This window comes from Lithobates pipiens, unplaced genomic scaffold, assembly GCF_037356315.1.
Source record: "Lithobates pipiens isolate NorthernLeopardFrog02 unplaced genomic scaffold, aLitPip1_a1.2 Scaffold_30, whole genome shotgun sequence".
Classification (NCBI taxonomy): Eukaryota; Metazoa; Chordata; class Amphibia; order Anura; family Ranidae; genus Lithobates; species Lithobates pipiens.
This window is the reverse complement of record NW_027507791.1, coordinates 56,462,859-56,607,037: the sequence shown is the minus strand read 5'-3', so window position 1 is coordinate 56,607,037 and position 144,179 is coordinate 56,462,859. Positions and strand designations below refer to the sequence as shown.

The window sequence follows — 144,179 nt, the reverse complement described above, 5'->3', positions numbered from 1 at the left end:
TCGTCTCGGCGTGCCCCAGGAATGGCCTCATTTCAGTACATGCTCCAGAATCCGTTTCGTGCTCGGTCGCAAGTTGTGGCATGGCGATCCGGATCTCTGTCATGGCAGGTTCTCTCATTTCACTGTCACATACCGCTTCCCGGCTTGGGTCCAGTTGATTCTTCAATGTTTGGATGCCTGCCGGGGGCCTTGCTCCTCGGCCTCATTTCATTATAGATTGCCTCAAAAGGGAAAACACAGCTTTGTTTAGGCGTGTCTCGCTGTTTTCTCCACATACAAGCGTAGACTTCTTGCAATCGTTGCAAACACACATCCAAGCGTAGACTTCTCGCAATCGTTGCAAGCACGCATCCAGACATAGACTTCTTGCAATCATTACAAGCACGCATTCGAGCATAGACCTCTTGCACTTATTACTAGCACGCATTCGAGCATAGACCTCTTGCAATCGTTGCAAGCACGCATTCGAGCATAGACCTCTTGCAATCATTGCAAGCACGCATTCGAGCATAGACCTCTTGCACTCATTACAAGCACGCATTCGGGCATAGACCTCTTGCAATCGCTGCAAGCACTCATTCGAGCATAGACCTCTCGCGATCATTACAAGCACGCATTCGAGCATAGACCTCTTACACTCATTACAAGCATGCATTCAAGCATAGACCTCTTGCAATCGTTGCATGCACGCATTCGAGCATAGACCTCTGGCGATCATTGCAAGCACGCATTCGAGCATAGACCTCTTGCACTCATTACAAGCACGCATTCGAGCATAGTCCTCTTGCAATCATGGCAAGCACGCATTCGAGCATAGACCTCTTGCAATCGTTGCAAGCAGGTGTCCAGGCACAACTTGTTGCAATCATTGCTGGCAGGCACTTCTGGCTTGCTCAATAGATTGCTTTAGGGAAAACCTGGATACCTTCCTAAATGTACGTTGTATTACGGGGTACTTATATTTATAGGTATAGTTGATCCAGGGAAAAATCCGATTGCCTCTCGAGGGGTCAGGAAGGAATTTTTTCCCCGGCTGTAGCAAATTGGCCTATGCTCTGTTGGGGGTTTTTTGCCTTCCTCTGGATCAGCTGCGGGCGTAGAATTGGGTGTGTCGGGTTGTGTGATACCTTATTTATTTTGATTTGGTTGGACCGGATGGACTTCTGTCTTTTCCGGCCTGGCTACTCATGAAGCCTACCATAATTCCTTGCAGTCGTTGCAGGCACGTGTCCTGGCACAACTCCTTGCATTAGTTGCAGGCACGCATCCTAGCATAACATCTTGCAGTCGTGGCAAGCACGCATCCTGGGTAACATCTTGCAATCATCGCAAGCACGCATCCGAACATGCATTCAAGCACAACTCCTGTAGTCTTCGCAGTGCACATGCGGTAACACGAATTGCTCACAGTCACTACGTATACATCTCCAGTGACAAACTCCCGGGCAATTGTCGCAAGCACATGTTTAAACACAACTTTTAGTCATGCCAAGGCTCGCGACTTAGCATAACTTCTTGCAATCATTCGTTGGCAAGCACGTTCTCAGTGGCACACAAACTGGCTACACGTCATTTTCAGCAGCACTTAATTGGCCACTCGTCTCCTGTGGCTTTTCTTACAAACCACTCACTGTTGTCTGTCTATCCGTCTCTTCCTTAGGACAGTTGAGTTCAGCTTCCGTCCCGCACCAGGATCATGTTGTCACACGCAACTGGCTTCTTCCTGTAGCACGCCCAGGCTATTTCTAGCCAGCGTTCAGCATTTCTTATCCTTACAGTGCACGGAGAGCCATCTGTCGTTACGGCCCATACAGCAAGATCCCCACCACGAGGCATCCAGAGGCATCAGCCCATAGCCAACGGCAAACGCTCGCCATCACAACTGCCATCTTTAGGGGCATATTATATCCTCGCATATTCTCCAGTCTAGTCGTCTAAAAGACACCTACAGTCCCTACACGGCATGTTGAGTTCGCTATGCGCATCATCCCTCAGGGTCGCGCCTTGTGTCACGCCTATTGGTCTTACTGTCCCTCTCACAGGATCCAGAGCAAGTCCTCAGCCTGGATCCCGCGGCAATAGCAGTCCTTGCTATGCGGGAGGAATTCCTATCGTCTGGGAATGGCGTCTCCCTGTTCATTCCCTCTCTGTTGATTATGTCCTTCCTACGTCAACTGGTCCAGCTCTTGTCGTTGTTTCAGTTCAACATCCATTGTTCCTTTATCCACGGTAAGTTCAATCAGGCAGCGGACGCCCTCTCCCGCTTTAACCTTGTCTCTTTTCCGATCAGGTACCCGGAGCCGGACCAACATCAGCAGCTATCCCGGACTGGTCTCAACTAACCCTGGATTAGCCCCTCACCTCCTAGCGGCTACCCAACTTATCGATCACTCCCTTTCCCGCAATACCCTCAAGGCCTATCAGTCAGCCTGGAGGGCCTTTAACCGCTTCATCACGTATCACAGCACAGTGACGTCCCGTGTCAAGCAAGTCGTAGCCTTCATTTCCTACTGCCACTCGCAGTTGGTGTTATCCGTTAATACGATCCGGCTATACCTGACCGGTGTACAACATTTCACGTCCCTCCAGGACCCTACCGTACCCTCCTTATTTTCTTACCACACCGTTCGGGCTGTTATGCGCAGTGTCCAGAAGCGCCAGCCGATGGCCGGCACCAAACCACCGCCTTTCACAGGAGACGTTCTAGAACTATGTCAGATATCCTGGCCACTTCACCTTTCGGTCTCCACATGAGTGGCATTTACAAGCAGCCATACACCTGGCCTTCTACGGCTTCTTACGGCCAAGCCAGTTTACTTGTAGTAGCCTCACAGCACGCATGCTGTACAAGCACCACCTGGTCCGATACGAAGACCATTTCATCTTACACTTAGCAGTCTCCAAGACGCAGCAGCTTGGCTCGGGTATGGACATACACTTCTATAAAACCAACAACCGCTGGTGCCCGGCCACTGTTCTCATCCGCTTGTTGCCCCTTTTGGCCAACCAACCAGGAACTGGCCCGCTTCTGCCTTTTCACACGAAACCTCTCAACGCAGCCCAGTGCATGGAGCATGTCAGGATACTCCTGGGCATCTTTCACCTCAATCCTGCTCACTACTCCGGACATTCATTCCGTATCGAAGCAGCTTCTACGGCCTCCCGCCAAGGGGTCCCGGTCCATGTTATCAAGAAATTGGGTAGATGGAAGTCCTCCTGTTTTGCCCGTTACATACCCAATCTGCAAATAGAGATGGCCCAGGCCTTTGTCAAACTCACCCAGTGACAGTCTTGATTCAATAAAGTGCAACCCCTACCTGGATGTTTTGTCCCCTTATTTTGGCATACCGTACGTTAGACCAGGGCACACTTTCAGGTCCATTTCAAGTAAGCGAGTTTATGTTAACCTTGTTTGTCATCCTTATCCGTATCGGTCTGAGGGCTCTGGACCATAAATAGAAAGGCCAGTATGGTGGCCTGAAATTATGGGAGGAGCCCGGTGGAATATATAACCAGCCGTCCGCCCGTCTTCCTCGTCGGTTCCGGTGCGCGATACCCGCCCACCCATCCCCTTTATCAGGGCATTTCTCTAAGCATACTCCTCAAGTGAGTACTCATTTCACCCATTTCATATTCATTTCATTTTAAGGTATGCCCCTTATTTTGGCATACCGTACGTTAGACCAGGGCACACTTTCAGGTCCATTTCAAGTAAGCGAGTTTATGTTAACCTTGTTTGTCATCCTTATCCGTATCGGTCTGAGGGCTCTGGACCATAAATATATATATATATATATATATATATATATATATATACGCATTTTGAACCACTTTTAACATTATTATGCATATACATATTTAACATACTCTACTTTCCCTTTAACACACAGTAGAAAACAGGAAGGTAAGTGGTATCTCTAATGATTACGCCATGGGACTTCGTCTCTGCCCTCTCCTCCCTGTAGAGAAGGGAAAATATTTCATCATATTTTGGCTGAAGTGATAGTGCTGAATCTTAGGGGATTTTTCTTAAACTGCTTAGAAAGTAGAATGTCTATTTTTACAGGAAGTCTTTTATCTTGTTAAAATTTTTAAGATTATTTTATGTGAATAGGTCACATTATTGAGTCCAACAAGGAAAAGTTTCATGAATCACGCTTCTGTTTATAGTGCTATAAATATGTGTGTGTATCTATCTATATCTATCTATATCTATATCTATATCTATCTATCTATCTATCTATCTATCTATCTATCTATCTATCTATCTATCTATCTATCTATCTATCTATATATATATATATATATCTATCTATATATATATATATATATATATATACACACATACTATATTTACAGATGTATTCGGACACCTGCCTTTACACACACGTGAACTTTAAAGTGGTTGTAAACCCTTACAAACCACTTTGACCTACAGGTAAGCCTAGATTAAGGCTTACCTGTAGGTCCAAGAAATATCTCCCAAACCTATACGGTTTAGGAGATATTTGCCCGAAGACGGGCACCGCTGTCTACGGCGCACAGGCGCACTGAGCGTGGCATCGTCGATGACTAGGATTGCCACGCAATGCCGCGTCTCGGCTCCCGTGCGCATTTGCGGGTGTGCCGTCATCGCGGCTTCGCCGAATGACAGTGGCGGAGCAGCGAGACCCACCGAGAAGATGGATGCGCCGGACTACAGGGGACAGCGGTGACTTCGCTGGCTCCTGTGTCAGGTAAGTGACACATAATGGGGTAGTATGCGATGCATAGTAGTCCATTATGCTTTACCTTTGCAGGGAATGAAAGAGGAAGTAAACTCGTCAGGGTTTACTTCCTCTTTAATGGCATCCCAGTCTTAGTCCGTAGGGTTCAGTATTGAGTTGGCCCACCCTTTGCAGCTATAACAGCTTCAACTCTTCTGGGAAGGCCGTCCACAAGGTTTAGTTGTGGATCTATGGGAATGTTTGACCATTCTTACAGAAGCGCATTGGTGAGGTCAGGCACTGCTGTTGGACACGAAGGTCTCCTCTCTAATTTATCCCAAAGGTGTTCTATCGGGTTTGAGGTCAGGACTCTATGCAGGCCAGTCAAGTTCCTCCACCCCAAACTCGCTCATCCATGTCTTTATGGATTTACCTTGCTTTGCGCACTGGTGCACAGTCATGTTGGAACAGGAAGAGGCCATCCCCAAACTGTTCCCACAAAGTTGGGAGCATGAAATTGTACAAAATGTCTTGATATGCTGATGTCTTAGTTCCCTTCACTGGAACTAAGGGGCCAAGTCCAACCTCTGAAATATAACCCCACACCATAATCGCCCCTCTACCAAATGATTTGGACCAGTGCATTATCCCCTTCTCCTCTCCTGAAGACTCCTGGGTTGTATGCAGTGGCGGCCCATCCATTAGGAGTATCGCCCCCCAAATCCATGCGCCCGGCCCCTAATCTACATGCAGGGCGCCAAACACATGGATTCCAATGTTTTTATTTAGCTTTTTTTAAGCAAGTGAATAGAGCCTGAGGTTCCAATTGGCTACAAAAAAGGGTGGGCTCGGGGCGCAGAGCCCACCAAGTATTCGCTATTGTCTTTTTGCTTCTCCTCCCGGCCAATCACAATTCGGGTCCTGAGACCTGATTGGGTGAGAGGAGAAGCGACCGCATTGGTCAGGCAGGAGGGGGGAGGATGTACGGGGAGATCCGGGAGATGGCTGCCGTCATCAGCGCGATCTTTCAGTGCTCTGCATCAGCGCAGAGCCCTAATATTTTACTTAGTACACACGTCTGAGAAAATCAATAAGCCAATCACACCAGCAAGAAAATCACATTTTGAAGGGGGGGGGGGGGGGGTGAATTCTGAAGTCTATTGCATTTTTTTTTTTTTTTACAGTTTTGAAAGATTTTAGCAGCTTCATATGTAAATAAAAAGGTAATTTAATAACAATAAACTTAAAAAATTCTACAGACCAAATATAGGGGTGCACTGAATGGAAATTTTGATGCCGAAACCGAAAATAAAGGATGCACTAGGCCGAAAACCGAAACTGAAAATGACAGTAAATTTTTTTTATATCTTTATATATAATTGTATTATATTCCACTTTTAATTACTACAATCAATTTAAATTAATATGCCTGTATTTTTGGCCATTATTGGCACCTTTAGTGCAAAAAAGGCTCAAGAAAAATACAGTCTGCTGTCTCTAACCTTCTCTTGTATCATGTCCTCTGTCTCTGGCCATCTCTTGTATCATGTCCTCTGTCTCTGGCCATCTCTTGTATCATGTCCTCTGTCTCTGACAATCTCTTGTATCGTGCTCTCTGTCTCTAACCTTCTCTTGCATCATGTCCTCAGTCTCTGATCATCTCTTGTATCATGTCCACAGCCTCTGACCATCTCTTGCATCATGTACTCTGTCTCTAACCTTCTATTGCATCATGTCCTCTGTCTCTGACCATCTCTTGTAACATGTCCTCAGTCTCTGACCATCTCTTGTATCATGTCCTTAGTCTCTGACCATATCTTGTATCATGACTGCAATCTCTTACTTAAACGTAAAGGCATTGCTAATAGTATTGGCAAAATTTCCATTTGGTGCACCTCTAGCAAACATGGTACAGGAGATGATCAGAGACTGCAGACATGATACAGAAGATGGTCAGAGACTGCAGACATAGTACAGGAGATGGTCGGAGACTAAAAACATAGTACAGGAGATGGTCAGAGACTGCAGACATGATACAAGAGATCAATGCAGTCTCACCAGTGCCCATCAAATGCAGCCTCATCAGTGCTCATGAGATGCAGTCAGCCAGTGCCCATCAGGTACAGCCTGCCAGTGCCCATCGGGTACAGCCTGCCAGTGCCCATGAGATGTAGCCCAACAGTGCCCATGAGATGCAGCTTGCCAGTGCCCATGAGGTACATCCTATCAGTGCCCATGAAGTACAGCATGCCAGTGCTCATGAGATACAGCCTGCCAGTGACCATCAGGTACAGCCTGCCAGTGACCATCAGGTACAGCCTGCCAGTGCCCATCAGGTACAGGCTGCCAGTGCCCATCAGGTACAGGCTGCCAGTGCCCATCAGATGCAGCCTGTCAATGTCCATGAGATGCAGCCCACCAGTGTCCATGAGATGCAGCCTGCCAGTGCCCATGAGATGCAGCCTGCCCGTGCCCAAGAGATACAGCCCACCGACACCCATGAGATGCAGCCCCCGCCAGCGCTCATCAAGTACAGCCTGCCAGTGCCCATGAGGTACAGCCTGCCAGTGCCCATGAGATGCAGCCTACCAGTGCCCATCAGGTGCAGCCTACTAGTTCCCATCAGGTACAGCCTACCAGTGCCCATGAGATACAGCCTGCCAGTGCCTGGTAGCAGCCTGTGTCACAGAGCTGTGTCTGAATCGCTGTGCAGTCACTGTAACAATGTCCCGCCTCCTATGACACACGGCACAATGATTCCCAGCATTGGATCAGTGTGCCGTCTATCACAAGGTCTAGGAGGCGGGATATTGTTACAGCGGCTGCACAGCGATTCAGACACAGCTCTGGGACACAGCCTGAGATCACGCTACCAGTCACTGGCAGGCTGTATCTTATGACACTCTGACATGGGGCAAGCCAGGGTGATGCATGTGCAGCACACAGCGGGAAGAGGCACCGCCCCCTTTTTGGCTCCATTATCGGCAATATTTTACTTTTGGCAATGTGCCATAAACACAATTTTCGGCAGTTTTTTTTTGGGCCGCCGACATTTTGGTGCATCCCTACAAATATATCACCTTCTTAATATAACAACCAATAAAATATAAAGCAGGAGCAAAAGACTACAATCACACCTGAGCAGAGCGATTTTCAAGTGTTCTTATTTGGAGTGTAATATTATGTGTATAGATGAATTTTAACCGCCTCAAATGACGGCCATGCAGCGCAGCTCTAGTTCTGGGCAGGCATCATATCATGTCCTCCCAGAATGACCGCTCTCATGCATCCCTGGGATGCCCGCCCAGGACCACCAGGATGCCATCAGGACCACCAGGGATTGGCACCCTAGACCACCGGGGAAATGACAATCAGTGCCCAGGCAGCTGCCAATCAGTACCCATCCCAAATGCCTGCCAGTGCAAGTGCATTCAGTGATGCCTATCAATGCCATCTATCAGTGCCACATATCAGTGCCCAGCAGTGCCACCTATCAGTTCCCAGTAGTACCGCCTATGAGTGCCACCCATAAGTACCCTTCAGTGCAGCCTTTCAGTGCCCATCAGTGTCGCCTATCAGTGCCACCTCATCAGTGCCGCCTTATCAGTGCCCGTCAGTGCCATCTTATCAGTGCCCATCAGTTAAGGAGAAAACGCACTTATTTACAAAAGAAAAACATTTTTTTCTCCAAAATTTTAGGTCTTTTTTTATTTGTTTAGCAAAAAATAAAAACCCCAGAGTTGATCAATTACCACCAAAAGAAAGCTCTATTTTTGGGAACAAAATTATAAAAATTCTGTTTGGGTATAGTGTAGCATGACCGTGCAATTGTCATTTAAACAACAGCACTGAAAGCTGAAAATTGGCTTGGGCAGTAAGGGAGTGTAAGTGCACTGTATTAAGGTGGTTAAGCATTGTTATTTCTCTTTAGAGGATTACTGTACTATACTCATATGTCCTGATGAAGCTTAACTTTGGCGAAATGCGTTGACACATGAAGATTTTCTTACTATCATTGGATTTAATAAGCAAATCACTTCATGTACAGTTGATCCGATAAGCACCATGATATTTTCTTTTATGAAATGTTCTTGTTTTTAAAGATTGTGTAATAAAATGTATTATTTTATTTAGTACTTGTCTGGCCTATATAGTCTGACTCCTGTTCTAGTTTTGGTTTATCTACACAATACCGATGTTGGCCTAGAGTATCACATTAATATATACTTCATTTTAGAAGCTTATTTAAAGCATTTTACATGTGCATCTAAGCTTCAGGCATTTTTGTGTTAGCCAATGGGAAGCATTAGGGGGAAGAGGCATTTCTTACAGGCTAAAAATGCCTGAAATACGTCTGAAAAAAGCTCAAAAATGCTAGGTTTGAGCACTTTTAGGGGGCTCTTTAAAGTTTATGGGGTTAAGAATGTCCAACTCTGCCTCAACAGTAGCTCAGGTAGCTTTTGCTGCATCAGGCGTTGAGTTAAAGACTTCTGAACGCTCATATATGAACAGCCACCATTGAAATACATAGAATTTAGGATGTTGAGAGTTTTGGAGCTTCATGCCACAAAATGCTCAAGTGTGCATGTAGCCCTTGTCCCATAAAAGGTCTGTTTGTTTGTAGGCATGTGCAGTCTGTACTCCTCACTGTAGGTGGCGCTGAATTGTAGCAGCAATACAGTAGAAGGAAGTTGTGAGGAACTGAGTTCAGCTGTCCAATTGGACGCTGGGGACCTGCGTGACCTCTGTGGCCATCTTGGGTGAGGGCAGAGCTTATTTAAGGCCCCGATTTGGAATGCATTGTGGATAGTGTAGGGACAGATTACCCTTCTGTCAGGTATGGTGCATGGTGGCAGGGAGAGATTTTATAGGTGTAGGGAAATATAGGTACTACTTTGTCTCCTTTCAGGAAGCCTCCCATTTAGGTGTGGATTGGTTAGACCTTGTTGCAAATTACCCACACACAACAACTGAATACCAAAACTGAATTTATATGCATATGTGGAATATAATCGTAACCGTAACATGCCATACACGGAGGTCAAGCAGATAGAGCTGGGAGCAAGACAGGACAAGGAGGGGGTAACAAGAAACAGAGAGAGCAGGCAGGAGGCATCAGGCTGAAGGGCAGGGGTCCAGGAACGGATGCAAGGTTCGGGATACACGTTTCAGGGTTCAGGATTCCGGATACAGGGTTCAGGATACAGGGACACAGGATTAGCAAACACAGGTCAGGGCTACAAGGAAACAATACCAAGGCAACGAGTGCAAGTGGTCACCAGGCTTAAATATGCTTCCTGCAATCGGCATCAGGTGATGCCAGATTTCAGGATATGATGTCAGCTCCTGACTGTCAAGATCCACCCGCTGGTGGACACCAGAACTGCAGCCCATATATCTGGGAGCTACAGTGCCACCAGCAGGTGAAACCTTTCCTGACAGTACCCCCCCTCGAAGGAACGACCTCCAGAAGCTCCAACCAGTCATACCTGAGAAATTCCAATGAGCACCGGGTCCAAAATAAAATGCCTTGCTGTCGGGATCCAAACAGAAACTAGGTGTACCACTGCCTGCTCCGGTAACTGGTAGATATGTGCAGACTGAAATATTTTGTTTCAGAATTTCGTTTTCGTCCGAAAAATACATTTATTTAGTTACTCCCGAAGTTTGTTTTTATTTATTTTGTTTTTCGTTAAAAAATTGCATTTGTCCGAAAATCCAAATGAATTACAGTCAAATCTGTCATTGAAAGCTTATGTTGTCTGTCGAATGTTTAAAGAAACTCACTGTATGATGCTGCAATCATACATTCCCAGTCGAATATTTCGACTACAAGCTATAGTAGGATTCTAATGTTGTATGTCTTCTATGGGTTTTTTTTAAGGCTATTTGCATTGCACACAGGTCATTAGCATTAAGAAAAAAAAAATGAAGAAAAAAAATGCGTGGGGGTCCCCCGAAATTCCATACCAGGCCCTTCGGGTCTGGTGTGGATATTAAGAGGAACCCCGTGCCAACCAAAAAAAAAAATGGCCTTGGGGTCCCCCTCAAAATCCATACCAGGCTCTTCAGGTCTGGCATGGATTTTAAGGGGAACCCCGCGCCAAAAAAAATGGCGTGGGTGTCCCCCTCAAAATCCATACCAGACCCTTATCCGAGCACGCAACCTGGCATGCCACAGGAAAAGAGGGGGGACAAGAGTGCCCCCCTCCTGAACTGTACCAGACCACATGCCCTCAACATTAGGAGGATGCTTTTGGGGTAGCCCCTCAAAGCACTTTGTCCCCATGTTGATGAGGACAAGGGCCTCATCCCCCCAACCCTGGCTGGTGGTTGTGGGGGTCTGCGGGCAGAGGCTTATCGGAATCTGGAAGCCCCCTTTAACAAGGGGACCCCCAGATCCCGGCCTCGCCCCCTGTGTGAAATGGTAAGGGGGGACAAAAGCACCCCTACCATTTCACCCAAAAAGTGACAAAAGTTTTAAAAATGACAGGAGACGGTCTTTGACGAGTCCTTTATTAAAGTCTTCTTTCATCTTCTTTCTTCTGGTCTTTTTCCTTCTTCCTTTCTTCATCATTCGGTTTCTTCCTCCATCTTCTTCTTCCTCCATCTTCTTCTTCCTCCGATCCGCTTCTTCATGCTCCGGTGTTCTCGACCGGCATCTTCCTCCACGGTGTCTCTTTTTTGTTCTCGGGCCGCTCCACGCAATGGGAGGCTCCCGCTGTGTGACACTTCTCTTCTTCTGACATTTCTTACTGTGCCACCCAGTGACTCCGCCCCCCTCTGATGCATGGAACCGGAATTCAGGTAAGGTGACCTCTCTCATGTGATCCTTCAGGTCTACTTAGGGCTTTAGCCATTAGCGTCTATACACCCCGACCAGACCTTATCGAATTTCCTGGGCACTGCCTACTCTCGCATGTGAGCCTGTAAAGGGGTAGTACAGAGTTTATTGAAAGGCACCAAGAGTCTCTCGTGAGTGGCTCAACCACCTTCCATCTTAGGAGTATTTCACTTCTAGTATAGAACAGGGAGAATGTCATGCAAAGCTTAGTATACCTATCTCCCTGCACCTCACCCAGTTGACTCAGAAGGAGAGTGTCCCACTCACCTTGCTCAAGGTATTGGTGACTGCTTTCCAATAGGGTCGGAGTTTGGGGCAGGACCAAACCATATGCCAGAATGAGCCTACCTCCTGTCTACATCTGGGGCACAAATGGATCTCGCTGAGGGTATATACTGGCTAGTCCCTGTGAGGTGTAGTAGCCCCTGTGGAGGAATTTGAGTTGAATAAATCTGTCTTTCGCCACTATCATTGAGGGGATAAAAGTGGAGACACATTCCTCCCATTCCTTGTCACCAAGAGTCTGTATGTCTATCTTCCACTTGTCCAGAGGTTGGGTCGGTTTAATGTCGTGGGCTACCGTCAAGTAGAGGTATAGAGAGGAAAGGGATTTCCCCATCGTACTGGGGATTAATAGACGCTCTATAGCAGGGATATGCAATCAGTGGACCTCCAGCTGTTGCAAAACTATAAGTCCCCTCATGCCTCGGCCTCTGGGTGTCATGCTTGTGGTTGTCAAAATCTTGGTATCATATGCCTCATGGGACTTGTAGTTCTGCAACTGCTGGAGGTCCGCTAATTGCATATCCCTGCTCTATAGAATCCGATTCCAAAATTATTGTTTCCTTGAATTGGGTCCTAAAAGCATGTCTTAATTGCCAGTATCTAAATTCCCATAAGTTGGGTATCGAGTACAGGGCTTTCAATTCCTGAAATGTCGAGAGTTTACCATCCTTGGTGATATGTTTTAAATTTGTGATCCCCTTCCTTGCCCATAGAGAAAGGTCCGGTAAGGTATTTAGATGGGTTAACACTGGGTTCCCCCATAAGGGCGTGCGAGGGGATATATAAAATGTTTTTTTATACACTGCTCTAGCTTCCTGCCAGGCACTAATTTTAGTCTTCATAGGAGTGGTTACAGAAATGCTGCATATGACCCCAGGATGGCCGCTTCTAATGTAACCGCTGGGTTTTTTCTGGGATGGGAAAACCACCAGCGAACAGTGACAAGGATTGCTACCCAATAATAAGTTTGTAAATTTGGAAGCGCCAGACCTCCGAAAGGGGGAGGTACAGTATTCGTTTTGCCACCCCGGGGGGCATTCAAAGGACAGACCCAGACAAAGGACACCAGCAACCCCTCTAACCTTTTGAAGAAGCTTTTGGGGAGATGCGACGGGGTATTCCTAAAGAAGTATAAAAATTTAGGTAGATGCACAATTTTCAGTAGGTTGACCCTGCCTACAGGTGTCATGGGGAGTGTGCACCATGCTGCACATTTGGTGGTGACCTGTGACATAAGGGGCTGTATTTTATTGTTCATGTAGTCTCCTATGTCACTGGGGATCTTAATTCCTAAATACATGAACTCTTCCACTCATTTAAGCTGTGTCTGGGTATCGAGTCTAGTGGGTGAGGGGGTGATAATTTAGATTTAATCCAGTCAAGATCATCTTCCCTTTCATTATGAGCAACTCCTAACTCATTAAATGTGGTGGCAAAATCTCCCATCTTGTTTTCAATATCTAGGACTCTGTCACTGGCCTCTCCTATTTCATACTTAAATTGTTGCATTAAAGACATGATATCTGTATGGATCATGCTTCTCAATGATACCGGCATGTCTTTTAGCCCTTGTACACATGGTCGGACATTCCGACAACAAAATCCGTAGAATTTTGTCCGAAACTTGTGTTGCATACACACGGTCGGACAAAGTTATCGGAAAATCCGATCGTACATAACGTGACAACGTTATTTCCTTACGACGGGACTACGTTCAGGCTAGTAGCCAATAGCTTTGGTCTAGGAATTTGATCTTAGCATGCGTGGCACTTTGTCCGATCGGAATTCTCTGACACACAATCGGACTAAGTCCAATCGGATCATGTTGTCGGAAAGTTTTATAGCCCAGCTCTGAAACTTTGTCCGTCGGATATTTTCCGACGGAAACAGTCCGATTGGAGCACATTCACAGTCAGATTATCCGACAACACAGTCCAATCGGACATTTTCCATTGGAAAGTCCGACAGTGTGTACAAGGGCTAAGAGAGGTGTTAAGGATTGGCTGGTCGTTTTTTGGGAAGGCCAGAATGGAGTCATGTAATTCTCTCGTGTCATTCATATATAGGGTAGAAACATGTAAATCTGGTGGGGTATCAGGCATGTGTGACATCCTGTAAAAGAGAAAAAAAAGAGAGTACAAAACCGCGCTGTCTAAGAAATAAAAACAAAATTAGCTGCCTGCACAACAGAAAATCTATGTGGTAAAAGCAATTTAAAGTAATAATCAAGTGCGGCGCTGTTTGTGAAATATATGTAAAGTACTACAATCATTAAAGACTGTATACAATAGCAGAGTGTCTGTATAAATATATGAAGTGATATAAATATAATCAAACATTAATCAATAATAGTATATATTGTGCAAAGAAATATTGAGTCCCATCTGTACACAGAAAATAAAAGTAAGTGTTATAGAAACGCAAAAGGTGGGTCGTTGAACTGAAGCTATCCACCGTAATAACAGCAATAGTGCAAAAAGATAAAGTCCTATGAGTCCGTAAAGAGTCCAAAGAGTGCCGTAAATACTGGAAAAAAATAAGTGATTTGTCTGAAGATATCCACCACCTTATGGAGTGAGGCTTACCGGTGCGATGGACCCAACTAGGCTTATGCCCACTGAGTCATTAAGGCTTGATGGTGTAATCACACCTGGGGATGTTGTACCTCCGAATTTCCATATACATCAAGCGTTTAAATTGGATTCTTCCATATGTGCATTATAAAGGGATCCAAAATATAGTAGCCAGGTATACACTGTGAATCTCTCCAAGGTTACAAATACCAAAAAAGGAGGAAATGGAGCCACATAGTGTATTACCATTATATAAAAAACTTTTATTAAATAAAAAATGGGTACTCACATGTAAGAAGACATAAAAGTCATGTACATTAAAAATCTGGCAACGCAGTTGCGTCAGCAAACCTCCCCCGACGCGTTTTGCCTTAATGAGGCATCATCCATGTGTGACATCTTGGCCTTAGATTTGACAGGGCTTGTGGAGGTGGAAGAAACCCTGGAGCTACTCTCGGTCTAAGCGGCCATACTCGTTGTGCACTGGCCACGCCCCTCCATTCCATTTTTTATTTTATTCTATTCCATTATTTTCTATTCAATTTTATTCTGTTCTTTTATTTTCTAGTCTATCTTGCTCTGTTTTACTGTATTTTTTTTCTATTCTATCCCTTTATTTTCTATTCTACTCTTTGATTTTGTATTTTGTTATGTTTTATTCTATTCTATTATATTCAATTATTTTCTATTTTATTCTGTTCTATTCCTTTATTTTCTATTTGATTATTTTCTATTTTATTCCTTTATTTTCTATTTTTTTATTCTCTTCGGAAATTCGAATTAAAAAATTATTCAAATTTGAAAACTATTCAAATTTGAAAACTCGTTGAAAACCAGTTGAATTCAATTTTTTTTCATATTTTTAAAATTTTTTCAAATTAAAATAGTTTTTGAATTCGAAAACGATTTGAATTCAAAAACTATTCAAATTCAATTTGAAAACTATTTGAATTTGAATTTCATCTGAAATTTTGTTTTGTTATTTCCAATTTATATTTGTTACTATTGTAATTCAGAAATTTGGATACATCCGACTTTCCGAGTAATGAAAAATTTGTCCTAATTTCAATTTGGAACGAAACGAACCACTCATGTCTAGAAATGAGACATGGACTAATGTGACAGGGTAATGGTAACCAGGTGAGTCACTGTGGAAACAACGAGTGGCTGGTAATTAACCGACAGCTGAGCAGCCTCTGTGCACTGAAAGAAAAGAGCTTCCCATTAGTAGCAGAAGCCAGCCTTGACATTATCTTTGTGCAAAAACAGGGTGTGGGCTATCTAGGAGGAGGTCCTGCCAATCACAGCCTGTTTCATGCTCTTCTGGCATATGTCTTTTGTTTGTATGTGCTTAGAATTAGAGGGAGGTGAATCCTCCATCAATCAGCATGTAATATCCCACCTTTATAGTGCAGACCTGTTTAGTGGGTATGGAGGGGGAGGGAGGGAGCGGGCTGTCATATACCACTGGGTATACAGCCACATGTGTTACTCTATAGCAGTGATGGCGAACCTTGGCACCCCAGATGTTTTGGAACTACATTTCCTGTGATGCTCATGCACTTTGCAGTGTAGTTGAGCATCATGGGAAATCTAGTTCCAAAACATCTGGGGTGCCAAGGTTCGCCACCACTGCTCTATAGATACGTGGGCTGAACAGACAGAAAGTGGAGTAAATGAACAGCTTAGAAAGGAACTGAAACTGGAGCATGCTTAGTAGATGTGGCAACAACTGGGCTATACAATCTCAGGCTGAAGTTGGGGGCACAGACAAGGAGGGAGGGACAGAGAACAGCAGAATCAAACAGGTTTTTTGCAGAATACAGAAAACAAATCTAATAGTGACTGAGTGAGTATAAACAGCATGCAATACACCATTTATTGAAAGTTTTTAATGGGTTTAAACTCTTAGCGGCGGCAGTGCCTCCTGGCCTTTTCAGAGGTTCATGATGCCGGGAGGCAGGGCGAGGCTTAAGATTACATTGGCTGTCACTGCGGTCACTTGGTCCGAAAACTCCCGTTCGCAGGGAACGATCAGGAGCTTTTGGTTAGGCAACGGTAACTGTGTGCACTCTCGCACTATCGCACGCTGCACAGGTGTATTGGTAGCAATTTACGCAAATATGCGGCCCCTGGGCGCTAAAGACCAGGCGCGGAGAGGCCGCATATTTGCGTTCAACCAGCGCCAAGGGGTTAATGACACTTTGGGAGTATTATACGCTGTTAGCCAACAAAAAACGAAAGTTAAGACATCAAACCGTCTATTATCCAACTCAGATCGAAAACGAAAGCTTTCAAAGTGCGATAGTTTCTTGGCCCCATCCCGCTACCGTGTTCCAAAATCGGGAGTTGAATTGGTCAATAAATTCTTGACTGCAAAGATTTTGCTGACAGAGTGACACAACTTGTGAGTCATTTATGTTTGTGCAGAGGACCGAGCCAGGAACTGAAACAATGGTATTTACAAAAGTTGCTTCCTCACGCTTTGTTTGGGAGATTATTTTTAAACGACTTAAAAAAAAAAGCAAAGACATAACGAGCAGTAATTGTTTCTACCTATCTGGCACAATCAAGATAAAAGAGGGGACTTGGAAATTCCAGTAAAAAGTGATTTAACAAGTATTGGTGGTTTTCAGGAAAATAAAGCTTTCCGACATTTCTTTATCAAAGGACCATCTCCGGGAGGAATTTTTTCACGATTTCATAATTCCCATAGAATTAAAGGAAACCTGTACTGAGAATGTGTCGGCTGCCATCTTGTCATCTAAAAAATGCTGGTTACTTGGCTATCCTATTAATTATGGCTACTAAACTGAAAACACTAAAGTAATGTATCCATCATCCTATCAGCTTGAAAAATAGGAGTCAGAAAATTTGAGGCAACTATGGACTCTCATGGTACGGCAAAGACTCACATACACAATCATAAAAAAAAAGTATAAATTTATTTAAGACAAGAACATCATTAAAAAGGTCCTATGAAGAGAGAATATATAGTACACAATATTAGGTCTCTGAAGAGGAACTAGACAATTAGATGTGTATCCATCCAGAAAGGAGGACCATAGGTCCTGTCCTATGTCAGTTCAACCTGAGTGAAACCAGGAAAGTGTGGTCTAGAGCCTGGAGTTGCTGTTCAGGGAGGGGTATGTTAATTACAGGACTAGTTCAATAGAATTACAACCCTTTTAACTACTTGCCGACCGGGCCATAGCCGAAAGACACCTACAGCGCGGTCGGCTTATTTTGGGAGGGCGTCCATGGACATCCTCCCAGAATGTTGCTCTTGCACGCCCCCTGGGCGCACTCCCAGAAATATCCATGACTGCCGGGTCCGGAAGACCCGGCGCATCCCGGATCACAGTAAATGGCCACTGGTAGCGGCCGTTTACCACATGATCGCTCCGTCAAATGACGGAGCAATCACTTGTAAACAAACCGGCGTCATGTCATGTCAACCGGCCAGTTCCTTCCTCCCCTCTCTGTACCGATCTGTACAGTGCGAGGGGAGATGGGGAGAGATCGTTTGTAGCAGAGTTGTGGGCTGGATCTGTAGTGCCCACAGTGCTGCTCAGTGCCAATACTCTGCATTATTCTGCCAATACTCTGCAGCACTCTGCCCATATTCTGCAATACTCTGCAATACTCACCAATACTCGCCAATACTCGTCATGTCAACCGGCCGGTTCCTTCCTCCCCTCTCTGTACCGATCTGTACAGTGCGAGGGGAGAGGGGGAGAGATCGCTTGTAGCAGCGCTGTGGGCTGGATCTGTAGTGCCCACAGTGCTGCTCAGTGACAATACTCTGCAGTATTCTGCCAATACTCTGCAGCACTCCACCCATACTCTGCAATACTCTGCAATACTCACCAATACTCACCAATACTCTGAAAAACTCACCAATACTTTGCCAATACTCGGCAATACTCAGCCAATACTCTGCAATACTCGCCAATACTCTGCAATAAATAGCACAAAAAAAAACTGCAGTGATTAAATACCACCAAAAGAAAGCTCTATTTGTGTGGAAAAAAGGACAAAAATTTCACATAGGTACAATGTTGCATGACGGTTAGGAAGGGGGTTTAAGTGCCCAGTGGTCAAGTGGTTAAAACAGTTCTTGACGTGTATTTCATGTTTGTCGATTTTCCTATAGTCCTGCTTTAAAAAGGCAGACATTTCCCTTCTTTCACCCTTCACCAAAACATTTTAAAGGTGGTGATGGAACCATATAACCAAACAGCTATGAGCTCCTTCATGCTTCTTGGCCTCTCAAGCATCCCGTACCTTCAGGTCATATACTTCCTAATAGTCTTAATCATTTACATCATCACTTTGTCAGGAAATGTTCTCCTCATTGTAGTTGCAAGGCTTGACAGCCAGCTGCACACTCCGATGTACTTCTTCCTCACCAATCTCTCATTCATTAACATCTGTTTTTCCTCCACAGTTGTACCTAAGGTCCTAGTAAATAACTTATCTCAGGACAAAAGTATTTCCTTCCTAGGATGTGCTTCACAGATTTAAGTTTCCCTGGCTGTTGGAGAGACAGAGTGCTTCATTTTAACTGTCATGGCCTACGACGTGGCGATCTGCCACACTTTACGATACCAAATTTCCATCCATGCACAGATATGCATTTCTCTGGCCACTTTCTCATGGACCATGATCTTCCTGAACGCTGTGATCCATGCAGTCTTGACCTTTCTGCTCCTGTACTGCAAGTCCAAGCTGGTCAGTCACTACTATCCCAAACACGACACTACCTGCCTGGAGTTTGCATGTTCTCCCTGTGCCCGTGTGGGTTTCCTACGGGTACTTCAGTTTCCTCCCACACTCCAAAGACATGCTAGTAGGTTAATTGGCGTCAAAATTGGCCCTAATATATGAATGGGGACCTTGGATTGTGGGCTTCTTGAGGATAGGGATCGATGTGAGTGTAGAATGTACAAGGATGGGGACAATTGTAGATACTCAGGTTGAACTGGATGGACTGGTGTCTTTATTCAACCTTACTAACTATGTAACTTCTTCAGTGAGATTCCTCCACTCTTCCAGCTCTCCTGCAGAGACACCATATTCATTGAAGATGCTGTATACATCTCCAGGGGGGTGGTTGTTCTTTGCTCATTTCTGTTGACTCTTATCTCATATTTCCACATCATCTCCACCATCAACATAGGGTGATAGAAGGTCTTCTCCAGATGTTTTCCCTCTACTATCGCCCCATTGTCTTTATGTACTTACGACCTCAGGCTAGCTACACCCCAGATTGTGATTGAGCAATTTCAATGCTCTATAACGCAACCTTTTCAACACAGAGGAACCCTTGAAATAACTTTTCGGTCTCTAAATATGACTATATCTACAACTCATGATACATTAGTGTGATGGTCAGTGGGAAGAATGCGCCTTACACTTTTGGTCATTGGGAAGAATTACCCCCTTACAGATAACTAAAAAGATCAATGGTGTCAGTGGGAACTTTTCTGAGAGGCAGAAATTGCTCAATGCTGAAGGAACCCTTAGAAATCTTTGAAGGAACCCTAGGGTTCCACAGAACCCTGGTTGAGAATCACTGCTCTATAGCATCAGGAAGAAGGATGTAAAAGGAATTTTCAAAAGGAGACAGGCCATGAAGAGTTATAAATAAATTGAACAAAGTAGTGCCACATGACACAATTGGGTTGATTCTTTAAAACTGGAGATTGCTGAGCCTATCTTCTACTAGGACCCACAGATCCTTTTCCATCCTAGATCCCCCCAGAGATTCCCCCCCCCCCCCCCCCGTGTATAGATTGCATTCATACTTTTGCCACCCAAATGCATTATATTACATTTTTCTACATTGAACCTCATTTGCCATGTAGTTGCCCACCCAATTAATTTGTTCAGAACTTTGTGCAAGGTTTCCACATCCTGCGGAGAAGTTATTGCCCTGCTTAGCTTAGTATTGTCCGCAAATACCGAGATTGAACTGCTTACCCCATCCTCCAGGTCGTTTATGAACAAATTAAATAGGATTGGTCCCAGCACAAAACCCTGGGGGACCCCACTACCCACCCCTGACCATTCCGAGTACCCCCCCCCCATTTATCACCACCCTCTGAACTCGCCCTTGTAGGCAGTTTTCAATCCATTTACTCACCCTATGGTCCATGCCAACTGACCTTACTTTGTACAGTAAACTTTTATAGGGAACTGTGTCAAATGCTTTTGCAAAATCTAGATATACCATGTCTACAGGCCTTCCTTTACCTAGATGGCAACTCACCTTCTCATAGAAGGTTAATTGATTGGTTTGGCAAGAACGATTCTTCATGAATCCATGCTGATTACTGGCAATGATACCGTTCTCATTACTAAAATCTTGTATATAGTCCCTTATCATCCCCTCCAAGAGTTTACATACTATTGATGTTAGGCTAACTGGTCTGTAATTCCCAGGGATGTATTTTGGGCCCTTTGGTTTGTTTTACTGTCCCCTGCTGAAATCCCCCCTCTCAGCACAAATCATAGCCCCCCTCCCCAAACCCTCCCAGCACAAAAGCCCCCCCCCCCAAAACAAATCACCCCTCCTATCACAAATCTTCTACCCCTTAAATTTCCCATCTGAGTATACACCCTCCTCCCCACTCCAAATCCCCCAAATTTTCCCTCCTAGCACAAATGTCCCCCAGTCCTCTTTACTAGCACAACCCTGACCCCCCCAAAAAATCTCCTCTACCATATCACTTCTTCTAACACAAACCCCCACAACCCCCCCTCCTAGCACAAATCCCTTCCCCTGTCACAAATCACCACTCCTAGCATATCACCATATTTCTTTTCCTAGAACATTTCTTACCCCCTGTCCACCCCAAATGTCCCTTCCCAACACAAATCCCCTCCCTCAATCTCCTTGTAGAGCACCTCCCCCACCTCACATAATACCACAGTGTCCAGGGCAGCTGCCCTCTTGCATAACTCTTGTCATAGCCCTGCCTATATCACATTTACTGGGAATGTTCCAAAATATGTTCCTTTTGGCAGATGATCAAATTCTTTCTCGAAACATCACTCAACCAACTCATACCTCTTAAACTGGTCCACTTACTTTTGGGCACGCCCATTCTCAACATGCCTAAATACTCCATTTTATTGTTGCTACTATTACTAGTTCACACACAAGCGCAGTATTGTTTGTTGTTTTTCTTTTTATAAGCAAACCTTTATAAACGTATTCATGGCATCCATAATATGGACTATCTCACAGCAGAGCTAAACAATTGGTTAGGCGCTTGTTCCAAAATCGGGACTCAATGGAAACTCATGATGCCTTTTTATTAGGCATTAGACCCCATCACACCCACCCTCCAATGCCACCAGAAGGCCCTATGAGAGAAAGCAGGGACACCCTTCCCCCGCTCGCACCCTTTTCCTTCTCTGATTCAGTTACTATTGACTTGATGTATAAGGACAAAACCTATAACACACCCATATGTAATAGACATGAAAAACATTCATATGCTGTTATATAATGTCGTAAGTACAAGTCACATATAAACTATATTATGAAAAGTATTGGGACGCCTGCCTTTACACTCATATAAACTTTAATGGCATCCCAGTCTTAGTTGGTAGGGTTCAATACTGAGTTGGCCCACCCTTTGCAGCTATAACAGCTTCAACTCTTCTGGGAAGGCCGTCCACAAGGTTTAGGAGTGTGTCTATGGGGATGTTTGACCATTCTTCCACAAGCGCATTTGTGAGGTCAGATACTCATGTTGGATGAGAAGGCCTGGCTTGCAGTCTCTGCTCTAAAGCCGCGTACACACGTAGCTGTCTGTCCGACGTACTTAGTCTGGCGGACGTCCGCCAAACTGTCCGTCGGAATTTTCGAACGGACTACTTGCCCACACACGGCACTTTTTCAGCGGACTAATACGGCGTACTAAGTCTGCCGTACTAAGTCCGCCGTACTTTCGAAATGAACGGACTCGCCCACACACTCGGAGGAAAGTCTGCTCATTTCGAGCGCGTCTCCAGGTAGGCGGGGCCCGCAAAGGAGACGTCGCTGGCCCTGCCGCCTGGTATGGACTTAAAGGGGAACCCCAACGCCGAAAAAAATCGGCGTGGGGGTCCCCCCCAAGTCCACAACAGACCCTTGTCCGAGCACGCTACCCGGCCGGCCAGGAAAGGGGGGCGAGCGAGCGCCCCCCCCCCCTCCTGAGCCGTACCAGGCCGCGTGCCCTCAACATGGGGGGTGCCTTGGGGAAGGGGGGGCCGCGCGGCCCCCCCACCCCAAAGCACCTTGTCCCCATGTTGATGAGGACAAGGGCCTCTTCCCGACAACCCTGGCCGTTAGTTGTCGGGGTCTGCGGGCGGGGGGCTTATCGGAATCCGGGAGCCCCCTTTAATAAGGGGGCCCCCGGATACCGGCCCCCCACCCTATGTGAATGAGTATGGGGTACAATGTACCCCTACCCATTCACCTGTAAAATAAAAGTACAAAAAAAAACACAACACACGAGATAAAATACTTTATTGCACAGCTCCGGGGGTCTTCCGTCTTCGGGGGTCTTCTCGCCGGTAATGTAATGTAATGCGAGTACGGCGTGCAAATGTCGGGTCAAAAAAGTATGCCGGAGGCTACACACGGGGGGATTGTTTGGCGGACTTGAGTTTGCCGGACTTTTCCACCGGATTGTTTGATCGTGTGTACGCGGCATGAGTCATCCCAAAGGTGTTCTATTGGGTTGAGGTCAGGACCAGGCAGGCCAGTCAAGTTCCTCCACCCCAAATTCACTCATCCATGTCTTTATGGACCTTGCTTTGTCCAAATCATATGGTGAAGGGGGAATTATGGTGTGGGGTTGTTTTCCAGGGGTTGGGCTTGGCCCCTTAGTTCTAGTGAAGGGAACTCTTAAGACGTCAGCATACCAAAACATTTTGGACAATTTCATGCTCCCAACTTTGTGGGAAGAATTTGGGGATCCCCCCCTTCCTGTTCCAACATGACTGCACACCAGTGCACAAAGCAAGGTCCATAAAGACATGGATGAGCGAATTTGGGGTGGAGGAACTTGATTGTCCTACACAGAGTCCTGACCTCAACCCGATAGAACACCTTTGGAATGAATTAGAGTGGACTTCACAAATGCGCTTCTGGAAGAATGGTCAAAAATTCCCATAGGCACACTCCTAGACCTTGTGGACAGCCTTTCCAGAAGAGTTGGAGCTGTCATAGCTGCAAAGGGTGGGCCAACTCAATATTGAACCCATTGGACTAAGACTAGGATGCCATTAAAGTTCATGTGCGTGTAAAGGCAGGTGTCCCAATACTTTTGGGTACATAGTGTATATGTATGGCGAGAAGTCTGTATAAGAGTTGTATTAGCGAAAGAATAATTAACGACAAAAGACAAATATACAAATGTGTTATGGTATTGGAGGTAATGGTATATCCCAGTAAATCCATTTTTTTATTGAAAATATGCACAGTGTCATAAGTGTATGATAGATGCGTTCACATAGTTTGATCATTTCCATTCTTGCTAATACTTGTGGCCATTGAAAGGAAGAAGAACGCCAGTTTGTTTTCATAACTTTTTTTTCTGTGTAACCTATATGAATGTTAAAAGTTGTATGTAAGTTTTATGTATATACTTTAAACATTTAATTATGATTGACTATATTGACATCCTTTACCATCATATGTATTGTAAAATAAATCAAAAATAGAAAGTTGAAAATCAAAAATAATCGAAAATTAAATAATATTAAAGTGGAAGTAAACCCTTCTATAAAACAATTTCATTTCTGGCACACTCCCATTGGCTGTGCTCTCAACCAAACTGTCAAACCATCCAATGGCTGGTGTTATAACTGATCACATGTGCAGCATCATGGCAGTGGTAGACAGTGGCGACTGGTGCTCAAAATTTTTGGGGGGGCGCAAACAAACTAAAAAATTCTGTAAAACACTAAAAAAAAACATCAATTGCAGCCTCACTATGCCATCATTTGCAGCCATTGTGCCCATAAAATGCAGCCACTGTGCCCACCATATGAAGCCACTATGCCCATCATATGCAGCCACTGTGCCCATCATATGCAACCTTTATGCCCATCATATACAGCCTCTGTGCTCACTATATGCGGCTTCTGTGCCCATCACATGCAGCCACTGTGCCCATCATATGCAGCCATTGTGCCCATCATATGCAACCTGTATGCCCATCATATGCAGCCTCTGTGCTCACCATATGCGGCTTCTGTGCTTGTAGGTTAAACAGTTGTAGTGGTTGTGGTTGTAGATTAAACAGAGGCAAAGATGTCAGCTTCCTTGGCTGAAAATGATAAGGGGGGTTTACTTACACCTTAACATGATAAATCCTAGATGTTATTGGGTGTACATATATTTGACTTTTTGATTACTTTAAACTGCACTCAAAATTTAATTATTTTCCCTATATTTACTGTTTTGTTTTTTTAATCATATACAGAAAAATGTTCTTTGGTTGTACCTAAGTGTTTGCTCATGATAGATCATTTACAATAAGTGTTTGGAATACTGCAGGGACTCCAATTAGAGATATCATTGGAGCGACAGGGATCTCTAATTGTACTGGGAGAAAAGATGACCTCCGAAATCTCTACCTAGTCAACATACTTCAATTGAAATCCTATAAAAAGTGCAAAGTTACCTTCATATTTGTTCAGCACTGAACCCATCTATATGGGAGGACTGTGATGATTATGCCCATGTGGAGGCGACAGCCATCAAAAGAATATGGAGGCTATGAAGTGAGAGCTTATATGTAAGTTAGGACATACTGAATGTCATATTTTGGTTTTAAATTGATATTGTAATGTATCTTGGGAAAAGAAGCCTTGCATTTAAATAGGGCTGCAACTAACGATTATTTTCATGATCAATTAGTTGGCCAATTATTTTTTCGATTAATCGTTTAACCACTTGACCACTGGGCACTTAAAGACCCTTAATAACCAGACCAATTTTCAGCTTTCGGTGCTCTCACATTTTGAATGACAATTACTCAGTCATGCAACACTGGACCTATATGAAATTTTTTTCTTTTTTTTCACACAAATAGAGCTTTCTTTTGGTGGCATTTAATCACCGCTGAGTTTTTTATTTTTTTGTGCTATAAAAGAAAAAAGACCGAAAATTCAGTAAAAAAAAGAATTTTTCTTTGTTTCTGTATAAAATTTAGCAGATTAGTAATTTTTCTTCATAAATTTTGCCCAAAATTTATACTACTACATATCTTTGGTAAAAATAAGTAAAAATTGGTGGATATTATTTGGTCTTTGTGAAAGTCATAGAGTCCACAAGCTATGGTGCCAATATCTGAAAATTGATCACACCTGAAGTACTGACGGCCTATCTCATTTCTTGAGACCCTAAAATGCCAGAAAAAATTACAAATACCCCCCAAATGACCCCTTTTTGGAAAGAAGACATTCCAAGTTATTTAGTAAGAGGCATGATGAGTTTTTTGAAGTTGTCATTTTTTCCCACAATTCTTTGCAAAATCAAGATTTTTTTTCCTTTTTTTTTTTTTTCACAAAATTGTCATATTATCAGGTTATTTCTCACACACAGCATATGCGTGCCCCAAATTACACCCCGAAACACATTCTGCTATTACTCCCGAATATAGCGATACCACATGTGTGGGACTTTAACACAGTGTGGCCACATACAGAGGCCCAACATGCAGGGAGCAACTGCAGGCGTTCTGGAGCACCCAGGCCAATTCTGACATTTCTCTCCTACATGTAAAAATCATCATTTATTTGCTAGAAAATTACATCGAATCCCAAAACATTATATATGTTTTTTTAGCAAAGACCCTAGAGAATACAATGGTGGTTGTTGCAAATTTTTATCTTGCACGGTATTTGCGCAGCAATTTTTTCGAACGCGTTTTTTTTGGAAAAAAAACAATTTTGTGCTTTAAAAAAAACAAAACAGTAAAGTTAGCCCAATGTTTTTGCAAAATGTGAAAGATGAAGTTATGCCGAGTAAATAGATACCTAACATGTCACTCTTCAAAATTGCACATGCCCGTGGAATGGCGCCAAACGTCGCTACTTAAAAATCCCCATAGGTGATGCTTTACATTTTTTTACTGGTTACATGTTTTGAGTTACAGAGGAGGTCTAGGGCTAGAATTATTGCTCTCGCTCTAACATTTGCAGCAATACCGTTTTCATATGTGGGCGGGACTTACGTATGCATGCGCGCACATGGGGACAGGAGTGCTTTAAATTTTATTTTATTTTTTTATTGTTCATTTTACTTTATTTATTTTAGTTTGACACTTTTTTCACCAAAAATATTTTTTTTATCACTTTTATTCCTATTACAAGGAATGTAAATATGCCTTGTCATAGGAATATGGCATGACAGGTCCTCTTTACAGTGAGATATGGGGTCAATAAGACCCCACATCTCACCTCTAGGCTGGGAAGCCTGAAATAAAACAAATAAAAAAAACAATTCTGGCTTTGATCGTATTGGCCAGTCGGTAGAAGCACCGGAGGGCGGCGGGAGGGGGGGGGTCCCCTCTCGCCTCCTGTAAGAACGATCAAGCAGTGGAACAGCCGCAATGATCATTCTTATGGTGTAGGGAATCACCGGCCGAAAAATCTGATGTCTGAATGATGCCTGTAGCTGCATCCATCATTCAGATATCCCGCACAAATTCAAGGACGTCATATGAAGTGGTTAAAATGCTTTTTTTTTTTAACACAAAGTTGTCCATTTATACAATATTTCTAACACATAACACGTACATACCAAAAGTGACACCCCAAAATAGATTCTCCTACTCCTCCTGAGTACGGCGATACCACATGTGTGAGACTTCCACAGCCTGGCCACATACAGAGGCCGAGTATAGCCGAGCATGGCTGAGCATGGCCGAGCATGGCTGAGCATGGCCGAGTATGGCTGGGTATTGCAGAGTATCACCGAGTATTGCTGGGTATGGCAATTTATGGCAGAGTATTGGCAGGGTATTGCAGGCTATTGCAGAGTATTGCTGGGTATTGCAGTGTAATGGTAGGGAATCGCTGGGTATTACAGAGTATTGGCAGGGCATCGCAGAGTATTGTCAGGGTATGGCGGATTATTTTCAGGGTATTTCAGAGTATTGCAGGGCATTGCACAGTATTGCAGGGCATTGCAGAGTATTGTCAGGGTATTGCAGAGTATTGCAGGGCATTGCAGAGTATTGTCAGGGTATTGCAGAGTATTGCAGGGTATAGCAGAGTATTGTCAGGGTATTGTCATGGTATTGCAGAGTATTGCAGGGCATTGCAGAGTATTGGCAGGGTATTGGCAGGGTATTGCAGAGTATTGGCAGGGAATTGAGGGGTTAATTTTCGGTGAGCAGTACTGTGGGCACTGCAGATCCAGCCCACAGCGCTGCTGACACCGATCTGTCACCCTCTGTTGTACCGATCGGTACAGAAAGGGGAGGGAGGAACTGTTGTCATAACATGACGCCGGTTTGTTTACAAGTGATCACTCCGTCATATGATGGAGCGATCACGTGGTAAATGGCTGCGACGAGCGGCCATTTACCGTGATGCAGGACCCGGCGGTCACGGATGCTCTTGAGTGTGTGCCCCAGGGGGCGCGTGAGAGCGGAATTCTGGGAGGACGTCATATGACGGCCTCCCAGAGTTAAGCAACCGCCCTGTAGCCGTCATTCGGCTATGGGCCGGTTGTTAACTGGTTTATATGTAAAGTTATAAAAAAAGGCAATTTATTCTTAAATCTCTCAGTGGTAAATATAAATAACCAACTATATGGTTAGGGAGCAAAATATCGAATCCACTCTGAGAATAACAGACAGAAGAGATATACTGTATATATTAGAGGGGATATATACTGTATATACTAGTAGAGGAGATATACTCTATATACTATTAGAGGAGAGATATACTGTATATATCGGTACTATTAGAGGAGAGATATAATGTATATACTATTAGAGGAGATATACTGTATATACTATTTGAGGAATGATATTGTGTATATACTATTAGAGGATATATAGTGTATATACTATTAGAGGAGATATAGTGTATATACTATTAGAGGAGATATAATGTATATACTATTAGAGGAGAGATATACTATTAAAAGCCCAATCTTGTAAATATCATCAGACTCATTAACTTTAACCCCATTATGTTACTGGCCGATTAATCAATTATGAAAATAGTAATTGATTAATTTCATAATCGATTAGTTGATGATTAATCGATTCGTTGTTTCAGCCCTACATTTAAATAACTGGAAGGATAAATTATTTGTTGCCTAGTAGAAGCAGAAAATCTAATAAAACCTCACTCTCCAACCCATTTCAAAACATAAAAATGTAATTAGCACTTACATGACTCCTATGTGAAGGTAATTCAGGTTTCATTTCCAGTGACCAGGGCCGGGACAAGGGGTGGGCAGGAGGGAGCAGCTGGCCTGGGCACTGTGGTATCATGTGAGGTGGGGGGACACCACAAGGATTGGGGGGAAGGGATTTGTGTCGAGAAGGGGAATTTGGGGGGCGGAAGGAGTTAAGAATTATTCAAGGAGGGCACATTTAGGGAGGTGTATTAGGAGTAGTGATTTTGGGGGGTTTGTGTTGGGGGGTGGAAGAAGGGGATATGTGCTAGGAGGGGGGATTTGGAAGGATTTGTGTTGGGGGGGTGGGAGAAGAGGATATGTGCTAAGAGGGGGGACTTGGGGGGATTTGTGTTGGGGGTGGGAGAAGAGGATATGTGCTAGGAGGGGGTATTATTTTGGGGGGGACAGGATGTATTCTAGGAGGGGGATTTGTTTTAGGAGGGGGGTGGGAGAAGAGGATATGTGCTAGAAGGGGGGATATGGGGGGATTTGCGTTGGGAGGGGGTTGGCTGGAGAGGATAAGTGCTAGGAGGGGAGATTTGTGTTAGGTGGGGGGTGGGAGAATAGGATATGTGCTAGGAGGGGGGATTTGGGGGGATCTGTGTTGGGAGGGGTGGATGGGGAAGAGGATTTGTGCTGTAGGAAGGGGGATTTGGTGGGTTTGTGATATGACATTAAAATGGTAGAGGGGAAGTATTTTTTTTTTGGGGTGGGGTTTGTACTAGGAGGGGGGATTTGTGCTAGGTTGGGGGATTGGGGGAGGAGAATTTGGGAGGGAGAGGGGATTTTGTTGACACATAATGCCCATACATCTCGGCAGTGGCGGGCCGTCCATTAAGGGCCCATGGGCAACGCCTAAACTTTCCATCACTGCTGCCACCCCCTATTCATGCGTCCGACTCCTTTCAGGATGCCGGGTGAATGAACTACAGCGGTGGGAAGTGTTTTTTTGAAGCACCTGATTAGAGCCAGAGGCTCTACTAGGCTTCAAAATAGGGTTGGCTCATGGCGCAGAGCATTGCACTCGGAATCCACCCAGGTGTGTTTGAAAAGCCGGACACATTGCCCGTCTGCCCACTTCCCAGATGGGTAAAGTGTGGGGCTTTGATGTCCCGACCATCCTCCCGGAGGGAGGGGGGGGGGGGTTGCCGCCGACCGGGCAACGGGGGGTGGCTGTTTTTTGCCCCCCAAAAGAAAAAAACACCAGTCGTGACTGCATCTTGGGGGGGGCACAAATTGGCATATTCACCCTGGGCATTAGATCTAATGGGGGGACCCTGCACTTTCCCTAAAATAGCTGGTCCTTGAGCCCACGCTGCCCAGAAATTGGGGACCCCATGATGGCACTGAGAGTGATGGATACACAGGGGAGGCAGGCTGGCAGCAGTGCGCCGTGCTGTGCAGAACAATACCTATTTCACAGCCAGCAGGGAGGGAGAGAGCTGGAGCATCAGAGATGCTCTGACCCTGCCCCATGCATGCTTGAATGCTTGGGACTCAGAGGCCATGGGATTGGAGCTGGAGTGGGAACTGCTGAATTGGCATCACTGAGAGTCCGTCTGCCAAATGCAGCCACTGTGCCATCAAATGCAGCCACTGTGCCCATCAAATACAGCCACTTCGCCATCAAATGCAGCCCCTGTGCCATCATGTGCAGCCACTGTGCCCACCAAATACAGCACTGTGCCCATCATATGCAGCCACTGTGCTCAGCATATGCAGCCACTGTGCCCACCAAATACAGCCACTGTGCCAATCATGTGCAGCCCCTGTGCCCTCCAAATACAGCCACACTGTGCACATCGTGTGCAGCCATTGTGCCCACCAAATACAGTCATTGTGCCCATCATATGCAGCCACTGTGCCCACCAAATATAGCCACTGTGTCCATCATGTGCAGCCACTGTGCCCACCAAATACAACCACTGTGCCCACCAAATACAGTCACTGTGCCCAGCATATGCAGCCACTGTTCCCACCAAACACAGTCACTGTGTCCATCATATGTGGCCACTGTGCCCACAGACCCCTCGACTCCCGGGGCTCGAAACCCTGGCACCACCATCAACCCCCCCGCACACAGCTCTGACAGAGGGGACTTACCACAGCAGCTCCTCTCCAATGCACCAGAGCGGCGGCGACCTCTGCTCCATCGTGTGTCTCCTCCGCTCCTCTTCCTAAGCGCCAGGCATCCAATAGGGTGGCCTGGTGCTTTGGCCAATCAGGAAACAGGTCTGACGCCCTGCCTCCACACTCCACACTCTCTGCGCCCCGAGCCCACCCTATTTTGAAGCCTATTAGGTGCTTCAAAAAGTACCACCCCTCCTGCCCCGCCTTAGGAATCCTTGCGACTGGCACCCTGAAAGGGGCTGGGTGCATGGATGGAGGGGCGGCACCCGTGCGCCCACAATGGACAGGCTGCCACTGCCACCTGCGGAAGTGGCATTGTGGATGGTGTCATGGTGAGCCCAGCTGTCCAGCACTGTTTACACTGAAGGGCTTGGAATGCCCGGAGGGATGCTCCCTCCTCCGCCCCTCCTTCTGCCTGCTTGATTGGTATAGGTGAGTCCAGTGCTGGAGGTGGGCACATAGCCAAAAGTTCACATGCACTGTATCTCCACTGGAAAAGGGGGTACTACATGGATGGAATAATGGTGCTGGGGGTAACAAGGGTGTATGGGGGGAAACAATACTGAGGGGGGAATCTGGGGTGTATATGGGGTAGCAATGCTTGGGGTATCTTGGGTTGCTGTAGTGCTAGAGGTATCAGGGATGTAGTGGGGTCACAATACAAGGAGTATGTTATGGTAACAGTGCTGGGGGGAATATCTAGGGCGCAGAGAGGGATCAGAGTGCTGGGGGGGATATCTGAGGTGTAGAGGGGCCATAGTGCTGGGGGGGGGTATTTGGGGCTGAGAATCCAGAGGGTGTGGAGGTGGTAACAGGATCACAATGGTAGGGGGGAAATCCCTACCCTTGTGTATTGGTTGGGTGGAGTTAGGAGTTCTGGATGTATATAAGATGTAGAGGGGTTACAATGTTGGGGGTATCTGATGCCCGGTCAGGCTGGATGGTGCCTTGTGATTTTCATTGGCGGCTATGTCTGTTCTTGTTACAACTGTCCTGAGCATCAATCTAGCAGATACAGTGGTGTGAAAAAGTGTTTGCCCCCTTCCTCATTTCCTGTTCCTTTGCATGTTTGTCACACTTAAGTGTTTCGGAACATCAAACCAATTTAAACAATAGTCAAGGACAACACAAGTAAACACAAAATGCAATTTGTAAATGAAGGTGTTTATTATTAAAGGTGAAAAAAAATCCAAACCATCATGGCCCTGTGTGAAAAAGTGATTGCCCCCTAAACCTAATAACTGGTTGGGCCACCCTTAGCAGCAACAACTGCAACCAAGCGTTTGCGATAACGTGCAATGAGGCTTTTACAGCGTCCTGGAGGAATTTTGGCCCACTCATCTTTGCAGAATTGTCCTAATTCAGTTACATTAGAGGGTTTTCGAGCATGAACGGCCTTTTTAAGGTCATACCACAACATCTCAATAGGATTCAGGTCAGGACTTTGGCTAGGCCACTCCAAAGTCTTCATTTTGTTTTTCTTCAGCCATTCGGTGGTGGACTTGCTGGTGTGTTTAGGATCATTGTCCTGCTGCAGAACCCAAGTTCGTTTCAGCTTGAGTACACGAACAGATGGTCGGACATTCTCCTTCAGGATCTCTTGGTAGACAGCAGAATTCATAGTTCCTTTTATCACGGCAAGTCTTCCAGGTCCTGAAGCAGCAAAACAGCCCCAGACCATCACACTACCACCACCATATTTTACTGTTGGTATAATGTTCTTTTTATGAAATGCAGTGTTCCTTCTACGCCAGATATACTTGGACACACACCTTCCAAAGAGTTCCACTTTTGTCTCATCGGTCCACAGAATGTTGTCCCAAAAGTCTTGGGGATCATCAAGATGTGTTGTGGAGAAATTGAGACAAGCTTTGATGTTCTTTTTGCTCAGCAGTGGTTTTCTCCTTGGAACTCTGCCATGCAGGCCATTTTTGCCCAGTCTTTTCCTGATGGTGGAGGCATGAACGCTGACCTTAACTGAGGCAAGTGAGGCCTGCAGTTCCTTGGACGTTGTTGTGGGGTCTTTTGTGACCTCTTGGATGAGTCGTCGCTGCGCTCTTGGGGTAATTTTGGGCGGCCGGCCACTCCTGGGAAGGTTCACCACTGTTCCATGTCTTCGCCATTTGTGGATAATGGCTCTCACTGTGGTTCGCTGGATTCCCAAAGCTTTGGAAATGGCTTTATAACCCTTTCCAGACTGATAGATCTCAATTACTTTCTTTCTCAATTGTTCCTGAATTTCTTTGGGTCTCGGCATGATGTGTAGCTTTTAAGGATCTTCTGGTGGACCTTACTGTGTCAAGCAGCTCCTATTTAAGTGATGCCTTGATTGTGAACAGGTGTGGCAATAATCAGGCCTGGGTGTGGCTAGAGAAATTGAACTCAGGTGTGGACAACCACAGTTATAGTATGTTTTAACAAGGGGGGCAATCACTTTTTCACACAGGGCCATGATGGTTTGGATTTTTTTTCACCTTTAATAATAAACACCTTCATTTACAAATTGCATTTTGTGTTTACTTGTGTTGTCCTTGACTATTGTTTAAATTGGTTTGATGTTCTGAAACACTTAAGTGTGACAAACATGCAAAGGAACAGGAAATGAGGAAGGGGGCAAACACTTTTTCACACCACTGTATATTATATGCACAGGACAGCTTTATTACTTTATGTATGTACATGTTCCCACTATTTCTTTGCTGTACAGAATGATTGTTCATGTAGTTAAAGTGGAGCTCCACCCAAAAGGAGAAGCTCCACTTGTCTGCCTCCTACCTAGTCGTTTACCTGCGCTGTCTCCATTGTGGGGGCCCCAGAGCATTACTTTGCCCAGGGGCTCGTGATGCTATTATGACGACCCTGGCAACAGGTATCCCATATTACATCTACTAATTTTTCTTCTGCCAGGAGTTTACCTTTAACCACTTCAGCCCTCGGAAGATTTTACCCCCTTCCTGACCAGAGCTTTTTTTCTGATTCGGCACTGCAGCGCTTTAGCTGACAATTGCGCGGTCGTGCCACGCTGTACCCAAACAAAATTGACGTCCTTTTTTCCCCACAAACAGAGCTTTCTTTTCGTGGTATTTGATCACTTCTGCGGTTTTCATTTTTTTGCGCTATAAACAAAAATGAGCGTCAATTTTGAAAAAAAAGCAAATATTTTTTACTCATAATAAGTATTAATATAATTATAAAATATATATAATAATATAATTAATATTAATATAATAACTTTAAATATCCCCAAAAAATATATAATTTTTTTTTCTCAGTTTAGGACGATATGTATTCTTCTACATATTTTTGGTAAAACAAATCGCAATAAGCGTATATTGATTGATTTGTGCAAAAGTTATAGCGTCTACAAAATAGCGGATAGTTTTATGGCATTTTTTTTTTAATTAGTAATGGCGGCGATCTGCGATTATTATCGTGACTGCGACATTATGGCGGACACATCGGACACTTTTGACACTATTTTGGGACCATTGTCATTTATACAGCGATCAGTGCTATAAAAATGCACTGATTTCTCAGTAAATGACAGGGAAGGGGTTAAACAATCAAGGGGTTAAGTGTGTCCTAGGGAGTGATTCTAACTGTGGGGACAGGGGGGTGGGCTACCAGTGACATGGTGGCGATCACTGCTCCCTATCACAGGGAGCAGTGGATCCCTGTCATTTCACAAGGCAGAATAGGGAAATGCCTTGTTTACAAAGGCATCTCCCCATTCTGCCTCTCCACACCGCAATCGCGGGCCGCCAGAGAACATCGAGTTCCCGGGAACACGCGGGCACGCTCCTGTCCGGCGCACAACGATGTACGTCACCAGAATGGCACGGGCAGGCATATTGGCGTACAGGTACGTCTATTTCTATTTGCCGCCCTGCCATCGCGTGCGTGCCGGTCGGGACCCCCGTGAGTGCAGTCGCGGGTCCCGCGGACTCGATCGCCGCGGGGATACCCGCAATCGTTTCACAGGGAGGCTGAATGGGGAGATGCCGTTGTAAACAGTATCTCCCCGTTCTGCCTAGCAACAAGTGACACTGATCTCTGCTCCCTGTGATTGGAGCAGAGATCAATGTTCACTAACACACAGCCCAGCCCCCCACAGTTAGTAACACGCCCCTAGGACACACTTAACCCCTACACTGCCACCCCCCGGTTAACCCCTTCACTGCCAGTGTCATTTACACAGGAATCAGTGCATTTGTATAGCACTGATTGCTGTATAAATGACAATGGTCCCAAAAATGTGTCAAAAATGTCCGATGTGTCCGCCATAATGTCGCAGTCACAATAAAAATTGCTGATCGCCGCCATTACTAGTAAAAAAAAGATTATTAATAAAAATGCCATAAAACTATTCCCTATTTTTTAAACGCTATAAATTTTGCGCAAACCAATCAATAATCGCTTATTGCAATTTTTTTACCAAAAATATGTGAATATGAAGAATACGTATCGGCCTAAACTGAAGGAAAAAACAGTTTTTTATATATATTTTTGGGGGATATTTATTATAACAAAAAGTAAAAAATAATTCGTTTTTTTCAAAATTGTCGCTCTATTTTTGTTTACAGCGCAAAAAATAAAAACCGCAGGGGGGATCAAATACCACCAAAAGAAAGCTCTATTTGTGGGGGAAAAAGGACGTCAATTTTGTTTGGGAGCCACGTCGCACGACGGCACAATTGTCAGTTAAAGCGACGCAGTGCCGAATCGCAAAAAGTGGTCTGGTCTTAAGCCAGCAAAATGGTCCGGTCTGAAAGTGGTTAAAGGGATGTACAGGTACGCCCGTTTGCCTGCCTGTGTCATTCTGCCGACGTATATCTGTGTGCGGCGGTTGGCAAGAGCTTAAAGTATAACTAAAGGAAAAACTTTTTGTTTTCAGTTTTGGATTGGAGAGGAATTGGAACCCAAGCCGGTTATTATGGCTGTCTGTGCCCCCTGTTGAGGAGATTCCCCCTCTCTGCTTGTCCTGTTTACCATTATCATTGAAAGTGAAAGTCAAAGAAAATGACACATTTTGGGTTGTCCCCAGAAAAGAAAAGGAATAGAAGGGAAATCTTCCAATGGGGACATCAGTTCTGGTGACTAGTCCCCAAGGAATTCCCTTAATTTGCAGGGATTTCCTCTCACTTCCTGTTTGGCTTATGGGACAAGAAAGGAAATCTCCGCAATGGGACACAGATGGCAAAAAAATAAACTGACGGGGGTTATAATCCTCCCTTAGGCTGGATTCACACCTATGCATTTTTAGTGCTTTTTGCATTTTGTAGATTTGCACTACAGACTAGCGTGTTCTATAGGAAACCATGATAAATGGGCTGTAGTGCAAATCTGCAAAATGCTAAAAGCACTAAAAATCCATAGGTGTGAATCCAGCCTTACTCTACTGAAAATTAGAAAAATAAAGTTTTGCCTAAGTTCTACTTTCATTTTAGAGAAATTATTATATTTTTGCTATGAGGTTGTTCATTCAGCAATAACTAATAATTCAGCAATGACAGTACGCCCCTCACATTTTTGTAAATATTTTATTCTATCTTTTCATGTGACAACACTGAAGAAATGACACTTGTCTACAATGTAAAGTAGTGAGTGTACAGCTTGTATAACAGTGTAAATTTGCTGTCCCCTCAAAATAACTCAACACACAGCCATTAATGTCTAAAACACTGGCAACAAAAGTAAATACACACCTAAATGAAAATTTCTAAATTGGGCCCAATTAGCCATTTTTCCTCCCCGGTGTCATGTGACTCGTTAGTGTTACAAGGTCTCAGGTGTGAATAGGGAGCAGGTGTGTTACATTTGGTGTTATCGCTCTCACTCTCTCATACTGGTCACTGGAAGTTCAACATGGCACTTCATGGCAAAGAACTCTCTGAGGATCTGAAAACAAGAATTGTTGCTCTACATAAAGATGGCCTAGGCTATAAGAAGATTGCCAAGACCCTAAAACTGAGTTGCAGCACGGTGGCCAAGACCATACAGCGGTTTAACAGGACAGGTTCCACTCCGAACAAGCCTCGCCACGGTCGACCAAAGAAGTTGAGTGCACCTGCTCAGCGTCATATGCAGAGGTTGTCTTTGGGAAATAGACTTATGAGTGCTGCCAGCATTGCTGCAGAGGTTGAAGGGGTGGGGGTGGTCAGCCTGTCAGTGCTCAGACCATACACCGCACACTGCATCAAATTGGTCTGCATGGCTGTCCTCCCAGAAGGAAGCCTCTTCTAAAAATGATGCACAAGTAGGGATGAGCTTCGTGTTCGACTCGAACATCCGCTGTTCGCACGTTCGGTGAATACCGAACGTTATGGGCCGTTCGCGCCAAATTCGTGTAGCGCTCACGGCCCACAATGCACTGCACCATCGCAGTGCATTGCTGGCTCATGATTGGCCAAGCATGCACTGTGACCCCGCATGCTTGGCCAATCACAGCGCCAGCAGCGAGGAGAGCCATGATTGGCCACAGGCAGGATGCCCTGGAGAATACAATGGTGGTCGAATGCATTTTTTTGGGGGAAAAAACTGTTTTGTGCTTAAAAAAAAAAAACAAAGAATAGTAAAGTTAGCCCAATTTTTGCATAATGTGAAAGATGAAGTTATGCTGAGTAAATAGATATCGAACATGTCACTCTTCAAAATTGCACAAGCCCGTGGAATGGTGCCAAACGTCGCTACTTAAAAATCCCCATAGGCGACGCATTAAATTTTTTTTACTGGTTACATGTTTTGAGTTACAGAGGAGGTCTAGGGCTAGAATTATTGCTTTCGCTCTAACGTTCACGGCGATACCTCACATGTGTGGTTTGAACACCGTTTTCATATGTGGGCGGGGCTTACGTATGCGTTCGCTTCTGCATGCGAGCACATGGGGACAGGGGCGCTTTAAAAAAAAATATATTTTTATTGTTCATTTTACTTTATTTATTTTAGTTTGAAATTTTTTTCCCCAAAAATACATTTTTCATCACTTTTATTCCTGTTACAAGAAATGTAAACATCCCTTGTAATAGGTATATGGGATGACAGGTCCTCTTTACAGTGAAATCTGGGGGTCAATATGACCCCACATCTCACCTCTAGGCTGGGAAGCCTGAAATAAAAATAAAAAAATAAAGATTCTGGCTTTGATCGTATTGGCGAGTTGGTAGAAGCACCGGAGGGCGGTGAGGGGTGGGGGGGCGTCTATGGCTGGGTATTGTAGGGTATCACCGAGTATGGCTGGGTATCTCCGAGTATGGCTGGGTATTGCAGGGTATCTCCAAGTATGGCTGGGTATGGCAAATTATGGCAGGGTATTGCAGAGTATTGGCGGGGGATTGGCAGGTATTGGCGGGTATTGGCGGGGTATTGCAGAGTATTGGCGGGTATTGCAGAGTATTGGCGGGTATTGCAGAGTATTGGCGGGTATTGCCGAGTATTGGGGGTATTGCAGAGTATTGGGGGGTATTTCAGAGTATTGGGGGTACTGCAGAGTAATGGCAGGGTACTGCAGAGTAATGGCAGGGTACTGCAGAGTATTGGGGGGTACTGCAGAGTAATGGCAGGGTACTGAAGAGTATTGGGGGTACTGCAGAGTAATGGCAGGGTACTGCAGAGTAATGGCAGGGTATTGCAGAGTAATGGGGGGTACTGCAGAGTAATGGCAGGGTATTGCAGAGTAATGGGTGTTACTGCAGAGTAATGGCAGGGTATTGCAGAGTAATGTGGGGTACTGCAGAGTAATGGCAGGGTATTGCAGAGTAATGGGGGGTACTGCAGAGTAATGGCAGGGTACTGCAGAGTAATGGCAGGTACTGCAGAGTAATGGCTGGTATTGCAGAGTATTGCAGAGTATTTGCAGGGAATTGAGGGGTTAAATTCGGTGAGCAGCGATGTGGGCACTGCAGATGCAGCCCACAGCGCTGCTAACACCGATCTTTTTCCCCTCCGCTGTACCGATCGGTACAGAGAGGGGGAGGGAGGAACCGGCGTCATAACATGACGCCGGTTTGTTTACAAGTGATCACTCCGTCATTTGACGGAGCGATCACGTGGTAAACGGCCGTGACGAGCGGCTGTTTACCGAGATCCGTGATGCGCCGGGTCCACTGGACCCGGCGGTCACGGATGATCTCGTGTGTGCGCCCCAGGGGGGGCGTGCGAGAGCAGAATTCTGGGAGGCCGTTAATTAACGGCCTCTCAGAGTTAAACAACCGCCCTGAAGCCGTTAATCGGCAATGGGTGGTTGTTAAGTGGTTCAAAATGTACCAGTTCAAAATTACAAACAGATTCTACTTAACACAACAAACCTACACAACACAGGGTATTAAGGGGAACCCTGTAAAAAAAAGTCCGCCGGAGGCTACACACGGGGGGATTGTCCGGAGTACTTGAGTTTGCCGGACTTTTCCAGCCGATTGTTTGATCGTGTGTACGCGGCATTAGTGGTGTTTAGAGGTGAAGGGTCCACATGGTCAAGTATTTTGTTTGAATAAACAAGTTTCAGCTACTTTTGCTTCATATTCACACGGGACATTATTTATGTTATTTTGCTGCATTAATTTATATATGGTTATTTGAATTCACAGTTTGTTTTTGATTTCATTGGACACTAAGGCTCGGTTCACACAGGAGGCAGCACGACGCGGCACGACTTGCCGCGCCGCGACCTGACAAGTCGCCCCCGTTCTGTACTACGGAACCGTTCTAAGAGGAGCGACTCAAGTCGCTCTGACTTAGAAAAAAGGTTCCTGTACTACTTTTGGCATGACTTCGGGCGACTTGCATTGACTTCTATACAGAAGTCATTTTGCAAGTCGCCGCTGAGGTCTCGGCAGGTCGCGGCGCTGCAAGTCGTGCCGTGTCGTGCCGCCTCCTGTGTGAACCGAGCCTTAGTTTTCAGAAGTATTTTTCATTAAGATTTTTTCATAATATTTGTGTATTTGACTTCACAGTTTTTTTGGTTTATATTTATATTTGTTAGGCCACATTCACATTTAGTGGCCAAGCGCTGGACTTTATTTCTTTTGATTTCTTTGTGCCCAGTATCCTGGTTATGGTGTTCAGCTGCTGATTTTTTATTAGTTTTTATTAGTTTTTACTAAGCGCAGATTTTTCTATTTTTTCAGACTTAATTACTTGCATCCTGCATTCTCTTCATATCATGTAGAGGAGGATGGGACAGGAAAGCGGTTTTCCCCTTCATATATTAGGCTAGCTCAATATCTAAAAAGAGAAACACAGGATTCCTGTAAGTCTTGGGAACGTGACACTAGTATCTCCACCGAGAGGAAGAGAAAGTTCCCAATACAGTCATGTGACTGGGGGATATTTGGGGAATTTTATTCGAAGGGTTTAAAAAACACATTTAAAGCAAAATTCTAGGTCCATAAAGAGAAAAACATTGTTACAGTGAAACACTGGTTTGGCTTAAAAGAATAAAAAACGCAGTGCTTTTGAGTCTAGCAATATTAATTTCAAAGATATAAACTTTGAGTACAAGGGGTAACTATGCCACTTAGTCATGGGTGAAAGTCAGTAGAGGGTTTCTGTCATCTAACAACAGCAGAGTGGACCAAACCAATGCCCTTTTCCCAGGAGTCTTTGGCCATATTTGGTGATCTCCCATGTCCTCCCTTCATGTCCACCTTGTGATGTCTATGTGCACCATGTCCTGTGTTCTTCCTCCGGTGATGGCAGGATCCCAATGACATGGTGTAATGACATGGCGGTGCCCTCTGCAGCATTCTCCTGTGTGCCCAGGGTGGAGACTTGATGCCCTAAATTTAAAGGACATAAACTTGATTTCTGGCACTGTCCCCCACAGAATCCCTCTCCTGGCTCCTTTAAGGTTTGGGGTGTGGTGGTAGATTGTGGACCATAGGATCCTGAGGACTTGGCCAGGAGTTTCCGGTAAAGCTTAGATTTTCCACTGAAAAAGAAAAGAGAGGGAGGCATAAGAGCACTTATAGTGTAGTAGATTAATGCAGTGAGTCCACAATAAAAGCAAAAAAGATCAAAATGGACTGACAACTGGCTGTAGTCACCCAACTATACGGGGACATGTGGCCTTCCCAGAGCGTGGGTGGAGAAAACCTGTCTCCGCACAGGGTCAGTGTGGTCGCTCTCTATTCCTTGGGTATTCCCATCCTTGGTGATCTTGGGTGGTTCTCAGGTGGGTGAATGAAGTAGTAGAAAGACTCAGTGCAAAAAGAGCCCATAGGTAGTTCAGTTGGCAGAGGCGCCCAATGTGGTGACCCCACAATAGGGATAAAACTTTTTTGCAGAAGGGAGTTTAACAAGACACGTGGCCACTCATTAAAATTAGGAGAAAGAGGTTTAACCTTAAACTACCTAGAGGGTTCTTTATTGTAAGAGCAGCAAGGATGTGGAATTCCCTTCCACAGACGGTGGTCTTAGCAGGGGGAATCAATAGTTTCAAAAAACTATTAGATAAGCACCTGAGCAACCACAACATACAGGGATATACAATGTAATACTGAAATATAATCACACACATAGGTTGGACTTGATGGACTTGTGTCTTTTCTCAACCTCACCTACTATGTAACTATGTAACTATGCGGTTGTTCAAAGTATAGGCAAATGCTCTTCAGAAGCTCTCTCTTCCATCTGATAGGTTAACTGCCATTCCAATACCCTTATCGACCCTCCAACAGGCCATTCCCAATCTCTCACTCATAAGCTGGCAGGAAAAAGGTATACAACTTATAACTGACTTGTATGATGGGAACTCCCTTATCCCATTTGATGTTCTCCAACTTCATTTCAATTTACCATCCTCAGATAAATACAAATATAACCACTTTTGCAGGTCTATTTAATCACCCACCATTCATGTTCCAAGGGAGGCTTGGCAGTTCTATAACACTGTCCCTGCACCTTGTAAAGGTATCTCTTTATTTTATAACCTATTGCAACAAAAAATGGAATTTGTCAAATCGCCCCCTTATCAAAAATGGGAAGCTGACCTTAAGACAACTTTTACCGTTTCACAGTGGAAGGAAGCTTTCAGGTGGCTATATAGAGCCTCAAAATGCGTTAACCATTGGGAATTGTCACAAAAGATAGCCCTTAGATGGTATCTTCCCCATATAGACTTGCCAAGTTCAGTAAGGATGGTTCCCCGCTATGCTGGAGGAACTTTGGAGAGGTGGGTAACTTACTCCATATGTTTTGGACATGTAAAAATCTTACTAGCTAGCTACTGGAATTCTGTATTCCGCTTGCTCTCCAGCATCACGGGCATCATCACACCCCCTAACCCTAACCTTTGTTATCATCATCTCACGCTGTTCATGTCGCGCCGGATGCGCGTGTCGTCATTGCGTTACATTGCCTGTGACGTCATTGCACTGACTGGACAGGATAGGCGCAATGACCCCCCTACCCTTCAACCTTTGCAGCAATGCTGGCAACACTCAGCACTAACCTCCGGATATGACACTGAACACGTGCCCTCAACTTCTTTGGGCTACCATGGCGAGGCCTGTTCTAAGTGGAACCTGTCCTGTTAAACCGTTGCATGGCCTTGGCCACCGTGCTGCAACTCAGTTTCAGGGTCTGGGCAACCTTCTTATAGTCTAGGCCATCTTTATGAAGAGCAACAATTCTTTTTTTCAGATCTTCAGAGAGTTCTTTGCCATGAAGTGCCATGTCATTGGCGCCATTCCTTCCTTCACTGAATCCATGCAGACATTTGTGCATTGGAGCAAATCTTTTTTCACGGGTGGCATTAGAACAACCTGCCCGAATCCACTTGGAATGTAATCTATCTGGGACCTGTTCTTGTGGCAAAAAATAGACCGTCATTATATTACATTTTTTTGTAGAAAGAAAAAACAGATAATAAAATAAAGCAACGTCATTCCAACCATGATTACATACACAAATGAATATGAAAAAACCCAACAAGAACATTAAATTAAATATATTAAATTAAATATACTAAACTACCCCAATATCACTCACCTCCCAAAAAAAAATAAACACATTCAAAATTAAACAAAGTGGATTTTTTTTTCAAACACATTTAACCCAAGTAACTCCATTGAAATTGGGACTTTCCACAGTTACAAGATTTTGCTAGTGGCAAAATTGTCTTGCCTAAACCACTTCATTTTTATCCTGTCCAGTCTGCCTTTATATTAGCCTCCTGTAAATTCATTCCAGCAGTGGAAAGAAGTGTAGCCAAGAGAATGGAGGTGGCTCAAAAGAATTACAAATCTTTTAACAGACTAATCAGTTTTCAGTTGCATCTTTTGCACTTCACAGGTACATTTTAAAGCTGGTGATGGAACCTTATAACCAAACTTACACAAGCTCCTTCATCCTTCTTGGCCTCTCAAGCACCCCATACCTTCAAGTCATATACTTCCTAATATTCCTAATCATTTACACCATCACATTGTCAGGAAATGTTCTCCTCATTGTAATTGTAAGGATTGACAGCCAGCTGCACACTCCGATGTACTTCTTTCTCACCAACCTTTCATTCATTGACATTTGCTTCTCCTCCACCATTGTGCCTAAAATACTTGTAAATACTTTATCTGAGGACAAAAGTATTTCCTTCCTAGGATGTGCCTCGCAGATGTATTTTTCCCTGGCTCTCGGAGCGACTGAGTGCATCATTTTAGCTGTCATGGCTTACGATCGATACGTGGCCATCTGCAACCCTTTACGATACCAAATTATCATGCACAAGCGGATATGCATTTCTCTGGCTGCTTTCTCATGGACCGTGAGCTTCCTGAACTCTGTGATCCATGCAGTCTTTACCTTCCAGCTTCCATACTGCAAATCCAAGCTGGTCAATCACTTCTTCTGCGAGATGCCTCCACTCTTCCGGCTCTCCTGCAGGGACACCTTGTTCAACGAAGTTGCTGTATACATCTCCGGTGGGATCATTGCTCTTTGTTCATTTCTGCTGACACTTATCTCATATGTCCACATCATCTCCACCATCCTAAAGATTCGCTCCAACAAGGGACGGTATAAGGCCTTCTCCACCTGTGGCTCGCATCTGGCTGTGGTTTCCCTCTACTATGGTACAATTGCTTTTATGTACTTACGGCCTCGGTCCAGCTACTCCCCAGATCGTGATCGAGCAATTTCCATGCTTTATACCGTGGTGACACCAATGTTGAATCCAATCATCTATAGCATAAGGAACAAAGATGTAAAAGGGACTTTGAAAAGGAGACTGGCCATGAAGAGTTATACATAAAATGATCAATGTGGTGCCATGTGACACAATATAAATGTGGACCTGTCAAATTATTTTTAATTTTTTTATCTCATGTCTACACAAGCTAAGTAATGCGTAATATAATACTTCCAGGTAGTAATTGCTTCCTACAGAAATCCCATCTCTTCCCCTAATGCCGCGTACACACGTATCAGACTATCCGGCGGACTTAGTCTGCCGAAAAAACCGCCGGACTGTCCGCCGGACTTTCCAAACGAGCTACCTGCCCACACACGGTACTTTTGCAGTGGACTATCTGCCGTACTTTTGAAATGAACGCACTCACCCACACACATGGAGGAAAGTATTTTGAGCATGGCTCCAGGTAGCTGGGTCCAGAGAAGGAGGCGTCGCTGGCCCCCGTCACCTGGTATGGACTTAAAGGGGAATCCCTACACAGAAAAAACGACGTGGGGGTCCCCCTCTAGGTCCATATCAGACCCTTATCCGAGCACGCTACCGGGCCAGCCAGGAAAGGGGGTGGGGAAGAGCGAACGCCCCCCCCTCCTGAGCCGTACAAGGCCGCATGCCCTCAACATGGGGGGTTGCATTGGGGAAGGGGGACCGCGCGGCCCCCCCACCCCAAAGCACCTTGTCCCCATGTTGATGAGGACAAGGGCCTCTTCCCGACAACCCTGGTCGTTGGTTGTTGGGGTCTGCGGGTGGGGGGCTTATCGGAATCCGTGAGCCTTGTCCTCATCAACATGGGGACAAGGTGCTTTGGGGTGGGGGGGGCCGCGTGGACTTGAGTCCGCCGGACTTTTCCACCAGATTGTTTGATCGTGTGTACGCGGCTTTACAATGCCTTCATCTGCTTTTCTTTCCAGAATTTGTGAACGTGAAAAGAGTGCTGGACTCATGAGGTTGTCCACTTGGTGTCTCTTTTCACTAGTATGGTAGAAATGTTGGTGTATATGATCTGATTATCATCCAGACAGCTTCCATACCCCAAAGTATCTCCAGAGATTCTTTGGTTTGTAGTATAAAACAGGTGAAGCATTGTAGCGCCACACCATTGTTTAGTAGTCCAGATGCAATTTTATTTGGGTAAGAGCCAAAGGAACATTTGTTCCTTTGGCCCGTACTGGATGTTGGAGGGCAGAATGCGTTTTAATATGAGATATTTCTGGACTATTACTGTCTGGTTATATGCAAGCCATTTGGTCACTACTGGAGGTCATCTTGGAATATCAGTAGAAAATGATTATACAAGGTGTTTGTAACAGGGGGTCACACCACACCATTGTTTAGTAGTCCAGATACAATTTTATTTGAGTAAGAGTCAAAGGAACATTTGTTCCTTTGGCCCTTACTGGATGTTGGAGGGCAGAACGTGTTTTAATATTAGACATTTCTGGACTATTACTGTCTGGTTATATGCAAGCCATTTGGTCACTACTGGAGGTCATCTTGGAATACCAATAGACAATGATTATACAAGGTGTTTGTAACAGGGGGTTGCAAATGGAGATTCATCTCTCGAAGGACATTCTCGCAAAAAACCCTCTTATCTTACTTTGATGTGTGGGGGTCAAGGAACATCCCCTTAGACCTCCTGGGGGGGTGAATATGGGAGTGCCTGATCACCTTTCTTTCAACTAGAAGATCAAAGGTCAAGCTAGTGCTGAAATGTTGACCTGGGCCATAGTAATTGCCTGCAGTCTGGCAAGCAATCAGCTTGAGGACATCGAGGATAGCAACATAAGTACTAAAGTTTTACTGATTTTTGCTCGTTGGACAGAACTATACAGGAGACAAGTGAGGGTATCGAAGTGGGTGTTGCTCGTGTGCGGTATAAAACGTCAGGTCATTTTCTGCCTTTATCTCTTTTTCTTTGAGCCCAGCCAGAATTTTGAGGATGGACTTACAGTACAAAACATATTATCTCAGTTTTTTTTATGTTCTCTGTATCTCTAGTTCTTTATGAATCAGCATTTTTCTTTCCTTGTAAATAAAAAGAAACTTTGCTTCTTTGAGCGTTGTGTTTCATTTCATTATAGCTAGCATTATTATTAGTAGCACAATTAAAATTATCAGAGCTTTAGCAGAATAGCACATTATGGAAACAGACAATATATAGTTAATTATTGTATCTAGGCAGGAAAACCACCGCCATGTTTTTTTTTTTTTACTGGAATAAAATTGAAACTTGACTATTAAATGGTGGTGTGGTGCTTCAGTTCTTCTTTTTATGTTTCTTTCCTGAAGAACAGACCCATCTTTGTTCAGACAGGGTTGGCATCTACTCCCATGGCTGAAATACAAGCTCAGAGACAACACAATCATCTAATTCAGGGGTCTCCAAACTTTCTAAACAAAGGGCAACTTTACTGTTCTTCGACTGTTCTTGAACTGTGGCCAGTGGGAGAAGAAAGTACTAATAGGTAAATAATCAGTGAAGAGTTTTGATATTATCTACCTCAAGGTTATCGTGTCTCCTGAGAAAACCCTACAATTCCAATGGGGAAACAACATGGGCGAAGGATACTTTTTGGACTGGAACTTTAAGAGTACATTTTGTTTATTTTTGGTGAGCGCTGTTTTTACTTGTATAGGGAGAAGAAAGTGCCCTGGTTTAAAGTAAACAATGCCTCATCAGTGGTATTTGGTGGAGTAATAGTGCCCCATCATTGCTGTCAGTGAGAGGAATGCCCCCCCCCCCCATTATTGGTAATAGTGGGAGGAATAGTGTCCCATCATTGGTGTCAGTAGGAAGAATAGTAACCTATCATTGGTGCTAGTAGGAGGAATAATGCCCCGTCATTGGTATCAGTGGGAGTAAATGTGCCCTATCATTGGTATTAGTGGGAGGAATGGCGCCCTATCATTGGTGTCAGTGGGAATAATAGTACCCTACCATTGGTGTTAATAGGAGGAATAGTGCCCTATCATTGGTATTAGTGGGAGGAATATGGCCCTATCATTGGTTTTAGTGGGAGGAATATGGCCCTGTCATTGGTATCAGTGGGAGGAATAGTGCCCTATCATTGGTATTAGTGGGAGGAATAGTGCCCTATCATTGGTATAATTATTAGTGGGAGGAATAGTGCCCCATCATTGGTGTTAGTAGGAGGAATAGTGCCCTATCATTGGTATCAGTGGGAGGAATAGTGCCCTATCATTGGTGTTAGTAGGAGGAATAGTGCCCTATCATTGGTATTAGTGAGAGGAATAGTGCCTTATCATTGGTATTAGGGGGAGGAATGCTGTCCCATCATGGGTATCAATGGGAGGAATAGCGCCAAGGGCTGGATAAAGGCAAGCAATAGGCCGAATCAAGCCCTTAGGCTACAGTTTGGAGACCACTAATCTAATTGATGGTGCCTAATCCGTTCTTAGCTGTGTCCACAAATGTCTGGCACAGATTAGCTGCTACTGTAGCCTTTCATCTTGTGAGTGGCTATAAAGTTACAATGTTGCAGTCTGGTAGCTGGGGGAGAGGAGACTAAGGAAATGCTGCATCCTGTTTGCAGCAAACTGTTGGCATCACTTCTAAGGAATGGAATGTCTAGGGAATGCCACTGGACTGGAGCCCAAAAAACACCTAGAATAGAAAACTTCAACTGTTTATAAATTGTTAAAAGTTACTTCCTTCACTAATAAATCAATGCTACTTTCAATGTACGAGTTAAAAAAAAACTATAAGCCCTTGTACACACGGTCGGAGATTCCGACGGAATGTGTCCGATCGGACTGTTTTGTCGGATATTTCGACTGTGTGTGGGCTCCATCGGACTCCGACGGACCAAGTTTTCCAACTTTTTGGTAAAATTTTCAGACAAAATGCTCCGATCGGACATACTCCGATCATGTGTAGAGAATTTCGACAAAGTGGCACGCATGCTCAGATCAAATTCCTACATCAAAGCTATTGGCTACTAGCCTGAACGTAGTCCCGTCGTAAAGAAATAACGTCATCACGTTCTGAACGATCGGATTTTCCGACAACTTTGTCCGACCGTGTGTATGCAACAGTTTCGGACAAAATCCGACGGATTTGGTTGTCGGAATGTCCGACCGTGTGTACAAGGGCAAAGAAATAATACACAATCCAAATGCTTAAATGTCCAGCCAAAAACAAATTTTCTTTTGGATAAAGTGGGGAAAGATTTGATACTCTCTTTTAGGGTGACAGTTGAAAGGTGTCTCCACTAAAGCCACGCCCCGACATGTTTTGCTCTGCCCACTGGAACGTAACCATATGGCCCCTATGATTAAGCTCCAGTGGGCTGAGCAAAACACCACCACTTTAATCTTCCAGTGCAGAGAAATCAGCACAAGGGACATAACTCACAGTCAGTAGGTTATGTCCCTTGTGCTGAATCCTCTTCTTTTAGTAGTAATCCTCTTCTGTTCTCCAGACCCAACTACCACCCCCACCACCACTTTAATCTTCCAGTGCAGAGAAATCAGCACAAGGGACACAACATATGAAGATATAATCTTTTTGACCCCAGATCTCATATTTAAGAGGCCCTGTCATGCTTTTTTTCTATTACAAAGGATGTTTACATTCCATATAATAGGAATAAAAGTGATTTTTTTTTTAAAGAACAGTAAAAAAAATAAAAATAAAAAGATAAAATATTTTAATTTTTTAAATGCGCCCCGTCCCGCTGTGCAGAAGCAAACGCTTAAGTGAGTAGCGCCCGCATAAGAAAACAGTGATCAAACCCCACATGTGAGGTATCACCACGATCGGAAGAGCGAGAGCGATAATTGTAGCCCCAACTCAAAACATGCAACCTGTAGCATTTTTTTAAAACGTCACCTATGGAGATTTTTTAAGGGTAAAGGTTTGTCGCCATTCCATGAGCGGGCGCAATTTTGAAGCGTGACATGTTGGGTATGAATTTACTCGGTGTAACATTATCTTTCACAATATAAAAAAAAAAATATTGGGATAACTTTACTGTTGCCTTATGTTTTTTATTTTAAAAAAGTGTGCTTGTAAGACCTCTGCGCAAATACGGTGTGACAGAAAGTATTGCAACGACCGCCATTTTATTCTCTAGGGTGTTAGAAAAAAAAAATAATAGTATAATGTTTGGGGGTTCTAAGTAATTTTCTAGCAAAAAAAACAATTTTTTTAACTTGCAAACAAATCTCAAAAAGAGGCTTGTTCCTTAAGTCGTTAAACATTTTTAATGAATTCATAGGTGGACTTTTTGTTAAAATATATGTCTGAAGTTCGACTTTAAAAAAAATATATATATATAAAAACCCATAATGGGCTGGAGTTTGCCCATTATTAGAAAAAAAATTCTCCCAAAGGGGAGGGTCTTAGAAGAGGTAGTACAAGACACTCAGCTGCTTTCTGTATGGGTTCAAAGCTCACATGCAGAGGAAGCAATACAGAAGTCGCCTTGCAGACATGGGAGTCTTATACAGCACTAATTACAGAAGAATGATTTTCCAACTTCTTGTGGCTTCCCTTCTTCACTTCCTCACAGGTATTTTGTTCCTTATTTATAGTTTTATTTGGTGAGTTATATTTTAACTATTGTCATTTTTTTTTAAGGTTTTAAACCAGTCATACTAAATGCCAATAGATCATACTTATTTAGAACATTATTAAATAAAATAAAAATAACTATATTAATCAATTAGTAATTAAAACTATTTAATCTGTGTTTTTAATACATATTTAAAGAGTTGTAAAATTATATATATATATATATATATATATAATTTTACAACTCTTTAAATATTTATTAAAAACACACACACACACATATATACATATATATGTGTTTTTAATACATATTTAAAGAGTTGTAAAGTTGTGTATATATATATATATATATATATATATATATGTATGTGTGTGTGTGTGTGTGTGTGTGTGTGTGTGTGTGTTTTTAATAAATATTTAAAGAGTTGTAAAATTATATATATATATATATATATATATATATATATATATATATTTAATCTGTATTTTTAATACATGTTTAAAGAGTTGTAAAATTATATATATATACCACGTGTATATATATATACACACATGCATATATACATACACATACATACAGTGGTGTGAAAAAGTGTTTGCCCCCTTCCTCATTTCCTGTTCCTTTGCATGTTTGTCACACTTAAGTGTTTCGGAACATCAAACCAATTTAAACAATAGTCAAGGACAACACAAGTAAACACAAAATGCAATTTGTAAATGAAGGTGTTTATTATTAAAGGTGAAAAAAAATCCAAACCATCATGGCCCTGTGTGAAAAAGTGATTGCCCCCTAAACCTAATAACTGGTTGGGCCACCCTTAGCAGCAACAACTGCAACCAAGCGTTTGCGATAACGTGCAATGAGGCTTTTACAGCGTCCTGGAGGAATTTTGGCCCACTCATCTTTGCAGAATTGTCCTAATTCAGTTACATTAGAGGGTTTTCGAGCATGAACGGCCTTTTTAAGGTCATACCACAACATCTCAATAGGATTCAGGTCAGGACTTTGGCTAGGCCACTCCAAAGTCTTCATTTTGTTTTTCTTCAGCCATTCGGTGGTGGACTTGCTGGTGTGTTTAGGATTATTGTCCTGCTGCAGAACCCAAGTTCGTTTCAGCTTGAGTGCACGAACAGATGGTCGGACATTCTCCTTCAGGATCTCTTGGTAGACAGCAGAATTCATAGTTCCTTTTATCACGGCAAGTCTTCCAGGTCCTGAAGCAGCAAAACAGCCCCAGACCATCACATTACCACCACCATATTTTACTGTTGGTATAATGTTCTTTTTATGAAATGCAGTGTTCCTTCTACGCCAGATATACTTGGACACACACCTTCCAAAGAGTTCCACTTTTGTCTCATCGGTCCACAGAATGTTGTCCCAAAAGTCTTGGGGATCATCAAGATGTGTTGTGGAGAAATTGAGACGAGCTTTGATGTTCTTTTTGCTCAGCAGTGGTTTTCTCCTTGGAACTCTGCCATGCAGGCCATTTTTGTCCAGTCTTTTCCTGATGGTGGAGGCATGAACGCTGACCTTAACTGAGGCAAGTGAGGCCTGCAGTTCCTTGGACGTTGTTGTGGGGTCTTTTGTGACCTCTTGGATGAGTCGTCGCTGCGCTCTTGGGGTAATTTTGGGCGGCCGGCCACTCCTGGGAAGGTTCACCACTGTTCCATGTCTTCGCCATTTGTGGATAATGGCTCTCACTGTGGTTCGCTGGATTCCCAAAGCTTTGGAAATGGCTTTATAACCCTTTCCAGACTGATAGATCTCAATTACTTTCTTTCTCAATTGTTCCTGAATTTCTTTGGGTCTCGGCATGATGTGTAGCTTTTAAGGATCTTCTGGTGGACCTTACTGTGTCAAGCAGCTCCTATTTAAGTGATGCCTTGATTGTGAACAGGTGTGGCAATAATCAGGCCTGGGTGTGGCTAGAGAAATTGAACTCAGGTGTGGACAACCACAGTTATAGTATGTTTTAACAAGGGGGGCAATCACTTTTTCACACAGGGCCATGATGGTTTGGATTTTTTTTCACCTTTAATAATAAACACCTTCATTTACAAATTGCATTTTGTGTTTACTTGTGTTGTCCTTGACTATTGTTTAAATTGGTTTGATGTTCCGAAACACTTAAGTGTGACAAACATGCAAAGGAACAGGAAATGAGGAAGGGGGCAAACACTTTTTCACACCACTGTATATATATATATATATATACACACACACATACATATATATATATATATATATATATATATATATATATATACACACACATACATATATATATATATATATGTGTGTGTTTTTAATACATATTTAAAGAGTTGTAATATATCTTTTCATGCGACAACACTGAAGAAATGACACTTTGCTACAATGTAAAGTAGTGAGTGTACAGCTTGTATAACAGTGTAAATTTAATGTCCCCTCAAAATATCTCAACACACAGCCATTAATGTCCAAACCGCTGGCAACAAAAGTGAGTACACCCCTAAGTGAAAATGTCCAAATTGGGCCCAAAGTGTCAATATTTTGTGTGGCCACCATTATTTTCCAGCAGTGCCTTAACCCTCTTGGGCATGGAGTTCACCAGAGCTTCACAGGTTGTCACTGGAGTCCTCTTCCCCTCCTCCATGATGACATCACAGAGCTGGTGGATGTTAGAGACCTTGCGCTCCTCCACCTTCTGTTTGAGGATGTCCCACAGATGCTCAATAGGGTTTAGGTCTGGAGACATGCTTGGCCAGTCCATCACCTTTACCCTCAGCTTCTTTAGCAAGGCAGTGGTTGTCTTAGTGGTGTGTTTGGGGTCGTCATCATGTTGGAATACTGCCCTGTGGCCCAATCTCCGAAGTCACCTTTATCCTCAGCTTCTTTAGCAAGGCAGTGGTCATCTTGGAGGTGTGTTTGGGGTAGTTATCATGTTGGAATACTGCCCTACGGCCCAGTCTCTGAAGGGAGGGGATCATGCTCTGCTTCAGTATGTCACAGTACATGTTGACATTCATGGTTCCCTCAATGATCTGTAGCTCCCCAGTGCCAGCAGCACTCATGCAGCCCCAGACCATGACACTCCCACCACCATTCTTGACTGTAGACAAGACACACTTGTCTTTGTCCTCCTCACCTGGTTGCCACTGACACATGCTTGACACCATCTGAACCAAATAAGTTTATCTTGGTCTCATCAGACCACAGGACATGGTTCCAGTAATCCATGTCCTTAGTCTGCTTGTCTTCAGAAAACTGTTTGCGGGCTTTCTTGTGCATCATCTTTAGAAGAGGCTTCCTTCTGGGACGACAGCCATGCAGACCAATTTGATGCAGCGTATGGTCTGAGTACTGACAGGCTGACCCCCCACCCCTTCAACCTCTGCAGCAATGCTGGCAGCACTTAACTTCTTTGGTTGACCATGGCGAGGCCTGTTCTGAGTAGAACCTGTCCTGTTGAACCGCTGTATGGTCTTGGCCACCTTGCTGCAGCACAGTTTCAGGGTTAGGGATGAGCTTCGAGAACATTGCCTGTTCACCGAACAGTCAACAATTTGGGGTGTTCTCAGCAAATTAGAAAAGTCGCAGAACACCCTGTAAAAGTCTATGAGAGAAATCTGAAGTGCTAATTTTAAAGGCTTATATGCATGTTATTGTCATAAAAAGTGTTTGGGGACCTGGGTCCTGCCCCAGGGGACAAGTATCAATGCAAAAAAAAGTTTTAAAAACAAATTTTTTTCGGGAGCAGTGATTTTAATAATGCTTAAAGTGAAACAATAAAAGTGTAATATTCCTTTAAATTTCGTACCTGGGGGGTGTGTATAGTATGCTTGTAAAAGGGCGCATGTTTCCCGTGCTTAGAACTGTCCCTGCACAAAGTGTAATTTCTGCAGGAAAAAAAGGTAATTTAAAAACACTTGTGGCTATAATGAATTGTCGGCTCCCTGTAATACAGAGAACAGTCATTGAAAGTCATTGATTAAAAAAAAAAGAAAATGTGGGGTTCCCCCAAATTCAATTACCAGGCCCTTCAGGTCTGGTATGGATATTAAGGGGGGGACTTGGGGTTCCCCCCAAAAATCCATACCAGACCCTTTACCCAAGAACGCAACCTGGCAGGCAACAGGAAAAGATGGGGGGACGAGAGAGCGCCCCCCCCTGAACCATACCAGGCCACATGCCCTCAACATTGGGAGGATGCTTTGGGGGTCTGTGACCCCTCAAAGCACCATGTCCCCATGTTGATGGGGACAAGGGCCTCATCCCCACAACCCTGGCCGTTGGTTGTGGGGGTCTGTGGGCGGGGGGCTTATCAGAATCTGGAAGCCCACTTTAACAAGGGGATCCCCAGATCCTGCCCCCCCCCCATTTGAAATGGTAAGGGGGTACAAAAGTATCCCTACCATTTCACAAAGAAAGTGTAAAAAATTGTTAAAAAACACACAGACACCGTTGGTAAAAGTCCTTTATTAAAAATAAAAAAAAAATGTAAAAAAGATTCCAGCGATGGTAATCCACTCTTGCAATCCAGCGATGGCTGATCTCTTCTCCGGGGTCCAGCGATGGCTGATCTCTCCCGATGGTCCAGCGCAGCGCATCCATCATGTCTCCACCAGAGACACTGCGGGAATCCCGGCAGCCTGACGCGTCTTATCTGAGGAGGACGGGGCCACCCGTCACCTGACCCAATGACGTATGGGTGACCCCGCCCCCTCTGATGTTAGGCAGGTTTCCGTTACATCAGAGTGGGGTTGGGTCACCCGCACATCAGTGGGGAAGCCCGGCTTTCCCTTTGTGGCCAGGGTTGTGGGGATGAGGCCCTTGTCCCCATCAACCCATCGAGGCACAGACGCCACTAGACAAAGCATCACACCGCCTATGCCGGCTTGCCTTTTTCCCCCGGTGCATCCTGCTGCCATCTCTTCTCCGGCGACATGACGTGCATGTACCAAGCTAGCCACATGATATAAAAAGAAAGAAAAAATATGATTCATCAGATAAGGCCACCTTCTTCCAATAATCTGTGGTCCAGTTCTGATACCTATGTGCCCATTGTAGAGGCCTTTTAGCTGTGGACACAGGTCAGCATGGCCACCTTGATCGGTCTGCGGCTACAAAGCCCCATACACAACCAACTACGATGCACTGTGTGTTCTGACACCTTTCTATTTGAATCAGCATTTACTTTTTCAGCAATTTGAGCTACAGTAGCTCTTCTATTGGATCAGACTACACAAACCCATGTTTGATCCCCATGTGCAGGGGCGTTGCTAGCTCTTCAGAAGATCTGGGGCTAGGGCCCATAGAAGCGTAGTAAAGAAAGTCATAGGCTTGGGCGGGCATACACATGAATACACAGTAATATATATATATATATACAGTGGTGTGAAAAAGTGTTTGCCCCCTTCCTCATTTCCTGTTCCTTTGCATGTTTGTCACACTTAAGTGTTTCGGAACATCAAACCAATTTAAACAATAGTCAAGGACAACACAAGTAAACACAAAATGCAATTTGTAAATGAAGGTGTTTATTATTAAAGGTGAAAAAAAATCCAAACCATCATGGCCCTGTGTGAAAAAGTGATTGCCCCCCTTGTTAAAACATACTATAACTGTGGTTGTCCACACCTGAGTTCAATTTCTCTAGCCACACCCAGGCCTGATTATTGCCACACCTGTTCACAATCAAGGCATCACTTAAATAGGAGCTGCTTGACACAGTAAGGTCCACCAGAAGATCCTTAAAAGCTACACATCATGCCGAGACCCAAAGAAATTCAGGAACAATTGAGAAAGAAAGTAATTGAGATCTATCAGTCTGGAAAGGGTTATAAAGCCATTTCCAAAGCTTTGGGAATCCAGCGAACCACAGTGAGAGCCATTATCCACAAATGGCGAAGACATGGAACAGTGGTGAACCTTCCCAGGAGTGGCCGGCCGCCCAAAATTACCCCAAGAGCGCAGCGACGACTCATCCAAGAGGTCACAAAAGACCCCACAACAACGTCCAAGGAACTGCAGGCCTCACTTGCCTCAGTTAAGGTCAGCGTTCATGCCTCCACCATCAGGAAAAGACTGGACAAAAATGGCCTGCATGGCAGAGTTCCAAGGAGAAAACCACTGCTGAGCAAAAAGAACATCAAAGCTCGTCTCAATTTCTCCACAACACATCTTGATGATCCCCAAGACTTTTGGGACAACATTCTGTGGACCGATGAGACAAAAGTGGAACTCTTTGGAAGGTGTGTGTCCAAGTATATCTGGCGTAGAAGGAACACTGCATTTCATAAAAAGAACATTATACCAACAGTAAAATATGGTGGTGGTAATGTGATGGTCTGGGGCTGTTTTGCTGCTTCAGGACCTGGAAGACTTGCCGTGATAAAAGGAACTATGAATTCTGCTGTCTACCAAGAGATCCTGAAGGAGAATGTCCGACCATCTGTTCGTGCACTCAAGCTGAAACGAACTTGGGTTCTGCAGCAGGACAATAATCCTAAACACACCAGCAAGTCCACCACCGAATGGCTGAAGAAAAACAAAATGAAGACTTTGGAGTGGCCTAGCCAAAGTCCTGACCTGAATCCTATTGAGATGTTGTGGTATGACCTTAAAAAGGCCGTTCATGCTCGAAAACCCTCTAATGTAACTGAATTAGGACAATTCTGCAAAGATGAGTGGGCCAAAATTCCTCCAGGACGCTGTAAAAGCCTCATTGCACGTTATCGCAAACGCTTGGTTGCAGTTGTTGCTGCTAAGGGTGGCCCAACCAGTTATTAGGTTTAGGGGGCAATCACTTTTTCACACAGGGCCATGATGGTTTGGATTTTTTTTCACCTTTAATAATAAACACCTTCATTTACAAATTGCATTTTGTGTTTACTTGTGTTGTCCTTGACTATTGTTTAAATTGGTTTGATGTTCCGAAACACTTAAGTGTGACAAACATGCAAAGGAACAGGAAATGAGGAAGGGGGCAAACACTTTTTCACACCACTGTATATGTGTATATATTCCCATAGAGACCCCCACTTACATCAGGATCCCCTGAGAGACCCCCCTTACATCAGGGTCCCCAGAGAGCCTCCCCCTTGCATCAGAGTCCCCAAAGAGCCCCCCCTTACATCAGGGTCCCCAGAGAGCCCCCCTTACATCAGGGTCCCCAGAAAGCCCCCCTTACATCAGGGTCCCCAGAGAGCCTCCCCCTTGTATCAGGGTCCCCTGAGAGCCCCCCACTTACATTAGGGCCCCTAGAGAGTATCCCCCTTAAATCAGGGTCCCCATAGAGCGTTCCCTTTGCATCAGGGTCCCCAGAGAGCCTCCCCTCCCCTTGGGGACCCCTGCAGAGACTCGAGGCTATGGGCCACAGATTCGGGGCTATAGCCCCAAAAGCCATCCCCTAGCGACGCCACTGCCCATGTACATCCGTGTTCTTTGGCTGCCCATGAACCTATCACCTATAGTCTGGTGCCTGCAGAATAATGTGGTATATGCCGCTGCTTGCTGTATTTTATGAAAGTTATGTGTTCCTTGCATTATTTAAATGCTGCATGAGGTTGCTCCTGATATGGAAAGATTTTTGCTGATTCTAAGGTGTTCATGTCCCTGAGAAGCATATAAACACAGGAGATCAGCTTGCCTGGTGTTGTCTGCTGCTCCAGGATGAGAATTAGAGAGGAGATTCTGCTGCTATGTAATTGAACTTTGCCTAAGCCCTTGTACACACGGTCGGAGATTCCGTCGGAATCTTCCTATCGGACCGTTTTGTCGGATATTCCGACTGTGTGTGGTCTGCATTGGACTGTTTCCGTCGGAATATCCGGCGGACCAAGTTTTCGAAATTGGCGGTAAAATTTTCCGACAAAATGCTCCTATCGGACATACTCCGATCATGTGTAGCCTACTCCGACGGACAAAGTGCCACGCATGCTCAGATCAAATTCCTAGACCAAAGCTATTGGCTACTAGCCTGAACGTAGTCCCGTCGTAACGAAATAACATCATCACGTTATGTACAATTGGATTTTCCGACAACTTAGTCCGACCGTGTGTATGCAACATCACTTCCGGACCTCTTCCAGAATTAATCCATCGGAATTACTCCGACGGATTTGGTTGTCGGAATCTCCGACCGTGTGTACAAGGGCTTAGGGTGCTCCCAATGGTGGGAACCCAGACGGGGTTCCCGCAGTTAGAGAGTGTTATAGAGACTGTAATTCATGCTGAAGGAAATGTAACATGCTGTGAGCTATAATGGATGAAGCATTTACAAGTAAAAGAGAAGAGCTAGTTATGTTTTAAAACACTTATGCCACAAATGACAATAGATTTTTGGTAACATTATCAAACAATGTAGAAATAACTATATTGATGAATTACTAATTAAAATGTTATTTAACCCTGCCTGGTCTGAAGATATTCAAAGGGGTGCATGCAAAGTGTTCCCAAAGAACAGGTGAAGAGGAGAGTGAAGATGTTCTGCAAATGTCCAACGAACATAAAAGCTATCCGGAGGAGGCTATATTGGCATTGCCCATGACTTTAGTACTAGTGTCAGGTGCATAAGCGGTCAGCCAGTTGGGAAGCGGTGTGACTCGGCATAGGTGACAGAACACCCTGTTAGTGAAGGAGCTTGTAAACTTTGCTCCTTCCCAAATTGGGCCCAATTAGCCATTTTTCCTCCCCAGTGTCATGTGACTCGTTAGTGCTACAAGGTCTCGGGTGTGAATGGGGAGCAGGTGTGTTAAATTTGGTGTTATCGCTCTCACTCTCTCATACTGGTCACTGGAAGTTCCTATATGGCACCTCATAGAACTCTCTGAGGATCTGAAAAAAAAAATTGTTGCTCTACATAAAGATGGATGAGGCTATAAGAAGATTGCCAAGACCCTGAAACTGAGCTGCAGCACAGTGCCCAATAACATACAGCGGTTTAACAGGACAGGTTCCACTCAGAACAGGCCTCGCCATGGTCAACCAAAGAGGTTGAGTGCACGTGCTCAGCATCATATCCAGAGGTTGTCTTTAGGAAATAGACGTATGAGTGCTGCCAGCATTGCTGCAGAGGTTGAAGGGGTGGGGGGGTCAGTATGTCAGTGCTCAGACCATACGCCACACACTGCATGGTCTGCATGGCTGCCATCCCAGAAGAAAGCTTCTTCTAAAGATGATGCACAAGAAAGCCCACAAACAGTTTGCTGAAGACAAGCAGACTAAGGACATGGATTACTGAAATCATGTCCTGTGGTCTGACTAGACCAAGATAAACGTATTTGGTTTAGACTGTGTCACTTTTTATGACAATAACTTGCATATAAGCCTTTAAAATTAGCACTTTAGATTTCTCTCATAGACTTTTACAGGGTGTTGTGTGGCTTTTTCGAATTTGCCACGAACACCCCAATTTGTTCGCTGTTCGGCAAACAGGGGAACAGGCAATGTTCGAGTCAAACATGAGTTCGACTCGAACTTGAAGCTCATCCATAACCCTGAAACTGAGCTGCAGCAAGGTGGCCAAGACCATACAGCGGTTCAACAGGACAGGTTCTACTCAGAACAGGCCTCACCATGGTCAATCAAAGAAGTTGAGTGCTGCCAGCATTGCTGCAGAGGTTGAAGGAGTGGGGGGTCAGCCTGTCAGTGCTCAGACCATACGCCGCACACTGCATCAAATTGGTCTGCATGTCTGTCGTCCCAGAAGGAAGCCTCTTCTAAAGATGATGCACAAGAAAGCCCGCAAACAGTTTCTCTGAAGACCAGCAGACTAAGGACGTGGATTACTGGAACCATGTCCTGTGGTCTGATGAGACCAAGATAAACTTATTTTGTTCAGATTGTGACAAGCGTGTGTCGGTGGCAACCAGGTGAGGAGTACAAAGACAAGTGTGTCTTGCCTACAGTCATGCATGGTGGTGGGAGTGTCATTGTCTGGGGCTGCATGAGTGCTGCCGACACTGGGGAGATACAATTCATTGAGGGAACCATGAATGCCAACATGTACTGTGACATACTGAAGCAGAGCATGATCTCCTCCCTTCAGAGACTGGGCCGCAGGGCAGTATTCCAACATGATAACGACCCCAAACACATCTCCAAGGTGACCACTGCCTTGCTAAAGAAGCTGAGGGTAAAGGTGATGGACTGGCCAAGCATGTCTCCAGACCTAAACCCTATTGAGCATTTGCGGGGCATCCTCAAAAGGAAGGTGGAGGAGCGCAAAGTCTCTAACATCCACCAGCTCTGTGATGTCCTCATGGAGGAGTGGAAGAGGACTCCAGTAGTAACCTGTGAAGCTCTGGTGAACTCATATTGACACTTTGGGATAGAGCTGCACGATTAATCTTAATAAGATTGCGATCTCGATTCACCCCCCGTGATCTCCAGACTGGATGACCCGCGATTTTGATATTCCCGCCATTTTGATATTCCCTCCAGTTCCACGTAACCAGCGGCGCTGTGTAACACTGACGTCAGCAACCGGAACTGATGTCAGTCATCGGAGAGCGTGATGCGGAGCAGCGCGCACACCGCTGGAAGTCGTGATACACTGTGGCAGGGAAATGAACACAGCACAGCAGTGAATGCGCACTGTGTGTGCAGGCCACGGATCTGATTTCCAATTCCAACACGTGAGTGAGATTCCTTCCTTCTATCACTAACTGATACTTAGAAGAAAAGAATGTCAACATGTATATTACATATATATGAACACCACACGGTGTGACCACAGTGAGTCAGCTTCTCCAGGCCTAGCTTACAGCAGATGACAGTCATGGCTATTAACCACTTGCTTACTGGGCACTTAAACCCCCCTCAGTCCCAGACCAATTTTCAGCTTTCAGCGCTGATGCACTTTGAATGACAATTGCGCGGTCATACAACACTGTACCCAAATGACATTTTTATCATTTTTTTCCCACAAATAGAGCTTTCTTTTGGTGGTATTTAATTACAGCTGGGAGTTTTATTTTTTGCTAAACAAACAAAAAAAGATGCAAAATTAAAAAAAAAAAAAAAATCATGTTTAATAGTTTGAGAAAAAAAGAGAACTGCGCTAACCTCAAATGCCCAAAGTGAATGGGGTATGTGTATGTGCCAAACCCACGATATGAGTCTTAGTGTCTTATCGTCTCTAAGACCACCTCAAAAATATAATGCATACTATTATATGTACAAATAAATGAAATTAAATACAAAAGTGGGACACAAATACGTGTCAATAATGTGAATTACCCAAACGCAATACAGATTGTGTAAATCTCTGTGCATATACCCCTAAAGTGAAAAAATTATTTTGTTTCCAATTTTTTTACATGAAATAAAATGTCAAAAAATATATATTCTGAGACACTATATAATGTCCATATAGTTGTGAACCAAAATATTATAAATTGTCCATATGGTACATAACACCGGTGAAGAAAAACTTCATATAAGAGCTGGATTAGGAGTGCACAAATTAGAAATCTTCTCCAGAAATATAATGTGCTTTTCCCATCACCGAATAAATGAATTGGCTCCTTACCAGATCCAAGCGACCCCCCGTTACAGAGGGTCACCACAGGCAAAAACAATCAAAGGATGTCCGGGTAACGGTTCCCCTCAGGCGATCCCGAATCCCTCACGCAATAGGGCTGTGGCTGTTGCTCCAAATGTCACTCCCAATTCAACGTAGTATCACATAGGGAAAAACATAGGCTTCAGATAGTGTAAAACCAATGATTTTAATTTGCCAAAAACGAACGTATACACTTACATAAAAGACTTTAAAAACAGGTTCAAAACAGAGGCGTGCACCGGCCGGACACACGCCAACGCAGAGACCAACCCGTCCTTCCTGGTCTGAAAAGAACGAACACGACTGGGGTGACGTCGACACGTTCGCACCGCCCTACGCGTTTTGTAATAATTTACGTCGTCCAGGGGCACAGGCGGGGATTCACTTTTAGTTGTATTCCTCAACATTTGTTTGGGATGCCCAAGGCTAACCTCTGGGGCATATGTGGGGTAGTAAGGAATTGGAAATACATGTTTATGTTGCTCTATCTCTCAACTGAATCTGATGGACATGTGAATGCACCAAGAAATATAATTTTTTTGGTGTATCTTTATACCAATTTGGGATACTTCACCCCATTTTATTCTTATTCTTATTATTCTTATTCTTATTTTTATTCGATTATTATTTTATTGTATTCACTTTATTTTTATATTTTATTTTTGTTCATGCCCTATTTGGGACCTATACTCTGCCTTGTCTTTGTACACAGGAAAAATAAGAATAACTTGCTATGTCTCTCTTCCAATATGGCCATCATCTGGAAGTGAGACTTGGTTCACAACCATATGACGTTCGTTTGGGAACGAGGCTTGGTCCATAATTATAGGACGTTCGTTGGGAATATATATACACACATGACGTTCGTGGATCGAGAGTGAGGCTTGGCCCATGGTCATTGACTTCTAACGTTTATGTGATATCTAAGATGGCCGCTGACCCAAAGCGAGGCTTGGTTATGTTGTTGGTTATAAAAGGGGTGACGTCGCACGCCGCCCGTGCCCCTGGACGACGTAAATTATTACGAAACGCGTAGGGCGGTGCGAACGCGTCGACGTCACCCCAGTCGTGTTCGTTCTTTTCAGACCAGGAAGGACGGGTTGGTCTCTGCGTTGGCGTGTGTCCGGCCGGTGCACGCCTCTGTTTTGAACCTGTTTTTAAAGTCTTTTATGTAAGTGTATATGTTCGTTTTTGGCAAATTAAAATCATTGGTTTTACACTATCTGGAGCCTATGTTTTTCCCTATGTGATACTACGTTGAATTGGGAGTGACATTTGGAGCAACAGCCACAGCCCTATTGCGTGAGGGATTCGGGATCGCCTGAGGGGAACCGTTACCCGGACATCCTTTGATTGTTTTTGCCTGTGGTGACCCTCTGTAACGGGGGGTCGCTTGGATCTGGTAAGGAGCCAATTCATTTATTCGGTGATGGGAAAAGCACATTATATTTCTGGAGAAGATTTCTAATTTGTGCACTCCTAATCCAGCTCTTATATGAAGTTTTTCTTCACCGGTGTTATGTACCATATGGACAATTTATAATATTTTGGTTCACAACTATATGGACATTATATAGTGTCTCAGAATATATATTTTTTGACATTTTATTTCATGTAAAAAAATTGGAAACAAAATAATTTTTTCACTTTAGGGGTATATGCACAGAGATTTACACAATCTGTATTGCGTTTGGGTAATTCACATTATTGACACGTATTTGTGTCCCACTTTTGTATTTAATTTCATTTATTTGTACATATAATAGTATGCATTATATTTTTGAGGTGGTCTTAGAGACGATAAGACAATAAGACTCATATCGTGGGTTTGGCACATACACATACCCCATTCACTTTGGGCATTTGAGGTTAGCGCAGTTCTCTTTTTTTCTCTTTTTGTTCAGTGTATTTTTGGTGTACATTTGAATTGCTGCTTCCGACCAATATCATTCTTATTCCGTAGCGCAGTTTCTTCTTCTTTGCTTTTTTATGTTTAATAGTTTGTTATAAAATTTTGCAAACAGGTAATTTTTCTCCTTCATTGAAATGCGCTGATGAGGCGGCACTGGTGGGCACTGATAGGCGGCACTGGTGGGCACTGATAGGCGGCACTGGTGGGCACTGATAGGCACAGTTAAGACGACACTAAAAGGCACAGATAAGGTGGCACCGATAGGCACAGATAAGACAGTACTGATGGGCACAGATAAGGCGGCACTGATGGGCACTGATGGGTGGCACTGATGGGTGGCACGGATGGGTGGCATGGATAGGTGGCACTAAGGGGCACTGATGGGTACTACTGATAGATGGGACTGATGGGCACTGATAGGTGGCACTGATAGGTGGCTCTGATAGGTGGCACTGCTGGGCACTGATGGGCGGCACTGATGGGCACTGGTAGATGACACTGATGGGCATGGATATGTGGTACTGAGGTGCAGCAATGTTTTTGAGGCAGATTGTGGGCACTGATAGGTGGCACTGTGGGCATTGATGTATGGTACTGTGGGTACTGATGTATGGCACTGTGGGCACTGATGTATGGCACTGCTGGATGGCACTATGGGCACTGATGGGTGGCACTGCTGTGTGGCACTTTATTAATCATCTGGGGGTTACTGGCAGGAGGCAGGTGGGCACTTATACGCTGGCCGTGATTACCGGCTCCGTTGTATCACATGATCAGCTGTCATTGGCTGACAGCTGATCACGTGGTAAGGGGTCGGGAACGACCCCTTGCTCGGATTCGTGATCAGGCGAGTCTCATAGACTCGCCGATCACAGAGCGTGCCGCGCGCGCCCCTCAGGGGGCGCGCAGGCCGCTCGTGCACGGGACGACATCAATCCCGGCAAAGCTGGTACGCGCTGTAGCCGTCATTCGGCTATAGCGCGGATCTCAAGAGGTTAAAGTGGGGCATGCGAGCCTGTGAGTGATTGAGCCGAGCGAGGAGTGGACCACTGTCCCTTATTATGAATATTATTAGCACATCAGCACAGGCACACTCACTGCAACAGTGACATTTAATAGCCTAGCCTGTCCGACTGTCATCTGCAAGTGGTGTGGGGCCCAGCCATGACAGCACCAGGTTGTGTGACTTAAAAAAAAAAACACTGTTTTTTGCCTTTTAAATGTCAGTGCCATAGTGCATGCATGTGCATATAGCTAGCTGCAACTTAAGTGTTTTCAAACTAAGGCAAATGACAGTGTGCGCTCTCAATTTGCCTGCAGTGCCTGGTGGTAGAAAAATGAGTGAGGCAGAGGCCGGTGCAGACAATGCAGACAGCGCAGAGGCTGCCACAGGCGCAGACTCAGAGGCAGAGCAATGCGCAAGTCATTATCACATTATCCTGGTCAGAGACTGCAGACGTAGTACAGTCCCTAGGATAAGTAATGGATAATGGCCAAAAGGCCCTCTTACCAGACCCCACAAAGCTACAGCAGTGATCCCTCCGGCTGGATGATCGCTCACTCTGGGTTCCCCAGGGGGTGACTCTGGTCAGTAGTGTATCATGTCTGTACCCTGGTAGTGGCTCAGTCTTTCTCTCTATGGTGGCGCTGGGCAGTGTGTCTCTCTCTGGTGGTGTTGGGCAGTGTGGCTCTCTCTGGTGGCGCTGGGCAGCGTGGCTCTCTCTGGTGGCTCTTGGCAGCGTGGCTCTCTCTCTGGTGGAGCTGGGCAGCGTGGCTCTCTCTGGTGACTCTGGGCAGCGTGGCTCTCTCTCTGGTGGAGCTGGGCAGCGTGGCTCTCTCTGGTGGCGTTGGGCAGTGTGGCTCTCTCTCTGGTGGTGCTGGGCAGTGTGGCTCGCTTTCTGGTGGTGCTGGGCAGCGTGGCTCTCTCCCTGGCTTCCACCCAGCACCCTCCTCATTCTTTGTCCTGTAGCACTCTCTTCCTCAGCTTTTTTCCAGGCTGCAGTCTTTCAATCTCTCTCTTGATTGAGCTGTAGCCTCCTTCCTGTGGAAAATGGGGCCACCAATCTTTGGGACTACATGTCCCATGATGCTCTCCTCTCCTAGTCTCCTTTAAATTGGCCCTCAGTTATGGCCAATAGGGAGGGAACAGAGCGGGCAGGAAGCTGGGTGGGGAACCTGGTGAGAGCCACCATCTCTCTCACCATCTGTCCCTGACAGGAGAAAGGGGTGGTAAGTGGGGGAAGCCTCTGATAGCCTACAGCTCGCCTTTCTTCTGTCACAGCACTGCTGAGTTCTCTGCTGGACTGAGCAGGGAAAAGAGCCCGAAGTCACACTACACTGATGGGGGGGCTTGACAGCACCTCACCCCACTGGCAGGTGGCACCCGGGTGCATGCTGCCCACACCCCGATAGCGACGCAACTGTGCTAAGTTTAAGATTCAATCCCTGATTCTGGGGGGGCACTTGACCCCCCTTGCCCCTACCTGCGGACGCCCATGATTATCACTTCCCTACCCACCCGTAGTCATATGACGCCCACAGATGGGATCTCCCATCCTGGGTGGGGGTCATATGACGTCCTCCAATTCCAGGCCGCCTAGGGGGCACACGCAGCGTAGTTCGGGACCCGGTACGCGTCCCCGGCAGCCGCGATGTCCTCCGGGCACCCGCGATTGTCCGGGAACACAGCAGGACCGTGGATCTGTGTATGTAAACACACAGATCCACATTCTGTCAGTGGAGAGGAGACCAATGATGTGTTCCCAGTACAGAGGAACACTGATCGGTCTCCTCCCCTTGTGAGACCCCTCCCCCCACAGTTAGAATAACTCCCATAGGGAACATATTAACCCCTGCAGCGTCCCCTGGTGTTAACCCCTTCCCTGCCAGTCACATTTACACAGTAATCAGTGCAATTTTATAGAACCGATCGCTGTGTAAATGTGAATGGTCCCAAAAATCTGTCAAAAGTGTCCGATATGTCCGTCACAATGTCGCAGTCACAAAAAAAAAATCGCAGATCACCGCCATTACTAGTAAAAAAAAAAAAAATGACATAAATATATCCCCTATTTTGTAGACGCTATAACTTTTGCGCAAACCAATCTATATAGGCTTATTGTGATTTTTTTTACCAAAAATATGTAGAAGAATACATATCAGCCTAAACTGAGGGAATTTTTTTTTTTTTTTTTTTTTTTTAATGGGATATTTATTATAGCAAAAAGTAAAAAATATTCTGTTTTTTTCAAAATTGTCGCTCTTCTTTTGTTTATAGCGCAAAAAATAAAAACCGCAGAGGTGATCAAAAGAAAGCTCTATTTGTGGGGAAAAAAATTACGTCCATTTTGTTTGGGTGCAACGTCGCACGACCGCGCAATTGTGAGTTAAAGCGGCTCAGTGCTGAATTGCAAAAAGTGGTCTGGTCTTAAGCCAGCAAAATGGTCCGGTCTGAAAGTGGTTAATCACCTGAAACGTAATCACATACAAGAATATGAGACGGTAGGGAAAAAGAAGACTACTCAATCACAAAGTACCTGCAAACGTACGAAACAAACGTCAATTAAAGGAATATTATTTAATGCAACACCGTACCCAACAAACTCTCTCAGGAACAAAGAAATAACAGAAGCAATCACATTTCACCTGGCTAAAGACATGGCTCCCGTGACCACTGTTGAAAAAGAGGGGTTTAAAAAACTAATTCAAACCCTTAATAAGTGCTTTCAAGTGCCCTCTCGTACTTATTTTTCACATGTTGCAATCCCTGGTCTATAGGTCAAATGTTGTTAAAGAGTTGCAACTGAATTACGAGATGTACTTAATTTTGCAGCAACTTCAGATTTATGGTCCAGCAGAGCAATGGAACCATATATGAGTTTAACAATCCATTTCATTAACCACTTTCAGACCGGACCATTTTGCTGGTAAATGACCAGAGGTCTTTTTACACTTTGGCACTGCGCTGCTTTAACTGGTAATTGCGCGGTCATGCAATGTTGTACCCAAACAAAATTTGCGTCCTTTTCTTCCCACAAATAGAGCTTTCTTTTGATGGTATTTGATTGCCTCTGCGATTTTTATTTTTTGCGATATAAACGTAAAAAGACCGCAAATTTTGAAAAAAAATGATATTTTCTACTTTTTGTTATTAGAAAAATCCAATAAACTCAATTTTAGTCATACATTTAGGCCAAAATGTATTCAGCCACATGTCTTTGGTAAAAAAAAAGTCAATAATTGTATATTTATTGGTTTGCGCAAAAGTTGTCACATCTACAAACTAAGGTACGTTTTCTGGAATTTACGCAGCTTTTAGTTTACGACTGCCTATCTCATTTCTTGAGGTGCTAAAATGGCAGGGCAGTACAAAACCCCCCCAAATGACCCCATTTTGGAAAGTAGACCCCCTAAGGAAATTGATAAGAGGCATGTTGAGCCCATTGAATATTTTATTTTTTTGCCTCAAGCGATTGAATAATGACAAAAAAAAAAATTTTTTTTTTTTTTTACACAAAGTTGTCACTAAATGATATATTGCTCACACATGCTATGGGCGTATGTGAAATGACACCCCAAAATAAATTCTGCTGCTTCTCCTGAGTATGGGGATACCACATATGTGGGACTTTTTGGGAGCCTAGCCGCGTACGGGGCCCCGAAAACCAAGCACCGCCTTCAGGCTTTCTAAGGGCGTAAATTTTTGAGTTCACTTCTCACTACCTATTACAGTTTTGAAGGCCATAAAATGCCAAGATGGCACAAAACCCCCACAAATGACCCCATTTTAGAAAGTAGACACCCCAAGCTATTTGCTGAGAGGCATGTTGAGTTCATGGAATATTTTATATTTTGCCACAAGTTGCGGGAAAATTACAAACTTTTTTTTTTTTTTTTTTTTTTTAACAAAGTTGTCACTAAATGATATATTGCTCATGCATGCCATGGGCATATGTGAAATGACACCCCAAAATAAATTCTGCTGCTTCTCCTGAGTACGGGGATACCACATATGTGGGACTTTTTGGGAGCCTAGCCGCGTACGGGGCCCCGAAAACCAAGCACCGCCTTCAGGCTTTCTAAGGGCGTAATTTTTTGATTTCACTCCTCACTACCTATTACAGTTTTGAAGGCCATAAAATGCCAAGATGGCACAAAACCCCCACAAATGACCCCATTTTAGAAAGTAGACACCCCAAGCTATTTGCTGAGAGGCATGTTGAGTCCATGGAATATTTTATATTTTGCCACAAGTTGCGGGAAAATTACAAACTTTTTTTTTTTTTTTTTTTTTTTCACAAAGTTGTCACTAAATGATATATTGCTCACGCATGCCATGGGCATATGTGAAATGACACCCCAAAATAAATTCTGCTGCTTCTCCTGAGTATGGGGATACCACATATGTGGGACTTTTTGGGAGCCTAGCCGCGTACGGGGCCCCGAAAACCAAGCACCGCCTTCAGGCTTTCTAAGGGCGTTACAGTTTTGAAGGCCATAAAATGCCAAGATGGCACAAACCCCCCCAAATGACCCCATTTTGGAAAGTAGACACCCCTAAATTTAGGGGTACACTAGTGAGACTAGGTAATAAATGGCGGGTGCCCTGAAACTATAAAAAAATAACTAACCAACCAGCGTCACCTGTAACAGTTATATGGTGATCACTGGTGAAAGGGTTAACTAGGGGGCAATCAGGGGGCTTTATGCGGTAGTATATGGGGGTCCCTGGCGCTATAAAAAGCTGCAGCGAACCTAAATACCTACCTGCCTAACTAGCGTCACCTGTGACACTAATACAGCGATCAGAAAAACGATCGCTTATTAGGCTGGGTTCACACTGGAGCGATGCGGGAACGCCACGAATGCGCGGCGGGTTCCCGCATCGCATGCCTCCCGGCGGCAGTTCACACTGCCCTATGCGAACTGCTGGGAGTGTCAGTGAAATGTTACTGACACCCCCAGATCAGTTCGCATATCGCAGTGCGATCTGCAAACTCGGATCGCATGGTGTGAACACCCATGCGATCCGATTCTGCTGCGGGCCAAAAAAAGGGTCCCGTGCGAATTTGCGGCGGGTGCGGCGAATGGCTGAACTCGAATCGCACAGAGATCGGATGTGATTTGCACTGCAGTGCGGTGCGAATCACATCCGTTCTCATAAACCGCTGCAATGTGAACCCAGCCTTAGTGACACTGGCGACGGGGGGTGATCACGGGGTTAAACCTTTATTGGGGGGTTAGGGGGGTACCTTATAACTAAAGGGGGCTAACCCTAACTGCCCTAACAGTTATTAGTCACAAATGACACCCGCCGGGTGATCAGGGGGTTAAACCTTTATTAGGTAATAAATGGCGGGTGCCCTGAAACTATAAAAAAATAACTAACCAACCAGCGTCACCTGTAACAGTTATATGGTGATCACTGGTGAAAGGGTTAACTAGGGGGCAATCAGGGGGCTTTATGCGGTAGTATATGGGGGTCCCTGGCGCTATAAAAAGCTGCGGCGAACCTAAATACCTACCTGCCTAACTAGCGTCACCTGTGACACTAATACGGCGATCAGAAAAATGATCGCTTATTAGGCTGGGTTCACACTGGAGCGATGCGGAAACGCCGCGAATCCGCGGCGGGTTCCCGCATCGCATGCCTCCCGGCGGCAGTTCACACTGCCCTATGCGAACTGCTGGGAGTGTCAGTGAAATGTTACTGACACCCCCAGATCAGTTCGCATATCGCAGTGCGATCTGCAAACTCGGATCGCATGGTGTGAACACCCATGCGATCCGATTCTGCTGCGGGCCAAAAAAAGGGTCCCGTGCGAATTTGCGGCGGGTGCGGCGGGTGCGGCGGGTGCGGCGAATGGCTGAACTCGAATCGCACAGAGATCGGATGTGATTTGCACTGCAGTGCGGTGCGAATCACATTCGTTCTCATAAACCGCTGCAATGTGAACCCAGCCTTAGTGACACTGGCGACGGGGGGTGATCACGGGGTTAAACCTTTATTGGGGGGGTTAGGGGGGTACATTAGAACTAAAGGGGGCTAACTCTAACTGCCCTAACAGTTATTACAGTCACAAATGACACCAATGCAAAAAAAAAAAAAAAAAAAAATGACATTGGTGTCACTGTGACTGGGGGGCAGGGGTAATTGGGGGGGTGATCGGGGGGTAAAGGGGGGGTGTGAGTGTGCCTGGCATGTTCTACTGTGTGTGTGAGTGTTGGTGCAACTTACTGATCCGTTCTCCTCCGTGTCGGAACGAAAAATACCGACACGGAGGAGAGAATACATCACTTCCTCTCCTGTGTTTACATTACAGGAGAGGAAGTGATGTCACCGGGGATTTCTATTCGTCGGGAGCGATCGCGAGGGGGTGGCCATGAATGAATGGCCGTCCCCTCGTCCGGGATCGCTCCCGTACGAATTCCGACCGCCGCAGGCACCGGGCGGGGGCCCGATCGGGCCCCCGACCCGCGGGAGGCAAGGGACGTACATGTATGTCCTTATGCCTGCCCGTGCCATTGTACCGACGTACATCGGCGTGCGGCGGTCGGCAACTGGTTAACTTCCCTGGCGGTACGATTATTTCAGATTTTAGGTGCTGAAAGCGGTACCATTATTTTGCATTGAAATTTGGCGTTTTATATTGTAGGCCTGTAATTCTTAGAAATAATTCACTTAAATCTGTCCAAACCAGAGTCTAATAGACATCCTGGGTATGATAAAATTTGAAATATGAAATTTATAAATTATAATATATATATATATATATATATATATATATATATATATATATATATATATAATAAATAACTATAAATAATTATAACAAATAATAATATAATAATAATAAAAATTATTCAATAATGTAATCAAATCAAAAACACTGAAATGTGCTGAGTTGCAGAATTTGTCATTTTCATTACTTTTAGTGTTTGATGAATTTCCCCACAAATCACTATCGCTCAATTCTGCCAGTGATTTTAATTTATTATCGCTGTTTTCTAGCTGGTCTATAAGCACTTTTGATGAAAACAGACATTTTTTGGTTGCTATGGACAATCTCCAGTTTCCAGGCATAAAGAACAGTATTTATAATATGCAGGACACTGGGCATACCACTGGGGACAAAGGGGTGTGTAATTATTTGATACAGTACTGTAATCTGTAAGATTGCAGTATACTGTATCTATACTGTGTATTTTACTTTTTGAATTTGGCGCCGAACTCCGTCCCCATGCGTCCCGAGTCTATGGTATTTAAATCTTACCCCGAGCCAGACTCGGGAATACCGCCAGGGAGGCTACTGATGATTTTGAGATGACAAGTCGGTGCCTACAAACTGGGTTTTTCCCTGAGGACCACGCTGGCGAAGCTTTGGCGCAGGGATTAAAGGATGCTCTCATCAACTGGAAATTGGAGGAGAATCTTATGTACATCACTACAGACAATGGAAGCAACATTGTAAAGGCCATATCCATAAATCACTGGACACAATTGCAGTCTTTTGGCCATAGGCTTCATCTCACAATATAGAATGCAATGAAGGACCCACGAATTGAGCGTGCAATGGGTTTGTGCAAAAAGCTTGTCGGGTGTTTTAGCTATAGTTGGAGGAGGAAGAGGGAGCTTTCTGAGGCACAGAAACAACTCTGTTTACCAGACCACAAGCTCAAGACAGAGCGCCCAACAAGGTGGGGATCTAGGCAGGCTTTGGTGAGGAGGATACTTGAGCAGCAAGCTGCCATCACCCATGTCCTCTCTTCTGACCCCAAGGCTAGGCACCTCTTGCCAACATGGCAAGACCTAGAGATCCTGGAGGCTGTGGACAAGACTCTCACCCCACTGGCAGACTTCACAGATGCTCTTTCAGGAGAGCAGTATGTCTATAACCTGCTCTACACCTATTCCAGTCTTCTGTTTTGGCTGTTAAGGAAGGCGACTCTGATCTTATTTGCACAATGAAATCAAAGATAATGGGGTATCTGGAGGAAAAATATCAGGACCCAAAAACACAAGACCTTCTCGACATAGCCACAACCCTTGATCCCAGGTTTAAGATAACTTACGTTAACGAAGATAACAAAACTGCTGTCCAGAACAGACTACAAGAGGAGACGTCAAAGCTACCAACAGTTAAGGAAAGCCCCCTCTACAACTCCTAGTGGTCAATGTCATGCAAAGAAGGCTCGAAAGAGCTTGGGTAGCTTTTTCAAATCAGCAAGTGAAGGGGCACCAGATCCAGCCTCAGGCTCACACCAACAACAATCCGAAAGCTTGTCCTTGGAGCTACACTCTTATCTGTTCTGTTCTTAGGCAACACTGACAGTGAAGATGATCCGTTAGTCTGGTGGAGGACAAGGATCAGTATCCGAGATTGTCTGCACTGGCCAGAAAATACCTTTGCATTCCTGCAACCAGTTCCCCTTCTGAAAGGGTTTTTAGCACAGGGGGCAACATTGTCACTTGTCGCCGTTCTGCACTGAAGCCACAAAATTTTATCTGACATTACAATTACATTCAAAAACATTCAGGTATCATGATGATACTACCTACCTGAATGTTTTTTTAATGTAATTGTAATTTCTTTCTTTCACATTGTTTTTCATTACATTCATTGTCATTTCTTTAAAATTTGTTTGATTGAAGCCAGAGTACTACTATGGCTTATTTTAGAACAAAGGACTGTTCCCCAATCCCCCTTGGATGGGGCTTTTAAGGCCACAAACACTGAAGCGTGTTAGAAAATTGATTTATTTTTACATAAAAAGATAGATCACACAACATCAATGATCAATGGTTAAAGGCATAAACCACTAGATGTGGTATAATACATGTGACAAACAAAGCAACACAAATTATGCTTTTTAACCATTGATCATTATGTGATCTATCTTTATTTACTGTATTTATCGGCGTATAACACGCACCGGCGTATAACACGCACCCCAAGTTTAGGAGGTAATTTAAAAGAAAAAAAACTTTTAGGAGGGAAGTTTAAGGAAAAAAAATTACATTTAAATGCCCATCAATGCAGCGTTGCCAGTCATTTGCAGCCTTCCATTGCAGCCTTGTCAGTCATTTGCAGCCTTCCATTGCAGCCTTGTCAGTCATTTGCAGCCTTGCATTTAGCCTTGTCAATCATTTGAAGCCTTGCATTTAGCCTTGTCAGTCATTTGTAGCCTTGCATTGCACCTTGTCAGTCATTTGCAGTCTTGTCTGTGGCTTTGCCATTTAAAAATGGCGCCGCCGAGATACAGAGCGGATGTCCTGTGTATCTCGGCGGCGCTCGGTAACTCTCGGCCGCTCTCGGCGGCTTTCGGGTATTTTCCGCACTCAGCAGTTCTCAGCTATTTTTGGCCATTCTCGGCTATTTTCGGCCACACCCGGCCATTCTCGGCGGCCGCCGAGAACGGCCGAGTGCGGCCAAAAATATCTGAGAACGGCCAAAGATAGGCGAGAACAGGTGAGCGCAGCCGAGAATACCTGGAAGCCGCAGAGAGCGGCAGAAAGGGTTAAAAATAGCGGGGGGGGTCGGCATATAACACGCACCCCCAATTTCCCCCTGATTTTAGGGGGAAAAAGAAGGGCATGTTATACGCCGATAAATACGGTAAAATAAATCAAATTTCTAATGCACTTCAGTGTTTTTTTGTGGCTTTAAAAGTTCCATCCAAGGGGGAACAGTCCTTTGTATGTTCTATACAATCCAGGGACGTGGCCACTACATGCAAAATCACATTCATGTGTTATCCAGTGTTATAGTGATGATCTCCCTTTCCTGTATGGCTTATTTTATTGTCGTTTGGTTTGATAACCTAATGTTCTCAGAGATTGTAAATTTTTAGATTTAGTTTTTTGAGAATCGTGATCTTCATTCTAAGCAAAAGAATCGTGATTCTCATTTTTCCCAGAATCGTGCAGCTCTACTTTGGGACCAATTTGGACATTTTCACTTAGGGGTGTACTCACTTTTGTTGCCAGCGGTTTAGACATTAATGGCTGTGTGTTGAGTTATTTTGAAGGGGACAACAAATTTACACTGTTATACAAGCTGTATAATATGTATATATTTAACCACTGATTTTATTTAACCTCTTCCTGACCGCGCTATAGCCAAATGACAGCTACACTGCAGTCGCACATTTCTGGGAGGGGCATCTATTGACGCCCTCCCAGAACCCTGCTTCCCCGTGTGCCCCAGGGCATGCATCAGGAGTGCTTTGTGATCGCTCTGTCTTTCGGACACAGCTGCTTACAGATTGGTCTAAACAGCCAATCACAGCCAAGTGATCAGCTCTGTGTCCAATCACAGCTGATCGCAGTGTAAACAGGATTCGTCAGTTATCGATAATCCTCTCCTCACACTGACAGCGCATGAGGAGAGGAGAAGTCGGTAAGCGGTAATCCACTAATGGGACATCTACACTGATCATCAGAGCACCGATCACCGGTGTCCTGATTATCAGTGTAGCACCCTGGTGTTAGAAGCAGGGTTACTAACAAATTTAGTTTGCTCGGCGGTAACCAGCCTGGCTGATTGTTAGGGAGATCCACTGACCTTTTCCTAAATCTGGGTTTTATGCACCTCTCTCTTCTGTCACTAGGTGGCATTGTTACCTATGGCATTAGATTGACAAGGGCTTAGTAAATCCAGACTAGGAGGGGATGGGTTGTCTCAGCCAGTTGGCAGGGGTTTCTTTGCCCTTGGCCTACTGGGAAAGCCTATTTATTTGGGAGGGGGTCAGGTGATCGGGGTTCTGTGCCACCTGGATGGCTGTCTGGGTGGACGTGTGTTGAAAAGCTCCCTGCTCCTAGGCCAGAAGCCTGAGGCCTATCTGGGAGTACCTGGCTGCTTAGCAGTCTGAGGCCTATCCAGGTTGGAAGCAAGCAGCGCGGAGTTGGGGTCTTCAGGCTTGGAGCCCAACCAAGTTGCAGGGGGTTCTGCCTACTGGGGAACCAAGTAGTTGACACAGATAAAGGAAAGCAGTTGCCGTCTGAGACGACCACTCCTGAACAAGAACCAGAGTCAGAGGTAAAGGGGACCCAGTTGCCAGCAAGGGGCAATCCTTTTATTAGAGGCCAGGTTCTGTGGAGACTTAAGAAGTACCAGAGCAGCCTTTTCCACTAGCCTGGGATGGTGAAGAAGTTGGGAAAGCTTTAGCAGAGTCAATGTTGAAAATGTCAAGGGGTGTGAATACTTTTTCAAGGCACTGTATACGATTACAAATCATTTTTTTTCTCCCCTTCTATTGGTTAAACTGGATGGACTTGTCTTTTTTTCAACTAGACTAACTATGTAACTGTGGGGGAGATGTATTAATACTAAAGCACTCAGACTCTGGTGCAGCTGTGCATGGTAGCCAATCAGCTTCTAAATTCAGCTTGTTCACTTAGGCTTTGACAATAAAATCTGCAAGCTGATTGGTTTCTATGCAGAGCTGCACCAGATTGTGCACCCTGCAGTTTTAGTAAATAACCCTTTTATGTTGTCATTTATTTTGTAAATAGGTAACAAGAGGTACTATGCAGCCTTTACTCATTCATGTAGGGGTTGGATATCTGGGAATATCAAGCCAGATGTGGAGATGAGGTCCTTGTTCTCATCAACATGAGGACAAAGTGATTTTACCAGGGGGGTCCCTTCCAATGTTAAGGTCATGTGGCCCAGTAGAGGCCTTCAGCACGTGTGTGTGTGAGTGTGGGGGGGGGTGCACTTGCTGCTCCTCCTTTACCCTGGAAGCCTACCGAATATCAGGATAAAGGCCCTATGCCATTATTTTAGTTTTTCTTTATTTTTTGTATGAGGCCCTCCTTAAATATCCATACCAGAGGTCTATGATAAGGGTCTGACAGGAGCGGACTGACCATTCGGCCACTCGGGCACTGCCCGAGGGCCCTGGGCCACTAGGGGGCCCCATCAGGGTTGCCAGCCTCAGTAAAACCAGGGACAGTATGTAAAAATTTGTGTTTTTTTTTTACATCTGTCTCTGAAATGTCCCTTACCGACATCCTTTTGGTCTAAAAATCCTGAGATTATAGCTGCCCCACCTCTCCAGTACCTTCTCAGCCAATAGAAACATGTCTGTGTATACTGTGTGATTGTATACTGTGTGGCCCCATAATCTCTGATTGCTTGGGGGCCCCATAATCTCCTATTGCCCGGGGGCTCCATGAGTTGTCAGTCCGCCCCTGGGGTCTGATAAGGATTTGGGGGGGGGGGGTTTCTTTTTTTTGCATGGTATTGCTCTTAAAAATCCACACTAGACCACTATCTAGAATGTGGGTCTGATATTGATATGAAAGGTGGGGGGGGGGGTCATCTGTAATCTTGTTGACGTTTCTTAGATATATAGTGTATGTGAAAGAGAACAGCCTTATGTGAAACAATGTTGCCTGTCTGTAAAAATGTAATAGAAACCTTGTTGTTATGTATGGCTTTTTATATCTTTTTATATATATTTTTTATCAAAGCCATTTTAATTATATTTTATTGGCTGGTGGAAAACAATGGTAGGGGTCAGCAACCTTTTTCCACTTAAGGGTCGGATTCAATGTACGTGAATGCATGGAGGGCCGCATTTACCTGTGCATAGCCTCTGGTTACCTTTACATTACACAGCCCCCTGCACCTCTGGACCCCTTCACATTACACAATCCCCTGCACCTCTGGACCCCTTTACATTACACAGCACCGCACCTCTGGTTCCCTTTACATTACACAACACCCTGCACCTCTGAAGCCCTTTACATTACATATTCCCCTGCACCTCTGGACCCCTTTACATTACACAGCCCCCTGCACCTCTGGACTCCATTACATTACACAGCACCGCACCTCTGGTTCCCTTTACATTACACAACACCCCACACCTCTGGAGCCCTTTACATTACATATACCCCTGCACCTCTGGACCCCTTTACATTACTCAGCCCCACACCACTGGTTTCCTTTACATTACACAGCCCCCTGCACCTCTGGACCCCTTTACATTACAAAGCCCCTGCACCTCTGGACCCATTTACATTACAAAGCCCCTGCACCTCTGGACCCCTTTACATTACACAGCCCCGTACCTCTGGACCCTTTTACATTACACAGCCCCCGTACCTCTGGACCCCTTTACATTACACAGCTCCCCTGCATATTACAAAGCCCCCCCTGCACATCACACATCACCCCCCCTATCTAGCCCCCTCTGCATATTACACAGCCCCCCCTTGCACACACCCCCTGCATAATATACAGTGCCCCTGCAGTTCTGCCCGTTCCTAGCTTGCCTCATACAGAGAGGGAGACAGAGTAGAGTAGGAAGCAGGAAGCTGAATGAGAACACGAGAGACACATAGCAGCACTGATAAGACAGCGGGAGCTTCCGGTGTTAATATTTCATATTAACAAGCTTGTGATTGGTTGCTAGGACCACCTAGCTACCAATCACCTGGAAAGTTAACTCCAAAAGCTCTTGCTGTCTTATTAGCACTGCTGTGTGTCTCTCCTGTGTTCTCATTCAGCTTCCTGCTCCCTACTCTGCTCTGCTCTTACTTAAAATGTCCGCGAACCGGGTGCACGTGAATTCATTACGTGCACTGAGGTGTGTGGCCCCGAGCCATAGTTTGCCAACACCTGCTCTACGGCAGTGATTGGTAGTCACAGGCCATGTGATTTAGAGGAGAGCTGTACCTTATGGAGATACGTTATAATATGTTGGGTGGTTTTTGGTGTTACAGGCTGCTCACCTGCAAACGTGGGGTCCTGCTAAAGTTTTTAAAGGATGGGAGTACCACACCAGCTTATAGAGCCCTTTTGTTTTTCCACCACGTTTCAGGAGCTCAGCACTTGCCCTTCATCAGGGAAAAAAATAGATCATGTAGATGCCTGGATTAGAAAAGCAATACAGATGTCTACACAGTTCATTTTTTAGCCCTTATGAATGGCACATGCTGAGCCCCCGAAACACATTGGCTATTGCAAAATAAAACCTGTCAAAGGACTATACAAGCTAGTATGGCACTCCCATCCTTTGCAAGCTTTAGGCTTTTTAAGAAGCAGCAGTTTTTTTCTTTTTCGTAAAATTGGGATCTGTTAACTCAAAATAGTGATGCAATTTAATGGTGGCATTTGGATATTGATTCATGAGAAGAATGAATTTTAATGATAGGTCCACTTTAACACCAAAAGGGGTTGATTTATAACAGAAAGGAGATATTGCTGTCTACTCTTAATTGTAGTCCGCAGTCGTAATCAGTACAATGGCTTCCATTTGTGGCCCATTTATACCATGCCTCACAGAGTTAAAGTAGACCTTCCATGGCAAATAGAAGGTCCACTTTCTTTGCCGGCCCCTTGCCTTCCCACCAGAATCTGTGAAACAAACCACTCACCTAAAAAAAATGTCATCTCAGTCCTGGTCTCTGACACTTCCAGCAGGCACAGGTAACATCAATGTACCTCCTAGTAGAGCTGGGAGCTTGAAAAACTGCAAGAACGCACTCTAGCCCATTGCCAAGAGTGCATACCCACTGGATTTTTAGCTCCCAGCTCTGGCGGGAGGCATGGTGACATCACCCGTGGCTCATCCCTTCATAAGTGAGCAGTAAAGCTATACCATTGCCTTAGAAGTAAACCCCTTAATTTTGTACTTGCACTGTATTATGTGTATTCACTATTTTCCATTTCTGTAACTCTTTTTGCAGTGAGCGGTGAAGATCCTTCAGGGTCATCAACGCATGGCTTTCATTTACAAGGTAGGGGAAATAGACAAACAGTCAGACAAGTAGCTTTAACTTGAACCTGTACTAAACAGGTGCAGAATAGGAACAACAATGCCAACAGGGTCAAAATGGCAAAAAGGATGTGCCTAGAGTACAGAATAATGTTAAACTGATTATGAAGCTGTACAAACAGGAGCTCATAGGAGCAATGTCTATGCAACTCAATAAGGATGCTAGGTGGCAGAACAGTGCCCTTTAGCAACAGGACGGCCAAAACTCCAGTAGACAGTAGAGTACATAAACAGGTACCTGCATAGCTTCTGTGACAGCATCTCTTACAAAGAAGTCCAGGGTAGGTTTGGGTCCACACGCAAACAGCTGGAGGGATCTCTGGATTGGCAGCACAGGCAAGCGGCTGGAATAGTCAGAGGGCTGCTACCACAGGCAAGCGGCTGGAAGAGTCATAGGGCTGCTACCACAGGCACGCGGCTGGAAGAGTCAGAGGGCTGCTACCACAGGTAAGTGGCTGGAGATGCATTGCCACCCAACTTGAATTGCAGTACTCTGGTAGAAATTGGAAAAGTGGGAAAACAGTATATTATACATTCACATCAGTCCCTGGCCTCAAGGAGCTTACAGTCTAATGCCGCGTACACACGTAGCCGTCTATCCGACGGACTTAGTCTGGCGGACTTCCCGCCAGACTGTCCATCGGACTTTCCGATTGAGCTACTTGCCCACACACAGCACTTTTTCAGCGGACTAATACGGCGCACTAAGTCCGCCGTACTATCCGCCCTACTTTTGAAATGAACGGACTCGCCCACGCACGCGGAGGAAAGTCCGCTCATTTCGAGCGCGTCTCCAGGTAGGCGGGGCCTGCGAAGGAGAAGTCGCTGGTCCCGCTGCTTGGTATGGACTTAAAGGGGAACCCCAACGCCGAAAAAAATCAACGTGGGGGTCCTCCCAGGTCCACATCAGACCCTTGTCCGAGCACGCTACCCGGTCGGCCAGGAAAGGGGGGGACGAGCGAGCGCCCCCCCCCCCTCCTGAGCCGTACCAGGCCGCGTGCCCTCAACATGGGGGGTGCCTTGGGGAAGGGGGGGCCGCGCGGCCCCCCCACCCCAAAGCACCTTGTCCCCATGTTGATGAGGACAAGGGCCTCTTCCCGACAACCCTGGCCGTTGGTTGTCAGGGTCTGCAGGCGAGGGGCTTATCGGAATCCGGGAGCCCCCTTTATTAAGGGGGCCCCCGGATACTGGCCCCCCACCCTATGTGAATGAGTATGGGGTACAATGTATCCCTACCCATTCACCTGTAAAATAAAGTACAAAAAAAAACACAACACACAAGATAAAATAGTTTATTGCACAGCTCCGGGGGTCTTCCGTCTTCGGGGGTCTTCTCGCCGGACTCCTCCGCTATCTTCTTGTAGCTCTTTTACTAGCGTAGGAGCCCGGCTTTCTTCCTCGCCGCCGCCCTTCTTCCGACTTCGAGGGTCTTGTCCCCCTCTTCGGTTCTTCTGTCGCCGCTGCCGCTGTCGTCGCTGCCGACTTCTGTTCTTCTGTTCTCTTCTTCTTCTTCTTCAGATGTTGCCTCGCCGAGTCCTCCGCTCACAATGACGGGGACCGGGCACGCGGCGACTTATATAAAGACATCGCCGGATGATGTCCCCGCCTATTATGATGTCACAGTCCCAGCATCCTCTGGGACTGTGACACCATAATGGGCGGGAACATCATCCGGGATGTCCCTATATGAGTCGCCACGTGCCCGGTCCCCGTCATTGTGAGCGGAGGACTTGGCAAGGCGACATCTGAAGAAGAAGAAGAGAACAGAAGGCGGTGGCGGCGGCAGCGGCGACAGAAGACCAGGCCACTGCCTGTAAAAGAGCTAGAAGAAGGCGCGGTGGCCCGGCAGAAGAACCGAAGAGGGGGACAAGACCCCCGAAGTCGGAAGAAGGGCAGCGGCGAGGAAGAAAGCCGGGCTCCTCCGCTAGTAAAAGAGCTACAAGAAGATAGCGGAGGAGTCCGGCGAGAAGACCCCCGAAGACGGAAGACACCCGGAGCTGTGCAATAAACTATTTTATCTTGTGTGTTGTGTTTTTTTTTTGTACTTTATTTTACAGGTGAATGGGTAGGGGTTCATTGTACCCCATACTCATTCACATAGGGTGGGGAGCCAGTATCCGGGGGCCCCCTTATTAAAGGGGGCTCCCGGATTCCGATAAGCCCCTCGCCCGCCGCCCCCGACAACCAACAGCCAGGGTTGTCGGGAAGAGGCCCTTGTCCTCATCAACATGGGGACAAGGTGCTTTGGGGTGGGGGGGCTGCGCGGCCCCCCCTTCCCCAAGGCACCCCCCATGTTGAGGGCACGCGGCCTGGTACGGCTCAGGAGGGGGGGCCACTCGCTCATCCCCCCCTTTCCTGGCCGGCCGGGTAGCGTGCTCGGACAAGGGTCTGATGTGGACCTGGGGGAGCCCCCACGCCGATTTTTTTCGGTGTTGGGGTTCCCCTTTAAGTCCATACCAGGCGGCGGGGCCAGCGACGTCTCCTTCGCAGGGCCCCGCCTACCTAGAGACCCGCTCGAAATGAGTGGACTTTTCTCCGGGCGGGAAAAGTCCGCTCATTTCAAAAGTACGGCGGACTGGCATACACGCGGCCAGATTGTCCGCTGAAATGCGAGTCCGGCCGGAAGATTGGAGTGCAAAATTACTTTCTAAGTCCGCCGTACTTTCGGGTCAAAAAAGTATGCCGGAGGCTACACACGGGGGGATTGTCTGGTGGACTTCAGTTTGCCGGACTTTTCCACCCGCTTGTTTGATCGTGTGTACGCGGCATAAGGTACCTAACTCACATTCACACATATACACAATTGGGCCAATTTAGACAGAATCCAATTAACCTACCAGCATGTGATGAAAAAGGTGAACCGCTCTAGGTGGTGTACTGAAGAAAATGCCCTCCTCAAAGTTGAAGCCAGGTACAGGCTCAGCACAAGCAATATTGAAGAAATGGATTCTGGACAGCCACACTCCGATAAAAGCCTTTATTGCAATGAGTAGTAAACGTTCATGTGACAACAGAAGCAGGACAAACAGCTGACGCGTTTCACAACATCATTGTTGCTTAGTCATAGCTCATGACTAAGCAACAATGATGTCGTTAATAGCATCAGCTTTTGTTGTCACACGAACGTTGACTATTCATTACAATAAAGGAGTGCGGCTGTCTAGAATCCATTTCTCCAACCTACCAGCATGTCTTTAGAGTGTGGGAGGAAACTGGAGTACCTGGAGGAAACCCGCACAGGCACAGGGAAACTCCAACCAGGTGCAGTCGTGGTTGGGTTTCGATGGTGACGACCCTAGTGCTTCTAGGCAGAAGTGACAAGAAGCATTCACTCAGCTGTGTCTAATTCTGACCATATTTAGCTAAATACAGTGATTACCTATGATAATCGGCTCTATCTAATGGCCATAATGCAATCGTTTTTTAGAAATACCATAATCAGGAAAAATAACATATTATGGATATTAGATGGAGCTGATGATCATAGAAAATTACTGTATGAAGCAAAATATAGTCAGAATTTGTCACAGCTAGCCAAATGCTTGTCCCATTCATCCAACAAATCTTTTATAAATAGACCTCTATAGTGTCTTTGCTTATATGAGGTGTGCTTACTATTTTCTATGTCTGTAGATCTTTTTTCAGACAACTATGAAGAGGAAACAACAACATTCACCTATGGTAACTATGCACCCCTATTTACTTTATTATGCCATCAGATTCAGAATCCTGAACGTAGCAGATTGCAAAGCAGATCTTTAAATATTTTGCACTGAGCAATAAAGAGAAGGATAAAATGCCAACAGCATTGTTTATCTCTAGCAATTCGCATCTCATCACCAAACTGATCAAATGGTGAGTATTCAGTAGTGATTGATACAGGAATAGTGATGCGCTGTACTAGAAAATATATCAATTTAAAATAGTTGTGTGTTGTGTAAACTTGTATAAATAAAATTCAAATAAAACCAACGAAGGTGAATATAGTAAATGAAAAAAGCATATATGCAGGTAAGTAGATGATGGCTAATAATATATCAAATATATGACAAAGATAAAATATAATAATCATATGGTACCATGGATCAGTGATTTAGCATACACATCACTACATAGGGGTAAAAATAATTCATAACCATTGATGATATTATAATAGAAAGTGCAACAGTTAATGGAAAACATAAAAAATAATAACGTAAAAAAAAAAAAAAAATTATTAAAATAAGTTAAAAAATAAATAGCAAGGTGCAATAGTGCTGAGGACTAAATGCGAAAAAAAACGTATAAAGTTTGAACAGTGGTCTGAGTTGACGGAAAATTATTTATATCAAATGTCCATATAAAGGTGCATATAGTGAAGTAAAGTGCTAGCTATACAAAGTCGCATAAGGTGCAAATACGTTGTGTAGCGGCTATAACATAAGTCGCATAAAGCATAGGTGAACTTCAAATCAAAAAAAATCGCATAAAGTAAACTACAGGTGTAAGTAGCGTGCTGAGTGTTCTTCAATACATTAGGTGATGGTTAGGGTGATCCAACGGGGTTCAGTGTGATCCTAGGTGGTCAATTTATGGATGTCCCCTTACCTTACTGCTGTAAGGTTACAGCATATATTAAGAGCTCGACCAACGTCACTTCTGGCTGCTCGTTTTTACATTGCCTTTTGTCATCCTATGTTTGTGAGTACCTGAAGTGTATTTTCTTTAATAAATACTGCATTTTCTTAAAATATTACACTATGGGGCATCCTTCCTTTATGCTTTAATCCTATATACTCGGCATGAGACTACCTACGGCAAATACCCCAAAGTAACTCTTAAAGAGGCCACGCACCATATAGCGAGTAGGAGAGGGACGCCAAACAGGAATTGCCATATTAGGATCCATAAAGGGAAAGACCTCCAGGAATACCTAAAGACATACTTAATATATGCTGTAACCTTACAGCAGTAAGGTAAGGGGACATCCATAAATTGACCACCTAGGATCACACTGAACCCCGTTGGATCACCCTAACCATCACCTAATGTATTGAAGAACACTCAGCACGCTACTTACACCTGTAGTTTACTTTATGCGATATTTTTGATTTGAAGTTCACCTATGCTTTATGCGACTTATGTTATAGCCGCTACACAACGTATTTGCACCTTATGCGACTTTGTATAGCTAGCACTTTACTTCACTATATGCACCTTTATATGGATATTTGATATAAATAATTTTCCGTCAACTCAGACCACTGTTCAAACTTTATACGTTTTTTTGTTTTGTTTTTGTTTTGTTTTTTTCTAATTTAGTCCTCAGCACTATTGCACCTTGCTATTTATTTTTTAACTTATTTTAATAATTTTTTTTTTTTTACGTTATTATTTTTTTACGTTTTCCTTTAACTGTTGCACTTTCTATTATAATATCATCAATGGTTATGAATTATTTTTACCCCTATGTAGTGATGTGTATGCTAAATCACTGATCCATGGTACCATATGATTATTATATTTTATCTTTGTCATATATTTGATATATTATTAGCCATCATCTACTTACCTGCATATATGCTTTTTTCATTTAATATATTCACCTTTGTTGGTTTTATTAGAATTTTATTTATACAAGTTTACACAACACACAACTATTTTAATTTATATATTTTCTAGTACAGAGCATCATTATTCCTGTATCAATCTTTCTCTCTGGGTTCAGACATTTCCCTTCAGTGAGTGCAGCAATACCCCATTCCACCTATAATAATATTTCTCCCATATTCAGTAGTGATGGTAGGACCATTCAGCCAAGCTTCCGGTGTCACCAACCCAAATGAGACCCTGTCACAAGGGCCATGTACCTGAGGTGAGATCGAAGTAGTGGGGAGGCCTCCCTTGCACCTTGGGTCCTTGAAGCCTCTGGAGATGAAGACAGAGACTTGGTGGATACCGAGAGGCACGGGTTCTTGTGGAGCACCGTGCAAGCCTTAGTCCGAGATCTGAGCCGAGGTCAAGTCCAGTTTGGCAACGAAGTATAAAAGGGTTAATCAGAAGAAGAATGGTCAAGATCCAAGCCGGGGTCGGTTCCAAACTGGCAGCTACAAAAGGGGCAAAGAAGTAGAATGGTCAAGGTACAAGGCCAAGGTCAATGGCAAGCAGCAATCAAGAGTAGTCAAATAGGTTTCCAGGTCACAAAAAATTCAGACAGATCACACACTAGAACTAGAACAGGGGGGGGGGGGGGGGGGGCTGAAGATAATCCAGCAATTTGGCAGTGTCTGGGCTGGGCTTATATAGGGAAGTTTGAGGTCACTTCCTGTGTGCCTCCTGGGCATTTTCCCGCCTTTTTTTCATCAGGTTGAGGTCACTTCCTGTGCACCTCCTGGGCATTTTTCCACCTTTTTTCCATCAGGTTGAGGTCACTTCCTGTGCGCCTCCTGGGCATTTTCCCGCCTTTTTTTCGTCAGGTTGAGGTCACTTCCTGTGCACCTCCTGGGCATTTTTCCGCCTTTTTTTCATCAGGTTGAGCTCACTTTCTGTGCGCCTTCTGGGCATTTTTCCGCCTTTTTTTCATCAGGTTGAGGTCACTTTCTGTGCGCCTTGTGGGCATTTTCTTGACTTCTCCCATCAGGTCTTCTGCTCTGGTGTGGGTTGGCGCACTGAGGCGTCTTTGGCACATGCTCAGTTGGCACAGATTTCCTCTTGCGGCAATGCGCTACTGGTGCATCCGTAGTAAGCTCGTACAGACCCCTATATAATGTATTTCTATGAAGAATCCACTAGAGGGCACATATTGCAGTCTTCTTAGAAACATATGAAGAAGGTAGTTTGGCTGAAAAGTGCAATGTGTCTTAGATGGCAGTGAGAATACCCCCAAAGCCTGGGTAGGGAAGTAAACTCAACCATACACAATCCAAAATTCAGAAGCCCACATTGAATAGATTGTTGCTTTAAAGGAGAATTTTGATCAGTCTATGATCTTTCTTTAATCAGATTTTGAGAATTCCCTGATCTGTGAGGAAGAGCTCTTGTCCCTTGAAACATGTTAGTAATCAGAGGCGGCTCTAGGATTTGTGAGGCCTTAGGCAAAACTTACACATGAGGCCCCAATCACGCCCATAATGGGAAAAAAATTCAAGCAAAAAAAATGGCTGCAAAAAGATGCACAGATCTAGCAAACAGTTCATCTGCACCACTTCCAGGGCACCCTCCTCACCCATCAGACATATGCAGCCATTAAAACATCTGGGGCCCACCAAGGTGGCAACCCCTCTAAGAATTTCCTGTGTCTTGGGAGAATGGGGAGGGGTTGTCACTGAGCCATTCCATATCCGCAGAGGAAGTAGAGCGGGGGGATCCCAGCACAGTGCAGGGGGAGCAAGAGTAGGGAAGGGAGACAGAGAGGAGAGGAGAGAGAGGGGAGGGGAAGAGAGAGATTGTGAGAGATAGGGGGTGGGAAAGAGAGAGAGGGGGAGGGGAGCAAGACATTGTGAGTGAGAGGGGGAGAGGGGGGTGAGAGAGGGGTAGATAAAGGGTGCACAAAAGGGGGAGAGAGTGGTGGAAAGAGGAGAGGAGGGGAGGGGGAGAGAGAGGGAGGAGAGAGAGAGAGGGGGGAGGAGAGAAAGGGTGGGCAAAAGGGGGAGAGAGGGGGAAGAGGGAAGGTAGAGAGGGAAGGGAGGAGAGAGGGAGGGAGGGAAGAGAGGAGAGAGGGAGGGAAGAGAGGAGAGAGGGAGGAAAGGGAGGAGAGAGGGAGGAAAGGGAGGAGAGAGGGAGAAAAGGGAGGAGAGAGGGAGAAAAGGGAGGAGAGAGGGAGGGAGGGAAGGGAGGAGAGAGGGAGGGAGGGAAGGGAGGAGAGAGGGAGGGATGGAGAGGGAGGGATGGGGAGGGAGGGATGGGGAGGAGAGAGGGAAGGAGGGGAGGAGGAGAGAGGGAGGGAGGGAAGGGAGGAAGGAAGGGAAGGGAGGAAGGGAGAAAAGGGAGGAAGGGAGGAAGGAAGGGAGGGAGGGAAGGAAAGGGAAGGGGAGGGAAGGGGAGGGAAGGAAAGGGAAGGGATGGAAAGGGAAGGGAAGGAAAGGGGAGGGAAGGAAAGGGGAGGGAAGGAAAGGGGAGGGGGAGAGAGGGAAGGAGGGGAGGAGGAGAGAGGGAGGGAGGGAAGGGAGGAAGGAAGGGAAGGGAGGAAGGGAGGAAGGAAGGGAGGGAGGGAAGGAAAGGGAAGGGGAGGGAAGGGGAGGGAAGGAAAGGGAAGGGATGGAAAGGGAAGGGAAGGAAAGGGGAGGGAAGGAAAGGGGAGGGAAGGAAAGGGGAGGGGGAGAGAGGGAAGGAAGGAGAGAGGGAAGGGAGGAGAGAGAGAAGGGAGGGAGGAGAGAGAGAAGGGAGGGAGGAAAGGGAGGAGGAGAGAGGGAGGAAAAGGAGGGGGAAGAGAGGGAAGGAAGAGAGAGAGGGAAGGAGAGAGGGAAGGAGAGAGCGAGGGAAGGGGGAAGAGAGGGAGGGAAGGGAGGGAAGGGAGGAGAGAGGAAGGGAGGAGAAAGGAAGGGAGGGGGGAGGGAGAGAGGGAAGGAAGGGAGAGAGAGAGAAGGAAGGAAGGGAAGGGAGAGAGGGACGGAAGGGAAGGGACAGAGAGAGGGACAGAGAGAGGGAAGGAAGGGAAGGGGGACAGAGAGAGGGAAGGAAGGGAGGGGAGAGGGAAGGAAGGGAGGGGAGAGGGGGGAGAGTGCTGGGGGCCAGAGAGTGCTGGGGGGTGGGGGCCGGAGAGTGCTGGGGGTGGAGGGTGGAGAGTGCTGGGGGTGGAGGGTGGAGAGTGCTGGGGGTGGAAGTCGGAGAGTGCTGGGGGTGGAAGGTGGAGAGTGCTGGGGGCAAGAGAGAGCTAGGGGGTGTGGGGTGGAGAGTGCTGGGGGCCAGAGAGAGCCGCAGGGGGTGTAGGGTGGAGAGTGCTGGGGGCCAGATAGTGCTAAGGGTGGGGGGTGAAGAGTGCTGGGGGGAGCTTGAGAGGGGGGGCAGAAAGAATTGGAGAGCAGGGGGTGCTGGCGAAATGGGGGTGGAGCCAGGGAGGACAAGAATGGGCTGGAGAGCAGGAGGGGAGGAGCCAGGGAGCAAAGGGAGGGGCTGAAGAGCAGGAGGCGTGGAGAAAGGGAGCACAAGAAGGGGCGGAGCCAGTGAGCACAAGGAGGGGCTGGAAAGCAGGAGGGGCGGAGCCAGGGAGCAAAGGGAGGGGCTGAAGAGCAGGATGCGTGGAGAAAGGGAGTACAAGAAGGGGCAGAGCCAGTGAGCACACGGAGGGGCTGGAGAGCAGGAGGGGCGGGGCCAGGGAGCACACAGAGGGGCGGAGCCAGGGAGCACACAGAGGGGCGGAGCCAGGGAGTACAAGGAGGGGCCGGAGAGTACGGGGGATGCAGAAAAAGTTCGATAGGAGTGGTGGAGAGACTGCACATAGATAGTGGAATTGATTTTTTCATATTCCTCCATGCAACCGCTGAATGATCACCTCTCCTCCCTGCAGACATTCAGCGGCTGTATGGAGTAATATGGAAAAATCAATTCCACTATCTATGTGCAGTCTCCCCACCGCTCCTCCTATTCAGGCACACAGGGAAGGCTGCACGGCACGGGCACTCACCTTTCCTCTGGTCGGCAGCATAAGAGTTCCTCCCTCTTCACACTCATGGTGGGACTATCCAGCTGGGTGGTTTTTCAGCAACCCCCCCCCCAGCCCAGAACCAAATAGGAGGCAGGTGCGGAGGAGAGGTCTGGTGAGCGGCACAAGAGAGAAGCGCAAGTGAGGGTCCCACATGGATATGCCGCCCTCATGCCGTCTGCCATCCAGCCACTGCGCCACCTAGAGGACTCTACTGTCCCGCTCCCCGCACTTGCTGCCACCGCATTGATCACAGGCAAATTAGTCGATTGCGAGGCCCTTGAGACTGCGGGGCCTTAGGCAATCGCCTAATTTGCCTAATTAGAGAGCCGCCTCTGTTAGTAATTAATATCAATTGAATGTTGCTGGAGAGGTGCTTCTATGGACCTTCTAGATCAGGGGTCTCCAATCGTTACATACAAAAGGACAGCTTACTGTCTTTCATACTTAGGGGAGCCAGACTGCAGCCAGTGGGAGTAGAAAATGCCCTGGGGTTGGTGGGTGTAAACAGTGCCCTATCATTGGTATTAGTAGTTTGATAAACCTCTGCGCAAATATCATGTAACATAAAAAATTGCAATAACAGATATTTTATTCTTTGCTTTAAAAAAATAAAAAAAATAATAATGTTTGGGGGTTCTAAGTAATTTTCTGCCCAAAATTTTTTTAGATTTTTACATGTATGACAGATATGTCAGAATTGGCCTGGACTGGAAGTGGTTAAACTGGCTGTAGTTTGGATTTCGTTTTTCCATAAAATGAAAGTATGATTCGTTTCAATCGGCAAAACTCCAGTTTTGTACTCAAAGGACTCTAACCTGAAACATTTGCTTTTTTTATATAGATTTACTTGATTATTCAGAATTTGAAGTAATTGTTCATGAAAGGGTAAGTACCATTATCTATCTATCTATCTATCTATCTATCTATCTATCTATCTATCTATCTATCTATCTATCTATCTATCTATTTATTTATTTATCTATCTCTATATATATATATATATATATATATATATATATATTTATACCAAATCCATCTATCTAGTTATCTAATTTCTCTCTCTTCCTCTCTTTCTGGCTATCAGTCTGTCTAATATATATATAATATTGCTATCACTCTATCCATTACTATTCTATCTCTGTTCTAGCTATTAATTCTTCTTTTGAAATCCCTCCTCTTCTAATCTATCTGTCTATCTATCTATCTATCTATCTATCTATCTATCTATCTATCTATCTATCTATCTATCTATCTATCTATCTATCACTATTTGTCAGTCTATCTGTCCTTCTATATTCATCTATCTCTGTTCTATCTATTCATTCTTCTTTCTAATTCCTCATCTTCTAATCTATCTAGCTATGCAACTATTTTTCTATCCTGTTCTAGCTCTCTATTAATTCCTCTTCCTAATCCCTCCTCTTTTAACCACTTCAGCCCCGGACCAATAAACACCCTAAGGACCAGAGGTCTTTTTACAATTTCGCACTGCACTGTTTTAACTGGTAATTGCGCGGTCATGCAATGTTGTACACAAACGAAATTTGCGTCCTTTTCTTCCCACAAATAGAGCTTTCTTTTGATGGTATTTGATTGCCTCTGCGATTTTTATTTTTTGCGATATAAATGGAAAAAGACCAAAAATTTTGACAAAAAATGATATTTTCTACTTTTTGTTATAAGAAAAATCGAATAAACTCAATTTTAGTCAAATATTTATGGCAAAATTTATTCAGCCACATGTCTTTAGTAAAAAAAATGTCAATAAGCGTATATTTATTGGTTTGCGCAAAAGTTATAGCGTCTACAAACTAGAGTACATTTTCTGGAATTTACACAGCTTTTAATTTACGACTGCCTATCTCATTTCTTGAGGTGCTAAAATGGCAGGGCAGTACAAACCCCCCCCCCCAAATGACCCCATTTTGGAAAGTAGACACCCCAAGGAAGTTGTGGAGAGGCATGTTGAGCCCATTGAATATTTTTTTTTTTTGTCCCAAGTGATTGAATAATGACACACAAAAAAAAAAAAAAAAGTTTACAAAAAGTTGTCACTAAATGATATATTGCTCACACATGCCATAGTTATATGTGGAATTGCACCCCAAAATATATTCTACTGCTTCTCCTGAGTACGGGAATACCACATATGTGGGACTTTTTGGGAGTCTAGCTGCGTACGGCCCCCCGAAAACCAATCACTGCCTTCAGGATTTCTAAGGGTGCAAATTTTTGATTTCACTTCTCACTACCTATCACAGTTTCGAAGGCCATAAAATGCCAAAATAACACAAAACCCCCCCCCCCAAATGACCCCATTTTGGAAAGTAGACACCCCAAGGAAGTTGTGGAGAGGCATGTTGAGCCCATTGAATATTTTTTTTTTGTCCCAAGTGATTGAATAATGACACAAAAAAAAAAAAAAGTTTACAAAAAGTTGTCACTAAATGATATATTGCTCACACATGCCATAGTTATATGGGGAATTGCACCCCAAAATATATTCTGCTGCTTCTCCTGAGTACGGGGATATCACATATGTGGGACTTTTTGGGAGTCTAGCTGCGTACGGCACCCCGAAAACCAATCACTGCCGTCAGGGTTTCTAAGGGTGCAAATTTTTGATTTCACTCCTCACTACCTATCACAGTTTCGAAGGCCATAAAATGCCAAAATAACACAAACCCCCCCCCCCCAAATGACCCCATTTTGGAAAGTAGACACCCCAAGCTATTTACTGAGAGGCATGTTGAGTCCATGAAATATTTTATATTTTGCCACAAGTTGCAGGAATTTAAATTTTTTTTTTTTTGCACAAAGTTGTCACTAAATGATATATTGCTCACACATGCTATGGGCATAAGTCAAATTACACCCCAAAATAAATTCTGCTGCTTCTCCCGAGTATGGGGATACCACATGTGGGGGACTTTTTGGGAGCCTAGCCACGTACGGGACCCCAAAAACCAAGCACTGCCTTCCGGATTTAAATATAAAATGCTACCAAAAAAACTGTTAGCGATCGCAGGGATCAGGCCTGACTCTGCAAGCGCTGCAGTTATGTGTTTAGTGTTTTGTAAGTGACAGTGATCGATCGATACTGCACTTGGGTGGGCTGGGCAGAGGGGCAAAACGCAGGTGCTAGCAGGTATCTGGGCTGATCCCGCTAACAATGCGTTTTTTTGGAACCCTAAACTGCTGGGGACGCTAGTATAGATCTGATCAGATCAGATATTGATCTGTTCAGATTCTATACCACTATGGGAGGTTTATGCTTTGCGTGTGGGTGTTAGCGGTACTGGCACTAACCTAGCGCTGCCTGGGGCGACGCAGACCCTGACCCTAAAACCTAATTGATATCACCCGCCGGGTGATCAGGGGGTTAAACCTTTATTGGGTAATAAATGGTGGGTGCCCTGATGCTATAAAAAGCAAACTAACCAGAGTCACCCGTAACACTTATACAGTGATCACTGGGGAAAGGGTTAACTAGGGGCAATCAGGGGGTTCAAATTTTTATTAGGTAGTATATGGGGGTCCCTGGCGCTATATAAAAACCTGATGGGGGACCTAAATAACTAACTGGCTAACCAGCGTCACCAGTGACACTTATACTGTGATCGCTGGTGAAAGGGTTAACTAGGGGCAATCAGGGGATTAAAACCATTATTGGGTAGTATATCGGGGTACCTAACGCTATAAAAACCTGGCGGTGAACCTAAAAAAATAACTAGCTACCTAACGACACTAGTGACACTAATGCAGCGATCAGAAAAATTATTTACTGGGGGCACCTTCTTTCTGTTGCAAGCCTGACAGGAGTAGTGACAGCTGATATGATTTTGACAAGCAAGTAACTGCAGGGTGTAGGATCCCCTAAGCTTTCACATCATGAATGGGGGAGGGGGGGGCGCAGTTTGGAATATTTGCCCTGGGAGCTGGGTGACCTTGTCCCTGCACTGGGAATCACCATGTATGGCAAGACTGAATGCACCCAAGTTAATCAATCAACTTGGGTACAACCAGCCTGTCAGATTTTGCAGTGTACGATTATTGCTAGAATGGCACCCAAATACTCCAACGATTCTCATGCGATTGAGAGGGGAGTTTCACTTTGTAAAGAATACTCAATCACGTGCAAGAAAACCATTTTCACTTGCACATGATTGGACAGTGGGAGTCAGCAGAGCTTCCCCTCACTGACTAAGCTCTGAAAATTCCCTTGCAAAATGAACAAAAGTCTATTTGCCTTTAGTAAATCAACTCCACCAAACATAGAAGGGAGTGGAATAGAGGTGATTTAAAATACAATCCACAAAAAAGCGTCAGTACTATGTAAAAAAAAGTGAATGGGGAGCTTTTCATCAAAAATTAGAGAGACCACAAACATGAAAAAAAATGATAGTGTTTTTGATGTGTACAAAGGTAAAACAAATTCTTCTCAAAAAATGAACATATGAATATGAAAAAAATGAATTCTAGACTCTAGTGATATTATCATGTACCACTGCACTATTAACAAGAAAAAAGAACTCCACCAAGCGCGTTTCGTCAGGACAGGCTAAATATTTTAACCACTTAAGGACCAGCTGCCATCATTATATTGCAGCAGGTTGGCTCCCCAGGGCGAATCAGTGTACGTCGGGCGCTTTAAGAGCGATAGGGGATGTGCACGCGCTGTCGGAGCCGGTGTTAGTGGCTGGCTGCCACGATGCCCGCCGGCCACCCGCAATCGCTCCACAGAAAGCCAGAATGGGGATCTGTCAATGTAAACAGACAAATCCCCATTCTCACAGGGGAGTAGAGACAGATCTGCTTTTCCTAATGACCAGGAACAGCGATCTCTCCCCTCCTCCAGTCAGTCCCCTCCCCCACAGTTATGCCTTGTACACACGGTCGGAAATTCCGATGGAAAAGGTCCGATCGGATTAAATTGACGGAAAATCCGATCATGTGTGGGCTGTTTCCGTCGGAAAGTCAGACGGAAAAAATGTACGCCCTCCACCGCTTACCGGAGCCGTCGGTAGCTCGGGTCCTTTCATCTGCTGGGTATGGAGACGAGTGAGGCTAAGATGGCCCCCACTTGTCTCTATACCATAGGAGGGCGGAAGCGACATCAAAACATCACTTCTGCCCATACCTCTTAAAGGTACATTTTTTTCAATGTAATTTTTTCAAATTAAATTTTTTTTTTTTATTGCATTTAAGTCCAAATATGAGATGTGAGGACTTTTTGACCCCAGATCTCATATTTAAGAGGACCTGTCATGCTTTTTCCTATTACAAGGAATGTTTACATTCCTTGTAATAGGAATAAAAGTGATCCATTTATTTTTTTTTATTTTTTTTAAAAGTGTAAAAGTAAATAAAATCAAGTAAAATAAATAAGAAAAAGATTTTTTTTAAAAACACCCCGTCCCGACGAGTTCACGCACAGAAGCGTATGTGAGTAGCGCCCGCATATGAAAACGGTGGTCAAACCACACATGTGAGGTATCATCGCGATCGGAAGAGCGAGAGTAATAATTCTAGCCCTAGATCTCCTCTGTAACGCAAAACATGCAACCTGTAGAATTTTTTTAATGTCGCTTATGGCGATTTTTGAGGGTAAAAGCTTGACGCTATTCCATGAGCGGGCGCAATTTTGAAGCGTGACATGTTGGGTATCAATTTACTTGGCGTAACATTATCTTTCACAATATATAAAAAAAAATTGGGCTAAAAAAAAGTGCGCCGCTTGTGAAAAATGGCCAAGAAATCATAAATTCTGCCAGGGTATGTAAACTTATGAGCACAATTGTATAAGTGGGATGGGACACCCAGCACACATAGCAGTCTTGAGTCATTGGATCTACAGTAGCTAAATCTCATCTTATTCTGCAGGGAGGTCAAATTCAGGTACTCACATTGCTTGCATTTCGAAAATAGATTTTTTTTTTATGTATTAGTTATCACAGAGCTGCATTCGTTTTATATCTGCCTGGAGTTTAGTTGCCTGGAGTTTAGCTTTAAGAAAAGGAAATATAATACCTAAATATGTAGTACTAAGTCAATGTAAGTGTTTATGCTCTATTGCGAAAGAAATTCACACTTGATTGCTGTGGTTACCCCGCTATATTGATTTCTCAGAACAAGCCATAGTTGTACGTCTTGTGGTTTTTGCATTGTGCAAATTTTTAGGGGGTGTATTTTTGACACATTTCTGATATTCGAAAAACTGCCGACTATGAAAAAATAAAGATGAGAACAGGGGCGGACTGACCATTTGGCCACTCTGGCACTGCCCGAGGGCCCCATGCCACTAGGGGGCCCCATCAGGGTTGCCAGCCTCAGTAAAACCAGGGACAGTATGTAAAAATATGTGTTTTTTTTTTACATCTATCTCTGAAATGTCCCTTACCGACATCCTTTTGGTCTAAAAATCCCGAGATTATAGCTGCCCCACCTCTCCAGTACTTTCTCAGCCAATAGAAACATATCTGTGTATACTGTGTGATTGTATACTCTGTGTGTGTGTTTGTGTATACTCTGTGGCCCCATAATGTCTGATTGCCTGGGGGGCCCCATAATGTCCTATTGCCCAGGGGCCCCATGAGTTGTCAGTCCGCCCCTGGATGAGAGTGGTTCCATTAAAAAGCACAGAGGTAAATGCACCCCCCTGGTTGTCGAGTGGCCCTGTTCTGTTTCAAAAGCTGCCTTATACATTTTCATACCTCCACTGAAGCAGCCTCTGCCTGGACATCATGGTCACCTGCTCACATGCATAGCTCCCAACTGTCCCCGATTTTGAGGGACTGTCCCTGATTTGGAGCAATGTCCCTCATTCCTCCTCATTTGTCCCTCATTTTGGTCTGATCTATATCATTTTATATAAAAATTCACTTTTTATCTAACAAAAAGTGTTTTCCAGCTCTAAACCTTTCATCTGATTTCGAAATTGCTGCATTTGTAAATTCCAAAAGCCAATTTAAGGAATATTAGTGGTAAAAAAAGCACTTGTGGGTTTAACCAATCTTCTTTTTTTGCACAATTCTCCTTTAAGGGGGCGTGGCAAAGGGGTGTGTCCTATGCCTGCATACTTTTGCTGATAGATGTCCCTCATTCCCATCTCAAAAAGTTGGGAGGTATGCGCATGGCAGAGACCACAGTCATCTTAACTCTTCAGTAAGACGCAGAAGTTGAATCCAACGCATTTTTATTTGATGCATGTGTAGCACTGGGGACTTTTTTTCAGTCTTTAGAAGTATAAAAAGACAAAGGGGGCGGTTTATTAACCCCTTCAGATCCACTTCTACTTTGCCAGGAGGCCGTCAATAGATGTCCCCCCTTTTGCACGCTCCCCGCAGCACGCACTGTGATCACCAAATCAATGAGACTCAGATCGGAGTAAGGGGCCGGTCCCGGCCCCTTGCCACGTGATCAGCTGTCAGCCAATGACAGCTGATCACATGATGTAAACAGAAGATCGGTAATCGTTTCCTTTGATCACCGGCCTTTTTTAAAGGGACATCGGCCTCATCTGTGTGCACCAGTGCCGCATTCCAGTGTCCACAGTGCCACAAATCAGTGCCCACCAATACGTAACAGTGTCAGAAATCAGTGCCACCTATCAATGCCCACGAATGCCACCTATCAATGCCCACCAGTGGTGCCAATCAGTGCCTCATCAGTGCCACCTAGCAGCGCTGCCTATCAGTGTCACCTACCATTGCCGATCAGTGTCCATCACTGCCACCCATCAGTGCCCATCACTGCCACCCATCACTGCCCATCAGTGCCACCTCTCAGTGCCACCTCTCAATGTCCACAAATGCCATCTATCAGTGCCCACCAGTGCCACCTTATCAGTGCCACCCATCAGTGCCACCTCTCAGTGTCCACAAATGCCACCTATCAGTGCCCACCAGTGCCGCCTATTAGTGCCCATCAGTGCCGCCTTATCAGTGCCTGGAGGGTGCAAAATCTGGTGCAGCTGTGCATAGAAACCAATCAGCTTCCAGGTTTTAGGGCCAGTTCACACTGGCCTGACGTGCACTCAGACTTCGAGAGCAGGACATGTCAAAATCAGTGGTTCCCTATGAGAGCCGTCTTACAGGAACTGGTCCACCTTTGATAAAGGTTCCTTCCCTACTTTGGTCCAACTTGGGCACAATTTCAGCCCATTGATTTGAATGTAAGTCTTTTTAAATTTGGGTGTGGGATTCAAGATTCTCAGAGCACAAGTCGTATGCCACAAGTCGGATCAGCTAAGATTACGATCCAACTTGTGGCATGCGACTTGTGTTCTGAGGATCTTGAAGGGGAACCTGACGCCCAAATTTATTTTAAAAATGGCGTGGGGTCCCCTCCCCAGATCCATACCAGGCTCTTTGAGTCTGGTATGGATCTTGAGGGAGTATCCCCCACCAAAATGTAAAAAACAAAAACGGAGTGGGGTCCCCCCAAGACCATACCTAAGGGTCTGGTATGGATTTTGAGGGGAAACTCCACAGCAAAAAAGATACGGCCTGGGGTACACCCCCAGAATCCATACCAGACCCTTTGAGTCAGGAGGAAGATTTGGATCATGGACATCGATCGGGGGATTGATTCCTGTAATTGCCCATCACCCCGCTGCACCAATCACCCCCTCTTGTCCATGATCTGATTCCCCCTGCCCCTGTAGCCCAAATCCCCCTGTGTGCCCTCCCACCTCGACAGCTCTACCACACTGCCAGCTTCCACTCCCTTCCATTGACTTTAAGCTGCTGCAGGGTGGAACTACAGGGGATCTGTACTGGCAAATGCCCCCCCCCCCACCTCACTGATCACCACCTCCTGTAGATGATCTCCTTTCTCCTGTTGCTGGTGCCCCCCCCCCACACACACACACACACATGCCCCTCAAGCAGCACTGACAGCTTCCTCTCCCTCTCACCAGCTGCTGCGGGGCACATGGGATCACTACAGGATGGAGAGCAGGGGAAGCAACCTGTAAATATGTCATATTTACCAGCCCCTTCCTTTTCTGAATGAACGCAGTTAGTGATCAAAACTGATCATTCACCGTGTTCATTCATAACTGAAGCATTGTAAATTGTGTTTAGGATGCTTCAGTTTATGAATAAACAGGAGTCTCTGTACAGAATGCTTCCTGTTCATTCATCTACCTTGCAGCTGAGACTGTAGAGAAAGGATTGACGATCCGTGTCCCCAGTCTTTTTCTCTGTCTCAAAACTGAGGTGATAGGGGTCTGTTTAGATCCAATCGCCCCAACAGCATTGTGAAAAATGTTAACAAAATAATGAAAGCAGCCTTGTCAGGTACACGGTATGAGGCCTTGTGATATCTTAGCCCTTGTACACACGGACGGACATTCCGACAACAAAATCCGTCGGATTTTTTCCAACGGATTTTGTCCGAAACTGGTGTTGCATACACACGGTTGGACAAAGTTGTCGGAAAATTCAATCGTTCATAACGTGATGACATTCGTTCGTTACGACGGGACTACATTGCGGCTAGTAGCCAATAGCTTTGGTCTCGTAATTTGATCTGAGCATGCGTGGCACTTTGTCCGATCGGAATTCTCTACAAACGAGCGGACAAAGTCCAATCGGATCATGTTGTCTCAAACTTTGTTGGTCGGACATTTCCGATGGAAAAAGTCCGATGGAGCCCACACACGGTCAGATTATCCGACAACACCGTCCGATCGGACCTTTTCCGTCGGAATGTCCGACCGTGTGTACAAGGGCTAAGAGCAGCCCTGGCTCCAATCCTTCTGTAATCTATTCCAAAACATTTAGCAAAAAGATGCCTTAAGAATTAAAGATCATCATAATTTCTTTAAAGAGAGAACAATTTAGAAGCTGTTTGTTTCTCTAAATTAAACTTTAGATGGAGAAGTGCGAATAGAGCAGGAGAAGAAGTCACTCATACGAATCATTGATGGAAATTTCAGCATTAATCGTGAACTTTTTAAGCTCTGTAAACAAAAATTTTTTCTACAGCAAAGCAGATAAAAATAGCCTGGGAATTATGTGAAAAGGCATCATCAGCGCCACCTGCTGTCTGTAGATGAAAATGCATACCTTCCCATGCTTTTATATATATTTACTCGGCCAGAGTGCCATGGATGCTGGGTAGCTGGAAGCTCATGGCTGGGAAAGTGTTTCATAATTGTAGTATTATGTGTTCTTTAAAATTGTCTTGCTTGTTCTTAATTCTAGGATCCTGAAGAATCATCGGGATCATTTTTGCAACCCAGCTATGTCACCTTGATAACATTCTTCCTATATCTCATCCACTACATCTGGCACTGAAGACTTCAATGCCCCTGGAAGGTACACCTGTGTTTCTAAACATTAACTCTATACTATAGTAAACCAAAGCCCTGTATGTAAACCTATTCTAGAATTGATGAGGGCGGGATTACGTTACATATATTAGGTGAGGTCGAAAAAAAGACACAAGTCCTTCAAGTCCAACCTTTGAAATGTGGTGCCCTCTTTTGCTTTAGTCGAGGAATGACGTGTCAGTTCATACTTGGGGGCACAACTTTAGAGGTACCATTATCTCAAAGTGGAGCTTTGAGGTTTTATTAGAAAAACAGGATGTTCACTTGGCAAAATTAATAAAGTTTAATAAAGTGAAGCTGTGTTTGCTACAATTGCCCAATAATTTTCAAGCATTTGTAGCCCATCTCCATGTTTTTTGACCCCCTACCTGATGTCCCCCTATAACGGTATACATACCTTTTTTTTTCCAAGGGTCTCGCTAGTCCAGTGATATCCATGGTCCTTTCCTTTCTTCTGTAGCAGTGGCAGGTGGTCTTCCCTCCCTGTAATGATATGTGAGAACCACTCAGTCCAGGGTTACTTTAAACCCAGGTTAGCATGATGATTCACCTCCAGGGTGTGTGTCCATGACAGCCCGGGTTCACAGGAAGTGGGCTTAATGATGCCCAGTATTACAACAGAGCAGACCTTCTACAGGAGACAGTGCTGAGTTGAAGGTAAGCACTTCAGTGACAGCCTAGGTTCAAAAGAAGTCCAGCAGTAGGACAGAGCAGACCTTCTACAGGGGTCAGTGTTGGGTTGAAGGTAAGTACTTCAGCGACTGCTTAGGCTCACAGGAAGTCCAGCAATAAGACACAGTAGACATTCTACAGGGGACAGTGTTGGGTTGAAGGTAATTACTCCAGCGACTGCTTAGGCTCACAGGAAGTCCAGCAATAAGACAAAGTAGACATTCTACAGGGGACAGTGTTGGGTTGAAGGTAATTACTCCAGCGACTGCTTAGGCTCACAGGAAGTCCAGCAATAAGACACAGTAGACATTCTACAGGGGACAGTGTTGGGTTAAAGGGAAGTACTCCAGCGACTGCTTAGGCTCACAGGAAGTCCAGCAATAAGACACAGTAGACATTCTACAGGGGACAGTGTTGGGTTGAAGGTAAGTACACCAGTGACAGCCTGGCCTCATTGGAAGTGGGTGTAATGACATTCAGCAGTAGGACCTTCTACAGGAGACAGAGCTGGATTGAAGATGTGTACTCCAGTGACAGCCCGGGTTCACAGGAAGTCCAGCAGTAAGACAGAGCGGATCTTCTACAGGGGACAGTGCCTGGAATAAAGGTGAGTACTCCAGTGACAGCTTGGGTTCACAGGAGGTAAAACAGTAAGCCCTTGTACACACGGTCGGACATTCCGATGGACAATGTCCGATAGGACCGTGTTGTCGGATAATCCGACAGTGTGTGGGCTCCATCTAACTGTTTCTGTCGGAGTAGCCGACGGACCAAGTTTTCCAGCTGGGCTATAAAATTTTCCGACAGACTTTGTCCGATCATGTGTAGAGAATTCCAATCGGACAAAGTGCCACGCATGCAACAAATTCCTAGACCAAAGCTATTGGCTACTAGCCTGAACGTAGTCCCGTCCTAACGAAATAACGCTATCACGTTCTGAACGATCGGATTTTCTGACAACTTTGTCCGACTGTGTGTATGCAACAGTTTCGGACAAAATCCGACGGATTTGGTTGTCGGAATGTCCGACCGTGTGTACAAGGGCTAAGACAGAGTGGACCTTTTACAGGGGACAGTGCTGGATTGAAGGTAAGTACTCCAGTGACAGCCTCAGTCCACAGGAAGTTCAGCAGTAGGACACAGCAGACCTTCTACAAGGGACAGTGCTGGATTGAAGGTAACTACTCCAGTGACAGCCTAGGTCCACAGGAAGTCCCAGCAGTAGGACAGAGCAGACCTTCTAGAGAGAACAGTTCTGGATTGAAAGTGGATACTCCAGTGACAGCCTGGGTTTACGGGAAGTCCAGCAGTATGACAGAGGGGACCTTCTACAGAGGACAGTGCCTGAAATGAAGGTGAGTACTCCAGTAAACATAGATTTTTTTAGTACTAAAAATAAAAAAATAAATGCTACTTTCTCCTTCACTTCAGCACTGTCCCCTGTAGAAGGTCTGCTCTATGCTACTGCTGGGCATCATTAAACCCTCTTCCTGTGAACCCCTGAAGGTGAATCATCATCCTGACATGGGTTTCCAGTAGCCCTGGACTGGGTGGTGCTCGAATATCATTAGACAGAGGAGGGCCACCTGCCTTCACTAAGGAAAAAGGGAAAGGACCATGAAGTCAATGGACCAACCTTGGATTAAAGGTATGTAGACTGCAGTAGGGGGACCTCAAGGAGGGGAGGGGTAAAAAAAAGATGACGATGGGCTTTGATTTTGGAAACCAATTAGCGTAACCTGGAGTTCTGCATGAATTTTTCTTGCGCAAGATTGGGCATTTAGAATTAACTCATCTTCTTGCCAAAATTCACTAAGGTAAGAGAATCTTCTCTTTTTTTTTCCAGTAAATCAACCCCAGCATGTCAGTCGTACAAAGTAACCAATCAGATCTTATCTCTTAGCCCTTGTACACACGGTTGGAGATTCCGACGACCAAATCCGTCGGAGTTATTCTGACGGATTAATTCCGGACGAGGTCCGGAAGTGATGTTGCATACACACGGTTGGACTAAGCTGTCGGAAAATCCGATTGTACATAACATGATGACGTTATTTCGTTAGGACGGGACTACGTTCAGGCTAGTAGCCAATAGCTTTGGTCTAGGAATTTGATCTGAGCATGCCTGGCACCTTGTCTGTCGGAGTAGGCTACACATGATCGGAGTATGTCCAATCGGAGCATTTTATCGGAAAATATTTCCGGCAAGTTGGAAAAGTTGGTCCGACGGATATTCCGACGGAAACAGTCCGATGCAGACCACACGCTCCGATAGGAAACATTCCGTCGGAATCTCCGACCGTGTGTACAAGGGCTTATCCAAAAGTGTAAACCTGATCTGTGGATTTGGAACAGAAACTTGATTTCTTAATTCTAACTAGACATGTGCATTTCTTTCGTTCTGATAAATTTTTTTGGACAAAGGTTTAATTTTTGAAGATTCCGTAGTATCTGAATCTCCGAATGGACACAGAAATGAATTGCAACAAATCCAAAAAAAAGTTATAACAAAATACCCAAATGTATTTGTTTTATTCGTTCCATTCGGTTGATGTCAGATGATGTGATAGTAGGTCAGGCCCATGGGGAAGTTAATTACATTTTCTAATTTGTTTGATAATTCAAATTTGGAAAACAAATGGATCTGAACTTTGTTCCATTCGTTAATTCGGATGCGCTCGACGCCAGTCAATATTGTCCAATTAGCTCATGCCATTTCTCTTGGTGGGTTGGACTAGCAACCTGAAAATAATTAGTCCAACAATATATGGAATATATAGCAAGCTTTTGGGAAAAGTGCAAAAAAAAAATGTAATCCGCCCAGACCAACGAATATATATGAAACAAACTCCAAAAATGAATTGGCTCAACATAGCGAATATGACGAAACTAAATTCTTCAATGAATAAATGCATCCGAAACAAAACAAAATGAAAATTTCTGGCGTGCACGTGTCTAATTCTAACCCAAGTCCAGGGGCGGACTGACCATTCAGACACTCGGGCACTGCCTGGGGGCCCCTGGTCACTAGGGGGCCCCATCAGGGTTGCCAGCCTCAGTAAAACCAGGGACAGTATGTAAAAATCCTCTCCAGTACCTTCTCAGCCAATAGAAACATGTCTGTGTATACTATGTGTACATGTATGTGTATACTGTGTGATTGTATACTGTGTGTGTGTGTTTTTGTATACTGTGTGGCTCCATAATCTCTGATTGCCTGGGGGCCCCATAATCTCCTATTGCCCGGAGGCCCCATGAGTTGTCAGTCCGCCCCTGCCCAAGTCAATCTTATTTAAACCCTGATATGGTCGAGGGCTAGAAGGTGGTCACTGGTTTTGGTGACCTTCAGCATCATATTTATCCAAAATGTTTACTGTACTTTGATGACGTCTCTTTTCTATCTACTGGTTTATCCCATGGTCTTCCACTTCTGTTTTCAGTGCTGGATGGTAGATGGGAAAAAAGGAAATGAAAAAAAACAACTGTGCAAAACATTGGTTACCACTTCCGAAAAATCACTTTGGGCATTAACATTGGAATTTCAAGAATTCTTCAGAATATTGTACTAAGACTTTATGAAGCACAATAAGAACTGATCTTTCCTTTGGAAGCACTTATGACAAAATACATAATGGGACTAACATTAACACCAGGAAGGAAATGTTCCTTTACCACTTAAACCAATTAAAGCAAACAAAGACCGTTTCCTACATGTATATATCAGCCTATTGTGTAGTTATATCTTGATCCATGATGGTGTATTACATAGGATCCTGCTCATTGCCTCCATCCAGAAGGCAGCAGAGAAGAGGCAAGACCTAAAATCAAGTTTTTTACTAGATTTTTTTCGCATTTATTATGTTTAATTTGTATCTAAACCTAAACTAAAATCTAATATATTGCACTTTACCAGGTCTTAGCCCTTGTACACACGGTCGGAGAATCTGTCGGAATGAGTCTTATCGGACCGCATCGTCAGATAATCCGACTGTGTGTGGTATGCATCGGACTGATTCCGTCCGAATCTCCGTCCGATCCAAATTTCCAACATGTTGGAAAGATTTCCCGACCAACTGGGCCGGACGGACCTAATCCGATCATGTGTAGAGCATTTTCATCGGACCAAGTGCCACGCCTGCTCAGATCAAATTCCTACATCAAAGCTATATGTAGTCCCATCGTAACTAAATTACGTCATCACGTTCTGAAAGATCGGATTTTTCGCCAACTTGGCCCGACCGTGTGTATGCAACAGTTTCGGACACAATCCGTCGGACTAAATCCGCCGGGCAAAATCCGACGGATTTGGTTGGCAAAATCTCCGACCGTGTGTACGTGGGCTTAGCCCTTGTACACACGGTGGGACATTCCGACAATAAAATCAGTCAGATTTTGTCCGACGGATTTTGTTCGAAACTGATGTTGCATACACATGGTCAGACAAAGTTGTTGGAAAATCCGATTGTTCGTAATGTGATGGCATTATTTCATTACGACGGAACTACGTTCAGGCTAGTAGCCAATAGCTTTGGCCTAGGAATTTGATCTGAGCATGCGTGGCACTTTGTCCGATTGGAATTCTCTACAAACGATCGGACAAAGTCCGATCGGATCATGTTGTCGGAAAATTTTATAGCCCAGCTCTAAAACTTTGTCGGTCGGAATATTCCGACGGAAACAGTCGGATGGAGCCCACACACGGTCGGATTATCCGACAACACGGTCCGATCGGACATTTTCCGTCGGACTGTCTGACCGTGTGTACAAGGGCTAAGATGTGGTGGCTGCATTAGTTGTGCAAGTACTATAGAAAAATACCCTCCCAGAAATTCAGTGTATTTGTCCCTTCCTGGTACTGCATTAAAATCCCAAACATGTTATTACCCTTCCCAGTTCTCAGTGAACTACAAAACACTGCCCCTTATGTAATGGAGATGAGGATAAGAGGAGGTGCCTGTTGTCCAAATCGAGAGAGCAGTTTATGGTGACAATGCTGTTCCTCCATAATTACAGTACAGTCTGTAATTGTCACCCTGGGACAGGAAGTGTGATACTGGCAGGCAGTGCCGCAACAAGATCATCCATTGCCCAGTGCAAAGACTGATTGCCCAGTGCAAAGATTACCCCCCCCCCTTCATTATGTACAAGCTTAGGAGGAGGCAGGGGAGAGAGAGTAAAGCCCACACCTCTTCCTGGCTCTCTCCTCCTTCCCTTGCCGCTTCCAGCATTGGGCTGACAGAAGTATTGATCTGCTGGAACACCATCTAAGTGTAGACTTTATTACCAGCACAAATAAATAATAAAAAATGCACTCACATGTTAAAATAGGTTAAAAGGCATATACTGTAAACCTGTGGTCATCTACAGGGAAGCAGCCAGGTATTGTAGAGTAGCTCTTGGAAGCAGCTGTGGGACCTATGTATGATTTCACAATGGAAGCATGGCCAGGTGTTGCAGAGCTGTCACACTTCCCTGGCAAACTCTGCAGAAGCCCACAGGTATACCAGATGTGCCTTTTAAACTATTTCAACATGTGAGTGCATTTTTATCTATTTATTTGCACTGGTAATAAGGTGTACACTTAGATTGTGGTGCACAACATGGTCTAAGAACGTCAAGTTTGCTAAGTTGAGCCTATCAGAAGTCTGAGTATTTTTAAAAAATTTTACATTTTTCTTTCAATTCATGCCTTTTCACTGAATATTTTTGGTCGGTTAATTGGCTCCTGTCTAAAATGTCCCTCAAATGTTTATTTATGAATATGAGTTAGGGACCTTAGATTGTAAGCTCCTTGAGGGCAGGGACTGATGTGAATGTGCAATATATGTGTAAAGCACTGCATAAATTGTCGGCACTATATAAGTACCTGTAATAAATAAATAAATATTTTTAATGGGGTTTAGGGGTTCACTGCAAGGGAGGATTTTTGTGTTTCCTGGAGTTGGGCGCATTTGTCCCTGATCCAGGGTGGTATTGCACAGCCGCTTGTTAAAATATTCCTGGATGGGCTGATGCATACACTTTACACTATTATTTATTCCTATGGGGCATCAAAGTATGAGGGATAGGGGGTGAGGACTATGATGTGTTGCTCAACCAAAGACCCCTGAGGAAGTCAGGTGACACGATCTAATGCATTGCACGGGGCCAAGTGATGTCACCATGCTCAACGAAGAAGTGATCAGGCATATTCCTATGGAGCATCAAAGTATTAGGTATCAGGGATGAGAGGGAGGGGACTATGTTGTGTAACTCAACCAAAGTCCCCTGAGGAAGCCACATGACATGATGTAATGTGTTGGGCAGAAACAGGTGATATTACCATGCTCAATCAGGAAGTAATAAGGCACATTCTTATGGAACATCAAAGTATTAGGAATCAGGGATGGGAGGGAGGGGACTATGATGTGTAACTCAAACAAAGACCCCTAAGGAAGCCACATGACATGATGTAACACATTGGGTGGAGTCAGGTGACGTTGCCACGCTCAACCAGTAAGTGATCAGGCATATTCCTGTGGAGCATCAAAGTATTAGGGATTTGGGATGGGGGAGGGGACTATGATAACTCAACCAAAGACCCCTGAGGAAGCCATATGACATTGTGAAACGTGTTGGGTGGATTTGGGTGATGTCACCATGCTCAACCAGGAAGCGATCAGGCATATTTCTATAGAGCATAAAAGTATTTGGGATGGGGATGGGGGAAGGGACTATGATTCGTAACTCAACCAAAGGCCCCTGAGGAAGCCACATGACATGATGCAATTCGTTGGGTGGAGTCAAGTGACATCACCACTCTCAACCAGGAAGTTATCAGGCATATTCATATAGAGCATCAAAGTATTTGGGATCGGGGATGGGGGGAAAGGGACAAGGATGTGTAACTCAATCAAAGACCCCTGAGGAAGCTGCATGACATGATGCAATAACACATTGGGTGGAGTCAGTTGGCTTTATCATGCTCAACCAGGAAGTGATCAGGCATACAGTGGAGTATTTTTCTGATCACAGTTAATGCATGTCTATTGGATTTTATCAAGCAAGCGCTATTCCTGTGTGCACAAAATAATGTGTCAAATTTTTTTTTCATGTTTTAATAAATGTTGATGATTTTGTAGAAAGCACTGTGAGTGTATTATATGTTTTCCTCTGCGCTGTATCACACCTGGAAAACGGAGAAAAGTAAAATGTAAAGTGGCAGGAAGTGCTATTGAAACTCCCGAAGGGCAAAGGTTTATTGTGACCTTTAGAATTCATTGGTCATACCCCAAAGCTGAGAGCACATCTAGGGCAAAGGATGTCCACGTGGTGAAGGAAAGGCTGCATTGGAGTGGACCACAATGGAATGAATTTGGAATAATTGCTTATAAATAAAATTTGACTTTTTATAGACATTAATTTTTCAGCATTGTGGATCAAATTTATCAATAATATTGTACACAGTTAGTGAAGGAAGAAGTATATTGTGGTATACTTGAGGACTAGTTTTCTGTCCAAAACTAAGATAAGTTTGAGCTGGAGTTCCTCTTTAATGTACAAATGACCATTGCCATTATACTGAAGTCAGCAAGTCCACACATGGGGGTTTACAGCTTTAGGTGTAAATCCCTCCCTATTGAAATCTAATGGGCTTTTGACATGAAGCAAGGATGGTGGGAGACCCTCATAATGGGCACAGAATGTGAATGGCACCCCCAATCCCACTGCGCTTCTTCTAGGATAGAACAACGACCCACCTGCTTGTAACCCTCTACCCTCACCATAAGGTGTCCATCTGTTTGCCAGAGGCCTTTCCATGACATCGCTTGCCATTGCCCTTTATATTCAAATAAGGGGATGTCCACACAAAAGATATAGTTTCCGCACTTTACTGGTGTTCTTCAGAAGATGGCATTGACACATCACATCACATAGACATTACTTTGCCAATCACACATATGGTGGACATACCACAGCGGTCATTATGTGAAAGCCGCACATTACACAGCACTCTCCCCTGTATACCCATCTCCCCTGTATACTATGTCTGCAGCATTTTGCTCTCAAACAAAGACCCCTGAAGAAGCCACATGACATGATGTAACGCGTTTGGTGGAGTCAGGTGACGTCACCAAGCTCAACCAGGAAGTGATCAGGCATATTCCTATGGAGCATCAAAGTATTAGGGATTTGGGATGGGGAAGGGGACTATGATGTGTAACTCAACCAAATACCCCTGATGAAGCCATGGATAGATTTATGCAATGCATGAATCTATCTATTGGTGATAGAGGGTGACAGGGGAGAGGGGGCGGCGCTCGTGTGCCCTTATGGACGCACCGCCACTGGCTGGAGCTCACAGGAAAGACCTACGGTGCCTTAAAAGGTATTCATACCCCTTGAAATTTTCCACATTTTGTCATGTTACAACCAAAAAACTTAAATGTATTTTACTGGGATTTTATGTGATAGACCAACACAAAGTGGCACATAATTGTGAAGTGGAAGGAAAATGATAAATGGTTTTAACAATTACAAATTTACATATAAATATGTGAAAAGTGTGGGCTACATTTGTATGGCGCCCCCCTGAGTCAATACTTTGTAGAACCCCCTTTCACTGTAATTACAGTTGCAAGTCTTGTAGGGGATGTCTCTACCAACTTTGCACATGTAGAGAGGGACATTTTTGCCCATTCATCTTTGCAAAATAGCTCAAGCTCTGTCAGATTGGATGGAGAACGTCTGTGAACAGCAATTTTCAAGTCTTGCCACAGATTCTCAATTGGATTTAGGTCTGGACTGTGACTGGGCCATTCTAACACATGAATATGCTTTGATCTCATCCATTCCATTGTAGCTCTGGCTGTATGTTTCGGGTCGTTGTCCTGCTGGAAGGTGAACCTCCACCCCAATCTCAAGTCTTTTGCAGACTCTAAGCCCTTGTACACGCGGTCGGACATTCCGACGGAAGGTGTCCAATCGGAACGTGTTGTCGGATAATCCGACTGTGTGTGGGCTCCATCGGACTGTTTCCGTCAGAGTATCTGACGGACCAAGCTTTCCAACTTGTCTATAAAATTTTCCGACAACATGATCCGATCGGACATACTCCGATCATGTGTAGAGAATTCCGATCAGACAAAGTGCCACGCATGATCAGATCAAATTCCTACACCAAAAGCTATTGGCTACTAGCCTGAACATAGTCCCGACCTAACGAAATAACGTCATCACGCTAAGTGCGATCGGATTTGTCCGACTGTGTGTATGCAACAGTTTCGGACAAAATCCGTCGGACAAAATCTGTCGGACAAAATCCGACGGATTTGGTTGTCGGAATGTCCGACCGTGTGTACAAGGGCTAACAGGTTTTCTTCTAAGCTTGCCCTGTATTTGGCTCCATCCATCTTCCCTTCAACTCTGACCAGCTCCACTGTCCCTGCTGAAGAAAACCATCCCCACAACATGATGCTACAACCACCATGTTTCACGGTGGGGATGGTGTGTTCAGGGTGATGTGCAGTGTTAGTTTTCCGCCACACACAGCATTTTGCTTTTAGACCAAAAAGTACAATTTTGGTCTCATCTAACCAGAGCACCTTCTTCCACATGTTTGCTGTGTCCCCCACATGGCTTCTCGCAAACTGCAAACAGGACTTCTTATGGCTTTCTATCAACAATGTCTTTCTTCTTGCCACTCTTCCATAAAGGGCTGATTTGTGGAGAGCACGTCTAATGCAGCATACACACGAGTGAACTTTCCGACGGATTTTCGGTGGAGTTCCAACAGACTTTCCGAATGAACGGACTTGGCCACACACAATCACACCAAAGTCCGACGGATTAGAACGTGATGAAGTACGACCGGACTAGAATAAGGAAGTTCATAGCCAGTAGCCAATAGCTGTCCTAGCGTCGGTTTTTGTCCGTCGGACTAGCATACACACGAACTGATTTCTCGGTCCAGCGGAGTTCCGGTGGGAAAATTTAAAACATGTTCTATTTCTAAAGTCCGCCGGATTTTTGGCAAGCAAAGGTCCAAAGGAGCCCACACAAGATCGAATTGTGCGACAGATTCGTTCCGTCGGACCTTTGCTGTCAAAAAGTCAGATCATGTGTACACGACTAATAGTTGTCCTGTGGACGGATTCTCCCCCCTGAGCTGTGGATCTCTGCAGCTCCTTCAGAGTCACCATGGACCTCTTGGCTGCTTCTCTGATGAATGTTCTCCTGTCAGTTTAGGTGGACGGCCATGTCTTGGTAGGTTTGCAGTTGTGCCATACTCTTTCCATTTTCAGATGATGGATTGATCAGAGCTCCGTGAGATGTTCAAAGCTTGGAATATTTTTTTATAACTTAACCCTGCTTTATACTTCTCCACAACTTTATCCCTGACCTGTCTGGTGTGTTCCTTGGCCTTCATGAAGGTTCTCTAACAAACATCTGAGGGCTTCACAGAACAGCTGTATTTATACTGAGATTCAATTACACACAGGTGAACTCTATTTACTAATTAGGTGACTTCTGCAATTGGTTCCACTAGATTTTAGTTAGGGGTATCAGAGTAAAGGGGGGCTGAATGCAAATGCCTCCCACACTTTACAGATATTTATATGTAAACAGTTTTGAAAACCATTTATCATTTTCCTTCCACTTCACAATTATGTGCCACTTTGTGTTGATAAAATCCCAATAAAATACATTTATGTTTTTGGTTGTAACATGACAAAATGTGGGAAATTGCAAGGGGTATGAATACTTTTTCAAGGCACTGTATTTCAATAACTGAAGGACAGATGTAGGTAATGATCTCCATTAAAGTTCTGTAAAATCCTATCAACTTACACAAATGACAGAGAAATCGTTTTTAATTGAACACATTTTTGTTCAAGGTATACAGTTGACTTGGAATTCTTAATAACAAACCCCAGTAGCAATGACCCAAACATACCCGGGTTCAGTCCTGGACGGGTACAGAAAACTTTACTGAAGTTCCGATGCCAAATCTGACCCCTCCTGCCCAGACCAATTTTCAGCTTTCAGCGCTGATGCACTTTGAATGACAATTGCGCGGTCATACGACGATGTACCCAAATGTTATTTTTATCTTTTTTTCCCCACAAATAGAGCTTTCTTTTGGAGGTATTTAATCACAGCTAGGGTTTTTATTTTTTGCTAAACAAACAAAAAAAGATCAAAAAAAAAAAAATCATGTTTCATAGTTTGTTATAAAATTTGCAAACAGGTAATTTTTCTCCTTCATTGATATGCGCTGATGAGGCGTCACTGGTGGGCACTGATAGGCTGCACTGAAGGGCACTGATAGGCACAGTTAAGGCGGTACTGATGGGTACAGATAAGACGGCACTGATGGGTGGCATGGATGGGTACTGATAGGTGGCACTGATGGGTAGCACTGATAGGTGACACTGATGGGTGGCACTGATGGACACTGATGAGCACTGAACAGTGCTGAACATCAGTGCCACCTTTGTTGAGGCACTGATAGGTGGCACTGTGGGCACTGATGGGTGGCACTGTGGGCACTGATGGGTATCGCTGGTGGGCACTGGTAAGCGGTACTGTTGCCTACTGCAAGGTGGCACTGGCAGGGGGCACAGATGAGCACTAAGGATCTGCAGCAGCTAGCCGTGATCGGGATTGATGTACCGATCACGGCCGCCGGTGATCGGCTTTTTTTTTTCTCCTCACGCTGTCAGTGCGAGGAGAAAAAGTTGCAGATTACTGGCTCTGTTCACATGAACAGCTGTCATTGGCTAACATCTGATTGCGTGGTAAGGGATCCCCTTACTCCGATCTGTGATCCAGCGAGTCTCATAGGCTCACTGATCACAGAGCGCGCAGGCCGCTTAGGCACGGGACGACGTCAATAGATGTCGTCCCAACAACGCAGGTCTGCGCTGTAGGCGTCATTCGGCTATAGCAAGGATCTGTAGTGGTTAAAAAAATTAAATGATTTACTTTCAGCATGAGTCGGAAGTGACGTCATGATGTTGCTCCAGTCCTCCAAGGCCATAGAGTCGATCAAAGAGTATCTACTCATTGATTGCCTATGGGAGCAGCCGGATGCACCATTGGATCGTTTCTCCGGCGAACTAGCTGAAACGGTAAGCTCGAGAAACAATGGCTAGCGACAGGAGGCTTTGGAAAGCAGCCAGCTGTAAGAAAACAATACCAGGGTTATGGTTGATATCTTCAGCAATAATCCTGGTAAACCACTTGCAAACCTACAAATTATATACAGTATCTCACAAAAGTGAGTACACCCCTCAGATTTTTGTAAATATTTTATTATATCTTTGAAATGACACTTTGCTACAATGTAAAGTAGTGAGTGTACAGCTTGTATAACAGTGTAAATTTGATGTCCCCTCAAAATAACTCAACACACAGCTATTAATGTCTAAACCGCTGGCAACAAAAGTGAGTACACCCCTAAGTGAAAATGTCCAAATTGGGCCCCAATTAGCCACTTTCCCTCCCCGGTGTCATATGAGTCGTTAGCGTTACAAGGTCTCAGGTGTGAATGGGGAGCAGGTGTGTTAGATTTGGTGTTATCGCTCTCACTCTCTCATACTGGTCACTGGAAGTTCAACATGGCACCTCATGGCAAAGAATTCTCTGAGGATCTGAAAAAAATAATTGTTGCTCTATAAAGATAGCCTAGGCTATAGGAATATTGCCAAGACCCTGAAACTGATCTGCAGCACGGTGGCCAAGACCATACAGCAGTTTAACCACTTGGGTACCGCGCTATTGCCGAATGACGGCATTAGCGCGGACCTAGATTTCCGGGACTACGTCTATTGACGTCGTCCCGGTTACGAGCGGCCTGCGCGCCCCCTGAGGGGCGCGCGCGGCGCGCTCTGTGATCGGCGAGTCCGTGAGACTCGCCTGATCACCGATCCGTGTAAGGGGTCGATCCCGACCCCTTATCACGTGATCAGCTGTCAGCCAATGACAGCTGATCATGTGATAGAACGGAGCCGGTAATCGGCTATTATTCCTCCTCGCGCTGACAGCGCGAGGAGAAAAAAAAAAAGCCGATCACCGGCGGCCGTGATCGGGACATCAGTCCCGATCATGGCCAGCAATGAAAGTCACCACATGCCACCTGCCAGTGCCCACCTGCCTCCCGCAGTGCCATCCTGAAGTTTAACAAAGTAAAAGTAAGTGCCCCCCGTCTGTGCCCATAATGCCCACAGTGCCACCCACAGTGCCACCCACAGTGCCACCCCACAGTGCCACCCCACAGTGCCACCCACAGTGCCACCCACAGTGCCACCCAATCTGCCTCAAAGGTGCTGCACCCCAGTGCCGCCCATCAGTGCCCAGCAGTGCCGCCCATCAGTGCCCAGCAGTGCCGCCCATCAGTGCCCAGCAGTGCCACCTATCAGAGCCACCTATCAGTGCCACCTATCAGTGCCCATCAGTCCCATCTATCTGTGGTACCTATCAGTGCCCATCCGTGCCACCCATCCGTGCCACTTATCCGTGCCACCCATCCGTGCCATCTTATCTGTGCCCATCTTTGCCCATCAGTGCCGCCTTATCTGTGCCCATCGGTGCCGCCTTATCTGTGCCTATTAGTGCCGCCTTAACTATGCCTATCAGTGCCCACCAGTGCAGCCTATCAGTGCCCACCAATGCAGCCTATCAGTGCCCACCAATGCAGCCCATCAGTGCCCACCAATGCAGCCTATCAGTGCCGCCTTATCAGCGCACTTCAATGAAGGAGAAAAATGACCCGTTTGCAAAATTTTATAACAAACTATTAAAACATTATTTTTTTATTTATTTTTTTTGCATCTTTTTTTGTTTGTTTAGCAAAAAATAAAACTCTGAGCTGTAACTAAATACCACCAAAAGAAAGCTCTATTTGTGGGAAAAAAATGATAAAAATTTCATTTGGGTACAGTGTTGTATGCCCGCGCAATTGTCATTCAAAGTGCATCAGCGCTGAAAGCTGAAAATTGGTCTGGGACTGAGGGGGGTTTAAGTGCCCAGTAAGCAAGTGGTTAATAGGACAGGTTCCACTCAGAACAGGCCTCGCCATGGTCGACCAAAGAAGTTCAGTGCATGTGCTCAGCGTCACATCCAGAGGTTGTCTTTGGGAAATAGATGTATGAGTGCTGCCAGCATTGCTGCAGAGGTTGAAGGGGTGGAGGGGTCAGCCAGTCAGTGCTCAGACCATACGCCGCACACTGCATCAAGTTGATCTGCATGGCTGTCATCCCAGAAGGAAGCCTCTTCTAAAGATGATGCACAAGAAAACCCACAAACAGTTTGCTGAAGACAAGTAGACTAATGCCGCGTACACACGAGCGGACTTTTCGACGGACCTTCGGCGGAGTTCTGACGGACTTTCCGAATGAATGGACTTGGTCACACACAATCACACCAAAGTCAGATGGATTCAAATGTGATGACGTATGACCGGACTAGAATAAGGAAGTTCATAGCCAGTAGCCAATAGCTGCCCTAGCGTAGTTTTTTGTCTGTCGGATTAGCACACACACGAACGGATTTCTCGGTCCGGCGGAATTCCGGTGGGAAAATTTAAAACATGTTCTATTTCTAAAGTCCGCTGGATTTTTGGCAAGCAAAGGTCCCATGGAGCCCACACACAATCAAATTGTCCGACGGACTTGTTCCGTCTGACCTTTGCTGTCAAAAAGTCCGGTCGTGTGTACGTGGCATTAGGATATGAATTACTGGAACCATGTCCTGTGGTCTGATGAGACCAAGGTAAACTTATTTGGTTCAGATGGTGTCAAGCGTGTGTGGGGGCAACCAGGTGAGGAGTACAAAGACAAGTGTGTCTTGCCTACAGTCAAGCATGGTGATAGGAGTGTCATGGTCTGGGGCTGCATGAGTGCTGCCGGCACTGGGGAGCTACAGTTCATTGAGGGAACCATGAATGCCAACATGTACTGTGACATACTGAAGCAGAGCATGATCCCCTCCCTTCAGAGACTGGGCCGCATGGGCAGTATTCCAACATGATAACGACTCCAAACATACCTCCAAGACGACCACTGCCTTGCTAAAGAAGCTGAGGGTAAAGGTGATGGACTGGCCAAGAATGTCTCCAGGCCTAAACCCTATTGAGTATCTGTGGGGCATCCTCAAGGGGAAGGTGGAGGAGCGCAAGGTCTCTACCATCCACCAGCCCAATGATGTCCTCATGGAGGAGTGGAAGAGGACTCCAGTGGCAACCTGTGAAGCTCTAGTGAACTTCATGACCGAGAGGGTTAAGGTAGTGCTGGAAAATAATGGTGGCCATACAAAATATTGACACTTTGGGCCCAGTTTGGACATTTTCACTTAGGGGTGTACTCACTTTTGTTGCCAGTGGTTTAGACATTAATGGCTGTGTGTTGAGTTATTTGGAGGGGACAGCAAATTTACACTGTTATACAAGCTGTACACTTATTACTTTACATTGTAGACAAGTGTCATTTCTTCAGTGTTGTCACATGAAAAGATATAATAAAATAGTTGCAAAAAATGTGAGGGGTGTACTTACTTTTGTGAGATACTAGTATGTATTGCAGTAGGCAAGTGGTTAAAGCTGCAATGACTTTGAAAAGGTTCATGAACTACGTTGATGCCACTTTCTTGTGGCTTGAATGCCAAGGAGTATAAAAGTCGCATAAAAGTCCCATCAAAGTCCAATCAAAGTCACACTCGAATTGACGGGACTTTTGCGTGGCACTAGTGTGAACAGAGCCTTATTGGAGGTGCATCCCTTTATATCTGCCTGACTACGTATTTTGTCAGGTCCATAAAAAAAAATTTAATTAAAAAGGACTGCGTGATGCGTCGGAGGTAGTCTGAAGTAAACAGACGCAAATGTCCACTATCAAAATACAGACAAAAAAATAACTGTAGGCACATAGTTAAATCCATCAAAAGAGCTTATACTGTATGTGTATTTTCTAATGCAATACTGCCATCTAGTGGTCATAAAGGAGAATGCTAGCAAAACAGATTTTTGGTTAAAAATAATGGTCTTCAGTGCATAAACTTACAATGTGAATACAAGCCAAACTGCATTTAAAAAGTGTGGTTGTACGCAGGGCCGCTGATAGAAATCATTGGGCCCCCTACAGCCCACCTGACGGGGCCCCCTTTAGCCCCACCCCTGGTCCCTCCTTCAGCCCCACCCCTGGTCCTGCCCCTGGTCCCTCCTTCAGCCCCAGCCCTGGCTGCTTCCCAGTGAGTTAGGACACACAGGGGTCTCAATATAAGGAGTTAAATCTCCCCCATCCACATGACATGACAGGGGGTCGCCCATTATGAGTACACTGTTCGCAGGACACACAGGGGGCCCCCCATTATATGAAGTACAGTACACCTCTTCATACATGTTCTATCACTGTACACCTATTCACACATGTGCTGTCACTGTACACCTCTGCACACATGTTCTATCACTGTACACCTCTTCACACATGTTCTATCACTGTACACCTCTTCACACATGTTCTATCACTGTACACCTCTTCACACATGTTCTATCACTGTACACCTCTTCACACATGTTCTATCACTGTACACCTCTTCACATATGTTCTATCACTGTACACCTCTTCACACATGTTCTATCACTGTACACCTCTTCACATATGTTCTATCACTGTACACCTCTTCACATATGTTCTATCACTGTACACCTCTTCACACATGTTCTATCACTGTACACCTCTGCACACATGTTCTATCGCTGTACACCTCTGCACACATGCTCTATCACTGTACACCTCTTCACATATGTTCTATCACTGTACACCTCTTCACATATGTTCTATCACTGTACACCTCTTCACATATGTTCTATCACTGTACACCTCTTCACACATGTTCTATCACTGTACACCTCTTCACACATGTTCTATCACTGTACACCTCTTCACACATGTTCTATCACTGTACACCTCTTCACACATGTTCTATCACTGTACACCTCTTCACATATGTTCTATCACTGTACACCTCTTCACACATGTTCTATCACTGTACACCTCTGCACACATGTTCTATCACTGTACACCTCTGCACACATGTTCTATCACTGTACACCTCTTCACATATGTTCTATCACTGTACACCTCTTCACATATGTTCTATCACTGTACACCTCTTCACACATGTTCTATCACTGTACACCTCTTCACATATGTTCTATCACTGTACACCTCTTCACACATGTTCTATCACTGTACACCTCTTCACACATGTTCTATCACTGTACACCTCTTCACATATGTTCTATCACTGTACACCTCTTCACACATGTTCTATCACTGTACACCTCTGCACACATGTTCTATCACTGTACACCTCTGCACACATGTTCTATCACTGTACACCTCTTCACATATGTTCCATCACTGTACACCTCTTCACATATGTTCTATCACTGTACACCTCTTCACACATGTTCTATCACTGTACACCTCTTCACATATGTTCTATCACTGTACACCTCTTCACACATGTTCTGTCACTGTACACCTCTTCACACATGTTCTATCACTGTACACCTCTTCACATATGTTCTATCACTGTACACCTCTTCACATATGTTCTATCACTGTACACCTCTTCACACATGTTCTGTCACTGTACACCTCTTCACACATGTTCTATCACTGTACACCTCTTCACACATGTTCTATCACTGTACACCTCTTCATACATGTTCTATCACTGTACACCTCTTCATACATGTTCTATCACTGTACACCTCTTCACACATGTTCTATCACTGTACACCTCTGCACACATGTTCTATCACTGTACACCTCTTCATACATGTTCTATCACTGTACACCTATTCACACATGTGCTGTCACTGTACACCTCTGCACACATCTTCTATCACTGTATACCTTATCATACATGTTCTATCACTGTACACCTCTGCACACATCTTCTATCACTGTACACCTCTTCACATGTGTTCTATCACTGTACACCTCTTCATACATGTTCTATCACTGTACACCTCTTCATACATGTTCTATCACTGTATACCTTATCATACATGTTCTATCACTGTACACCTCTTCACACATGTTCTATCACTGTACACCTCTTCATACATGTTCTATCACTGTACACCTCTGCACACATGTGCTGTCACTGTACACCTCTGCACACATCTTCTGTCACTGTACACCTCTTCACACATGTTCTGTCACTGTACACCTCTTCACACATGCTCTATCACTGTACACCTCTTCACACATGTTCTATCACTGTACACCTCTTCACATATGTTCTATCACTGTACACCTCTTCACATATGTTCTATCACTGTACACCTCTTCATACATGTTCTATCACTGTATACCTTATCATACATGTTCTATCACTGTACACCTCTTCACACATGTTCTATCACTGTACACCTCTTCACATATGTTCTATCACTGTACACCTCTTCATACATGTTCTATCACTGTATACCTTATCATACATGTTCTATCACTGTACACCTCTTCACACATGTTCTATCACTGTACACCTCTTCATACATGTTCTATCACTGTACACCTATTCACACATGTGCTGTCACTGTACACCTCTTCACACATGTTCTGTCACTGTACACCTATTCACACATGTGCTGTCACTGTACACCTCTGCACACATCTTCTATCACTGTACACCTCTTCACATATGTTCTATCACTGTACACCTCTTCACATATGTTCTATCACTGTACACCTCTTCACATATGTTCTATCACTGTACACCTCTTCACACATGTTCTATCACTGTACACCTCTTCATACATGTTCTATCACTGTACACCTCTTCATACATGTTCTATCACTGTACACCTTATCATACATGTTCTATCACTGTATACCTTATCATACATGTTCTATCACTGTATACCTTATCATACATGTTCTATCACTGTACACCTCTTCACACATGTTCTATCACTGTACACCTCTTCACACATGTTCTATCACTGTACACCTCTTCACACATGTTCTATCACTGTACACCTCTTCATACATGTTCTATCACTGTACACCTCTTCACACATGTTCTATCACTGTACACCTCTTCACACATGTTCTATCACTGTACACCTCTTCATACATGTTCTATCACTGTACACCTCTTCACACATGTTCTATCACTGTACACCTCTTCACACATGTTCTATCATTGTACACCTCTGCACACATGTTCTGTCACTGTACACGTGTTCCATTGCTTTCCCCTCATGTACATATGTGTCATCGCTACACATGTGTTCCCTCAGTGCACCCCTCTGCCCACATGTTCCATCACAGTACACCATTGATGGTTAACAGGGTTGAGTGTACAGCTATAACAAGTGAGGCCACTGGCTCTTACCACTCTTGCTTCAGCAGACATTTAAATCTCCAGGCTGCACATTGTATTTCCTGCACAGTCTGGAGGTCAGGAGGAGGCGGTGCAGCTCTGAGTGACAGAGCAGCAGACCAATTGGTTTGACATCCTGCTGGGAGGCAAAAATCTGTAGATAGCAGTGTAGGAGAGGCTTCCATGGTGCTGTTCTCCTCACTGACACAAGGGACATGAGCAGAGATGTGAGTGGAATGTGAGCAAGTCACACATGCAGGCTACCTGCCGTCGGTGCTGTTAAACTGAAGTCAACCCCTGCCTTGAGTTTACTCACTGTCTGGAAAGTGTTCTCCTCCTCCTCTCCAGCCTCTGAGTGGCGCCTGCCGCTCCTCACCTCTCCGGTGGTCAGACTCATCTCGTGCTGGCTGGAGAAATATATATATTTTTTTCTATCATTCTCTGCTCAGATTGCCCGGGCCCCCCCTGCTGGCTGGGCCCGGTACAACAGGGCCAATTGTACTGGCTTATCAGCGGCCCTGGTTGTACGTAAACTATATAAGCACCTATACTTGGGAAAATATTTATTTATCTATCTATTTATACAAAAATAACATTTAGTGGACACTTGATCAGTCAAACCGGCATGCTAATGCAAATAACCAAAGAGCAAGCCATGCACACACCAGCAGGGGAAAGTAGAGATGTGGCACATTGGGGGTTATTTACTAAAGGAAAATCCACTTTGCACTGAAAGTGCACTTGAAAGTGCAGTCGCTGTAGATCCAAGGGGGACACGCAAGGAAAAAAAAAACAGAATTTTGGCTTGCACGTGATTGGATGATGAAATCAGTAGAGCTTCCCCTCATTTCAGATCTACCCCTTTGATTTAAAACGATTGCACTTCCAAGTGCACTTTTAGTGAAAAAGGTAGATTTGCCTTTCGTAAATAACCCCCATTGTGTGCACTGTGTCAAATGGTGAATGTGGCCAAATAGCATTAACAGTGGGAGGGCCCTAAAGGGGCATTGTTAAATAAAACCAGGAATGCTGAATGCACAGTGTGACATGGTTCAGGAGTGTGTAACACACAGGGGGTCAGATTCAGGAGTGCAATACACACAGGGTGCAGGGTTCAGGAATGCGTAATCCTAAGAGTGATATTGTTTAAGAACAGGGAACTGGGTGTAGAAGTGCACTATGCACAGGGTGCATGGTTCAGGAGTGAATTATGCACATGGTACAGGGTTCAGGAGTGCATTATGCACAGGGTGCAGGACTCAGGAGTGCATTATGCACAGGGAGCAGGGCTCAGGAGTGCACTATGCACAGGATGCAGGGTTCATGAGTGAATTATGCACATGGTGCAGGGTTCAGGAGTGCATTATGCACAGGATGCAGGGTTCAGAAGTGACTTATACACAGGATACATGGTTCATGAGTGCATTACGCAGGGGTACAGGAATCAGGAGTGCAATACACACAGAGTGCAGGGTTCAGGAATGCATTATGCACAGGGTACAGGGTTCAGGAGTGCATTACACAAAGGGAGCAGGGTTCATTAGTGCATTATGCACAGGGTACAGGGTTAAGATGTGCAATATGAGCAGGGTGCATAGTTCAGCAGTACATTATGCACAGGATGCAGGAATCAGGAGTGTATTACACACAGGGTTCAGGGTTAAGGAGGGCATTACACACAGGGTGCAGGGTTCAAGAGTGCAATGCACACAGGGTGCAGGGTTCAGGAGTTAGATACACACAGGGTACATGGTTCAGGAGTGTATTAAGCATGGGGCACAGGAATCAGAAATGCATTACACACAGGGTGCAGGAATCAGGAGTGCATTGCACACAGGGTGCAGGAATCAGGAGGAGTGCATTACACAGAGGGTGCAGAAATCAGGAGTGCATTATACACAGGGTGCAGGATTCAATAGTGCATTACACAGAGGGTAGAGGGTTCAGGAGTGCATTACACAGAAGGTGCAGGGTTCAGGAATGCATTACACAGAGGGTGCAGGGTTCAGGAATGCATTACACGGAGGGTTGCAGGATTTTGGAATGCATTACACAAAGGTTACAGAGTTCAGGAATGCATTACACAGAGGGTACAGGGTTCAGGAATGCATTGCACAGAGTGTGCAGGGTTCAAGAAGGCATTACGCACAGAGTGTAGCGTTCAGGATTGCATTATGCACAGGGTGAAGGGTTCAGGAGTGCAGGGTTTAGGATTGCATTACACAAAAGGTGCAGGGTTCAGGGATGTTACACACACAGGGTGTAGGGTTTAGGAGTGCATCTCTTCTTTCTTTCATTTCTTTCCTTTCATTTAATTTCTTTTTCTTCCCCTTTCCTTATTTTCTCTTATTTTCTTTTCTTTCTTTCTTGGTGTTTGAGATTTGCCCAGGAGAATATAATATAAATCATAAGGGACCGCAAGTACGCAAGTTTCTTTTTCTTTCTTTTTTTCCTTTCCTTTCTTTCTTTCTTTCTTTCTTTCTTTCTTCATGTTTGAGATTTGCCCAGGAGAATACTTTAAAATTACAAGGCACCGCATGGCCTTTGAATTATGGCCAATGGGTTACCTTTTCTTACTTTCCCTTTCCTTTCCTTCCCCTTCCTTTCTTTTCCTTTCTTTTCCTTTCCTTTTCTTTCTTTTCCCTTTTCTTCTTGTCTTATCTTTTCTTTTCTTTCTCTCTCTCTTTCTTTCTTTCTTTCTTTCTTTCTTTCTTTATGTTTGAGGTTTCCCCAGGAGAATAGTTAATATCATACGGTACTACATATCCTTTGAATTATGGCCAATGGGCTGTCTTTTTTTCCTTTCCTTTCTTTTCCCTTACCTTCTTTTCCCTTCTTTCTTGCTTTATTTCTTTTTTCATGTTTGAGATTTACCCAGGTGAATATTTTAAAATCATAAGGCACTCCATGGCCTTTGAATTATGGGCATTAGGCTCCCTTTCCTTACTTTCCCATTCCTTTTCTTCCCTTCCCTTCCATTCCCTTTCCTTTCCTTTCTTTTCTTTTCCCTTTTCTTCTTTTCTTTTCTTTCTTTCTTTCTTTCTTTCTTCATGTTTGAGGTTTGCACATGGCCTTTGAATTATGAGCGATGTGCTCTCTTTTCTTTCCTTTCCTTTACTTTATTTTCCCTTCCCTTCTTTTCTCTTCTTTTTTTATTTTTTTATTTTTCAGATTTGCCCAGGAAAATATTTTAAAATCATAAGGAAGCGCATGCACTTTGAATTATAGCCAATCAGCTCTCTTTTTATTTCCTTTCCTTTCTTTTCCCTTTCCTTGTTTTTCTTTTCTTTTCTTTGTTTGTTTGTTTCTTTCTTTCTCTCTTTCCTTTCCTTTCTTTTCCCTTTATTCTTCTTTACTTTTATTTTCTTTCTTTTTTCATTCTTTCTTTCTTTCTTTTTTCTTTCTTTCTTTCAGGAGAATATTTTACATTTATAAGAGCACTGCATGGCCTTTGAATTATGGCCAATAGTCTCCCTTTCCTTACTTTCCAATTCCTTTTCTTTCTTTCCTTTCCTTTTTTTTTTCACTTTTTCTTCTTTTCTTTCTTTCTTTCTTTCCTTCTTTCTTTCCTTCTTTCTTTCTTTCTTTCTTTCTTTCTTTCTTTCTTTCTTTCTTTCTTTCTTTCTTTCTTCATGTTTGGGATTTAATGTTTCTTTCTTTCTTTCTTTCTTCATGTTTGAGCTTTTTTTTCCTTTTCTTTCCTTTGTCCTTTCCTTCTTTTCTTTCTTTCTTTCTTTCTTTCTTTCTTTCTTTCTTTCTTTCTTTCTTTCTTTCTTTCTTTCTTTTTGAGATTTGCCCAGTAGAATACTTTAAAATCACAAGGGACTGCATTGGCCTTTGAATTTTGGCCAATGGGCTCCCTTTCCTTACTTTTCCTTTCCTTTACATTATATTCCTTTCCTTTCATTTCCTTTCATTTTTTTCTCTTCTTTTATTTCTTTCTTCATGTTTGAGGTTTGCCCAGAAGAATGTTTAAAATCATAAGGGACCGCATGGCCTTTGAAATATGGCCAATGGACTCCCTTCTCTTACTTTTCCTTCCCTTTCCATTCATTTCCTTTTCTTTCCCTTTCCTTCTTTTCTCTTCTTTTCTTTCTTTCTTTTTTCTTTCTTTTTTTCTTCATGTTTGAGATTTGCCCAGGAGAACATTTTAAAATCTTAAGGCACTGCATGACCTTTGAATTATGGCCAGTGGGCTCCCTTTCCTTACTTTCCCATTCCTTTCCTTCCCTTTCCTTTCCATTATTTTCCCTTTCCTTCTTTACCTTTTCTTTTCTTTTCTTTTCTTTTCTTTTCTTTTCTTTTCTTTTCTTTTCTTTCTTTCTTTCTTTCTTCACATTTAATTTCTTTCCTTTCATTTAGTTTCAATAAGGGACCGTATGGCTTTTGAATTATAGCCACTGGGCTCCCGTTCCTTACTTTCCCATTCCTTTAATTTCCTTTCTTTTCCCTTCTTCTTTTCTTTTCTTTTCTTTCTTTCTTTCTTTCTTCCTTTCTTTCTTTCCTCATTTCTTTCTTTCCTTCCTTTTTTTTCCCTATCTACCTCCTCTCTCTGTCTGTCTATCGCCCTTTTTCATTCTTTCTTTCTTTCTTTTTCTCTTTCTTTCTTTCTTTCTTTCTTTCTCTCTTTCCTTCCTTCATTCTTTCTTTCTTTCCTTTCCTCTTCCCTTCCTTCCTTCTTTCTTTTTTTCTCACTCTTTCTCTCTCTCTGATCTCTCTTTCTTGCTTTCTTTCTTTCTCTCTCTCTTTCTCTTTCTCTCTCTCTCTCTCTCTCTCTTTCTCTCTCTATTTCTCTTTCTCCTTCTCCTTCTTTCTTGCTTTTTTTTTTCTCTCTCTCCTTCCATTCTTTCTTTCTTTCCCCAGGAGAATATTTTAAAATCATAAGGGACCACATGGCCTTTGAATTATGACCAATGGGCTCTCTTTTCTTTCCTTTCCTTTCTTGTCAGAAACCATCAGATTGAGACAGAAGTACAGTTAAATCTCACTTGTTTAATAATAATTAAAAAAAGGTAAACAGAGTAAACATAATCAAAACATAGCCAGAGTTCAGGAAACGGAACAATTAGTCAGACAAGCCAAAACGTCAGGGAGCCAGAGATGAGCATAGTAGAACAGCAAGCAGGATCTGGAGCCAGAAGGAATGTCAACCGAGCAAGTCTTTATGAGGAACATAGCAGAGCGTCTCTAGAGATGTAACCAAGGCGAAGGCATCTGGGCTGGACGGCTTAAGTGGGCAGGACTGATGAGCAGGATATCATCAACAGGTGAGTCACTGTGCAGAGATAGGAGCTGGCAATTAGCCAACAGCTGAGCAGCTAGCTCAGAGAAGGAAGGGCTGAGCCCAGCCCTGAAAGCCCTGACAGTACCCCCTACTCAATGAACCCTCCCCCTCGGAGGACCACCAGGCATGAGGGAAAAACATCTGGGGAAATCACGTAGGAAGACAGGGGCATGTACATCTGAGGATGAGATCCAAGAGCGTTGCTCCGGACCATACCCTTTCCAATGTACCAGGTACTGCATGCGCCCACGCAACCTACGGGAGTCAACAGTGGACTGTACTTCCTACTCCTCATGGTTCTCAACCTTTACAGGTTGAGGATATGCCCCCGAGATGGTAAAGCGGCTGCAGACCAAAGGTTTTAATAAGGAGACATGAAATGCATTTGAGATACACATATTAGAAAGAAGGTCTAATGCGTAAGCCATTGGTTTAATTCTGCAAAGAATACAGAAAGGCCCAATAAACCGAGCTGCGAACTTCAGAGAGGGAACATCAAGTCGGAGGCTGCGAGAAAGCCAGACCCTGTCCCCAACCTGGTAGGAAGGCGCAGGCAGGCTTCTGCGGTCAGCAGCGGAGTCTGTACCTATTATTAGCATGTCGCAAAGACCACGAAGATGCTCCTCTAATGCAGAAATACTCTGCTCAAATTAGTCAGGCAACATGGAGGGTTGGAAACCATAGTTCTCCATAAACGGGGACAATCGGGAAGCAAAATTCAAGGCACTATTGTGAGCAAACTCAACCCATGCTAAGAGGTCTGACCAGTTGTTATGATGGTCAGAAATATAGCAACGTAGGAACTGCTCCAAGGACTGATTGGCTCGTTCTGCTGCCCCATTAGACTGCAGGTGTCAGGGAATTGCAAGGATGGAACGGGGGTATGTATGCACTGTGCGCCAGCGCACACTTCAGGTGCGTGCGCAGCGGGTGCGCGTGTGCGAGCTAATCGCTACTTGGCGCCAACAGGCTTTCAAAAGAACAACAGCTGCACTTGGGCAGTGCTGTTTGATCTGCAGCTCTGTGCCTTGTAACCTGTATCATGCCAGCTGATCATCTGTACCAACCCGGCTCTGTTGACCTACCTGCTATCTCCAATCCCGACCTCGGCTTGTCTGACTCTGCTCATACCTCCTGCTTGTTTACCTGCTGCCAACCTCTGCCTGTTCTGATTGCCTATTCTGGCCCAGCCTGTCTGATCCTGCTACTGCCTGCTGCCTTGCTCTGTGTATTTCCTGTGTTGACCTGGCTTGTCTCACCAAGCTCCAGCATGCTGCTGACCCTGCACCCCTCAGCTCTGACCTGCTCCTGCCTCTGCTGTCATCTACAGTTCCAGCGATTCCTGGAGGGTCATCATCCTACTACTGTGACAGATGCTACAACTTCCACAGGCACTCCTACCTCACTGCGCTCACGAGATCACTGCCCCACTCCAGTGGCTCCTGAACCAGGGCTGTAAGAGAGGTCTCCTCCTACAAGTCAGGCTCTACTACAAGGTACATAACAGCGGGTGATACGCAGAGGAGAAAGCAAGATGAATTTCTAACTGTGCACAAAAGGCTCACCAGCATCGGGGAAACAAACTGACTACCCCTGTCCAAGTCAATCACCTTGGGTAGCCCATGTAAGTGAAAGATCTCCCGAGCAAAAATGGAAGCCAGTTCTTTAGAAGTGGGCAACTTCTTAAGTAGAATACAATGAGACATTTTTGAGAACCGGTCAACCGCCATAAGGAGAACTGTGTTGCTCTGGGAGTTGGGTAACTCCACAATGAAAGCCTTCTTATCTGGGCTGGAAGGCTTAAGTAAGCAGGACTGACGAGTAGGATATCATCAACAGGTGAGTCACTGTGGAGAGATAGGAGCTGGCAATTATCTGACAGCTGAATGGCCAGATCAGAGAAGGAAGGGCTGAGTCCAGGCCTGAGATGCACAAGAAAGCCTGCAAACAGTTTTTTGAAAACAAGCAGACTAAGGAAATGGATTACTGGAACCATGTCTTGTGGTCTGATGAGACCAACATAAACTTATTTGGTTCAGATGGTGTCAAGCATGTGTTGTGGTAACCAGGTGAGGAGTACAAAGACAAGTTTGTCTTGCCTACAGTCAAGCATGGTGGTGGGAGTGTCATGGTCTGGGGCTGCATGAGTGCTGCCGTCACTGGGGAGCTACAGTTCATTGAGGGAACCATGAATGTCAACATGTACCGTGACATACTGAAGCCGACCATGATCACCTCCCTTTGGAGACTGGGCCGCAGGGCAGTATTGCAACATGATAACGACCCCAAGCACACCTCCAAGACAACCACTGCCTTGCTAAAGATGGGAAAACAGAAAAGGGAGGGCGCACCAGCCTTGTTCATTATCCTTTGATACATTTATTAAGAAAAAACATTATTAAAAACTACTCACAAAGGTAGAAAGAAAATCACACTTATAACAATCTTTGACTTGTGTGACAGTCTGTCCACTGATAGCAGTCTCCAGATCCTGAAGAGAGGACATGTGAACCGCTGCTGGCTGACACGTTTCAAAGGTTTACCTTCTTCCTCAGAGCTCTATTGCAGCACTGTCCTTGTCCCTTCTGCTTTATTTCAGCAGCCATCAGCAGAGAGGACAGACCTCCTCTAACACATCCTGTGCCTATCTGTGCAGTTGCAGCACTACTTCATATCCCCTGGCCTCAGCATTCAGCTGAGGGCAACCATAATACTGATGTGGCCCATGATGAAATTGAGATTGACACCCCTGATTTATACCCACCTCAGCCCCCTTCTGGCCATTCTTCCTGCCAGGGATTGGCTGGGACTGCACGAATATGCAGGTGGCAGCCTGCCTCCTCCACCCACTAAATTCTGAAACCTACCATGATCCAGGGGAAAGCAGCAGAGCCTACAACCAGCAGAACCCAGAACAGGCAAAAGCAATTGAACACTGCTCCTCTGCTAGAGGGGAGCCAAAAACTAAATTTTCCTCACTGTTAGCAACCTAGCTAGGAGGTTGCTACAATTTTATTGAATACTATTCGATAGGGAGAGGGCCTTCTATTTTAAGCAACTTCAGGGGCAACATGGGAAAAACACAATTTTTTCAAATGAAATGCTTTAGAGATGCCTTCAAGTTAAGAGTATGATTTACAAATTAGTATGATAACAAATAGAGCAGTTGAAGTAGTAGACAGAACAGATCTAAATCTATCAAAAGATTTTGAAATAAAATAAAGCTAAATCCCTCAACTTCCTAACGATTGCTAAACAGAAATAAAACACGTTTCATAGCATAGGATGAGAAAGATCTTCTTTTAGTGCAGTGCTGTATTGTACACAAAGTTTAAAGCAGTATTAAAAAGGGAGTGTCCCCCATATGGGTATTTCGAGGCAGCGAATGAATGAAAAATGCTATATAAAATAGACATTTTTTAATTTGAATTTATTATTATAACAAAATATCAAAAATTTGTTAGACAATAACTGTTAAGATATTAGCTGTAGTACAGGAGATATAAAAGCAACAACAACAACACCAGTACAGCTAAACAGAATAATACATAATAGTACACAATAGTCAAGCCCTAAAGTGTTGGTAAATCTGACACGTTTCTACCCTGCTGGGTCTTCTTCAGGGGCTTTTTATGCTGTAGAAATAATGACGTGTGTTAAGATTCATAGTTAAAGACACAGAATCAAATAAAAAAACAGTGAACATTACTGTATAGTTACCAATTACACTGTGTTGTAGTAGTATTAAACCCAAAACCCCAAAAATTATATATTGCAGCTTACAAATCATTAGATTTGGTGGCTGTATTATTTTTCTTTTTTTTTAGGCTTTTCCCCTTTGTTTTCACCTGGCGATCTGGTCAGTAATACACCTCCTGTATTAGAGTGCCCCCATGCTGGATGAAGGAGTACCTTTGGACAGAGCATTCTCAGTCTGGGGAGAGGAGAGTGTTAGATGGACTAGCAGATATAAATACACTAACAAATGTAAGCCAATCTCCAGCTAATACTTAATAAGCAGTTACAGCAAAGAGTTTTTTTTTTCTTTTTGGAATAAAGGTTTTACATAAATAAATAAAATCTGATCATTGTAAGCACCCATGTCGGTGTAAAATGGTTTGTCTCATTCCTGTAACTTCCTGTGTTCTTCAATAAAAAAACTTTTTTATACCTTTAAAATCTGATATCTATTGTACGTGCCTCAAAAGTCCACCACTAGGCGTATTCCAAAATTTTGGTCTCATTCCTGTAACTGATACATCTGCAAGAGAGCTTGTTCTTTTGAAAAAGACTTACTGGCTGGATCATCAGACATAAATACAGGAAAGAGAGCCGATAAAAGTAAACTAATGCAGCCACCACACCTAAGAATTGGTAAGCTATACTGTAAAAAAAAATAATAATTGTTTTTTGGTTTGATATTGCGTTAATAAACTGTTAACATGTGCACAAAAACACTTCAAAGTCACAACCCTACATTCATGGGTGGCCTGTCCATTAAAGGCACATGGGCGCCGCCCCCCCATACATGCTACTGCCCCCCCATCCATGCATCTGGTCCCATGCAGGCCTCCGGGCTCATGAATTCCAATGGCGGGAATGTTTTTTTGAAGCACTGATTAGAGCCAAAGTCTCTAATAGGCTTTTTTGAACTCGGGGCGCAGAGAATTCCCTCACAGGCCACCCAGGTGTGTTAGAATAGCGAATGAATATTCACTATTCTAATACCGATCGTTCTCATGGCCAATCAGGAAGCGGATCTGAGACCTGTCACCCGATTGGCTGAAAGGATAGGCGATCCTATTGGACACCTAGGAGGAGGGGAGGAGATGCACAGTCGCTGTGATGGAGGAAAGGGACACAGTAGCCTCTGCCCAATCCTTGCTGCCCGATGCCCACTGCTTGATGCCTGCTGCCCGCTGCTTGATGCCCGATGCCTGCTGGCCGATGCCTGATGTCTGATGCCTGCTGCCCGCTGCCTGAAGCCTGATGCCTGCTGCCCGCCGCCTAGCTAGGGTAAGTGTCAGACCGACCAGCAGACAGGGGGAGGGGAGAGTGGTTGTTTGCAGCCCCCACCCTCCAAAAAAAAACACCAGCCGCCACTGCCCACATTGCAGAGAAGAGGCAATTTCTTTTAAGAAATAAACATTTTAGAGTCATATTTCAGAGACTCTAGTCAGACATAGAACACAATGGCTGAAAAGTATATCAGCAGCTTGAATAACCAGCAATTTAGGAGGAAAAAATATTGCAGAGACATGCTGCACATCATGAGTCCTTATTTGAAGAGGGAGAGATAAGGTACCGTAATTGTTTTTCAAAAAATAAAAACTACAGTGATTATATTCAAGGCACAAAGCAGACATATTACAGAGACACGCTGTATACCACAAAAGCTTTTTTAGTAGGCCGCATTTGAAGAGAGAGCAACAAGGTACTTTTTTATTGTGAAATAGAAATAACAGTGTATTATGTCAGACACTAGGCAGAAATATTACAGAGACAGGGTGTGCATCATGTAAGCTTTTTTAGTAGTCCACATTTAAAGAGTGAGAGATGAGGCATTGTTTATTCAAAAATAAAAATGACAGTGGATAAACATTATTGTAGGTGTGATGCGACCTTGACATTGCTTGAGCAGCATAATGCACCTGCATGAAAAAAACTCCATAAATCTCCACCATGACAGTACTGAAGAACCAGGCATATTGTTGGCAGGCCTACAGCAGTAGCATGAGATGGTATGAGATGGTATTGGTGCCAAGATATGTTAATAAATAGGAGGCTATCAGTGGTGGCAGGAGATGGTAATGGTGGCAGGAGATAGTAATGGTGATAGGCCCGCAGCTGTGGCAGAAGATGGTATTGGTGGCAGGCCAGCAGCTGTGGCAGGAGATTGTATTGGTCATAGGAGATGGTATTGGTGGTAAGCCAGCAGCTGTGGCAAGAGATGGTATTGGTGGCAGGACAGCAGCTGTGGCAGGAGATGGTATTGGGTTATGACCAAGGTCTTATAGGTTGAAACATGTCAACTGACTTAACCTGCGTTTGTTCACTATGGCTATTCAATAAGATGAAGAAATTTTAAGAGCAACAACCAGAGTGCAGATAATTTTTTCTACATTACTCTACTCAGCCAGCGACTGTGAATCGAGCACATGGGAACTCTGTTATCTATGCGGTGTTTGGGTAGTTGCACTGACTTTTCTGTTTATAGATAGTATTGGTGGCAGGCCGGCCGGGGTGGCAATGGTAGGAGATGGTAATGGTGGCAGGCCAGCAGCTATGATAGGAAATGGTAATGCTGTATGGTATAAAAAAAAAATTTGGGGGGGGGGGGGGGGGTAATTTTCTAAAGAAATATGAAATTCTTAAAATCAACTGCAGGGGTATGATACTTATCACTGATCCAGGATTGGTTCATTTTTATAAAGGTGAGCTGGTCAACTGTGTAGGCACTGCAGCATAATTGAGCTGATCCACCACAAATTTCTGATGGCAAGGGAACACAAGTCTTTTTGACTGTAGATCGTGTCCTCAGCCACCTCACATATTCATATGCCAGTCCTGGTGTTCAACTATACCCATGAAAGACCATTTTATATCTTGCTTCTCCTCACCACAGTGAGGATCATGACAGATGGGGAAGGGTTATAAGGGTAATGCTATTAGTGCTATACAGGCAATTTGACAGGAGCAAGTAGGACCCAAAATGTCTTGCACAAGTAGACTCTGCTGGCACTTGTTACATTATGATGGGTGTTTCACACAGAAAATTTTTATTTTTCCTTTCATACAGCATGTATTCAGGTTTCCATTCTGGTGGGGTCCCTCCTCCTGTTGTATGGTGGTCCCATGCCTCTGATGTGAAGGAGGACTTTGATGTGATATGGGGCTTCTGATGTGTTGGGGGACGTTTGATGTGATGGGGGCCTCTGATGTGGTGGGAGACTTTTGACGAGAGGGGGAGCTCCTGATGTGATCAAGGTTTCTGATGTGATGGGGGGTATTTTATCAAGGCCTCTGATGTGGTGAGAGATATCTGATGTGAAGGGGTTTCTGATGTGATGGGAGAACCTATGGTGTTGTGCGGGAGGACTCTGATGTGATGGGAGACTTTATTGTGATAGGTGGACCTTTGATGTAAAAGGGGAGACTCTGATAAGATAGGGGGACCGCTGTCGTGATGTGGGGCTTCTTATGTGATGGAGTCCTCTGATGTAGTGGAAGGCCTCTGATGTAAGGAGGGGCTTCTGATGGGATGAGGGAACCTCTGATGTAATGGAAAGACCTGTAATGTGATGTGAAGACCTATGATGTAAAGGGGGACTTTGCTGTGATAAGGAAAACCTCTGATGTAAAGAGGGACTCTGCTGTGATGAGGGGCTTCTGATGTGATGGGGAGACCTCTAATGTGATGAGAACCTCTGATGTGAAGGGGGACTCTGATGTAAAGAGGAACCTCTGAGTTGATGGTGGCACCTATGATGCGATGGGGCGCCTCTGATGTGATGGGAGTTCCCTTCATGTGAATGGAGCTCTGATGTGATAGTGGATCTCTTATGTGAAGAGGTACGTCTAATGTAATGGAGGACCTCTGATGTGATGGGAGACTTTGATGTGATGGGGGCCTCTGATGTGATGTGGGGCTTCTTATGTAATGGGGGGCCTCTGATGTAGTAGAAGGCCTCTTATGTAAAGGGGGGCTTCTGATGTTATGGAGGAAGAAATTATTTGATGGAAAAAAGTGAAGAGGGACCTCTGATTTGATGGGGGAATCTAAGATGTAATGGGGCGCCTCTGATATGATAGGAGAACCCTTGATGAGAAGGGAACTCTGATGTGATGGTGAACCTCTGATGTGAAGGAGGAACTTCTAATGTAAAAAGGGGACTCTGATTTTATAATGGAGCTTCTGATGTGGAAGGGAGGCTCTGATGTGATGGGGGACCTCTGATGCCACAGGGGAACCTCTGGTAAGATGGAGAACCTCTGATGTGATGGGGGGAATTCTGATGTGATGGGGGACCTCTGTGGTGAAGGGGACCTTTGATTTGATGGGGGATTCCGATATATTGGGAGAACCGCTAATGTGAAGGGAGCTTTGATGTGATGGGGGGACCTCTGATGTGATAGGTGACACTTATAATGTGATGGAGTATCTATGATGTGAAGGGAGACTCTGATGTGATAGGGAGACCTCTGATTTGAAAGGGGAATCTGGTGTGCTGGGGAGACTTCTGATGTGATGGGGGACCTCTGATGTGAAAGTAGACCTCTTGCTCCTTGAGGATGCACAGACATTACTTCCTTCTGATGTTAGTTCTGAGGTTAAGGAAGGTAGGAGCATGAGCCTACAGAGAGGGGAGAACACGGATAAACAACAAATTGGCAGTCATGTTCCCCCAGCCACAGCGTATTGCCACGTTGGCTCCAGTGATAATAAGGATGGAGGGGATGCTGATGATGGGGTCACTGATGTGACTTGGGAGCCGGATAGAGCAAGGGAGGTAATTGAGGGGGAGAAACAGCAGCTATCATGGAAGAGTAGAGAGCAGCCACCCTATTCAATCAGACTGTAGAGCCCACTTCCCACAGCTCAGCTGTGTGGGCATTTTTTTAGCACATGTGCAGTCGATTTGCAACCTCTGCCAAAAGAAGATCAAGCATGGCAAAAAACCCAGCCATTTGGGTACCACATGCTTGACAAGACATTTAGAGTCAAATATATTTTTATTGTATTTAACAGAAGAAAAAGAACAATACATGGGATGGGTAATGATCAGATGTTCTGTACATTCTGCGATACAGTGTGGGATTCATAGAAAATACAAGTCTGTATGCCCCTTAGCGTGGCACACAAGCATACCCGACTACCAAACCAAAGGTGTTGAGAACTATAGCGTATTGCATAACAGATTGATAGAGTATGGGGGATTAGATATCTGAGTAGCAGTCATTCAAACATAGGGAAAGAAGGAGGTGGGATAGGAGGAGAGAGAGACAAAAAGAGAAAAAAAGGAAGTAGAAAGAGGAAGGGGGGGATAGGTATAGTGAGGGGGAGGGGGGGTTAGGGAGGGTTGAGCAGGCTCCTACGTAACAGGCTGAGAAGGTAGGGTCTGGGGTTGAGTCTGGGTTAGCTATGAGGTGTCAACATCGCCTTCAGGGAGTCAGAGGTAGAATATTCTATCCAGATAAGGCAGAGGGTTTTAAATTTGTCGAAGGTGTCATTGTCTAAGGCTATCATTTCCTCCATGCTCATGATCTCGTTGAACACTGAGACCCAGGCGGATAGAGGTGAGGTGGTGGTGGTCTTCCAGAAGAGGGGAATAAGTTGTCTGGCAGCTGAAATAAAGAAGTGTAACAGGGTACGTTTCTGGGAGGCTATGGAGCCAGGGAGCATTGATAATAGCGTTATCTCTGACATTGTTGGTCGATCATTGACAAGACATTTCAACTCCCACCACTCAGCCTGTTGGCAGGAGCACCTGAAAACTACACACAAGCGACACAATTCTCCTCCTCACTCCTTACCTTTCATGTCTACTCCCGCTATTTCTCATGATCTCTCAGCATCCGCCACTGACAGGGATAATGGTAAAGCAAAGGGTGTCACAGGTCCTTTTAACACATCTGCCAGCAGCACACCAACAGCTGTAGACTACAGCAGGCAAATTTCTCTGCTCCAGCTGCAGCATTGAAGAAGAAAAAAACATTCCCTGCCACCCACATGCTCAGCGTCTAAATTCCAGCTTGTCCAACTTGCTGGCTTTAAAACTCCTGCCATTCCATCTGGTAGATTTTGCCATCTTCTGTAAATTTGCAGAATGTGCTGTACCACAATGGCAGGTCCCCAGTCGCTATTTCTTTGCCCGTAAAGCCATTTAAGCTCTGTACTATCACATGGAAGGCAATGTTTTGGTATCATTCAGCAAGGCAGTAAACAGCAGCAAGGTCCACATTACTGCTGACACGTGGTGCAGCAAGCATGGTCTGGGAGTGGACAGTATATTTCATTCACAGTACACTGGGTAACTCTGCTTGCAACTAGGAAGGATGCAGGGCAGGGCTCAGTGCTGGACCTTGTTTTGCTACCACATCTCCATACAGCTGGTGGTGATGATGCAAGATCTGTCAGCTCCACCCCCTCCTCCATGCTCTCCTCTACTGAATTGTCCTAAGAACCACCAGCACTCCCCAAGCGTTCAAGGTGCCATTCAACGAGTCACCCTAAAGATTCCATGTAGTGCTTCAGCTGGTCTGTTTAGGGGACAGGAGCCACACCATAGCAGGGATTCTTTGAGCTCTACAGGGGCAGGCCCAGAGATGGTTCATGCCATGGAAGCTTGAGCCAGGAATGGTGGTGTGCGATAATGGCACTGACCTTCTGTCTGCCCTTTGACAGGGAAAGTTGATACATGTGCCATGACTGGCACCTGTCCTCAATTTGGTGGTGCAGTGTTCCCATAAACAGGTAACCAGGTTTGCAAGATCTTCTAAGGCAGGCCAGAAGAGTCTGCAGCCATTTCAAGTGGTCATACGCAGCCAGTGTTCGGTTGGCTTAAATTCAGAGGGAATTCCACCTGCCTGTAAACCACCCGATTTGTGACATGTCCACCGGGTGGAACTCATTGCCCTTGTACACACGGTCGGAGATTCCGACAACCAAATCCGTCGGAGTAATTCCAACGGATTAATTCCGGAAGAGGTCCGGAAGTGATGTTGCATACACACGGTCGGACTAAGTTGTCGGAAAATCCGATTGTACATAACGTGATGACGTTATTTCGTTACGACCGGACTACGTTCAGGCTAGTAGCCAATAGCTTTGGTCTAGGAATTTGATCTGAGCATGTGTGGCACTTTGTCCGTCGGAGAAGGCTACACATGATCGGAGTATGTCCGATCGGAGCCTTTTGTCTGAAAATTTTACCAGCAAGTTGGAAAACTTGGTCCGTCGGATATTCCGACGGAAACAGTCCGATGCAGACCACACACAGTCGGAATATGCGACAAAACGGTCCGATAGGACACATTCCGTCGGAATCTCCGACCGTGTGTACAAGGGCATTGAGTAACTGTGTGAATATGGCACAAGGACAGGCTCAGGGCAGCTCAGCTTTTTTTCTTCATGCAAATGGCTGCTGATAAGGGATGCATGCACTGTACTGTCACCATTTGAGGAGGCAACGAGGATGGTGACACAGTCCCTTTTGTGTTTTTGCTGGAGCATACTCTGTGTGGCATTATAGACAGGGCACTCAAGGCAGAGCAGCGGGAGTTAGAGGAGGACTTACTTTCCACTCAAGGCCCTCTTTATGCAGACACTATTCTTGTGACGCCACAAAATACACAGGGGGAGAGGGAGGAGGAGGATTCTGGCAGTTTTGGAGGCATTGAAGCAGAGGAAGACATACATCAAACATTAGGAGATGGTTTTCAGTCCTCAGAAACCTTGAGAGTAGTACGTGGCTGGGAGGAGGCAGTTCCAGATATTGTAATCCTCAGTGACCCAAAGGACTCTGCTTCTCATGCCTCTGCAAGCTCAGTGATGAATTAAAAAAAAAAATGTGTCCTCAGCGCCCAGGGCTGTCAGCTTCAAGATCCCATCAGCAGCATCTGCATCATATGGTGCAAGATTATCAATGGGAGAAAACAGACATGGAGAGCTTTCCAGTAGAAGATCCACTAGGTTTCTGGGTCGTAAGAATAGACCACTGGCTAGAACTTGCTCAGTATGCAGTTGAGCTGCTGGGCTGCCCTACGTTCAGAGTGCTTTACAAAAAGGCATTAGTGCTGCCGAAGATTTTGTGACAGATAATAGAGCGCGTCTGTCCACAGACTGCATTGACCAGCTGACATTTGTCAAAATGAATCAGTCCTGGATTAGAAGCAGCTATCAAGCCCCGATGTCGCTGGTTAAGTGTTGTTGGAATCTCAAATCTCTGCAAGACTGTCTAGGCTGCCTATCTTTGTGGGTGTTAATTTTTTTCTTTAAGTAATTTTTTAGCTTAGCTTTCATGGGCACAATTAACACCCAAGGACTAATTTTCCTGCACTTGCTTGACAGGTGCATAAAATTTAGATTTATTACACCAACGCCAATTCTTGCTTTCATCAAGTGTACACTCTAGAACGTTACAGGGCGAAGGCACCACCAACACCCGGAGACTAATTTTTCCACAACTGTTTGAACAGGGCATCAAATTAAATTTTTTTACAGCAAGGCCATCAAGAGTACCTCTATAAGGTTATGGGGTAAAGGGACCAGCCAACACCCAAAGACCAATTTTTCCACAATTGTGTGACTGGGGCATCAAATTTCAATTTTTTTTACAGCAAGGCCAGTTCTTGCTTTCATCAAGAGTACCACTAGAAGGTTACGGTGTGAAAGCACCATCAACACCCAAAGACCACTTTATTCGCACCTGTTACTTCTATCCAAAGTCTGTGAAAGAGACACCAGACTTTATCTAAAAAAAAAAAAATTGTTAATCTTGACCTAAGTGTACTATAATTTGGCTTCTCCACATGAGGCTTGCTCACTGTGGTGCAAAACTTTGTTATTTCTATCAAAAGTCTGCCAAAGAGACACCAGAATTTATCCACAAAATCTCTAATCTTGTTCAGAGTACACCAGAGTGGACCTCTGATGTGATGGAGGAGCTCTGATGTGATGGGGGGGGCCCCTGATGTGATGCGGGGAGCTCGGATGTGATGAAGGAGCTCTGTTGTGATAGGGGACCTCTCATGTGAAGTGATGTGATGGGAGAACCTCCGATATGATGTGGAGCTCCGATGTGATGGGGACCTCTGATGTGATGGAGGACCTGTGATGTAATGGGGGACCTCTAATGTGATGGGGTGGTCTCTGATGTGATGGGGAACCTCTGATGTGATGGGGGACCTCTGATGTGATGGGGACCGCTGATGTGATGGGGGGCACTGATGTGAAAAGGGACCTCAGATGTGAGAGAGGAGCTTTGATGTGAAGGGGGGCCTCTGATGTGATGGGCGGCCTCTGATGTGATGGAGAAGCTCTGATGTGAAGGGGGACCTATGATGAGATGGAGAACCTCTGATGTGATAAGAGAACCTCCGATATGATGGGGAGCTCTGATGTGATGGGGACCTCTGATGTGATGGGGGACCTCTAATGTAATGGGGGTGGTCTCTGGTGGGATGGGGGACCTCTGATGTGATGGGGGACCTCTGATTTGAAGGGGACCTCTGATGTGCTGGGGGGCACTGATGTGAAGAGGGACCTCTGATGTGTTGTATTGTATTGTCTTGTATTGTATTGTAATGTCTGCCCTAATGTTGTAAAGCGCTGCGTAAACTGTCAGCGTTATATAAATCCTGTATTATAATTATAATAATGTGATAGAGGAGCTCTGATGTAAAGGGGGACCTCTGATGTTCTGGAGGACCTCTGATGTGATGGAGAAGCTCTGATGTGAAGAGGGACCTCTGATGTGATAGAGGAGCTGTGATGTAAGGGTGGGCCTCTGATGTGATGGGGGACCTCTGATTTCAAGAGGGACCTCTGACGTGATGGAGAATGTGATTGGGAACATCTGATGTGATGGGGGGCACTGATGTGAAGAGGGACCTCTGATGTGTTGTATTGTATTGTATTGTCTTGTATTGTATTGTATTGTAATGTCTGCCCTAATGTTGTAAAGTGCTGCGTAAACTGTAAAGTTTAAATGTTATGGAGGACCTCTGATGTGTTGGAGAAGCTCTAATGTGAAGGGGGACCTCTGATGTGAAGGGGGGGGCTCTGAAGTGATGGGGGACCTCAGAACTTCTCCATCACATCAGAAGTACCTCTTGAAATCAGATGTCCCCCGTCACATCAGAGGTCCCCCATGTGATGGAGTAGCTCTTATTTGATGGGGGACATCTGATGTGATGGAGGAGCTATGATGTGAAGAAGGACCTCTGATGTGATGGGGGACCTCTGATTTCAAGAGGGACCTCTGACGTGATGGAGGAGCTATGATGTGAAAGGGGCCTCTGATGTGATGGAGGGCCTCTGATGTGATGGAGGACTTCTGATGTGATAGAGGAGCTTTGATGTGAAGGGGGACCTCTGATGTGATGGGGGACCTCTGATTTCAAGAGGGACCTCTGACATGATGGAGAATTTCTGATGTGATTGGGAACCTCTGATGTGATGGGGGCACTGATGTGAAGAGGGACCTCTGATGTGTTGTATTGTATGTATTGTCTTGAATTGTATTGTAATGTCTGCCCTAATGTTGTAAAAACTGCGTAAACTGTCTGCGTTATATAAATCCTGTATTATAATAATAATAATGTGATAGAGGAGCTCTGATGTAAAGGGGGACCTCTGATGTTCTGGAGGACCTCTGATGTGATGGAGAAGCTCTGATGTGAAGAGGGACCTCTGATGTGATAGAGGAGCTTTGATGTGAAGGGGGACCTCTGATGTGATGGGGGACCTCTGATTTCAAGACGGACCTCTGGACGTGATAGAGAAGTTCTGATGTGATTGGGAACATCTGATGTGATGGGGGCACTGATGTGAAGAGGAACCTCTGATGTGTTGTATTTTATTGTATTGTCTTGTATTGTATTGTATTGTAATGTCTGCCCTAATGTTGTAAAGCTCTGCGTAAACTGTCGGCGTTATATAAATCCTGTATTATAATAATAATAATAATGTGATAGAGGAGCTCTGATGTAAAGGTGGACCTCTGATGTTATGGAGGACCTCTGATGTGATGGAGAAGCTCTGATGTGAAGGGGGACCTCTGATGTGATGGAGGAGCTGTGATGTGAAGAGAGGAGCTCTGATGTGAAGGGGGGGGGGGCTCTGAAGTGATGGGGGGCCTCAGAACTTCTCCATCACGTCAGAGGTCCCTTTTAAAATCAGATGTCCCCCATCGCATCAGAGGTCCCCCGTGTGATGGAGTAGCTCTTATTTGATGGGGGACATCTGATGTGATGGAGGAGCTATGATGTGAAGAGGGACCTCTGATGTGAAGGGGGCCTCTGATGTGATGGAGGACCTCTGATGTGATGGAGGAGCTCTGATGTGATAGAAGAGCTCTGATGTGAAGGAGGACCTCTGATGTGATGGGGGACCTCTGATGTGATGGAGGAGCTCTGATGTGATGGGGGGGGACTCTGATATGATAGATGGGGACCTCTGATGTGATGGAGAACCTCTGATGCGATGGGGGGACCACTGATGTGAAGGGGGACCTCTGATGTGATGGAGGAGCGCTAATGTTAAATGAATTTCATCCAGGACTATACTTTCAATGTGCGACGTGACTGAAAAAAGGTTGACAAACTCTGTTCTACAACAAAAGGTTGGTGACCTTCTTTCTTTTGCACGGCACCATTGCTGCAGCCATTATGGGCAGCTTTCTCGATAAAGGGTGACGCTGCTGGATAGGGGTGCATTTAAAAGTGCGTATTTTGGATCTTCTCAGGGCGCGTTCTACCAATCCTGCCGGAGGATGGGCCTAGACTGTCTACATCAGCCTTGTGTTGTGTAGGTAGTTGTGTTTCCTGATTCCATCCATATCTATGTGTTCCGGGAAGTGTACATTTCTGTGGACGTTTCCGAGGACAACGTGCATAGTGCATGTGGCGCAATTAATTGTTCATGGTAACCAAAGCACCCCTGGCAAATGTATGTTTTCTTGTGTGGCCAAAGACGCAGTTTGGGAGTTTCCTTTGGTGTGTTTATTGTGCATAGGGAAGCGAATGGACTGCCTTGTGTGCAAAAACACGCAAAAAAGTGTGAAAAAACACACATTTGTGTGGTGCACAGATGAGAACTGCAGCTTATTGTAACACATTTGGCTTTTATTGCATATTATATGATTTTATTTTTACTTCCACCATTTTCTTTGATCACCATGATCTTGAATTTCACCTCAGCCACAACAAAAGCCTTCTTGCCCCCCTTCCCGCCTCTTTCTATGGTTCCCTGACCTAAAATAGGGCGCGAAAGCGCGGAAAGAAAAAAAACAAAAAAACAAAGCCGTGACGCCCGACTGAGACGACGACGACGGACGCTCCCTCCCCTCCCCTCATGCCTGACGGACAGCTCCCGCGGCCAATGGCAATTAACTGCGCTCGCTCCTACAGCCAATGACCGCCACGGAACCTAGAACCTCCCGCCGAGGGTTCGACTGACGCTCCCCCGGGCCAATGGCTGCGCGGGCGGGGCAATCGGGCGCCAATGCAGCGAGAGAAGGGGCGTCGCCGTTTCTGAGGGGATGTGTGTGCAGTGTAATGGAGTCTCAGTCGGTGAGCGGCCATTGAGGGAGAAGGGAGCTGTGTGCTGAGGGCGGATAGTCGGCGGGGATTTGTTCGGTACGGATCGTCTTTATCGCTCCTATAGGACTTCCGCCGTCTTTGGTCCGGTGAGGTCCGCTTTGCGCCCGTCGGGTGTGCAGCTGTCCGGTGTGACCCCTCGGAAGGTTGGCCCGGGAAGATGGAGATGAAGAAGCGCATCGCCCTGGAGCTGAGGAACAGATCCCCGGCTGAGGTGAGACAATTACCGCCCCCCAACCACACACATTACTGCCCCCCAACCACCTCCACCACCGGGGGGGACACAACACTGAGGGGCCCCGGGTGGATCCGCCGGGGAAGAGAGTTCATCTCCGAGCACGAGGAGGAAACTTTCCGTGTGTGATGAGGAGGAGCGGGAACCGGGGGCCTTATCACCCCAACATGGAGGGGGCTCATATCACCCCAACATGGGGGGGGGCTCATATCACCCCAACATGGGGGGGGGCTCATATCACCCCAACATGGGGGGGGGGCTCATATCACCCCAACATGGGGGGGGGGGCTCATATCACCCCAACATGGGGGGGGGCTCATATCACCCCAACATGGGGGGGGGCTCATATCACCCCAACATGGGGGGGGGCTCATATCACCCCAACATGGGGGGGGGGGGGCTCATATCACCCCAACATGGGGGGGGGGGGCTCATATCACCCCAACATGGGGGGGGGGCTCATATCACCCCAACATGGGGGGGGGGGGCTCATATCACCCCAACATGGGGGGGGGGGCTCATATCACCCCAACATGGGGGGGGGGCTCATATCACCCCAACATGGGGGGGGGGCTCATATCACCCCAACATGGGGGGGGGCTCATATCACCCCAACATGGGGGGGGGGGCTCATATCACCCCAACATGGGGGGGGGGCTCATATCACCCCAACATGGGGGGGCTCATATCACCCCAACATGGGGGGGCTCATATCACCCCAACATGGGGGGGGGCTCATATCACCCCAACATGGGGGGGGGCTCATATCACCCCAACATGGGGGGGGGGGCTCATATCACCCCAACATGGGGGGGGGGCTCATATCACCCCAACATGGGGGGGGGGCTCATATCACCCCAACATGGGGGGGGGGGCTCATATCACCCCAACATGGGGGGGGGGGCTCATATCACCCCAACATGGGGGGGGGGGCTCATATCACCCCAACATGGGGGGGGGCTCATATCACCCCAACATGGGGGGGGGCTCATATCACCCCAACATGGGGGGGGGGGCTCATATCACCCCAACATGGGGGGGGGGGCTCATATCACCCCAACATGGGGGGGGGGCTCATATCACCCCAACATGGGGGGGGGGGCTCATATCACCCCAACATGGGGGGGGGGGCTCATATCACCCCAACATGGGGGGGGGGCTCATATCACCCCAACATGGGGGGGGGCTCATATCACCCCAACATGGGGGGGGGGGGCTCATATCACCCCAACATGGGGGGGGGGGCTCATATCACCCCAACATGGGGGGGGGGCTCATATCACCCCAACCCCAACATGGGGGGGGGCTCATATCACCCAACATGGGGGGGGGGGGGCTCATATCACCCCAACATGGGGGGGGGGGGGCTCATATCACCCCAACATGGGGGGGGGGGGCTCATATCACCCCAACATGGGGGGGGGGCTCATATCACCCCAACATGGGGGGGGGCTCATATCACCCCAACATGGGGGGGGGGGGCTCATATCACCCCAACATGGGGGGGGGGCTCATATCACCCCAACATGGGGGGGGGGCTCATATCACCCCAACCCCAACATGGGGGGGGCTCATATCACCCCAACATGGGGGGGGGGGGCTCATATCACCCCAACATGGGGGGGGGGCTCATATCACCCCAACATGGGGGGGGGGCTCATATCACCCCAACATGGGGGGGGGGGCTCATATCACCCCAACATGGGGGGGGGCTCATATCACCCCAACATATGGGGGGGGGGGGGCTCATATCACCCCAACATATGGGGGGGGGGGCTCATATCACCCCAACATATGGGGGGGGGGGCTCATATCACCCCAACATATGGGGGGGGGGCTCATATCACCCCAACATATGGGGGGGGGGCTCATATCACCCCAACATATGGGGGGGGGGGCTCATATCACCCCAACATATGGGGGGGGGGCTCATATCACCCCAACATATGGGGGGGGGGGCTCATATCACCCCAACATATGGGGGGGGGGCTCATATCACCCCAACATATGGGGGGGGGGGGCTCATATCACCCCAACATATGGGGGGGGGGCTCATATCACCCCAACATATGGGGGGGGGGGGGCTCATATCACCCCAACATATGGGGGGGGGGGGCTCATATCACCCCAACATATGGGGGGGGCTCATATCACCCCAACATATGGGGGGGGGCTCATATCACCCCAACATATGGGGGGGGGGCTCATATCACCCCAACATATGGGGGGGGGGCTCATATCACCCCAACATATGGGGGGGGGGGGCTCATATCACCCCAACATATGGGGGGGGGGGGGCTCATATCACCCCAACATGGGGGGGGGGGCTCATATCACCCCAACATGGGGGGGGGGGGCTCATATCACCCCAACATGGGGGGGGGGGGGCTCATATCACCCCAACATGGGGGGGGGGGGCTCATATCACCCCAACATGGGGGGGGGGGGCTCATATCACCCCAACATGGGGGGGGGGCTCATATCACCCCAACATGGGGGGGGGGCTCATATCACCCCAACATGGGGGGGGGCGGCTCATATCACCCCAACATGGGGGGGGGCGGCTCATATCACCCCAACATGGGGGGGGGGGGCTCATATCACCCCAACATGGGGGGGGGGGGCTCATATCACCCCAACATGGGGGGGGGGGCGCTCATATCACCCCAACATGGGGGGGGGGGCGCTCATATCACCCCAACATGGGGGGGGGGGCGCTCATATCACCCCAACATGGGGGGGGGGGGGCGCTCATATCACCCCAACATGGGGGGGGGGGCGCTCATATCACCCCAACATGGGGGGGGGGGGGCGCTCATATCACCCCAACATGGGGGGGGGGGGGGGGCCGCTCATATCACCCCAACATGGGGGGGGGGGTGCTCATATCACCCCAACATGGGGCGCGCTCATGTCACCCATATATATTAACCACTTCAATACAGGGCACTTATACTCCTTCCTGCCCAGACCAATTTTGAGCTTTCAGCGCTGTCGCACTTTGAATGACAATTGCGCGGTCATGCTACACTGTACCCAAATGAAATTTTTATCATTTTTTCCCACAAATAGAGCTTTCTTTTGGTGGTATTTGATCACCTCTGCGGTTTTTATTTTTTGCGCTGCAAATAAAAAAAAATACCGAAAATATTGAAGAAAAAAATGTTTGTTTCAGTTTCAAAACTTTGTAAATAAGTACGTTTTCTCCTTCACTGATGGGCACTGATAAGGCGGCACGGATGGGCGGCACTGGTGTTATACTGTACTAATGGATGCCAATCAGTGCCAAACAATAATGCATGCCAATCAGTGATGCCCATTGTGGGCACTCATTGGCATCCATTGTGCTGACTGGCATCCCTGGTGGTCTAGGGAGGATTATCTTTTCCCTG

At 45.3% G+C, this 144,179-nt stretch overlaps 3 protein-coding genes and 1 long non-coding RNA gene across 4 annotated transcripts in view; 3 read left to right on the top strand and 1 right to left on the bottom strand.

Moving 5' to 3' along the window:
* Nucleotides 1–25,120: 25,120 nt before the first annotated feature.
* LOC143942861 (olfactory receptor-like protein OLF1) lies at nucleotides 25,121–44,867 on the top strand. The gene is made up of 2 exons (XM_077464267.1): nucleotides 25,121–25,210; nucleotides 43,252–44,867. Exons 1-2 carry the CDS (start codon nucleotides 25,143–25,145, stop codon nucleotides 44,204–44,206), a joined length of 1,023 nt encoding a protein of 340 aa, XP_077320393.1. The 5' UTR covers nucleotides 25,121–25,142; the 3' UTR covers nucleotides 44,207–44,867.
* LOC143942864 (uncharacterized) lies at nucleotides 43,957–85,016 on the bottom strand. Its single transcript, XR_013264852.1, has 3 exons — nucleotides 84,785–85,016; nucleotides 79,174–79,428; nucleotides 43,957–44,136 (listed from the first exon to the last, which is right to left on the bottom strand). It is a non-coding gene; the product is annotated as an uncharacterized LOC143942864 (long non-coding RNA).
* On the top strand, nucleotides 49,563–106,692 carry LOC143942862 (uncharacterized). The gene is made up of 6 exons (XM_077464268.1): nucleotides 49,563–49,680; nucleotides 78,847–78,897; nucleotides 82,569–82,616; nucleotides 89,399–89,442; nucleotides 98,769–98,882; nucleotides 103,009–106,692. The coding sequence occupies exons 1-5, from the start codon at nucleotides 49,566–49,568 to the stop codon at nucleotides 98,859–98,861; spliced, it is 351 nt and encodes a 116-aa protein (XP_077320394.1). The 5' UTR covers nucleotides 49,563–49,565; the 3' UTR covers nucleotides 98,862–98,882; nucleotides 103,009–106,692.
* A 33,791-nt stretch (nucleotides 106,693–140,483) lies between these two features.
* ANP32E (acidic nuclear phosphoprotein 32 family member E) overlaps nucleotides 140,484–144,179 on the top strand; it is a 32,799-nt gene continuing 29,103 nt past the window's right edge. Inside the window, exon 1 of the mRNA XM_077464266.1 lies at nucleotides 140,484–140,766. Coding sequence (XP_077320392.1) covers nucleotides 140,713–140,766 — 54 coding nt within the window. The 5' untranslated portion in view covers nucleotides 140,484–140,712. The remainder of the gene's footprint in view (nucleotides 140,767–144,179) is intronic.

Excerpts from the sequence above, each read along its gene's own strand:
- LOC143942861 (XM_077464267.1), top strand. The coding sequence starts at position 25,143 with ATGATTATGCCCATGTGGAGGCGACAGCCATCAAAAGAATATGGAGGC. Across the intron at positions 25,211-43,251 it reads TATGAAGTGAGAGCTTATAT|GTACATTTTAAAGCTGGTGA; the intron begins GTAAGTTAGGAC and ends TGCACTTCACAG.
- LOC143942862 (XM_077464268.1), top strand. The coding sequence starts at position 49,566 with ATGCAGAGGAAGCAATACAGAAGTCGCCTTGCAGACATGGGAGTCTTA. Across the intron at positions 49,681-78,846 it reads CCTTCTTCACTTCCTCACAG|TGAGCGGTGAAGATCCTTCA; the intron begins GTATTTTGTTCC and ends CTCTTTTTGCAG. Across the intron at positions 89,443-98,768 it reads AAGTAATTGTTCATGAAAGG|GATCCTGAAGAATCATCGGG; the intron begins GTAAGTACCATT and ends TCTTAATTCTAG.